Here is a 137840-nt window from a genome sequence, read left to right as displayed (position 1 = left end):
GGGGACAGAAACTGGAGCAACAGGCCAATCAAACAGAGAGAGAATATGGAGATGTCACTGAGAAGGTGAGAGGGAAGGGAGAGTGAAAATGGGAGAGGGGTGATAGGGACAAAGAGGGAGCTAAATATATCACCAGTCATTGTTCGAGAGGGTGTCAGAGAGAGAGAGTGTGCATGTGTGTGTGTGTATGAGCTGAGAGAGAACAGGACCTGTTTGAGCTGACAGGTTAGCTGAGATATTTGAGTTACTCTGCTCATATATGGTCATTATGGAGATCGAAACAATTCCAACCATTTAATCATAGTTTATAGCGTAAACATTGACTCAAGACTCGATATGTAGCTTTCCTCTACACAGTTCCCAAATCTGGCTTGTAAGGTTACTGATACGATATACAAAATCTATATCCTACTGTATCTTTGCGTCACCATTGCATCCTGTTATCCATTGATTTCCATTTCTTTGTATTTCTGAGCTAAGTTTAGTCATAAAAGTTCCTACCTGACTCAGCACTTATGGTGCACTCTGCTGGAACTTATGATTTTTTACAGTTTGTGCACATTTTTCCTCCATCAGCTATACACTTATTTTATGTCCACTCCCGTTATATACACAATTTTTTTAATACTGCTTTTAATCACATTTAGAAGTCACTTTAATTCCGCCTCCCCCTACCCCTCAGATCGAACAGTGCTGCTCCACTCTGGAGTCCCGTCTCCAGGGCGTGGGTGAGGTCCAATCACATGTCCGGGATGTCTTCTCCCGATTGGCCGATTTGGACGACGAGCTGGACAGCCTGAGCCCGGTGGGGCGGGACCCCGACTCGCTCGCATCCCAGGCCGAGGCCCTCCGGGGCTTCCTGTCCCGCCTGGCGGACCTCCGCAGCGAGCTGGAAGGTCACGGGGGCGACTGCACCGCCATGCTGCGCCGCGAAGGCTCCTCCCCCGACCTCCTGGCCCTCAGGAGGGAGACGGAGGCCCTGAGTCGGCAGGCGGGCAAGCTGTCGGAGAGGGGCGGAGCCAGGCTCACGCAGATCGAGGACGCCGCCCAGAAAGTGCGTGAGTTCTACGGGCTGGTGGCGGAGCTCCAAGGGCTGCTGGGAAGGGCGGAGGAGGGGTTGGAGGCCCAGGGCGTGGTCGGGACGGAGGTGGACACCATTAAACAACAGCTGCAAGAGTTCAAGGTAGGAACCGATGGATGGGTGGATGGTCGGATGGTTAGATGGGTGGGTGCATATTAGATATATGGATACATGTTTTAGTGATAATGTGTTGTGGTTGTATGTGGCTGTTCATGTTGTGGCTGTTTGTGTCAAATGTGGCAGGTTGTTTAGATGTTGTCACTGGATATTTAGGGTGTGGAAGTCTCATTCGCTGCCTGTGTTTTGAGGACACGGTTGTTTTGGTGATGAACCATGTGACCGAGGTTGAAGGATGTGGGATTGTTCACTGGAAATTTTTCTTGTGTGTGTGTGTGTGCATGGATGTGTGTGAGAGATAGTGGGGCCTCTGTGTGTAATCAATGGGCTAGTGTTTTTGTTTGTGTGGAGATACATGGGGTTATTTGCTGTGAGCTAAAGAGTGTGTGTGTGTGTGTGTTAATGCATACTTCTGGCTGACATGCAGCTTGTGGGTCTAAATGGTCGTCACGCCGCTTATTTGCAGCTGTATTGGTGTGCAGCTGCTTTTCATCCATCTATGTGGTGTGTCCTGAAGTGTCCTGATGAGCCATGGTCCATCGCAGGTCCATAAGGACACCGTCAGGGTCTCCACATGACGACACACACGTCTCTTATGGCTGAAACCAGAGTTGTGGAAGAACTGGTCAACCCTGGCCCTTGTCACCGTGAACATCTCTCTGTCTCTTCCCGACACAGCTGTGACAGAGGCCTTCTGCTCTGCCTCCAGCCTCTGTGATTCAATAGAGGGAGTAATGATAGATTGTGCTCCCTGAATGGCTGTAATCCAGTTTCTCCCTCGCTTCTTTCCTGCTCGCCTCCTCGCCAAGAGGGCTGGATTTTGCAGTGCTGGCGTGTTCGTTTTGTGACCCCACCCCAGTGCTGTCGGTGCAGAGTTTGTTGTTACTATTGGTGACTCCCCCCCCCTCTTCACGATGCCCCCCCCCTCCCCCTATCCTCTACTGTATGCCCCTCCTTCCTCCCCCGCACTGCTCCTACTTTACTCTCTGTCCATCCCTCTTTCACCCTCTCTTTCTTCCTCCTCTTGTCGGCCTCCTCCTTCTCCTTCCACCCCCTCCTCTCTGTCTCCCAGCAGTATTTATAGACCTGGGGATGATGTATCCTGTCCTAGTCCCTGAAGATCATGTGTGTGTCGTCAGGGGACGTTTGTCCACGGCAGGCAGAAAGACGAAGTTCAGGAGTCTGGAAGGAGAGTTCAGCCCCAGTCTTCTTTCTAGAAGCTGCTCTGGCCCAGATCCCTGTACTGAATCACTCCCTGTCTGACCTATCTTCAATGTTCCCGCTATGTTAGCTCAGTGTCACCACAACGTTACCTCAGCGTTCTCCACCTAACGGCTCCTCCCACCCCGTACTGCTCAGACGCCAGCTCCCGGCGCTTGGAACTCATTAGAGCCATCACCATGGTGATGAACATCGAGCTAAAACTAGAACATGAGAACAAATCACACTAATAGTTTTGGAGTCTTAGAACTATCCTTCCCTTAAACAGCCATGTCTAGTCTACTCTAGCAAGCTTGCAACACATGCTATTACACATATGATCCCTGTAGGAATTTCAATTAACCGTGGTTGAGTCCATAGGAGTTGGCCACAAGAATGCTGTGTTTTGCTGACTTGGCATCTCTATTATGTTCAAGCCTCCCTTCATATCCTATCCACAGTCTTATGTCTCAAACACAGCCTCTTCTGTCAGTCTGAGCTAATTAACGACAAGCCATGTCATGTGCTTTATGTCATATCCTGTCCACTTACAAGGATGTCAGTGGGAAACTTTTCTACGTTCCCTCCTTATTGAGTCAGGCACTTTCCAACATACAAGTATGCATGAGTCATAAAGTAGGAATTCAAAAGAATATGAATTGGCGAAAAATGAGACATTTTGAGTGTTTTTTTGGTTTAATTGGTTTAATATGTTTGTGGGATGTTACAGTCATATTGATTGGATATATGTGTGTGTTTGAATAGTAATGTTCTCCTTGGACAGAAATGATAAATGGTTTCCACCCGTTTATTTGTGTGGGAGGATGAAAGGGTTTCTCCCCCTTCCTTTAACTTCCTTTCTTCCTATTCCTTTCTTCTTTCATTCTTCCCCGTCTCCCCCTCTCCGACTCCCTGGGCTGTCTGGTGCTCCCTCTGTCTCCACTCAGTACCCCCTCCAAATGTATTGTGCTCTTTCCACCCCTCTGCAGCCCTCTCTCTCTGTCTCTCTCTGTCTCTGTCTCTCTCTCACCCTTTCCCTCTCATATTCTCTCTCTGTCCCCCATGTCTTACACCTAATGGGACCAAGCTGGATGGATGTGTTGCAGAAGAAAAAACAGACAGAGGAGATAAAGCGGTTTAGAGCGAACGAGCGAAAGGAGAGAGAATGAGAGCTGCAAAGCACTGACTAGCTCTGACTAGACTTTGCGTCGTAGCTTGTAAACACAGACTGTTCCTTGATTAAGTATGCACTTCTGATTCTCAATCTACGTCACTTTATTTTGGCACTATTTGTAGTTTGCTTTGGATAAAAGCATCTCGCTAAATGAATGAATGTTTTCAAATGTACTAGTATTGAGTGAGAGGTACAGAGAGAGCGAGAGAGAGAGAGAGGAAGGAGAGAGAGAGGGGATACCGTTTAATGGAATGTGTCTGAGTGTGTGTGAGAGAGATGGAGAAAGAGGGAGGGGGTTGCAGTAGTAGTTGTGGTACAGTGAAGAATGAGACTTTGTAAAAGTCTATCCACACTGCAGTATATGAAGCGCGGAGATACTGAGAGAGAGAGACTGAGACTGGGTGCAGACTGGGTATTTATAGGAGCCTGAGGAATGGGAAAGTGAGAGAGAGAGAGAGAGACAGACAGGCATGCAGTGAGACGGGCTGACCGAAAGACAGACAGACAGAGAGAGAGAGAGGGGAGAGACAGAGAGAGATCCATTTCCTCTCTCTGCCCAGTGAGCCCACTCTCTCCCATTCCCCCTCTCCCCCCTTCCCCTGTAATGGATCCGAGTCGGGTCATTTTAAACCTAAACATGTCTGTCTGCCCTGAAAACAGACTGGGGCACCCCTCCCCCTCTCCTTTCCCCACACCTCCCCCCTGTCCTCCCCCCTCATTCCAGACCTCGTTCCCCCAGGTCCCCCAGCCATGATGTCATGCCTCTGAGTTTCAAGCAAGTGTGTGTCTGGGTGTGAGGGGTGGGTGGAAGGGGATATTTTCACATTAATCTGTCGATTGACTGAACTCTAAAACAGATTGCATTAAGTTACAAAGAGAGGGAGGGATGGAGGGAAAGAATGGAGAAGAGGAAGAAGGAAAGGAAAGATGGTGAAAAGGATATTTGAATCGGCATGTAAAATTGTGTGTGTGTGTGTGCGCGCACTTGCATTGGACCAAGTTGGGTTGTTTGTCATGTGAGGTATTTCAAGCACTACACATGTGCGCTTGTGGAATATATGTATGTGCTTAGATGTGCTGTAAGGATTGTCCAGGCGTGTGTGTGTCCGGACAGAGCCTACATGGGAGGATGTTTCTAATTCCAGACTTTTTCGGGGGTGCGACCGGAATCTCAGCTGTCTCCCCACCCTCGACACACTCATACAGTAGTGTACACACACACGCACACACACACTAACCAAGGTGTGGCATTGGTATCCCCTTTAGGCCCAGAGCAGCTGACATACTGCAGTGTGTGGGGTAGGGGAGCCCCCCTCCCCCACTCCATATGGGCATTCCAGGGCTGACCTGGGCAGGGTAGGTTAGTAGGCAGGGGGGGTGGACGGGGGGGGAAAGGGAATGCCACCTGTAAATCATAGCCTCACGTCCTCACCCCCCCCCCACCACCACCACCACCACCACCCCAACACACACAACGTTGGTCTTGAGTATTCGGGTCAGGGTGTGAGGTCTGTTGGAGACAGTTATTATGACTCTACCCTCGATGATGTCATTTGGTAATACGTCAAGCCCTGCGTCTCCTGTAGCTGCTGTGGTTGCCTCGACGATCTATCACACGTGGCCCAGTCCGGTTCCCTGTCCAGTCCCTAAACGCTTCACTCTGAGCTCCCTCCTCCTCGGTCGTCTTCCTGTCCATCTCTCCTCCCCGTTCTCTTCCCCTGCTCTCTCCTCCTCACGTCTCATCTTCTGTGTTTGTGTTCCGCCTGAGTACATGATTGGATCAGACTAACACAGTTTCTCTAATCATATGAGAGCTCTGACTCCTCTGACCCACCTTTCCTGTAGCCCAATAGATCTGGCCTATGTGTGTGTGTGTGTGTGTGTTGCTCTCTCTACTCAGAGTCCAGTATTGTTTCAGCTGTTAGGAATTAAACTAGCATGTCAGGACAGGCCTTTCTCTCTCTGTGTGTCACACTCGCTCTCTCTTTCTCTCTCTCATCATCACATCCCGTTTTCAGACCAACCCAAATAAATACTCCCCTTCCACATCAGCAGCGCCGCCAGCATAATGGTTCAGATAACGATGTGTATAAATAACCATTCAGAGTTGCAGTGGTGTTTCCTGAGGGACGAGGCTGGGAGATGGCCATGACACTGGGGGCTAACTCACTGTGCTATTGGGCGGGAGGGAGGGGTGGGGGGGGGTGGGGGGGCAGGGTTACTGCACCGGGAGGTCATAGGCCGACTGTCACTCCTCAGGAGGATATTTGACTGATGCAGGTGCTGTCCAGGCTACGAGAAAGCATGTGTGTGTGTGTGTGTGTGTGTGTGTGTGTGTGTGTGTGTGTGTGAGTGTGTGTGAGTGTGTGGGAACCTGTGGTTGTGTTTTGAAGCCCCCAAACACATGTCTAATGTAATAAATAGGAAATGTACACTCTAGAATCTCTATCATGCACTAGAAACCCACTCTGGAGTTTATATTTGATTGACATGCAGGATGACCAATGTGATTAGAGTATTGTTTGATTGGCAGATGGTGTCTCCAGTCAGAGGGCAGTATTGAGGCAGCACGGTGGCTGTTCCTGGTACGGTTCCATGCTGCTTTGTGTCGTGGGGGGGCGGGGGGGGGGGGGGGAAGGGGCTAAGAGAACAGTGGAGGCATTGAGCTTCTCAGGTGAAGCATGCTGGTTAATCATCTCTACGGCTGAGACTGGAAAAAGAGAGGGGGAGGTAGGGAAAGCAAGGGAGAGAGAGGTGAAGAGAGAGTGGGAGAAGGGAAGGATGTACTGCCTAGACACAGAGGAGAGGAAGGGGGATGGAGGGAGAGCATTGGCATTATATGATGGATGTTGGGAAAGACGGAGTATGCGTACGCTGTAGCCCAGAGAAAGGGAGGGAGGGGTGGATAAGAGAACACTTTCATTTCAACAGGTGTTCTCTCATGAGCAAACAAGCGACCCAGCAAAGTCAATAAAGAGTGCTCTCTCTGTGCCCTCCACCTGTGTGTGTGTGTGTGTGTGTGTGTGTGTGTGTGTGTGTGTGTGTGTGTGTAGCCAACCACACAGCCACTTAACCACCCTTTATTTTGACTTTCCCTGCGGTTCCAGTCTGACATTTTCACTCACAGAGCATGACCTCTTAGCTGAGGCTGAAACCTAATAATGGATGACATACCTGGGAGGGGGGGAGGCAGTGACTCTGTAACCAGCCATGACAACCAGCTAAAAGGACAAATGAATGAAAATTGGAGTGGGTGGGGGGCAGACAGACTGCCGGGGACCAGGGACACGACAGAACCAGAGGGAAGGGGTGTTGGTGATTGGTATGTTACATAGACATGCTCTTTTTATCCGTCCCATGAGCTCCCTCCCTCCCCCCTCTCCTCTCCTTATCCTTTTATTCTTTCTATCTCTCCTGGTGGCTGGCCCACATGTGAGAATTTGGTGTGTGTGTGTGTGTACGTATGACTGTGTACATGTGTGTGAATTGGCAGTTAGATGTGGGTCATGTGAGAGTGCGTGTGTGTAGGGGTGGGGGGGTTTGTCGGGGGTTTGGTTAACTGACAAACCCCTTTTGTCTCTATAAAGACGTTTGCCTTGGACGCCGCACTGACAGCTGCAGCGCAACTGACACAGAGAGAGAGAGAGAGAGAGAGAGAGAGAGAGAGTGGGAGGGAGAGAGGGGAGGGAGCGAGGAGAGGGAGGAAGAGAGGGGAGGGGGTGGGGCTGAGGGAGGGGCAGTTAAAAAGAAAGAGTAGAGTATTTAGCATGTTTGACATGCAGGGCACGGGCGCCCCACAGCAACAGTTAGAGGAGGGGAAAAGACAGAGAGAAGGGGAAGGAGGGAGGTAGAGAGAGAGAGAGGAGAGAGAGAGCGAGAGAGCGAGAGAGAGAGAGAGAGAGAGAGAGAGAGAGAGAGAGAGAGAGAGAGAGAGAGAGAGATGGGAGAATGTGTGTGTGTGTGTGTTTGTCTGGGCTAAAGAGCAGCAGAGTGTTTTGGAGTGAGTGTGAGAGAGAAGTAAAATGAGAGAGAGAGAGAGAGAGAGAGAGAGAGAGAGAGCAGGCATGTGTTCCTCTGCCAGAGGTCTTTAAACAAACATCAGAGCAGCTGAAAAATGGAACAAAGAAGAAGAGGAGAGATGCACGTGGAGGTGAAGAAGAGAGAGAACCAGGAGACAGACAGATGCACAGCTACGGTAGCACTGAGGGGGATACACTTGAGGGAGAGTAAGAAAGAGGGGGATGAACTAGCTAGTGAGCTGCTGTCTGCCTTTGCTGTCTGTGGGAGTCCGGGTGTCATGCTTGCTGGATTCATCAGGCTGGCCGGCTATTCATTTATCTGGGAGGCCTCCTTAGGGCCTCTCTGCATAACCAACCCACACCCCCTCTTACACACACACACACACACACACACACACACACACACACACACACACACACACACACACACACACACACACACAGTTAACCTCTCCTTTAAACACACACACACCACTGAGGCAGCTGTATTGGGTTTCACTGGGGCAGCCGAGGGGAATGCACAAGTGAAGCCTGCTGTGAATATCACCCACTTCTTTCTCTCGCGAGCTGTCTTTCGCTGTCGTTCTACACGGGCATCAAACCCCTATCTGCAATACTCCCTGGTAACCTGCAAAGAAAGACACAGATGGAAAGAGGGAAGGATCCACTTTCTTGTATTGCATGGAGCGGGGGAGAAAGTATGTGAGAGAGCGAAAGAGAGTGAACAATGTTTGTTTTGGAAAAAGACAAGCCGTTATTGATAAGTTTTTTTTTTTTTTTTGCTTTGCTGGCTAGTTGACTCCCTCAAATCGTTCTCCTCCTCTCCCTCTCTCCCAGCCTCTTTCTTTTCTTTCATTCTTTCTCTTTTTCCCTCCCTCTACTCCTCCTGTATCATTTGCCTCTCTCTGTGGACAGTGGTTTTTGTGCTGGGAGAGAAAGAAAGAGGGGGAGAGCGAGCGAGCAAGAGAGGCCTTTAGGAGAGCGAGGGGGTGTTGTACTCTGGTGATTCAAACCTGGATTACAAAGAAGTGATGAATGTTGCAGTCACACTCCTCTCTCTCTCCTTCTCTCTCTCCCTTTCTCTCTCTCCCTGTCAATCATCAGACAGTGAGAAACTCATAACAGCCCAGTGAAAAACCTCACCTCATTTAATGTTTTTTATTCATTCTCCTCTCCTCCAGTCCGCTCTTCTACCAAGCTTGTTGGGTTTCAAGAGGTGATTTGCAGAGTGTGGGATAATCTACCCTGGTTATCTAGAGCTGTTTTTTGATAACAAGCTAAATCCCCTGTTCCTCCCCTGTCTGCCAGTCTCTTTCTCTGTCCCTGGCTCCACGCCCCCTCCATCCCTCCCTCCCTCCTCCCTATCCCTGCCTCCTATCTCTAGTTCACTCCCCCAACCCCCCTCCCCTCTCTCTCCCTCTCGCTCTCTCGTGTTTTTTTCATAGAGGAAACCCGGCATGATTGGAGCACTTCCTGTGTTCTAGTACCAGAGCAGGAAACAGAACAAACGGAGCAGGATTCAAACAAAAACAGAGAGAGAGAGAAGGAGAGAGAATGAGAGAGAGAGAGAGAGAGAGGGACAGACAGAGTAGGAGGAGTGTGTAAGAGAGGGTGACTGAGCGAGCGAGCAAGGGAGAGAGAGGAGAAGAGGGGAGATTTTTTTAGCAGCTGCAAACCATTTCAGCTGTGTAGTGGCTTGAGAACTGAAAGAGAGAGAGAGAGAGAGAGAGAAGGAGAAAGAAAGCGAGGGAGCAGCTCACACGACAGAAAGGAGAAGAGGAGAAAGAAGACTGGGTTTGCGTGGCGCTTTGGACTTTCAACAAGGACCCGGGACAGGATTAAAGGAAACGCAACAGAGAGAGAAAGCAAAGAAGGACTGCGTCCGGGGATTGTCTGGAAGAGAGAGAAACAGAGAGCGCCTGCAAGGCAATCCTCTGACTGAGGCTCCGTCTGTGTGTCTGTCTGGGTCTCTGCCCCCTGGACTCACTCCCATGCCTGCTCTGCTCTGCCCTGCCGGACCAATCTCAAGCCCTCTGGCTTTACTCCCTCCCCTGCCTCTCCCTCACCAGGACCCACCCCCCCCCCTGCCCTGGAGCTCTCTGGATGAACAGGACGCCGGAGAGAAAGAGAGAAAAATAAAAGACTGACAGGATTCCCTTGCACAGACAGGATCATCTTTCTCTTTGTTCTTTGGGTTTTGGAATCTCACCCGGACTTCTGCGGTGAAGGATGGAACACATTCCCTTACACAGAGGATGATGACGATGTCGACTGGGGAGGTGAAGGGGCCCCCCAGGCGTGGAGAAGGTACCCTCCCCCCAAGAGACAACAAACATGTCTGCTGATAGAAATGAAAGAGAGCGAGAGAAAGAAAGAAAGAGATGAAAGACACGCACAGAACCGAACCGGGGAATGAATGAGGGACTGCTCTTTGTCGCAGATTTCGATTTTGATTATTAGTTTTCGAAGGATTACCAAACTTGGATCTGACATTTTCCTTCAATCTTTACTGTAGCAAACTCGAACAAAGACTGTACTAAAGACTCAAAGCCCTTGGAAACTGCTATTTTTTCACAACCTTCTCCCCCCACACAAGGTCCATTTTTATATAAGAGAGAGGGGGTGTGTTGTCCTCCCCTTAAAAGGAGACTTTACACACTTCTCTGGCTACTGTTTGCATTGCTCAACTCCTCTTTTTTGTCAGAGAGAGAGGAAGTAGACAAGGGAGAGTGGACTAAGGGAGGGAAAGGCCTTGTGTGTTTATAGTGTACAGTGTGTGTGTATGTGAAGAGGTAGTCAGTCAGAACAGGGAACAAAGGGATGTTATCTCCACACCAGTCACCTCAGCCTGGACTTTGGACATCTGGGATATACAGACCCCTACCGTCTCCATCCCTTCATCCCTCCCTCCCTCCCTTCTTCTGGATGACGTTTCCAACAGCGCAGCTCTGCTGATGGCTGTGTGCGCGGAGGAGGAGAGAGGTGTCTGTGTGCAGGACGGTCTGTCCGGCAGCCCTGGGAGGTACTGCAATCCCGTGGAGGTGACATAGTGCAACGCGTGCACACCTTGAATTATCCAGACTCTGCACCCGTTTGAATGTAGAAACTCTTCCGAACGGAGATTTGAATGTAAGAGGATTAATACTTGTGAACGCTGTTTGGGACTGGGAGCAATTGAGTAACCAAACTCGGACGTACTCCACCCTGAACAGTCCCCCTTTACCCCATTGTTAGTTGTGACCTTATTTAAGTGCCCCAAGGGGCCTTCTTGCCCCTGTGATCGACCCCTTCAGGGGGTGTAAAGCTCAGCACCGCCAGCCAGACTATCAGGGGTACCACCCCCCCCCCGTCCCCTTCACCCTCTCCGCCCCCCCACCCAGGGAAGGAGAAACAGCGGGATGGGGAAGCCCCTCAGCCGGCCGGACTGCCTGCGGCAGAACCCCCGCTGCCTTGGGAAAGGCGACGAGGACGAGGCCTACATCGAGGACTGCTACGTGCCCCAGCGCTCCATCTACGACACCATGCGCATCAACGAGCAGATCGACCAGGGCTCGGCCAAGCTCAGCCAGCCCTCGCGCAGCACCCTGGGGTCTGGGCCAGGAGGAGGGGCGGGGGAGGGGAGCACTCTGTCCAGCAACGGCACCATCGGGGCCGAGCTGGGCGCCGTGTTCGTGTCCCGCCACTCCAACGACCCCGGGCTGAAGAGGCTGGACGAGAGGGTGATCTTCGACGCCCTGAAGCTCACCGGCGACCCCCAGAGCATGTCCCCGCCCGTGGCAGGGCTGGGTTCGGGTTTGACGGCCGTGACGTCGTCGTCTGGGTCCAGCTCCGTGGCCGCAGTGACTAAAAGGCGCCACCAGGGCGGCGATAAGAAGGACAACCCCAACCGTCGCTCCTGGAAGGCGTTCATGCCCCCCAGCTACCCCGAGTTTGCTGAGAGGTTGGAGCTGGCGCCGGCGGAGGGGTCTGGGGCGGAGAAACGTCTGTCTGGTGCTGGGATCCCTGTCTCCTCCCTACAGCCTCTGCCCTCTCTGCTACCTCCAACCACGCCCACCTCCACGACCCCCCTACCCCCTTACTCCCCATCTCCCATCTCCTCCACAGGGGGTCCCCACACTCCTCCCTGCTCCTCCTCCCCCTCTCTCACCCCCTCCGTCAGCCCTCTGCCACCCCTCCAGCAGCTCTCTCTCACCCGACAGAAACAGCTTCACCCCCTCCTGCAGAAGCACAAACAACAGCAACACAAGCTTGCTCACGGGAGCCACTCCACGCCTAAAGAACCACCCCCTGCTCAACACGTACCCACCCCCGCTGCGTCCCCTGGCCCTGGTCATGCTCCTGGTCCCCAGCCATTGTCTGATTCGGCCAGGACCCCCAAGCAGAGCCCCAGCGCCGGCCGTCAGGCAGACAGACGGCCAGCGGTGTCTCCCAGACCGGGCTTCAGCCAGATCCTGGAGGAACCAGCGGAGTCAGCCAAGGCCTCCGACTCTGAGAGAGACTCGCCCCTCCTGGACCAGGACAACGCGCCCCTCCTTCCACACCCCGCCCCCCCAAAGCCGGTCTTCTGCCCCCCAACCAAGGCTCGCACCTGGCCCCGCAGCATGAGGGGGGCGAAAAAGGGCCTGAGGCATAACTTTCCCCTCCTTCCCCCTCTGCCTCCCCTGATGGGGGAAGAGAGCGATCCGGATGAGGAGTCTCTCTACCTCCTGGACCCCCCGTCACCGTTCCTCCAGGAGGACGAGTTGGGACTTCTCTACGGGGGGCTGCCCCTCTCCCCCTGCCTCAGCCAGGAGGGGGGCGAGGAGGGGCTCCTGGGCTGGGCCCTCAACAGCGAGCTCCGCCAGCGCACCGCCTCCGAGCTGAAGTTTGAAGAGGACGAGATGAGGATCTTGCGAGAGCTGGAGGAGGAAGAGACGGAACCGGAGGGGTTGGAGGAGGAAGAGGAAGGGTTGGAGGAGGAAGCGGAGAGGTTGGAGGAGGAGAGGGTGGTGGAGGAGGAGGAGGTGGAGGAGGAGGTGGTGGTGGTGGTGGAGGAGGAGGCAGCGGAGGAGGAGGTGGAGGAAGAGGAGGTGGAGGAGAAGAGGATAATGGAGGAAGAAGGGACAAGACCGGGGGGTGAACTCCAGGAGGAGGACAGAGCTCAGAGGGAGGAGAGAGAGTGGGAGGCGGTGCTTAAGATGGAGAACAGGGAGATGGTGGACCAATCATGGGAGAGGGAAGCGGAGGCAGAGGGCTGGGAGATCCAGCCGACTGTCTCCTCTGAACATTGGCCCCTTCTTACCCCCCCTGTTGGGTTTGGCGGGCCTGGGGCCCCCAGTGCCTCTCCCTGCCCCAGCTCAGGAGCAGGCTCTGATGACCTCTTCCTGGAGCTGGAAAGGCAGTGTCTGGAGGAGGAGGTGAAAGATGACGAAGACGACCCGTACTTACTAGCTAGCGTGGAGGAAGAGGAGGAAGGAGCCGTAGGTGCATCTGTCGACTCCGAGGAGCCTTTGCTTGTGGACAGGACCTACAGCACGGAGGTAGGTGGCACTGAGGCCTGTGTGGACCTCTTCGACATGCATCCTCCTGGTCCAGACTACCAACACACAGGCACATCAGCACCAGACTGTGAGCGTGAGCCGCTGGACTGTGAACGTGACCAGCGACTCACTGAAGGAGAGGATCCAGGGGATATGGATGCAGAGGATGAGGAGCCAAAAGGGGAACATCCGAGCTCCAGTTTTGAACCTCCCGGGTCAGGTGGAGTCCACATGTCCCAACTGGACAGAACCGCTCTGTCGGACTCCAGTCACTCAGAGTGTGACTGGTACCAGTACCGGCCCTCTGAGGCCGAGATGGACCTGAACAGCAGTGCCTCGTCTGAGAGAGATGGGGAGGAGGGGAGTGAGGGGGCTGGGGTGTGTTCTGAGCGCACCTCGCCCCCTCCTCCCACCCAGAGCCCTGAGAACCCCTACGCTGAGGAGGGGGAGGAAGGGGAAGAGGAGGAGGCGCCGGAGCAGAATATTGAGGAGGGGGAAACGGACTGGAGTGCGTGTGTGAAGCCGCAGTGTAGTTGGGAGGACGAGGGCCGGAGCCTGTCCCCCGAGTCCACACACACAGATGGAGGAGCTGGGAAAAGCCAACAGGATGTTGACGCTCAGACTTCCTGTACGGAGGAGCAGGTCTCTTCCGACAGCGGCAGCGTTGCCCTGGAGATGACCCCTGACCCCGGGCGGATGTTGCTCGCGTCAGTGACTCAGGAAGACGAGGGGGGCTCTGGTCTGGACGTGTCTGGAGAGGACACAGGGCTCCAGGCCACCAGCACCCCCAAGACAAACCCTCCCATCTCTCTCATCCAGGCCCCAGACATGGCCTCGCCCCCCCCATCCCCATCTCCTCCCTCCCCCTCCAAACCAGGTGCCAGAGGGGCGGGCCTGGAGACCAAAGACTCCGACTCCGCCTTCGTAACCTCGGACAGTTTCGTCTACCTGGCCGTGTCTGTGCCCCCTCCGTTCCCCCTCGACTGCCCCTCCTCCCCCCACGACGGCTCCTCCGCTCCCCCCAGCCCCGTCTCCAAGCCCCAGGACCAGGACGAGGGGGCTTTCCTCTCCTCCGACAGCTTCGTCTACCTGGCCGCCCCCGAGCGCCTCTCCCTCCCCCTGGTCCCTCAGGGATGTGACGGGGGCTCAGCCTGCGAGGAGCCCCCCCAGTACCGGGACATGGACTCCTGCTCGGAGGACACCCACTCTGGGGTGGACTTCACCCTGGGCTCCATGACCGGGGACAGTGACTGGGAGTCGGACGGCTCAGCCCTGGACCCCCCGATTGGAACCAGGGAACCCGACTCCGACGCCCTCCCAGGGGGTTGGGACTGGTGGGGGGACAGGCTGGAGCTGGAGCCTGGGCTGCTACCAGGGCTTTTTAGGGAAGAGGATCCCCAATGGCCCCTGGGGGCCGCAGGTGGGGAGGATGGGTGGGACGAGGCATCGCTCTCAGAGCTGGAAACAGTGCCCTCGCCCCGTGGCTCACCTTCACCCCATCCCTCGCCCTGCTCCGACACAGACAATTACATCCTGGATGAGGTAGATATGACATCATGTGTCTGCGATATCTTTGATGACGTGACCAGCTGTAGTGAGGCGTTGGGTTGGGCGTATGTTAGCACGAGATGCTTCATTTATCTCTAGCGTCACTTGGTGTTCTAAACTCTCTGGAAAAGCCTATGTTTACGTGTTCTGAGCGGTAGCAGCATGTCCTTGGTTACCCATCCCAGCCTCTCCTCATGTCAGTCCTCCTCCCCCACTGGGTACCCAAGCCGTGTCTCTCTGGGTCACGGCGCATCGTGGCTGATGGTCTTATAGACTTGGCTGTGAAAAAGCCTTCACAGAGAGGGAGCCTGTCTGTTGTGTTACAGTTGTCAGACTTGAAATGGATACAATAGGATGCTCGACGAGGTCCGTGCCCCGCGTTCTGTAGGAAACCACCGTCTGCCTTATGTGCTTGTGAGTGTGAGAACCGTATTCTCTGGATCTGTATGTTGATCTCCATGACCGTTTTGGCACCGTTTCATTCCAGTGACCATAAGCTGTAAACAGCTAGTTTGTTGTTTACCTAGACTCCCAATCTGAACCATTTGAATGTTCAGAGTTTACATTCCTCCTCTGTTTGTGTGCCGGGCCAACATCACAAGCCTCGGTGCGAGCGCTTTCATGTGCTCTGACCCAGCTATGATACACATGCACCATCTCAAAAGCTTGTGTTTGTGTGTATGCAGCAAGGCATATGGGAGTATTGGTCCCTTCGAGACATTGTGTCGGTTTCGATTACAATTGAAGATGTTGTAATCAAAGTAGTGAGATGCTATCGTTTGTTTGTTTTTTCGAGAGAGATAAGGATTTCAGAGGTTTAGCTGACACATCGAGCCTCTACCTCTGGTTGGCCGGTCACTTGCATTCATCTTTGTTTGCCTGTCAGCTGCATTTCTTCCATTAGGTACCTCCTTGTGTGTGTGTGTGTGTGTGTGTGTGTGTGTGTGTGTGTGTGTGTGTGTTTGTGTGTCCATTTGTATACTGTATGTGTGTATGAGTGTTTATGTATGCGTATTTGTATGTGTGTATGTCTTCCCGGCCTTGTGTATTTGACAGGCTGGCGTTCCTCCTCGGGGGGCCTGCGTTGACTCAGTGTCTGGTATGGGTGGCTGTGGCCGTGCCTGATGGGTTTTGAGAGGACCTCTGGGTCCTACTATTACATTACCGTCCCCATCAGGAGTCTGTCTCGGGCGGGTCATACACAACTCATTTGCTCACTGTGTGTGTGTGTGTGTGGGGGGGGGGTTTGCGTGTGTTCATTTATGCTTGTTTGTGCTTGTGCGTGTGTTCCACTGCAGTCAGGCCTCTTAAGTAAATGCAATCAGGCTCTGCGGTCTGTCAGACTTGAACATGGAGGGGCAGAGGGCCCGCTGCTACTGTAGCTCTGACATCAAACACCGTCGCCACGGCCACAGCAATTGGGAGGGAGGTGAGGAAGGGAGAGAGAGTTAAGTGGTGAGGTAGCCAATCACCCAAACCTAAACAATCCCCCTCTGTATCCATTTACTCACCCTGTCTCTTTCTTGTCTGCCCCCCCCCCCCCCCTTCCCCCTCCTCTCCACTCAAATGGCACTGATACAGAGATAAGGAGGTGAGAAGTAAACAGTAAGCCAGTCTCACAAACACACACACACACACACACTTTTGGAATTGTTGGGCAACATAAATAGAAGATAAGGCTCAGCCAGAGACAGATGAATGTGTTCCCCCTGCCTCCCTCCCTCTATCTTTGTTTCTGTTTCAAATATCTCAGGCGGCCATAATTGTTTTAGTTAGGGATCGTAATACTGGTCATTACTGGTTAATAATGCGCTTTTACAACAAAGTGCCGGCAATTCTCTTTCTACCGTGTGTGCTAGCTGTCAGAGAGGAAGGGATGGAGAGAAAAATTGAGTGAGACATGGGGGGGGGAGGAAACAAAGGACTGTATGACGAGCACCTGGTTGTTCTCCTGATAAGACCTTGCTAGGATGATAAAGGGGGATATCTTGGCAGGAAGAGATAAGCAGAGGGTCGCTGGATTACTGGGAAGCTTGTGTACAGCCAGAACTGCACGTGTGTGTGTGGTGTGTGTGTGTGTGTGTGTGCACATTGAGGCACAGACAGACAGATGGGCAAGCTTAAAATGTGGAGATTCAGACATATGGACAGACAGACAGACAGAGACAGACAGGCAGACACAGACAGACAGGCAGACACAGACAGACAGGCAGAGACATGGCAGGGTGCAGGTGAGCAGAGAGGATTGATTGAAGTGATAATTTCATAGAAAGACTGCAGGAAAGAGAAAAACAAAGGGATGGAAATGGAGGAGAGAAGAGAGACGCCGATGGCAGAGAGAGAAAGAGGGAGAGAGAGAAACAAATGAAAGAGGCCAAACGAAAGAGGCTGGGAGACCCACAGTGCCCTGGATGCAAACATTTGCATGATATTTGCTTTTGTCTTGTTGGGTTTCAAACACAATCTCTGGACATGGATATCTATTCACCCTCCATGGCTGATCCAGGCATGTTTAGTCCAAGGCTAACCCTCGCGAAACAACCCAATGCTGTAGCATCCAGGTCAGGACTGAAATAAACTCTCCCTCCCTCCTCTCCTCCCTCCTTCCAAGTTCCATTAAAAAGGGAAACTAGGGGGAGGTGGACAGGAAGGAGGGTAGTGGGAGAGGACGAGATGGAGGGACGAGGCCGCAGGCAGGAAGCGAGGGAGCCGAGAGAGGGTGAGGCAGCGAGGTGGGTGAGGCAGCGAGGTGGGTGAGGCAGCGAGGTGGGCTAGGATTAGAAGTTGCACAAGAGTCGACCCAGCTGTGTGATCATCCTGAGCGTGGGGAGAGGCATGTCACAGGGATTGGATGGAGATTTGAGCTGTGTTCGGTCCCCCTCGGGACAGCAGGACAGGTCATGGGTTATAGCTTTCTCTTTCTTTCTGTCTCTCTTTCTGTCTTCATCCCTCTTTGTCTCTTTCTCTCTTTGTGTCCTCTAAACTGGAGATAATGCCAAAAGGCCAGGGTTGGTTTGTTGCTGGGGCCCAAACAACAGAGCAGTGAAGGAAGAGAGCAGGAGGAGGGGGAGAGGTTCAGTGGGGAGGGGGCGGGGCTTATGGGGCGTAGGGGTGAGCGAGGAAAGGGTGGGAGAAAGGCGGAAGAGAGGGAGGGAGTTGTGCAGATGAGTGCGGTGGAGATAGCGAGGATGGTGTTGGCTGCATGGTGAGGAGAGAAAGGGAAAGAGAGGGAGAGTTTGAGAGAGAGAGGTGGAAAGGAATGAGAAACATCCCAGTTATTTTCCAGAGCTCTGGTTTAGTAGAGTCAAGCGCCCTGAGCTGGCTGGGAGGAGGGAGGGGGGAGGAGGGAAGGGGGAGAGAGAGATGGAGAGAAAAAGGAGTAATGTGTGTTATTTTGGCATCATCACACATATTGTATGTATGCTTCTAAGCACACACTTAGCTCATTCCCAGACTCAACACCCACACACACACAGACGCACACACGCACACACAAACGCACATACTTCGACTCCAGGATAGGAATAGGGTGGAGCAGGTCACGGCTGCAGCTCATTGTTATTGAGGCCACAGACTTCCTGTTAGAAGAAGAAATGACGCCCAGTGCTTCAACACAACTGTGATTAAACTGATCACACGCACAGACACACACACACACGCGCTTCCTTTTCCATTCATTCATACCTGAACAACCACAATTTCACCCCTAATTTAATTTAGATTAACTAAATCCAATAAACACTTCGTAGGGGAAATCTGAATCTTTCTCGAATTGATCCGTTTCTTCTATTTTACTACACACACACGGGATTGTGTTCTGGTGTGTGTGTGTGTGTGTGTGTGTGTGTGCGTGTGTGCCCAAGCAGAGGCTGTGTGTGGTCATAGAGTGGTTTGGCTGCAGCACCACTGTGAACCACTATGGCTAATTCCACCCTTCTCTCGTCTCTATGGAGAATGGAGACATTTCAGCGTTACAGTGCGCTTTGGAAAAGACTACTGTATTGTAGTTGTCAATGGGAGAGAGACTACTGTTGTAGGTTTCTATAAAAGTGTGTGGTGTTCCTGTGTTTTATGGGGGAGTAGTCATGTTGTGTTTGGTTCCAGTCTCTCATCCAGCCAAGCTACGAACCTTTTCTTTATTGTCGATCTATTGTGATCATACGGTGCCTCTAGGCTTTGATTGTGTGGTGTGTGTGTGTGTGTGGTGTGGGTATGTGTGAAATAAAGAGACAGAGTGAGAGAGATGTGGCCAGACAGGCGAGGGGTTTGTATACTGTATGTGTAGGTGTGTGTGTGTGTGTGTGTGTGTCTGTCGACTCAGCCTTTTTCAGCCAGCCCCTTACTCTCTTTTGGCTCGCTAATCCTCATAATCCTCTCTCCCCCTCCGCCTCTTTTTTCTTTTTTTACTCCCTCCTCTCTTCCACTCTCCCCCATCCCCCTCCCTCCTCCCCCTCCCTCCCCAGGCGGTGGAGAGGGAGCAGGTGGAGTGCATCCAGCCTCGCCTGCAGCACGTCAACGCCGTGGGTCAGGGGCTCATCCAGTCTGCGGCCAAACACACGGACACACAGGCCCTGGAGCACGACCTGGACGCCACCAACCTGCGCTGGAACTCCCTCAACAAGAGGGTGAGACGGCGGGAGCCTGTGTGTGTGTGTGTGTGTGTGTATGCATGCATGTGTGCCCCTCTTGTTGACGTTTTTTTCTCACCTCAGGTGGCGGAGAGGATCGCCCAGCTGCAGGAGGCCCTGTTGCATTGTGGGAAGTTCCAGGACGCTCTGGAGCCTTTGCTGAGCTGGCTCAGTGACACGGAGGAGCTGGTGGCCAATCAGAAGCCCCCATCCGCAGAGTACCGTGTGGTCAAGGCCCAGATCCAGGAACAAAAGGTAGGAGAACGAGGGAGGAAGACGTGAGGAATGAGGCATGGAGACAGGACAGAGGAAGAGATGAAGAGGAAAGTGGATTGAGAATGAATAATTTCTCAGTTGGCACACAATGCTCAACACACACACACACACACAATTTAAAGGCCTCCACTGTCTGTCTGTCCGTTTGTTTGGAGGGCACACTTGTTCACACCAATGATAGATTGCGGTCATTTCAAAGAAACACACAATAACCAGCTCCGACTGTTTATACAACACACGTTTCCTGTGTTTGTGAGCCTGTGAGGCGGGCAGAGTCCGACGTGTTTACATCCTGGGGTGAGAGGAAGGGACAGGGTCAGAGCGGAGAGGAAACCGCTGATAGGTGGGGATTCCAGGGGTGCGTTCCACATATCTAAACAGTTCTGAGTTGTTGGATTGGCGAGGAAAACAATGTGGTATGAAGAGATTAAACACCTACAGTATGACCTAGAAGTTGTACTAAACAACAGTATTTGTAGCCGTGAACTGTATTAGATAACGTTTTTTGAATGTATCCCAGGTGTTGTTGAATATGTAACAGATGGAGTTGTTGAACGTGTCTCTTCTGTGTTGCTGCAGCTGCTCCAGAGGCTGCTGGATGATCGTCGTGGCACGGTGGAGATGATCCAGGCGGAGGGGGAGCGCATCGCCGCCACGGCCGACACCTCGGACCAGGACAAGATCCAGAAGCACCTTCACAGCCTCAGGGAGAGATGGGGGATGCTGCTGGATAAGGCCAGCGGCAGGTAACACTCTCACACACACACACACACACACACACACATTAACACACACATTAACACACTTATACTGTACATACACGTAGAAGCCTCCCTACACACAAGCATATGCACACACACACATCTGCACACTAAAACACACGTCCACACGTACATATAAACACGCATATACACAAATGCGTACCAGACACTTACTACATCCACACTGCACGCCTCCCCACTTGAACTGTAGTCACGCCTGCATCGGCAACCACTCAGCAGGAGATGTATCTCATAACAATACTTGATCAGTTTATATCAAACAAATTTTTAAACCCACACGCCCAGTCAGATACATAAATAGGGACATACTGTTCACATACCAACCAAACACATGCACATACTTCAGAGTCATGCATGCAATATATCTTTTGTGTGTCTCTCTCTCTTCCTCCCTCTCTCGTCCTCCCTCTCTCTTCCTTTCTCTCTCTTCCTTTCTCTCTCTTCCCCTCCCTCCCTCCCCCTTTCTCTCTCTCTCTCTCTCTCTCTCTCTCTCTCCCTCCCCCCCTCTCCACCCCCAGGCAGCGTCAGCTGGAGGAGCTGCAGGTCCTGGCCCTCCAGTTCCACGAGGCGCTGGAGCCCCTGGGGGAGTGGCTGAGCGCAACAGAGAGACGCCTGAGCGCCGCCGAGCCCATGGGCACCCAGACCTCCAAGATCACCCAGCAGATCGCCCGTCACAAGGTACACCCCCCCCCCCTCCACCTCCAGCAGGAACATGCTCTCTCTAAAGAGTCTTTTCCTTATTGAATCTTATTGGTAAGTAAAGGTGTCCAGAAAGGACTTGAGAGGGATGGACGATCCGTGCCCTCAAACCCCACCTCCGCTCCCCCCCCCCCCGGCCCCACCACCACCTACCCTCTTATTTCAGCTCGTGCTGTCATGTTATGATTTTCACCATGTCATGTTTTCAGTGTTGAAGCCTTTGTTGCTCTTGATTTTGTTGGCGTTCTGTCGTGTTTTGCGTTCATTAGGATTTATGATTTCTGCATGCTCACGTCATCACCTTCTCATTTCTGTTTGTATCCTTCCATGTATTCTACCCATCCCACCTTTTTTTATAACCCCCCCCCCCCCCCCATCACCACCTGCAACCACCTCCCAGACCCTCCAAGAGGCCGTCTCAGCTAGAGGGGCGGAGTTAGAGCACCTCGAGGCCCTCAGCCAATCCCTGGTTCCCCTCAGCTGCGCGGCCGACCGCGCTTGGCTGGGGGAGCGCGTGGGGACCGTGCACACAGGCCACTCGGAGCTCAACGACTGGTGTGTTCGGAGGGCGGGGATGCTGGAGCAGGCACTGGCCAATGCCCAGCTGTTTGGGGAGGAGGAGGTGGAGGTGTTGAACTGGCTGGCGGAGGTGGGCCAGAGGCTTGGGCAGGTGTCTGTCCAGAACTACCAGCCCACATTGCTGGCTAAGCAGCATAAACACGCACTGGTACGACATACACACACACACACACAGACAACATACACACGTACATGCACACAATGCACTGTCATGACGCACATACACTCACTCAGATGTATTCAGACCTGTGTGGTTCTCATTCTGTTCTTCCCCCCCCCCCCTCCCTCCTCCTTCCCTCCATCCCTCACTCCAGTCTCTGAATGAGGAGATCGTAAGCAGGAAGAAGACGGTGGACCAGGCCATCAAGAACGGACAGGCCCTCCTCAAGCAGACCACAGGTGACCTTTGACCCTCTCACTTCTACTACTGGAATTTCCAAGGATCAGTAATAGCAATAAGAATTATATAATCAATCAGTACGAAAGCATAATTCAATTGGGCTATGATCGATAAGTCCGCCGTGTGTGTGTGTGTGTACAGGCGAGGAGGTGCTGCTGATCCAGGAGAAGCTGGACGGCATCAAGTCTCGCTACGCTGAGATGACAGCGGGCAGCAGCAAGGCGCTCCGCACCCTGGAACAAGCCCTGCAGCTCGCCACGCGCTTCGCCACCGCCCACGAGGACATCAGCCAATGGCTGGACTCCGTGGAGACAGAGCTCAATGACATGGAGCCCGACGCTGCACCAGCCTATCAGGACAGGCAGAAGGTGGGGCAGCGGGCGGGGCTTGATATCCCATGTGAAGCATGGTTCTTAGAACTCAGCTCTACTGTATGTGGAGGTGACAGCAGCCATGTCTGTCTGTGTTTCGCCAGGAGCTGAAGAACGTGTCTGCGGAGAAGCGCTTGGTGCTGGACACGGTGAACGAGATGGGCAGTGCCCTGCTGGACCTGGTGCCCTGGCGCGCCCGCGAGGGCTTGGACAAGCTGGTGGCCGACGCCAACCAGCGCTACCGCCAGGCGGACGAGACCATCACACAGAGGGTGCAGCTGGTGCAGGCTGCCATCCAGAGGTCACAGCAGGTACTGAAGCCTTCCACACGGCCCTTATTTTTCACTCGCTATGTTTTTTTCCCCTAAAGGAGAACAGTCCAACGATTATAAAATGATGAATGGTATGAGTAATATATAAGATATGTAAGTCATTATATCAACCTTGCTAATTATATTTCCCTCCCTCGGATTCCTTCCCCTCTCTCGGTGGCTGGTCTCTCTCCCAGTATGAGGAGGGTGTGGACGCGGAGCTGGCCTGGGTGGGAGAGACGGAGCGTAAGCTGGCCTCCCTGGGGCCCCTGAGCCTGGAGCCCGACGTGACCGTGGCTCAGCTCCAGGTCCAGAGGGCCTTCAACATCGACATCATCCGACACAAGGACACGGTGGACCAGCTCCTCAACACCAGAGAGGACATCCTGGACACCTGCAGCGACGCGCAGAGAGACGCCCTCAAGGTGAGGAGGGAGGCAGGGAGGGAAGGAGGGAAGGAGGGAAGGAAGGAGGGAGGGAGGGAAGGAGGGAGGGAGGGAGAGAGATGAGAGGAAGAAAGAACAAAAGCAGCTGGTGATGGAAAGGAGTTTGATATCAAGCTGAAAGAGATGGAGCCTTTTGAATAGGTCACGTCGACAGAGTTAGAGGAGGAGAGATGGAAACGTCTCTGACGATGCCTTGCCTCCCTCATCCTCCTCCCTCATCCTCCTCCCTCATCCTCCAGGTGAAGACGGACTCCCTGAGCTCTCGCTACGAGGCAGTGAGCCAGAACCACAGCGAGCGTTTCTCGGCCCTGGAGCAGGCCCAGGTCCTGGTGGCCCGCTTCTGGGAGACCCACGAGGAGCTGGAGCCCTGGCTGGGGGAGACGGAGAGCCTCATCTCCCAGCTGCCCCCGCCCGCCATCGACACGGACGCCCTCCGCCTCCAGCAGGACCAGATGAGGGTGAGGGGGACGGAGGAGGGGTGGAGAGAGGGAAGGAGGGATGAACGGAAGGAGGACCCCGGAGATAGATAGAAATGCATGTGGCCCAGACAAATAAGAAGATTGGTAGCTTATTCAAACATGAATGCTGCTGTGTTATATGTGTGGCCTCAAATCTTAAACGGGGTCCTAGAATGCTCTTTTCTCCTTTTCCCCCTCTCCTCCTCCACCCTTCACTCATTTTCTCGACCTCCTCCCCAGCTCCTGAGAGAGTCCATAGCGGAGCACAAGCCCCACATAGACAAGCTACTGAAGATCGGCCCCCAGCTGGCCGAGCTGAGCTCCCAGGAGGGGGCCACGGTGAGGCAGCGCTACTCTCAGGCCGAGAAGCGCTACCTCGCCATCAAGGAGGAGGTCAAGGGTCGCGCCACCACCCTGGACGAGGCCGTCTCCCAGTCTGCACAGGTAGGACTCGGCCTCTGGACTCCTGCTAGTGTGTGTCGGCTTGTGTCTGCTGACTGCTGCCTCCTGAACACACACACACACACACGCTGAGATGTGAGGTCACTAACGTCTAACCAAGCACCAACTGATCGAATATAACTATATCGTTTTATTTTGATGTTATTTATTGATATTCCATATGAAATGTATACAGTGATAATCTTAGGGTATGACCATTGTAATTTGATTGCAAAAGTCTTCCTGTCATCATATCTCTCTTTCATGACGTCCACGCTTTTAGAAACATCCATAGCTTCTATCTTGATGCTCATCATTTCACGAACACCGACACAGTATCACTGGTTGCTTTTGTAATGTAGGCTGATATTGTGTTTCTGCTTGCCAGCTTGTATGCATGTCAGTGATCTAACACATTTTGTTGTTTCTCCACCATCCCCCCATCCCTAACTGGTCACCTGTTGTACTCTTCCATCTGCATCCCACACTCTCTACCTCCACCCCTCCATCCTAAACCACCCCATCTCCACCCCCCTCTTTCTCCATCCTCTTTATGCCTTATATCGCTCTTCCTCCCACCATTCCTACCTTCGTTTCCCCCCCCCCCCCTCCTTCCATCCTTCCCTCCATCCCGTCATCCCTCCATCCCTCCATCCCTTCCCTCATTGTGGATGTGCTGTGTGTGTTGACCCTCCATTCACTCCATCGCCACTGCACACTGCAATCACCCAGCTGGTAGAGGTAAGACCACTTACTGACCACAACCTGACCACAAACACTGACTAACCACAACTTGACCACAAACTCTAACTAACCTGAACCTGACTACAACCTGACCACAAGCCGTCAGAAACCTTCTTTGAACCCTACTTGACCCCAACCTGTCAGTTAAAGCTTGCAGTAAAGCCTTTTCCTATTGTACCTTCCCTTGCACTACGTTTCTAGACTTAAACAACCCCAAAATAGACGCCAAGTGCCTGTCCAAGTCTCTTATGGTTCCCCTAGCACTCTGCCTATTTAGAGTGTCCTGATACGTGTTCCTTCTCTCCATCCATGTTCGACCTATGTTCTAAATCTAGCCTGTTTCTCCCTGTGTCCCAACACCCTGGATAACAATGTGAGAGTTCTCGAATGCAGAGAGGCAACAGAAAGGTCTAAACATGTAGGGTCTTCAGGTTCACTGATCTTTTCCCAAACTCTCCCAGATCTCTTCCGGATCTCTGCATTAACGCCCTCTCACAGTGTCAACCCCTCCCTCTAAGCCATGAACCCCGTATGCTCCTCTCTCTAACTTCCCCCCTCGTCCCCCAGTTCCACGACAAGATGGACCCCCTGCTGGAGACCCTGGAGGGGGCGGTGCAGCGCCTGCGGCAGCCCCCGCCTGTGGCAGCCGAGGTGGACAAGATCCGGGAGCAGCTGGCGGAGCACCGTGCGTCAGGGCTGGAGCTGGACAAGCTGCTGCCCTCCTTCTCTGCCCTGTGTGCCCGCGGCGAGGAGCTCATCAGCAGGGCCGCCCACGACGACCCCGCCGCTCAGGGTACGCACACACACACACACACAATATTTCACACGCACTCGTTGGCACGTGGTCCTCCTCTTCCACTCGTAGAAGTATTTTTCGAGGAGATCCCAAAAAACAAAGATTCGGATTCAGCAACATTTATCAGGATCCTGCCACATGGCAAAAAAGACACACGCACGCTATTGTCTGCTTATTATGCTCTTGGCGTTGCCCCCCTCCTCCTAGGGCTCCACTTCACATCTCTGAAAGGCTGCAGTGTGCTGGCTTAGTGGGTGGGGTCTGGTGGGCAGGATAAAGACCCTCCCTGTTCCTTCTGCAGGGGGCTGGGTTCTAGATTGACTTCCCTGAGAGGGATGGGACCACGAACATGGACCGTTTGTCCTGAGTCTGAACAGTCACCCCCTGCACTGGAAATCTTGACGTCCTCTCTAACCCCCCCCTCCTCTCTCCCCCCCCACACAGCCGTGCGGTCCCGCCTCCTGCGCCTGCGGTCGCTGTGGGACGAGATTCGCCAGCGCGCTGAGGAACGCGAGGGCAAGCTGACGGACGTGCTGGACCTGGCCGGGAAGTTCTGGGCCGACATGGCGGCGCTTCTGAGCACGCTCCGTGACTCCCAGGACATCGTGAAGGAGCTGGAGGACCCCGGTGTGGACCCCTCGCTCATCAAACAGCAGATCGAAGCTGCGGAGGTGAGGAGGAGGAGGAGAAAACGAGAGAGAGTGTGGGGGGGGGTAAAAGAGATGCGAGAATGGTGCAGTTGTAAATAGTGTTGACGCCAAAAGCGTTGATCGTTTTTATCTGTACGGTCGAAGGTGGTTTGGATCTTAGCCTTTGAGAATGTTATTCCTATGCGACTCAGTACTGACGTGTGTGTGTGTGTGTGTGTGTCCGTCTCCCTCCAGGCGATCAAGGCGGAGACGGATGGCCTGAGGGAGGAGCTGGAGTTTGTCCGCACCCTGGGGGCCGACCTGATCTTTGCCTGCGGGGAGACGGAGAAACCGGAAGTGAAGAAGACCATAGACGAGGTGAGAACTCACAACGCAGGTTCAACAATCCAACGAAAAGCGGCATTTACTGTATACATTTGCTCATTGTTTGAATATTTTCCATTGTATCCTCTTCCTTCATTCTCTTCCACCCTTTCCCTCTCTCACCCCCTTCTCCTTACCTCCCCTCTTTGTCCCTCCCTCAGATGAACGCAGCGTGGGAAGGCCTTGACAGGACGTGGAGGGAGAGGATGGAGAGGCTGGAGGAGGCCATGACGGCCTCGGTGCAGTACCAGGATGCACTGCAGGTCAGCATCCCAGCATGCTTCACTCTCCCAGGGTGTCCCAGAACGATCTATGAGATCAGAAAGGATGCTTAACCATCAGCTTATGTGGAAACAAGTCTTCACTAACCCCAGTAGATACAAGATAGGAAAGGACTTTTCGAAAAAAAAGGACGAAACATAAACCAGATAAATGAGAAAATATTGTAACAGAGTAAACCATAGTGCTCTGTAAGTGAATGATTGTTGTGTTTTCCGCAGGGCATGTTCGACTATCTCGACAACGCCGTGATCAAGCTGTGTGACATGCCTACTGTGGGCACCGACCTGGGGACAGTCAAACAGCAGATAGAAGAACTCAAGGTTGGTCCCAGGAGTCCCAGGGTTTTCTCCCTAGTCTCCCCGGTAATGCCTATTGCCACCTGACTAACCCCTCTGTCTGTCTGCCTGCCTGTCTGCCTGGGTGAGCAGCACTACAAGGTGGAGGTGTACCAGCAGCAGATCGACATGGAGAAGCTGAGCCACCAGGGGGAGCTCCTCCTGAAGAAGGTGTCGGACCAGACGGACCGGGACATGATCCAGGAGCCCCTGACGGAGCTGCGTCACCTCTGGGACAACCTGGGGGACAAGATCACCCACCGCCAGGTCAGACAGCCACCCCACAGACACACCGCAGTAGCGTTTAGGATGCTAGCAATATTAGCAATGTTTGATGGCAGTGTTCGTGATGATGTAAGGTGCAGCTGGAGTCATATTATGTGAGATAATGGTAAAGCAACTGACCCCCCACCCTCTCTCTCTCTCTCTCTCTCTCTTTCTATCTCTCTCTCTCTCTCTCTCTCTCTTTTCCCTGCAGCACAAGCTAGAGGGTGCCCTCCTGGCCCTTGGCCAGTTCCAGCACGCCCTCGCAGAGCTGGTGTCCTGGCTAAGCCACACCCACGCCACCCTGGACACCCAGAGGCCCATCAACTCTGACCCCAAGGCCATCGAGATTGAGCTGGCCAAACACCACGTACGGACACCCTCCAATCGTCCCTCCATCCCTTCTCCCCCTCTCTTACCCCCCCCACATCCTCCCCCACCACACTGCTTTTCATCAGCCACCATTAGGTTGACAGATTTGCTCACTCTCTTCCCCTGTTCCTCCCCAGGTGCTGAGGAACGACGTGCTGTCCCACCGCTCCACGGTGGAGACGGTGAACGGCGCCGGCACCGAGCTGCTGGAGTCGAGCCCCGGGGACGAGGCCAGCCACCTGAGGGACCAGCTGGAGGAGCTGAGCCGCAGCTGGGAGGGCCTGCTACTCAAGACCCAGGACCGGCAGAAACTCCTGGAGGCCGCACTGCACCAGGTAGGGGCCCCGGGGATAAACGAGGGAGGGGGGGGGGGGGATGCACGTGCGGAGCCATGAAAAGACATGTGGCTCAAACACTTGGATGTACGAGCCAAAAAATACATGTATCCCTCCACACCTTGCACCACTTCCAGGCGGAGGGTTTCCATGGCGAGCTGGAGGACTTCCTGCTGTGGCTGAGGAGGACGGACAGCCAGCTGTCTGCAGCCAAGCCCACGGGGGGCCTCCCAGAGACGGCCCGCGAACAGCTCCAGCAGCACATGGTAACACACACACGTACCGCTACGCTAGGAAAAATCCGGAAAAAAACAAACGGATAGCAAATACAAATAGATGGTGCGTGTCTAACTTTGACCCCTGTCCTTCTCCAGGAGGTGCAGTCCCAGCTGAACCAGCGGGCTGAGCAGTACCACCATCTCCTGGACCAGGGAGAGTCCATGCTGCTGGCCCGCGGGGGGGATGAGGCCAACCCCGGCACGTCCCAGACCCAGCAGAACCTGGCGCTGCTTCAGAACAAGTGGGCCAGCCTCAACACCAAGATGGACGACCGCAGGGTAAGAACTCGAAGCTTACACGAAGGGATCATTTATTGATTTATTATTTGCCGTAATTTAAAGCAGATAATTGAGAACACAAGGTGCTGTACTGCCTGTTTTTGGAATACGGGTTTGTTTTACGGTCCTGACATCCCTCTGTTTCCAGGCTAAGTTGGATGAGGCGGTATCCTTGGCAACCGGGTTCCAGTCTTCACTGCAGGACACCATCAACTGGCTGACAGGGGCAGAGCAGACCCTCAACATGGCCCAGCCCCCCAGCCTCATCCTGGATACCGTGGTCTTCCAGATAGACGAGCACAAGGTAGGCATGCACAGGCTTCAACACGGGAGCAGTGACATATCTGAGCCAACCAAGATATACCACATTTGAATTCTAGATTGACATGATTTTTTTTCTAACTTAATGGATGATGTCTCTTCTCCCCATGCCCACCCTCCACACCACACACACACACACACAGGTGTTTGTGAACGAAGTGAACACTCACCGGGAGCAGGTGCTGGCTCTGGAGAAGGCCGGCTCTCAGCTCCGCTTCGCCAGCCTCAAGCAGGACGTGGTTCTGATCAAGAACCTGCTGCTGAGCGTGCAGGCCCGCTGGGACAAGCTGGTCCAGCGCTCTCTGGACCGCGGGCGCCACCTGGACGAGGCCCGCAAGAGGGCCAAGCAGGTACGCAAAGGATTGAGATGAATGTTCATTTGGAGAAATGTTATGGTGCATGGCGTACACATGGGGGTTTTCATTACTCAACACACTCTCTCTCTCTCTCTCTCTCTCTGTCTCTCTCTCTCTCTCTCTCTCTCTGTCTCTCTGTCTCTCTGTCTCTCTCTCTCTCTCTCTCTCTCTCTCTCTCTCTCTCTCTCTCTCTCTCTCTCTCTCTCTCTCTCTCTCGTCTCTCTGTCTCTCTCTCTCTCTCTCTCTCTCTCTCTCTCTCTCTCTCTCTCTCTCTCTCTAGTTCCACGAGGCGTGGAGGAAGCTGACAGACTGGCTGGAGGAGGCAGAGAGTCGTCTGGACTCTGAGCTGGAGATCTCCAACGAACCGGACAAGATCAAAGTACAGCTGGCCAAACACAAGGTAGTGTGTCCGTCCTCCTATAGGTCCTTACGGATGTTCTCAATGTGATGTGCCGTGCTGAAAGAGGCCCTCGATGTCTGCATATCCCACATACATATTTAATATAGCACTGTGAGGACTACAGGAGTGTTCTTCTCTTTAAATGTCTCTCTTTCCCTCGTTCCTTCCCCTGCAGGAGTTCCAGAAGGCGTTGGGTTCCAAGCAGCCCGTGTATGACACCACAGTGCGTTCTGGGAAGGCCATGCGGGACAAGGCCACGCTGCCGGACGACACCCAGAAAATGGACCATCTCCTGGGGGAAGTCCGGGACAAGTGGGACACCGTCTGTGGCAAGAGTGTGGAGAGGTGAGGGGGTGGGATTTGGGGGCAAGGTGGATAGAGCTTGGAGAGGGATCGTAGATAAGTGTTTTCATTCTGTCTAGTGTGTTGCTGTGCTTTAAATAATGTTTTTTTTGCCTTCTCCTTTTTGTCCTTTACTTCTTTTTGACCTCCACATTACCTTCTCCTTCTCTCTAATCCTCCTCCATCCTTTCCTCTCTCCCTCCTCTCTCCCTCTCCTTTCCTCTCTCCCTCTCCTCTCCCCAGACAACACAAACTGGAGGAGGCCCTCCTGTTCTCGGGCCAGTTTGCGGAGGCCCTGCAGGCGCTGGTGGACTGGCTGTACCGAGTTGAGCCCCAGCTCAGTGAGGACCAGCCCGTCCACGGTGACCTGGACCTTGTCTCCAACCTCATGGACTCCCACAAGGTACTGGAGCATGCAGACAGGGCCTGGGGAACGTCCACACAGCAGTTACTTCAGCATTGTGAAAGCACCTTTAACACTTCCTCTGCCCCTCCACCTCCCCAGGCGTTCCAGAAGGACCTGGGGAAGAGGACCAGCAGCGTTCAGGCTCTGAAACGCTCCGCTAGGGACCTCATGGACACGGGTCGGGATGACACGGCGTGGGTCAAAGTTCAAGTGCAAGAGCTGAGCAATCGCTGGGAGACGGTGTGCGCCCTTTCCGTCACCAAGCAGACCCGCCTGGAGCAGGCCCTGAAAAAGGTCAGTCGGGAAGTGTGAAACAGGAAGTCTGAAACAGAAAGTGGGGGGAAAAAAATATTTAAAGAGTCCTGAGGAGACCTCGATGACCGCTAAATTTTCCCCTCCCTCCTTCTCCCCCCTCCACATCTCTCCTTCAGGCGGAGGACTTCCGTGCGGCGGTGCAGATGCTGCTGGAGTGGCTGTCTGAGGCGGAGCAGACCCTGCGTTTCCGCGGCGTCCTCCCCGAGGAGGCGGAGACTCTGCAGAAGCTGCTCCACACGCACCGGGACTTCATGGCCACGGTGGAGGAGAAGCGGGCGGACGTCAACCGGGCGGCGGGCATGGGCGAGGGCATCCTGACCATGTGCCACCCCGACTGCATCACCACCATCAAACACTGGATCACCATCATCAGGGCCCGCTTCGAGGAGGTGAGGGGGAAAGGGAGGACGGGTGTGGGGGGGAGGGGGGGGGGGAGAGTGTGTAGAGGGAGGTCATATCACAGCCAATCCCAAGGCTGTTAGAAGGGTGTGTTGTGACTGTGGGTGTTGCCCCTCTACAGGTGCTGACATGGGCCAAACAGCACGAGCAGCGCCTGGAGACGGCTCTCACCGAGCTGCTCAACAACGCCACGCTACTGGAGGAGCTGTTGTCATGGCTACAGTGGGCGGAGACCACCCTGGTCCAGCGAGACACCGAGCCCCTCCCCCAGGACATCACCCAACTCAAAACTCACATCACCGAACACCAGGTGGGTGGAGGCTCTGATTCTCTTGACCCTCATTGGATGAGCATCAACGTTTCCTGTTGATGGGTCCCTCTGATTGGCTGTGTGCCTTTCCTTTTCTCTGGTTGTCAGGTGTTTATGGAGGAGATGACCAGGAAGCAGCCGGACGTTGACAAAGTGACCAAGACATACAAGAGGAAGCCAGCAGAGCCTCCTAGCAGCCTAGCCGAGAGGAGAGGAGCACGTTAGTACACACACACACAATATACCAAAACCAGTATATAAGGCTAAAATAGAGAGAAAACAACATATGATTATACTGTATCTGTCACACTCATATTCACAGCTACTAACAAGATTATTGACGTATTTGTTTGCATTTCCCGTATTAGTTTGAATGTTCACGGTTAAACAGAAAGTTGTCTTCTGCCCCTACAGGTAAAAACCAACAACATCAACAACAACAACAACAACAGCAGCAGCAACAGGCAGCAATGCAGGTTGCCGGGGGCAACCCGCGCCTCAACCAGCTGTGCTCCAGGTGGCAGCAAGTCTGGCTGCTCGCCCTCGACCGTCAACGCAAGCTCAACGACGCGCTAGATAGGCTGGAGGAGGTAACCAATCACTGTGCTCCCATCCCAATTATCACATGGGCTGTTTCTTTAAAGGTAAAATATTATATGGGACTTCCAGGGAACTTCAATCTCTCTCTCTTCCTTTCTCTCTCTCTCTGTGTCTCTCTCTCTTTTTCTCTCTCTTCCTCTGTCTCTTTCTGCGCCCAGCTGAAGGAGTTCGCCAACTTTGACTTTGACGTGTGGAGGAAGAAGTACATGCGCTGGATGAACCACAAGAAGTCCCGGGTCATGGACTTCTTCAGGCGCATTGACAAGGACCAGGACGGCAAGATCACACGCCAGGAGTTCATAGACGGCATACTGGCCTCTAGTACGTTCCTCTGGCACTGCCAACAAAGAGAGTTTCTATAGAGACAACACACAAAACATTTAAAATCATTTGTGATGTTCATAGCATTGGGCATTATTATGCTCTCAGTTTCTGTGAGAAGCATTTTAGTCATCTCCATGGTTTTATATGGACATGTGTCCAGACTTGTCCTGTTGTTGTGTTGATGTGGTGTTTGTCGTCCTCTCTGTAGAGTTCCCCACCAGTAAGCTGGAGATGATGGCGGTGGCGGACATCTTCGACCGGGACGGCGATGGCTACATCGACTACTATGAGTTTGTGGCAGCACTGCATCCCAACAAGGACGCTTACCGGCCAACTACTGACGCCGATAAGATAGAAGACGAGGTGAGGAGCACACACAGATACACACACACACACACAGATACACATACACACATACACACACAGATACACACACAGATACACACTCTAACTATCTCATACAAATAACAGGCAATGATACAGCTTAAAGTGTATATAACTGGAAATTGTAAACAATGGTTTATAACTGGAAATGATAAACAACTGTACGTAACTGTGTGTGTGTGTGTGCAGGTGACCAGACAGGTGGCTCAGTGTAAGTGTGCTAAGAGGTTCCAGGTGGAGCAGATTGGAGAGAACAAGTACAGGGTGAGTTCAACCATATATTTTCTTTACCTGGATCCATATATCATATTTATATTACATTGATTATACAATTTATATAATATTTACATTAAATATTAGCTCTGGTCTAGTCTGTTTCTTCATCCACTATTGAGCACCGTATCATTTTCCCAAGCTTTCTCATGCACACCACCATTGTGTGTTCATGGTGTATCCCAAGAACATCTGTTCTTCATAACATGTTTGTAACATCTCACAGTTCTAAGGAACCGTCACATGTATGTGCTTCCCACCAGCAAACTAATATAACTCCATGTATAACATCACCAACGTAAGCCATAACTTGAACCAACATGTACCATAACATGAACCACCATCGCTGGCCATCGCAATTGCTGTTTTTACTTCCTCATCTGAGTCATCATCATTATCCATTGGTTAATGATATTTGGTGTCTGACCAATGACACTGGAGCTACTAACGGCACCAGGTTTTGTTCTCTTCAAACCTTGCTGTACTCTATCTCTGCTTAACATGTGCTTCTACATCTTCTGCTACTGACTCTCACTGGCTCCTCCCTCTGGCTGCATGACATGAACCCTAAGTGGCAGTTTAGCAGCAGTTTCACACTGCCATCTTAGACTTTAGGAAGAGGAAGTCTCCATTGTCTTTACATGCACCCATATTCCCTCCATCTCCATGCATCCACTACCAAGCTTATCACCGAACAGACAGACCTGTGTGCTATGTTAGCTAGCTAGCATAGGATTTGATGGTGAAAGTGAGTACATATAAATCAGAGAATATGCTATGCTAGCGGTTAGCTGCAGCAATTGTTAGTACATGTTATTTCATTCTCTTTTTCTCTCTCTTTTTCTTCCTCATTCGTCTGCTGGATTTATTTTAGTTCTTCCTTGGAAACCAGGTAAAGTGACTGAAGTGTTTGTGATTGGCCTGCTGAAATCTGCTTCATGTGTCTCCACCAATAGAGGGTGTTTTACAGAAGGTCCATTTCCTGTTTGAAAAATAATTACATAGATCCATATCTGTCAAAGATGCGCTCTACTGGGTTAGAACATGGAAGCAAATTTCTTAGGCCATGCTTGTTCCCTTGGTGTGGTTTTAGAAGACTCACGTCATGAGTTATGGGTTGAGAAGACAAAATGTCTGATGGGCAATGGGTGAAAATGTACTCCATAGTTATCAGGGTAATCAGTGGGACGTGATCTATTGCTTTGGACTGAGCGGGGCTCAGTGAGGGAAATGAAACCGGGCCGTTGGGATAAAGGGTGCTGGTGCTGCTGGACTGTCTGCTTGCTGGGAGTAGAACAGGTTACTATGGTGATTATAGCGTGTGATGAACAATTAGTTAAAACGTTGAATGTTACCTTTCAGACACTAGGCGTCTGAAAGATTCACTTGGGTAAATTTGAGTTATTTCGGTGCATGGGCTCTTTTGCATGGAGTGAATGAAGGGTTCAGATTGGATATGGGGCGACTTGGGGAGAGCACTTGGAATGACTTAAGTATCTGATCTGTGAGGCGAATGTACATTCACTGACTGTGTCCCTTATTCTCTTCCTCTCCCCTCTCCTCTCCCCTCGCCCCCCTCCTCTCCTCTCCCCTCGCCATTCTCCTCTCCCCTCGCCCCCTCCTCTCTTCTCCCCTCCCCTCGCCATTCTCCTCTCCCCTCGCCATTCTCCTCTCCCCTCCCCCCCCCTCCTCTCCTCTCCCCTCGCCCCCCTCCTCTCCGCTCCCCTCGCCCCTCTCCTCCTCAGTTCGGGGACTCCCAACAGCTCCGCCTGGTTCGTATCCTGAGGAGCACGGTCATGGTCAGGGTGGGCGGAGGATGGATGGCCCTTGACGAGTTTCTGGTCAAGAACGACCCCTGCAGAGGTGAGCGGGCAGGACATTCCATCCGCGCACACGCACATCCATACACACATCTAGTACAGTAATTCAAACCTCTGGATTCGGAGAGAGCACGGGGAAAGGTAACAGAGACCTACAGAGGTGGTACTACAGGAGTACTCAAAGGAACAAGAAGCAACATGGTGTTTAGGATGGACAGCAGACTCTTCCTGTCGTCTGACTCTTCCATCACGATCTGTTCTTCTCTTCTCTTTTTCTAAGCTCTTCATGCAATCAGTAGGCGTCCTTGCTATGTACCCATCAACCTTTTTTTCCATTTTTCTTTTTTCTTTCATACACCCCGGCTTCATTGCTGGAATCATCTTTGTTGGTCTTTCGTTATTTTCCCGTGCGTCTCCATCCACGTCTCTTTTTCCCCTCTCTCCACACGTTCTCTTGTACATGCATGGCCTTCTCTGCCACTCTCCTGTCTCCTCACGCTCTCCATCTCTCTGAGCAGTAGTGCATGGTGCATGGTCCTCAGTTCTCTCTCTCCCTCCCTCCCTCTCCCCCCCCCCTTCTTCCCAATCTCCTTTTCTCTCTCCTCAGTGCAACATCCCGGACTTAAGATCCTCCGCTCCGACTCGAGTAGCTCCATATCATCTCGTATACTAGGTTGGGTTTCTCGCTCTCTCTCTCTCTCGCTCTCCTTCCCCTCTTTCACCCGTCTGCTTGTTTCTGTCTCACTCCGCTCTTGGTTTGGTTTTGGTGTGGGCTTGTTACTGTGCCTTGCTGACTGTTTCAGCACTAACGTTTCCACCTGTCCTGGCTATGTGCACCCTGCCTTTCCTCTGCCCCCGGAGGAATATACACTCTGTACTATTGGGTTGTGTGTGTGTGTGTGTGTGCGCACGCACACACCTATGTGTTAAAGTGGTTTTTATTGTGTTGGTATCTTAGCTTGTCAACTTTGAGGACTTTACCTGTTTTTTCTTATTCCCTGAATATCTGTCTTTTTTTCCACCTAAGTGTATATACTGTATCTTGTGTGTATGTGTGTGCTTGAGGGGGGAATATGTGTGTGCGCGTGTGTGTGCGTCTGTCCATCTCACCAAACACACGATTATTTCACGCTGTCTCTTGTGTGTCTCTCAGTGACGGTCACTCCTGGCTATTTCTGCTGCAGAGGTACCTACACCCCCCTCTCTCTGTCCTCTCTCTCTTTACTGTCTAACACCATCTCCCTCACTCTCTCCATCCACTCATCCATCCAGCCAGCTATAAGCCTCGCTGTCTCACTGCCGTTGTGTCTATGTATCAGTGTGTGGGTCCAGGGTTGTGTGTTGCCCTTGTCTGTGTGCCAGTCTGCATCATGCTCTCCACCAGGTCACAGCCTGACCAGCCCTGGTCTTGGGCCCTGATCCAATACTCTAGTGATGCATCCTTTCTTCCTCACTACCTTTTGAGGGAATCTCTAAATTCAACACAGACTACTGTAGATTGGTAACAGCTGTGTAGAAGAATGTAGGTTTTCACCCATACAATCATATCAGTTCAGGGAAGTAAGAAAAATTATTAAATAATTTATAATGAATGAATGAATGAATGAGAAAGAAAGAAAGAAAGACAGAACAGAAAGAAAGAAAGACCATCTGCATTCTTTTTAGGGTTTTCAGACTGAGACAGTCTGTAGTCTATCATGTGGACTCAAGATGGCCGCCGTAGCAGGGCGAGTCCAATCGGCTGTCGAGGGCATCCAGGACCAGGGGTGTGGCCAGCCTGGGTTTCTAATAAGGCTTCATGGGACGGCTGGCGGGGAGGGAATTACAGGGTGCACCTGGCTGGCGGGGGGACCTAATTGCAGGGTGCACCCATTTATTTGACTGGCCTTTGACTGCTGTTCTGTTGCTAGGGCAATGACCGTGGGGGAGGGGGTGTGGCTACTGACCACGGCCCACAGTGCACTGCTGCTGACGCTGCTAGCTATGCAGCCCTCTTGTCCTTCTCTCTCTCTGTCTCTCTCTTCCTCCCCCTCCTTCTCTTCCTGTGTGGCTAGCTTCTATGGGCTGTGTGTTGTGTGCTGCCTGGGGCTGCTGTATCTTACGTAACAAATGCTTTAAGGTATCCATATATCCAGTGCCCCCCCATCCCCCACACACACACTAGCATACCCAGGCATGTCCCACATACACACTACTGACACTGGTCCTCAGTCAACTAACAACTGGTCAAATGAACAAACAAACAAAAAACTCATGAAAATCAAAGAGAGTGAAGCCAAACTCTGGCTAATAATACAGCTTGTTCTACCAACAACTTATGTTCTTTTGACTACTGTTATAACAGTGTAATTTACTGTTGTAACAGTATTATTTGATGTGCTACAGCAGTATTATTGCTAGTTTGGCTACACTGACCTTGCCGTCTTGATGGTGTCCACCGTTAAGCCCAAGGTCATTTTTGCTTGTCTCACTCTCCCAAGCTGAGAAAACAACCATGGCAGACCAAACTGATCCTGGGGTCAGTTTGAATGGTTTAACTTCTACCTGGTCCACCCCCTAGCCTTTTAGGCTGCCCTGTCACACCCCCTCTCTCCCTGTTCCCATTACTAGTAATGTCACCAACACAAGTGCACTTACCCAGACCAACCCAACACAACCCATACCTCACACAGCACTGTGACTCGGACAACACTGCCTCTTGATGCATTAGTCCCAGGCTTGAGGGCAGAGGCCCAGGGAAGCACTGACTCGCTGCCTCGTTCTGTTCGCCGCCTCAACCCCCCAGACAGCCATGATAAGGGGAACTGACGCATTTGTGTCTCCTCTTTTTGTCCCCCTCCCCTCTATATTCTTTCTTCCTGAATCGCTCTCTCTCTCTCTTCTCCTCTATTCTCCTCTCTCCCCTCTCCTCTCCTCCATCCCTCCAGCACGGGGTCGAACGAACCTGGAGCTGAGGGAGAAGTTCATCCTGCCAGAGGGGGCGTCGCAGGGCCTTGCAGCGTTCCGCTCGCGCGGCCGGCGCTCCAAACCGGGCTCCCGCACCGCCTCGCCCACACGCTCCTCCTCCTCGGCCTCGCACAGTGCCCACAGCTGCGCCTCGCTGCCCTCTGCTCCGGCCACGCCCACCGCCTCCGCCTCCTCCAGGGTGAGTGTCCGCCTCCAGGCTGTTCCACATTCTCAAGCAGGACCAATGTGGGTTTTCTAAGAGAAAGGGCGGATTCCAGGAATTGTGGATTGTTTATTACACCTAGACGACACCCATAAGTTTGAGGTCTCCACTCGAGGTCCACACACACACCTGGACACATGCACATATAAATAGTACATGGGCACACAGGGGCGTACACATAAAAACATCTTGCCAGAACCCCCATTTTCATCTGTTTGTTGTTGTGGTGGTTATTGTTGTCGTCATTGTAAGTGATTTGTCTGTGTTACTCAAGTGATGTTGTACTGTGATTGTTTTTGTGTCAGTGTCACATGATCAATGATGTCATATCCTTCTGTTTCTGCATGTCCAAAATCACCACGTCCTTAACTGTGAGATTTGTTGTTTTTGTCTTCGTCCTTCTATTCTTCTATTGTCTCCCCCAATCTCTCTATCCACCTCCTGTTTCAAAACATGCTCCCTCCCTCCTTCCTTCCTTTAAATCCATCCACTCTTGCACTATAACACACTGCACTACATTTGATTCCCTCATTTCCCTCCCCCCTGCTTCCTCCCTTCCCTTCCCTCTCTTCTTCTCATCTTTTGCTGCTTTGCTCTTCGCTCACTGCCCTTTTTCCTCCCCCTCCTTCCCCCCTTCCCAGTCCTCCCACACTCACTCGCGTGACTATGCCAAGCCCTGGCTGGCACACAGTAAAACTCCAACGCCAACCAAGTGCCAGTCCTGCCCTGATCACGGTCACATCACCCCTGGGCATGAGGTAACACACTGACCCCCCCGCTCTGCCACCCCGCCACCCCACTACCCCATCCACCCCTCAGGTCCGCTCACGCACTAACGCACACACTCGCCGGTGGTCAAACACACACTGCCTCTCTGAGTGGAAGGGTAAACGTATGCTACAGCAAATAGACATGTAGCTAGATAGTCTGTAACAATGATCCATCGAGCTCAGGTATAAGAGATGATGGAGGTTTTTATTGTTGGATGTACCAGTTGATAGATGCTCAACATGAACTCAGAGGAAGCTTCATGTTGTGCGATGAGTAGCTAGCTGTCTGTGTGATGTGTAGCGAGTAGCTAGTTGTTGTTTGTATTATTGTGTAGCAATAGCTGTCTGTCTGTGTTGTGTAGTGGGTAGCTAGCTGTCTGTGTGTCTCAGCCCCTGTGCTAGCTGTGTATTGGAACTTCTCTCCTCCCTCCTCTAGGGGGCAGTGTCAGGCTCCAAGCTCAAAAGGCCCACCTTCCACTCTAGCCGAGGGTCTCTGACAGGGGAGAACGGAGGAGCCACGCCCGCCTCGGCCAAGCCTGGACGCAGCGGTGAGAACACGCCTTCAAGTTTGATGATCTCGTTTGATGTCCGCGTCTAATCTGCGTCTTTTTTTTTTTACCAGAATGAGTCGTCATTTCCCAGTTGTCTCAGACTGTCTTCAGCATGTTACTGTGTTCCTCCACACTGTGGGGGTTGATTTGAAGTAGGACTCATCGCTGTTTTTCTGCCCTCCCATTCTCCTCCCCCATCCCCTTCCACTCCTCCCCCCTCCCTCTCTCCCTCTCTCCTCCCCCTCTCCCCTCCCCCCTCTGTCCTCTCTCTCTCTCCGTCTCCAGACCCCAAGCGTGGGCCTTCCTCTGCCAGCGGTCACGCCAGCCGAGCGGGCAGCCGTGCCAGCAGCCGGCGTGGCAGCGACGCCTCTGATGCCTCGGAGCTCATGGAGACGCGCTCGGCGTGCTCGGACACCTCGGACACGCCCAGGCGCCCAGGGGGAGCGGCCAAGCCCTCCAAGATCCCCACTATCTCCAAGAAAGCCCCCAGCCCCAAAAACCCAGGCTCCACCTCCTCCGCCAGGAAGTAGAGATGGAGACAGAGATGTGTTTGTCATCCCATCCATCCTTCCTTTCTTCCATTGGACCCCTTGTTGACTCACACACAAAGAGAGAGAAAAGGAATGCGGGATGGAGAAAGAGAGAGAGAGAACTCGTAGAACAGACTTTCCCCACTCACATTAACATTGTACAGAGGAGATGGACTACTGGCACTATTGAAAGGGTCATGCGATCCTATCATCCACCCATAGGGCTTGGACACAGAATACCTTATGGGCTAAAGGAATAGAGAGAGATAGGATAGAAGGTAGAAAAGATGACTCTTTCTCTCTGTCCCTGTACACACTCTAAAATACTGACAGGGGAAGATGGAGGAGGGGACCCAAGTCTGTGATATGGGGTGGGGGTGGGGGGGGCAGGAGCGTGTGGTAAGACAGTCAGGCACCAAACTTGACCCCTTTAAATCACCCCTGTTCCCAGTTTGCCTTCCAGTCTACCATGTTTTCTTTCGTAATGGGACTGAGTTCTGGAACGTCCTCCGAGGTTCTCAAGGGGTTGTACGAGAGACTGCCTTACATTGAGGAACCTCAGAATTAGAACCCTGCGGAGAACCAAACAGACTAACCAGCCAGCAGAGGAACATGACGCTGCCTTATTTGTGTTTGACATTTCTGCTCTTACTCTGATCTGGTAGGAAATCCTGAGCAGACTACTTTAGAAACAGTATGGACACACACACGCACGCACACAAACACACAGGTAGTAGGGAAGGACTTCACCACAGTGACTAAAAACAATAAATGCCGTAAAGGGACATTCAGAAGAAGCTGTGGGTGATGTGGCCTTGTGGGTTCTGTGCCTCACCACGGGTGAAAAGAAAATATGCAATGACTGCCACCGTGTCTCTTCTCTTTTGGAGAGAGGGAGAGAGAGAAAGAGAGAGATAAAAAGAGAGACACCACAGAGCACTGAGCATGGCTGGAGCGGGTGTGTGTAGGAGGGGAAAACACACCACTTCCTGCTCTCACAGCTGAATGCCTAACCACAAGCCGGCTCAGGGGACACACACACACGGCCAAGTCCTCGCAGCCATTGGAAGGTGTGCTTGTGTGTCGGGAATAAGGGTTGGTTTTGTCACAATCCGTTGTTCTTTTGTTCGTTTCATTTGGCAGTGGCACCAAAATTTACATTGGTGGTGCCCAATACAACTAACAAAAAATGTGACACTATATGACAATGTGACTCATCGCTCAATCCATAGAGTGTACCTAACCCAGATTAGAGATTGACGACCAGCGCACACTGACAGTCTGTACCGCTGTAATCCCACTTCACGCCCTCTGTCCAGCCGAGTTGCCCTTAGCAACCCCGACACGCGCTCGCTGATTTGTGCAGGTGTGTCGTTGTGTGTTTTCTGAGGTCGCCGACTTGTCACTGTATGCAAACATGTCGTTTGTTTGAATGTCTTCATTTGTTTTATGGTTAATTTATAATCCAGTTGTATTTGTTTTTGTTTTTTGTTTTCTAGCTAAAGAAAACATATTTATTTTTCAGTGCATCACAGCATATCACCTTGGAGAATGATTAGTATTAAGATAATGAAATCCTGAGATCTTTTGTACCAAGGAAATGTTGAAATGTCCTCTTCTTCCTATCTTGTTTTTGTGTTTCTACTCGGACTATAACCCAACTCAATAGGATTATGACTGATTAAAATGGCAGCCATTTTTGATAATGACTACAATTCCCAGATCATGACCAAAAGGGCTGCCATTCAAACACAGGCAAACACAAAAAATATGGATGACAGGTAAATTTAGGGGCCAATGAGAGGCCTTTCTCTCCTAATCCCTATATGGCATCCCTCCTGGTATTTGAACTGTCCAATCCTTAACCAGGGGCTGGTTAGCTCCTGGGTATCTATATACGAGAGATGAAGTTATATGAAAACAAAAATGAAATGAAAAGACATCCTAAGGTGATTTTTATTTATTTATTGTCTCTTAGAGGGTGTACTCTGGGTTCAGGAGACGAAGCACCTTTCGATGCTGTGGTATTCTCAGTGTGATGGACAGAGTAACTGGAGGGTGTGTAGGAAAAGTCAAATGTGTAAAAGAAAAAAACTAAGATTATAAAACCTTTTTTGTTCTCGTTTTGTATTAAAATATGCTTGCAGTAAAAAAAAAAAAAAGGTCTCAATGGTTTTTTGGGTGTGTGTATGCGTGCATATGTGCTGTATATGTTTGTTTCCTAGTGTGGAACGGAATGTCAGTGTAATTAGTGGTTAGAGGAGAATGACCTTCTCCTGAGATAAAGACACACCCACTATATCTGATATGGATGGATAGAGGGATGGAAAAAGAAGGATGGAGGTAGAGAGAGAGATATTTGCCCTGTTTACAGTGGTTCTACGACAGCGGATGGGGTTGGGTTCCTATGCAGCTGTGTGTTTGTGTTTACACACAAAAATCCATCGCACTTCCAACCTCCTCTCCCTCCTTACTCTGTTCATCCTCTGACTGTTGGTTCTCACCACCTCTCATTTCTTCACTTCATCACTCTCATACCTCACTGCTCCTTTCCATCTCCCCCTTCTGCCCAGAATCCCTCAACGCTGGAGAAAGAAAAAACAAAAAAGGGCCAACATTTGAAGTCCTGGCATCTCAGTTTCTCTGACCCAGGACAAAATGGTAGTCCTAGTGGTTTGGTCAGTCTTCACATTCGTGCCTTTCCTAGAGACCGCAACTCCCAGAGTGCTTTGAAGTCAAACATACACAAACACAAGCTGGCACAGTGTTGAGCCTCACAACTATATTTGAGTCTGTTCTGTCATTTCTTTCTCATGTCTTCCACCCTTCACTGCAACACTCCTCACACCACACAGTATGACAAATGGGCATAAAAACACACAAAAAAGTATTTTCAAAAGGACACAAAAGTCTATAAAATCGTCAAATATTTGGGGGGCAATTTGTGACGCTTCATCTTGTTTCCGACTGTGGAGGATGGGGCCGCGGTGAGTGGAGTTGTGTAGAGGATGTCGCTGAGATGTCAGGTCAGCGGCTTCTTGTGGTTCCCAAGTCGTAGAAACCTTGTCTTACATACACAAGTCTGGTTTCAGAGACTTCATTCAGTAGTTGTAGCAACACAGTCACTCACAACACACTTGCTTTCAACACTTGGGGCGTTTGGTCAAGGTGTATGTTTTTGTTTACAGAGTGTAAATATCATCCAGATTTACATGGCATCGTAATGTCCCTTACACCAAACTCAGATGGATTCTGTGGTATTTAGCCATGAAGGGAAGTAGTCATGACTTGATGAAATGATAGAGGAGAGGGAGTGGGGGGAGGAAGGAGAAAATGAGTCCACTGGGAGAGGATGTGGGCAGAGAGAAATGGGAGGAGAGGGGTGAGAGAGCGATGGGAGGAGAGGGGTGAGCGAGCGATGGGAGGAGAGGGGTGAGCGAGCGATGGGAGGAGGCGTTCTGCAGCTCTGCTTCTTGATGATAGACAGCTTAGACACAGTTAAACTACTACTTAGACGAGGAGCCTACAGAGGGAACGCCACAGTATAAGACCCGAGCTCACTGGCCGTGAAGGAGAGAATCCGTGTGATAGTAAACACCAACCTGGTCTGGAAAACTCAGACAAGGATTTATCTTGAAGGATTACAACAGTCTACAAACTACAAATGTTTTAAGGAATGCATGTGTTAAATTAAGAAGAAACACAGAGGTTAAGCTGAGCGATCTTGGATGTAAGAAGGAAAGAACTACATGAGGATAAAAATTATGTTTATGCCTTCAACTCTCCTTGTAGGATCAGAAGTGTTACTCTCTTGTAACACTTGGAAGCTCATCAGGTTGACCTGATTCTTCTTCATTTAATCCAGTCAGGTAATATAGTTTTCAGCTCAAATTTCAGTCTGCGACACATCTGGGCTCGCACCTGCTCTTCCGTCATCCTCCACCAAACGGACTCCTTCAAAGGGGTTGTTGGTTCTTGTTTATTTATATTGAAATACATCACTGCCATCCGAAGGCTTGTAATTACATTGTTCTCTGTCATGGTATGATATAAGTAGAGTCTTTACACAGTAGGAAAGCTAGAAACCCCTCTATTAGGGATTCAGGAGGAGGAGAGGGGAAAGGAAAAGAGATAAACAGGGGGAGGGAAAAGAGTAAACACGTCTCCATCTGTCTACATTTCATCCAAACAACACGCGCAAGTCGCAGATGTGTGTACTGTACCTGGGTGGGTTTTTGTGTGTGCATTGGTGTGTTGATGTCTTGGTGACACACAGAGAGCAGTAGTCTTGTACATAGAGTTGATGGCCAGTCAGACTTGTGAATGACACCACGGTTCCTTGTATCAACTTGCTACTGGTCGGAAGCTCTGTAAAGATTTGTGGTGGCAGAAAAACCCTCAGTACTCAGGAAGAGTAGAGTCAGTACTGTAGATACAGCACAGACAATAGACAACAGTAGAAAAACCGTGGACAGAGAGAATAGAAGACCACTGCTACAGGTCTGCCACCATGGAGACCTCGGACCCCAGCCAGAACTGTAGGGAAGAACACAGGGAACATTCCAGAACACTCCACCATCGCTCTTGTCTGTGGAGCAGAAGAGGAGCACAGAGCTGTGTAGGTATAAACCTCACCTCCAGACCCAGGGACCAGCTGCCTGCTAGGATCCCCAGGCCCAGTTGCAGCCCTGGGTCTAGCCCAGGGTTTGGTCTCCCTGCCCTCCGCCTGTCCCTGCTCCTGGCTCCTCTCCTGCTGTGTCTGTGGGCCCAGCAGACCCAGGCCGTGGTACAGTCCAGCTTCCGCCGCCTTAGCGGGAAAGAGAAGAAAGAGATGCAGAAGGAGATCCTCTCCATCCTGGGGCTCCCTGGACGGCCCCGGCCTCACCCCCCGCTCCGCCCGCCGTCCTCTGCCCCGCTCTTCATGCTGGACCTGTACCACGCCGTGTCGGCTGAGGGCGAGGAGGGAGGGAACGGACTAGGGGAGGCGGACGGGCTGGGGGGCCACGGCGGTCACCCAGTGCTGCCCACCCTCAGCACGCACACGGCGCCGCTGGGGACGGTGGTCAGCGAGGCAGACACCGTCATGAGCTTCGTCAATGTGGGTGAGTGACCGAGGGAGGATGGGCTGGGGTGAGGTGAGGGGAGGGAGGGAACATGCTCTGGTCGGTAAAAAGAAGCAACTGTACTGGCTGTCTGACTGAGGCTTTGGGTGAGATACAGCAGTGGTTCTCAACCCTGGTCCTCAAGTACCCCCTGTCCTGCATATTTTAGATATTTCCATGTTCCAACACACCTGATTTAAATGAATGGTCATTAGCAGGCTTGTGCATAACTAGATAACGACCCATTCATTTAAATCAGGTGTGTTGGAGCAGGGAAACATCTAAAACATGCCGGACAGGGGGTACTTTAGGACCAGGGTTGAGAACCACTGAGATACAGGATGCGTTGATTTTTGATCTAGCTCAGACCCAGACGTGGAGCTGGGTTGACTCACAAAGATAGTCTGGTTATCTTGTTACGGCTTCTTCCTGTGTCTCCTGCCCCACCCCAGACAGCAGTCCTGCTGATGTTTATCTGTCCAGGCATCTAAATCAAACATCCTCTTCTCATGCGCTTCCTTTCTCCACCTTCCCACAAACCGTGGGAACATTTTCAACTTCTTTTTTTCTCATTAAGTCCCTTGTGTTTGTTTGTACAATAAGGACAATTGCTAATTCTTTATTTCACGACAATTTGTACGACACGTACAAATTGTTTGCTTTTTAATGTAAAATCTGCCTTATGAATGGGTTAATAGCTGGAGGGGAGAGAGAAAAAAGTAGGGAGGTGTGGAGGAGATGGGAGGACTTAGAGATGAGTGACACCAAAAAGAAAGGCCAAAGGTAAGAACGGGAGAAGTTTACTATGCAAACACAGAAGTTTGGAGGAAATCATAAAAACAGGAGTACAGTGTTGGGATACTTTAAAAGTACATTTCAAAAGAGAGACGGCAAGAGAGTCGAGTATATGAAGACAGAAACCAAATAAAGATGTAAGACTCTTTATCTCTCACTCACTCACACACAGACATATGTACACACTTACTATTTTGCAGGCACACACAGGCGTGCTTAGCAAGAGTATAGCGTGTGTTCTGGTGGAGCCAAGCAGTACTGTGTAACACCCACGTTAGGTCCTGTAACGTAGCCTGCACTAATTAGAGACGCTAACAGCCTTGGACCACAGCATCTGCTACACACACACCACTAATCACAGCTTGGGGGTATATTTTTAGACCCGGTCCACACGGCAGTATTTTCATCTTATTCCACCATTTCTCTTCTTTTTCAGTTGGGCCTGTAATTCTTCCCAGCTGTGTCCCATGTTGGCAACACACAGCTGGGCCAAAAGCATGTCCTTGAGTAGGCTGGACTGATGGGGTGTGTGTGAAAGTACGTGTGCACTTGGGGTTGTTTAAGGCAGTAGTCTTCAGCCCTGATCCTCAAGACCCACTGTGCTGTATGTTTTACATTTCGATGGCTCCCTGCTCCAGCACACCTGATTCAAATGAATGGTTGTTATCAGGTTTCTGCTGAGCTTCCTAACGGCCAATATATTTGAATCAGGTGTGTTGGAGCAGGGAGAAATCGAAAACATACAGGACAGTGGGCCTTGAGGATCAGGGATGAAGACAGGGAGGGAGTCAGGTGGCTGAGCGGTTAGGGAATCGGGCTAGTAATCTGAAGGGTGCCAGTTCGATTCCTGGCCGTGCCAAATGACGTTGTGTCCTTGGGCAAAAGGCACTTCACCCTACTTGCCTCGGGGGGAATGTCCCTGTACTTACTGTAAGTCGCTCTGGATAAGAGCGTCTGCTAAATGACTAAATGTAAATGTAAGACCACTGGTTTAAGGCATCGAGGCACTGCAATGTGAACTCACTTGATGATTCAAATTCAAGGCTTTTATTTGGTCAAAAGTGGAAATGTGATTGACTTTGATCTTTCAATAACAAATAAATGTCTCTCTTTCTTCTCTCTCTCTCTCTGACCCCCTCCCCCCAGTGGAACAGGAGCGTGACCTCCTGCAGCCTCGGCCGTATTGGAAGGAGTTCCGTTTCGACCTGACGCCCCTCCCACAGGGGGAGACGGTGACGGCGGCAGAGTTTCGCATCTATAAGACCCTAACAGTGGGCCAGAGGGCTAACCGCACTCTGCACATCTCCGTGTACGAGATCACACGCAAGACCAAAAACAGGTACACACGCACACATTCACCATACTTTAAAATTCGAATAGAACATCGAATTGGTATATAAGCCCAGTCTTGTTCTCTGTGTGCCCAGTTATGAGTGTCTTACTTTATCCCTTTGTTGTACCCCCGTCTCTCTTCTCGTGCTCAGAGAGCCAGAACTGGTGCTGCTGGATATGCAGTCTGTGCCTGCGGGCCAGGAAGGTTGGCTGGCCTTCGATGTCACCTCAGCCAGCAACCGCTGGCTCCTCCACCCACGTAGCAACCTGGGCATACGGCTGTATGTGGAGACAGAGGAGGGTAGGAGGAGACACATCATAACTGTTATATCTATGTGACGCTTTGGTTGTAGCACCAAACTGATAGGGTCATAACAAGGAAGTGGTTTGGTGCCCCCTTGTGGCAAAGAGTACATATCCTGTCAAATATTGGTAACATACAGTATTCGCTAACACCCTGTCTACTCTCTCTAACTAATTCTCCCCACATAACTGTCTTTTTTCTCCTCTTTGCCTTTCTTCCTCTTTTCATATCTTATCTTTCTGTCAGACCGGTCTCTATCTGCTGGATGGGTGGGGCTGGTGGGTCGTAGGGGGCCTCGTGCCAAACAACCCTTCATGGTGACATTTTTCCGGGCGAGCCAGGCACCCTGTCGCCCTCCTCGTGCCCTTAGACCCAACCCCCGCAGGAAGAAAACCAAATACGATCTGCCAGTACCCCCTATTCACGGTAAGCTACGTTCAAATAGACAACACATTCCAAATCAGGCTGTACATTTTAGTCCAACATTTTAGTCCAAAATGTCATCTTGGAATATCCTTCCTGTTCCAAACATTGAGCTTTTGTTTGCCATCCTCTCAGATCACAGTCAAGCCAACAGTGGTCGCCAAGCGTGCAAGAGACATGAGCTGAATGTCAGCTTCAGTGACTTGGGGTGGAAGGCAAGTTGCTGTCAACTTCAACTAACGTTAATTCACTGAGGACTAGCCTATGTCAGATGTTGCCATTGCATTTGTAGGGTTGAAGACCACTGCTCTAGTGGATTATGTTGGTCTAATGGCTGATATTTGGGCTTAAGAGGGAACAGGGGGGTTCAAAACTACACAGAAGTCTGAGTGTGTCCCCTCTCATAGGACTGGGTGCTGGCTCCAACGGGTTACTCTGCCTTCTACTGTGATGGAGAATGCATTTACCCTCTGGGCTCCTGCATGAATGCCACAAACCATGCCATGATACAACTAGTGGTCAGTACATACAACTTCATCCTCATTATTCTTCCCACTCAGTTGTACTTCTGGTAATCAAGTATTGACACATGGGAAATATTGTATTATCAAAACTTTTGCTAACGATGTTATGGTGAGTGCTAGTTTAGCATTACATATATGGTTGCACAGAGATATTTTGACAGTTATCATAATTGAGTTTTCTTTTTTGTATTGTCCTTGTGTGTGTATCCTGTCAGGTTCATCTCCTGAAACCAGAGGAGGTCCCTAAGGCATGCTGCGCCCCCACCAAGCTCAGCCCCATCTCCGTGCTCTTCTACGACGACAACAACAATGTCATCCTCAAGAAGCACCGCAACATGGTTGTCAAAACCTGCGGGTGCCTGTGATTTCATTTACCCCACACTGTTAACCATTGTGTATTTCTAGAATATTCTACAGTATAGACCTGTTCTTATGTGAATGGCCTTTGATCTATGGATATTGTAATTCAATAAACAATATGTTCCCGAACTATATTATCAACGTTAAATGAAAAGTAGACAGCTATATCTACATTGTTCCTATCTACAAAACCTGTTCCCACAATATTTTACCATCATAATTAAACAAAAGTTAGGGTTGATTTGTGTGAGCCCTAACAAAAAGTCTGCTCTCGTTACCCTCTTGTGACAATCATATTACAGTAAGACATATTTACTAGGGGTGGGGGGAAAAATTGATTCACATGTTCATTAATTAGTTGGTCAGCCATCTTCTTGACATATACCTTAATGTATACATTGTCCACTGGTCAACTAACAGTCTCTCAATGGATTGTCTGGTTCAACAACTTTATTCAGGTGTTGTGTATAGGTTTTAGTGGAGGACTTAGACCCTTTTGCTGGTATGGAAACACACGGAAACACACGGACACACACACACACACACACACACACACACACACACACACACACACACACACACACACAGGAAATACTCCCAAAAGATGTTCTAGATTTCTTTAATTACAGGTTCAACCAGTACAAGTTCGTAGCAATGAAAAATCTAATCTTTGTAGTCACTTATGTACACAGGGACTGACAGTTGGTCTGCCTTAGTGAGCAGATTTCAGGAGAGCTGACCGTAGTGCCTTCACATTGCTGTGAAAATCCACCATGTACCGCAGTCTTCTGCATGGGATCAACGGCTCGTATTGATGCATATGTGACAGAAAGCGAACATACACACTTCCACTGAAAGATCAGAAGTGTCAGGTGGTATGTGAACAGACTTGTCGTAAATAATCAGTATTTTAAAACAAGTGTTCGCGTGTGTAAATACCAGACCAGTAGATTGGCTTGCATTAGTAATTGGTTCTCATTAAGGTGTTCAGTTACTTGCCATAACCATAGCTGTCTCCCTAAGAAACAGCTCTGTCGGTTTACATCTAAATATAGGCCACGGAATGTCTTCGTTTTTATATACGGCTCAATTTATTAGAAAGGGTAACATGCAGAATACCATAACATTGCATCAGTGTGGACCCTGGAATTTAGTCATTCACTTTGTTTTTTTAAATTAAAGTATACTAGGTATCAGGCCAAATTTGAATGATTTGATGACTCAAGTATACCAGTTAAGACGGTCCCTGGACTACAAATACAGTATCCTCCACACTGGCATCACATTCTCAAAAACGTAAAATTATCAATATTTTGCACAAGAGTATGTGAGAGGTGTACAAAAATTGGCATGAGGTGCAGTTTAAGGTGTAAAATAAAGGGACATTCTAACAATTCCAACTGAGCAAATGACCAGTAAATAAGGTCCTTATATTGACGTTACATCAGGACGATCAGTGCTCAGTGGGTAAGAACTGTACACCTTATAGTGGGATATCTTTCTAAAGGGGCCAAATGTACACAAAATAAATACAAAAACGGGTGCTGGTGCCCGCCCCCTTTCAGGTCAATGTTACCCGAGTATTCCTAAGCCCCCCCCCCCACCACCACCACCACCCCCCATGACCATTAATCCCTGTACTCCTCCTTCGACTTCCATCTGCTCTTTCCTCATCCATCGAATCTCTGACAAAACAGGAAAGAGAAGGATCTTAACACCTAAAGAACATTGAAATACTGCCTATGTTAATAGTACTGTTTTAATAGGAACATACATGAGACTTCCAGGTCCAGCTTACCCTTCCTGTGCCAGCTCCAGGACATCTAAGCCTGGACATCAACCAGCTCTGGGGGCATGGGAGACTTGGGGTGCTTGCTCTCAAAGTGCTGCTTGAATGTCTTAGGGTCAGGCATTTGTGTCTAAATTAAGAAAAATAGGGAGTATGTTAACACAGTTAACTGATACACTACACTCTGACCACCTTACATAGTTCAAATTTACTAATTTTGTTTAACAGAGTTATTCCAGTTGTAATTATGGGTAGAACACAAAGGTAACTGTATATTCCACTAACAAATTTCAGAACAGTCCTTAAATGGGGAACAGTTGAAGGTCAACAAAGCAGCAATCATAAGTAAAGGAGGTTAGCCATGAGTCATCTAACGTTATCAAGACAAGGGTGGGACTTGGACACGCACATTCAGGGACTGGTCCTAAATGTAAAATACAAGCTCAGCAAACTCACCCGGCACACTGGGCAGGAGTGCACAAGCGCAGCCTTGGCTGCAATCTTTTGGTCGGCGGCCTGTCCTTTCTTCTTGTCGGCTGCCTTCTTGGCAGCCTTCTGCTGGGATTGAATCTTTTGCTGCCCGCGAGCCATGGCCTACATAACCAAACAACCACCATTAAATTAGACAGCCACAATTAGCTCCAAATATGATTGCTAAAGTATGTAGATAGCTAACGTAAAGCATATTGTATAGAACGGCGGCCTAGCCAACTTTTACACCTCTCTGTGGACTCAGCGGGTTATTATAGGCTACGGTTAGCTATATCTTTTCACATTACGATATAGCCTCAAGATAAAACATTGACTAAATCGTCTCAAACAGTAAAATAAACGCTTAGCTGGTCCTACTTCTCCTTATTATCTAACTAACATAAGCTCGTTAAGTTTAGTAGCTAGCCTAGCTAGCTAGGCTAGATAAGAGCCATTTTCATGTGGCACAAATAATTCCTTGATTCGCTATAGAAGACAAGGCTTTTCTATCGTTAAACATATAACTGAGTTTATAAGTCCATTAACTAAAACAATCCAATATAGAGATCCCCAAAACGGATATATAAATGTGTAATGTAATACCTTTCTTCTGCGTCGTCGCCCCTTGCACTAGTAGTACGAGTGGCTTGTTTTTCTTACTCTTTAGTTCTCTGTTAAGTTAGGCGCAGTTAGCTGACTACTGCCACCCACTGGTAGAGCCAAGTTAAAATAAGGGAAGTGGATGAGTTTCCTTGAAACCGTTTTCACGTTCCCGCAGTTGGTGAATACGTAATGCAGCTCAGCCACCCCAGAAAACCTCCTCTCCTCTCTGCAAACACCTGCAATGCAATCAAGACATATTGCACGCATTCCAATATCCCACATCTCACAGTGTCCATTTATATGCTTCCCCACTCCACTCCCCCACAAACATATTTCTCCAACCAGCCCCCTCCCTACAAACACAATTCCCCAATCAGAGGCCTTGTAATGCAGACATCCCAACCTGCAGAGACTCATTTCCGGGAGGTGGCTTCTCCCCCTACTACATAAATCTATTCAGCCATACTCACTTTTCTCCACTCCCGCAATTAGAACACAAAAAGTTCACTCTGCTCCCGAGGTATTCCAATCTTTACAGAGCCAACATAAAATCACTAACATGACCAGGCCAGGGCAGCAACTGAGTCTGTGCAAAGGACCACCCTAGGACCCTAGAGACACCCACCTCAACACACAGATCAATGCTGACAATTCTGATGTAACACAATAAACCAGACAGTAGAGGGTGCCACCTGACTGCCATCCTAATCTGATATCGAAACCTTATTTATGCCCAGTACTGCAAACCCAATTTTTCTTTTTCTATCTACCAAAAGAGTCGGAATTGGACTTGGGAGTAATGTAACTAATATTGTACCTGCTAATGATATGTTCAAGTTCTAACAGACACAACACTATTGTTTTTCATGTAGTTCACACACTAGTTTGTGAGAGAATCTTGCATGTTTTCTGATAAAAACAGAAGTCCCTTTGGTTAGTAACCTCTTCTGTTTTTTGATCCTTTCTCTATCAATAAAATCTTGGAAAAACCCAAAGCAAATACACACAAACACACACACACATCTTACATTCTTTCTCTCATACACTCAGTGGAAATTCTAACATATGCCTACACACATGTTCACACATGTAACAGACATTCACACCTAAAAAAAGGGGTTGAGGAATTTAAACAAGTAGTCACATAGTGTGGCTTCTGAGGTCTTTGGTGTGACATAAAGACTAAAAATAACTGATACTCAATGACTTGGTCATCATCATTCTTATATCTCATGGTTTAAATTACACTTTCAATTTTTATTTTGTGATGAGGCTGTGGTCAGTTACTTCCGTTAAAACATGAAAATATCTTCCCAAAAGCGGCCACAGACCATGTTCAGTCGGTATCATTGTGTCCACAGTGAAACTGATGGTGTAGTGACAGCTTGATGAGGAAGAACAACAGCTGAGAGTGAACCAGAGTAGCTGGTGGCCGCAATACTTCCTCAATCTAAATGTCTCAATTCTTCTAACATTCCTTCCTCTTAAGATGCCATTCTTTATATTTGACCATTAAAGAGATTGAGTGTATGGTCTCTGTCTACCTTTGATATATACCAATGGGGGAAAAAAATCGAAATCAAAAACTGACACCAACTCATATAGCACGCAATGTCCAATAGTTTTCGGCCCAAAATGTTCTGTATTTCGTGGTCAGAAGCCATACATTTTATTTCACCTAGCTGACCAGAAGAGGGCTGACTATCACTCAGATGATCAACCTTTCACCAAAGTAAATCCTGTAAGATGAGTAGACACAAAATACAGCTTATTTCTTGCAACGATGATGTGTTTGTTCTACAGTGTAGCCTTCATCCCCCCGACCAACCTAGCATCACAGGCCTGGTGCCTAATGAGAGGTTCCCGGTGGTGAACTGGTCTAATCGCAACTTCTAGTCTGGTTTCTGACCATCACAGCAAACATCTACACAGGGAAAGTAATACGTTTGCAATTGTTCATTAATTCAATATTGTCTTTTGTTTTAATCAATTGGATGCTAGTCCAGAAGTCAAGCAGTTAAACATTGGTGTTTGTTTGGCTTTCTGTCAATTCTGTGTTCCATGTTAAACCAAATTAAAAAGGAAACAGACCCTTCCAAACCACAATCATATGTACTCAATCTGTGAGTATTTGGCACACATAATATTTGCACACACACACACACACACACACACACACACATACAAACATACACACATTCCTAGACAAGCATTGAATGACTCAGCAACATACAAGATAGACAGGGGTGGCTGACTCCTGGGTTCATGCCTCACTCCACAGCAGCCCATCTCAGGATGAACAGCATGGAGATATTTAATCCGTCATGTTACAAACTTCTAGACTTCAGGGTTCATCTGGGACAGTTTGTGTAGCTGCTGAATACTACAACCAGCTTGTTTGAGAGAAAGGGGACACATTGGTATTAAAATGATTTTACAAAACATTCCATCACCGTATAACTTGATTATCAATAAATCACTGAAAAAGGACAATTTTGAGGACTGGAACTATGTATATCAGGGGGTCAAACATTAGGATTATGTTTAGTATACTCCTGCCACAAGTAATGCAGAAGCATTTAGCTCTACATTAATCCACTTATGCGTATGGTATTGAGATGACCCCTCAATGTCAACAGCAGTTGAACTGAGAGAGGGTGAATTTAAGGAAGAATTGTAGAAGAAGTCAGGTGGCTGAGCGGTTAGGGAATCGGGCTAGTAATCTGAAGGTTGCCAGTTCGATTCCCGGCTCTGCCAAATGACGTTGTGTCCTTGGGCAAGGCACTTCACCCTACTTGCCTCGGGGGAAATGTCCCTGTACTTACTGTAAGTCGCTCTGGATAAGAGCGTCTGCTAAATGACTAAATGTAGAAAAAGAACTGAGAGTAAAATACAGAATGAGAGGTTAAAAAGGGATGTGCTGTCTGAGCTTGAGGAACAGGGGCAGTCACAAGTTGTTTCTCATCTTTTTCCTTCTGCTTTCAGTACCTCTAAATGTACTCTGGATAAAAGGGTTTGCTAAATGACTAAATGTAAAGGTAAGCTGTACTGTGGCTGAACCCAAGGTTTGTGGTTTCCTCTGGAGACATATGTATGAAAAAACGTTGTTTTCAAGATATACAGTATGTACAGTTAGGTCCATAAGTATTTGGACATTAACACAATTTTCATCATTTTGGCTCTGTATACCACCACAATGGATTTGAAATGAAACAATCAAGATGTGCTTTAAGTGCAGACTTTCAGCTTTAATTTCAGGGTATTTACATCCAAATTAGGTGAACGGTGTAGAAATTACAACACATTTTATATGTGGCCCCCCCCTTTTTAAGGGACCAAAAGTAATTGGACAATTGGCTGCTCAGCTGTTCCATGGCCAGGTGTATGTTATTCTCTCATAAAGGGAGTTCGTTATTTCATTGACAAGGAGCAGATAAAAGGTCTAGAGTTCATTTCAAGTATGGTATTTGTGTTTGGAATCTGTTGCTGTCAACTCCCAATATGAAGTCCAAAGAGCTGTCACAATCAGTGAAGCAAGCCATCGTTAGGCTGTAAAATCAAAACAAACCTATCAGAGAGATAGCAAAAACATTAGGTGTGGCCAAATCAACTGTTTGGTACATTCTTAAAAAGAAAGAACGCACTGGTGAGCTCAGCAACACCAAAAGACCCGGAAGACCACGGAAAACAACTGTGGTGGATGACAGAAGAATTCTTTCCCTGGTGAAGAAAAACCCCTTGACAACAGTTGGCCAGATCAAGAACACTCTCCAGGAGGTAGGCGTATCTGTGTCAAAGTCAACAATTAAGAGAAGACTTCACCAGAGTAAATACAGAGGGTTCACCACAACAAGTAAACCATTGGTGAGTCTCAAAAACAGGAAGACCAGATTAGAGTTTGCCAAAAAACATCCAAAAGAGCCTGTACAGTTCTGGAACAACATCCTATGGACAGATGAGACCAAGATCAACTTGTACCAGAATGATGGGAAGAGAAGAGTATGGAGAAGGGAAGGAACTGCTCATGATCCAAAGCATACCACCTCATCAGTGAAGCATGGTGGAGGTAGTGTTATGGTGTGGGCATGTATGGCTGCCAATGGAACTGGTTCCCTTGTATTTATCGATGATGTGACTGCTGACAAAAGCAGTAGGATGAATTCTGAAGTGTTTCGGGCAATATTATCTGCTCAGATTCAGCCAAATTCTTCAGAACTCATAGGACGGCGCTTCACAGTGCAGATGGACAATGACCCGAAGCATACTGCGAAAGCAACCAAAGAGTTTTTTAAGGCAAAGAAGTGGAATGTTCTGCAATGGCCAAGTCAATCACCTGACCTAAATCCAATTGAGCATGCATTTCACTTGCTAAAGACAAAACTGAAGGGAAAATGCCCCAAGAACAAGCAGGAACTGAAGACAGTTGCAGTAGAGGCCTGGCAGAGCATCACCAGGGACGAAACCCAGCGTCTGGTGATGTCTATGGGTTCCAGACTTCAGGCTGTCATTGACTGCAAAGGATTTGCAACCAAGTATTAAAAGTGACAATTAGATTTATGATTATGTTAGTTTGTCCAATTATTTTTGGTCCCTTAAAAAGGGGGGGGGCACATATAAAATGTGTTGTAATTCCTACGCCGTTCACCTGATTTGGATGTAAATACCCTGAAATTAAAGCTGAAAGTCTGCACTTAAAGCACATCTTGATTGTTTCATTTCAAATCCATTGTGGTGGTATACAGAGACAAAATGCTGAAAATTGTGTCAATGTCCAAATACTTATGGACCTAACTGTAGATTCCGAATGCTATTTGGAAAAAAGCCAACCGCTCAGTGTGTGTTGACATACTAGGAGATAACCTTCAGAAGGGGGCAACCCCTCCACAGTGTCCTCAAGAGTCACCGTGGAGATTGTGTGTTGAGCAACAAGTGTGATTCAAAAGGGACATTTGAGAGAGAGTGAATGTGTGCATCGGTTGGTCATAGATTGTGACGTGCAGATGTGTGTGTTTGTGTTTGTGCGTGCTTGTGGATTGATGTTGGACAGTTATGAAAGAAACTAAATAATGCCATTCCAACCAAAACATAACTACCAGGATTTGTTTTCTGAGAACTTCAAGAACATTCCCAGTAACCTATTTTCAATTCAACTGTAACATTATTGGGAACTCATTCTAGACAGAAAACACGTTTTCTTGCACAGAAACTAATTATTTTATTCATTCTAACAGCATTATTCTCTTGTGGATAGTAATGGCTCTCAAATCATGTCTAGAAACAAACATTACACAGTGAAAAGCACTTTGTCCATGGCTACAGGAGGCCCTGATTTTTCATTCTGAACTTGAAATAACAGAAGAGTAAAAATAATCAACATGCGTGGCCCCATTGTCTTGATTCTGAAGAACTGAATCCTTAGGGTGGAGTCTTAATTTTTGTAAAATATACATTTCTCTTCTTTATTTCCCTTTATTGTTACCGTACAAAATATTTTTGGGGAAAGCGATACTTTTTGTTCTCCGTCCTCTGTTGTGAAGGTTTCCATGTCAACCACCATTTCCCTCAGATACTTGACGTGTCCACAGGACCCTTTTCCCCTCCATCCCTGCGTGTCCTCGACACACAGCTGTTGTCCTGCGTGCGTTCGTTGGACTGCGTGGAGCGCCCATCCTCGTCCTCGCTTAGGGCCCTCCGGTACACCCCTGCCAGGCTCTGCCTGAACCTGCTCCTCACGTCCAGCCCCATGCAGAAGTACAGCAGCGGGTTCACACAGCTGTTGAAGTAGGCAAAGCCTTTAGCTATAGGCAGTCCTATCCTCACAACGGCAGTCTTGCTATCCACCATCTTAGCCAGCAGGAGGCAGTGGTAGGGTGCCCAGCACAGGAAGAAGGCACAGACCAATGAGGCGAGGATGCGAAGGGGGCGAGTCTTCCCGGAGAGCCGCGTGCGGCGTATGCCGACGCCGGCGACGGCGTAGCAGCAGAGGATGACCAGGAAGGGAAGCAGAAAGCCACACAGGAAGCGGATGGAGTAGAGCCAATTCTTGGCGGTGTTGTCGCCATCTATGGCCTCCTTCACCTCGAACGAGCACTTGCTCAGGTTGTTCTTGCCCAGGTACACCTGCCGGTAGACGAAGTAGGGGGAGCTCAAAACGGATGCTCCCACCCACACCCCAACGCTGATGAGCCGCACGGCCGAGAGCGTCCGGTGATTTTTGGTGAAGATGGGCCACCAGACGCACATCACCCGGTCCAAGCTGATGACGGCCAGAAGGAACACACTACAGAACATGTTGGCATACTTAAAGAACCCGTTGAACTTGCAAAAGAAGACCCCAAAGGGCCAGTGGTCGAAGAAGAGCTTCTTGACCAGTGAGAGGATGCGGGTGAGGCAGAATATGAAGTCAGCCACAGCCAGGTTGACCAGCCACACGTTGGTGACCTTGGGGCGGAGTTTGAACCCGGCCACCCAGATAACCATCGCATTGCCAGTTGTTCCCAGCAAGATAGTTATGATGTAAAGCACGATGGTGACGTTGTCCATAATGGCGTCGATGTCCACCACTGTTTTGTCATCCGTGGATGAGGCCAGGACTAGGGGGAGTGAGCCGTTTGTTGTCAACCTCATTTTCTGTGAAAGCAGAAGAATAGCAGATTGACGCATGAGTGCCTTATAGTAAAACAGGACTGCAAGCTTATTGTGACATTTTTTTTGTCAAACTTTTTAGGGGCACATTCTACAATGAAAGAATGGAAATCTACAGCCAAACAAAAACTGAAACACTATAGCTCATTGTGAAACATAACATGTGGTGACACTATGTTAGCTCATAGCGAAACCAAAACTGGTGATAGCCCAATGTATCACTTTAAGCCAACTCTGCCACCCATCAGACCCGTTGTAGTTATCAGCAGTTACACTAACTATCCAAGATGAACCCTGAAGTGTAGAAGTTCCTGATGTGATGAATGAAATATCTCCATGCTGTTCATCATGAGATGGGCTGCTGGTAAATGAGGCATGAACCCAGGAGTCAGCCAGCTCTGTCTTTCCTTGTCACATCTGAGTCACTCGGTGGTGATGTCTGGGAATGTGTGTGCATGTGTTTAATCTGTGTGCTTTTGTTGTTCCTCTACTCATTTGACATGAATACTTATAGTGATCTGAGGACACATGCAGTTCCACATGAAACGCACAGCCTGCTGTGTGACCAAGCCAGGTGTGACCAAACCAGTCCCCCAGTGTGGAATCCTCTCACGGGACACCTGACTTGGTTGGCAGGAAAGTGTTTGACCAGGGGGGACACATTTAAAAAAAAAGAGGACCCCCCCTCCATCCACCACCACCGACACCATTCAGGCGGTACATTAAAACAAACATGCCCTGGTTGTGAGGCAACCAATGAACTTCCAGACAATGTGGCAAATGGAGTTGACTTTGGAGAAAGGTTGATTATATTCTGAGCCAGACAGAGCAGTGCTGGACGGCTTTGTTAAGTGTGTTTTTATGACTAGAGTAGTGTGCGCTGAAAAGGACATAATGACTGCAGTCTTTATAACCAAACAAACTCAGTATCTGTGGTGACTGGTTTTATCAAACCACATCCTTTAGTCACGTCTTTTTTGGGCACTTTAAGAGTAAGCTCTAGTTTACACCTTTCCCAGAATACTATGCTGCCATTTCAGAAGTATTCTTGTACCAAACATTAAATATGAATAATATAGGCATGGTTTTATCAACAAAACACATGGGAAATGAGTGCTGGTCTCCCAAGTATACAGATCACTGTGTTGTCTGCAGTATGGATATGATCAGTAATTTATTTTACAACCACTACCTGTTTTATTAATATTTGCCTTGCTGTGAGTGTTTGTCAGTGTGATGAGGTCTCAAGGTCTTCTGGTATAGCCACTTTGGTCAGCCACTTCGTCAACATACAGGTTATAAAGTAATCTTCTGTTATTTAAATTACATCATCGTGCCATGGGTAAGACAGGGATGAGCATGCTGCAATATGGAAATAATAACAAAGCCTTTTGGTAACTTTCAGTGAGGAGCACAGAATTTTTCACATTGGCCAATGATTTTTGATCAAATTAACGAAAGCATAGATTAATGACATCAACAGGCATCCCCTTTATTAAGACAGCATCAAATCATAAATAATAAAGGGAATTTTACTTGATAATGGTAGTCCAACTCAGAAATTGAAAGCCTTAAAGTCTATAATGGAGTGCAACATCAGCAGTAAGTGGCTGACTGTGTGTGTGTGTGTAGTGTTGAGGATGAATTAAGGTTAGTGTTAAATAAAGACAGTACTCGCTTACCTTTACAGTTTGAAACTGTGGCTGTCAGTGATCCTGTGTCCGTTTGTCCATGTGTGTAGGAGGGTGTGAGAATACTGTGACCCTTGAGAAAGAAATGACAAATGTCTGGTAAAGTGGCCACAAATTGTACAAGAATTTCATGAACTTCCTTTCTAGCCACGCCTTCTCTCCCCAGCCAGCCAGCCAGCCAGCCCCCCATCCCTCCCACCTACCTTCCCTGTCTCACAGAGGGAAGATGCTGACAAAGATTAAATACACATTATAGATTAAAGAGATGATAGAGATTATCAATGTTATAGAATATACATGTTATAGAGATGATGGAGATCAAAAAGGCAATAGAGATCATGGTGAAGAAAAAGGTGATAGGAGAGGATGTGGGAGAAAGGATTTCTCCCACAGGAAGAGACCTTATCACAGTTTGGGTGATGAATGCCTGTGTATATGTGTGACACATATGAGGATGTTCCAAACTGATAATTCATGAATTTCTTTCGAAAAATGTTTTGGAGGGTGATACGTATTGTCTCCTCTAAGTCGCTCTGGATAAGAGCATCTGCTAAATGACTAAATGTACTCTGTGTCTCTGACAGGACTTTATATGGCCACAACCACACATTGTTTACAAGCGTTCTTGAGAAATTCACATAACTAGGTCAAACAATAAAATGCACACCCAGTTACGCCACATGAGGCTGAACTGCCAGTGTAACACATCAATTCTGCTTCCGCCCCTCAAAACCACAAGCCATTTAACTGGTCCCTGTTCAATGTATGGTTGTGCATCTGTTGTTTATTTAGGTGTGACTGCCCTCGGGTGGCTGAGTGCACCACATTCACACTGCAGCCTGAATGCAACAAAAACATAGCAATGTTGCAACCAGAAAGAAAGACTTTCCTTCAGACACTGATCTGCTTCCTGATGCAATATTGGCATTGACACAGCTTCCCTAACCGTATGGGTTGAGTAAACATAGTTTTCACACTGAAGGGAAACTTCACAAACACAGGTATTCGGCTCTGTTTTCACATCTGTTGCTATTCAGCTGTATTCATGATCAGAATTCATCTCACAGTCAGCTAAATTGGGACTACATTAAGGAAGTGAGTAGAACTGATAAGGTATTTCCTTTAACTTCTGCCTTGGTTGTTTCAGTCCTCTTCAGAAGAAACCAAAGGAAAAAAACAGATCTTAGTGCAGGAATCAGCAGTGGAGTTCTCAGTGATGCCGTGGGTTGTATTGATTTTCATGATGCAAGGTCAGTTTGCTTGTGATTATAGAAATGTTTCCTGGGAATGTTTTTCTCTGGGACTCCCTCTAGGTTCTTTTGATACCAGACAGGAATCAACCATAGACCACAATCCGTTCAAGTTTCAAGATATTTATTGTCATGTATTCGGATAACAAAGTTAGTCTGTACAATGAAATTCTTATAGTGCAATGTCCTCCTTCCAGATAATTACAATAAAAACACTAAAAAGAGAGAAAAATACAAATACAAATGAAATGACAGTTTTCTTGAGTGTTAAAGTGCACCATGCGTTGTTGCAAATATCGCAAGTCATTGTTCAGTATGTGTGTGTCTGTGTATGCGTGTGTGTAGTGGGGCTGTTATCCTTATGTAGTGGGGGGGAGGGGGGGAAGTGGGTTGTGAGGCTGTTCACCAGCCTGACGGCCTGCGGGTAGAAACTGCTTGTTAGTCTCTTTGTTCTGGATTTCAGACTCCTGTAGCATCTGCCTGATGGCAGCAGCAAGAAGAGTCTGTGTCGGGGGTGTGTTCTGTCCTTGATTATATTGTGGGCTCTGTAGTGTTCATCAGCAATATGTGTAAACTTTATGCATATGAATGTTTGACACTTGGATGTGGTTCATCCCTCATTTGCTTGTTGGCTTTCTGAGGAGCCCAGTGATTTCTGTTTTTGGTGTCACACCTAACTTGCTTTTGTGATAGTGTGTATGTGTGTCTGTGTGTGTGCATATATGAATCTGTGACCATTTGTGTATGTATCTGTGTCTGTGTGTGTGTATGTATGTATTTATGTATATTAACATGTGTAGATGTGTATTTATGTGTGTACATGTGTGCGTGTGTGTGCATTGGCTCCAGGTGCACTCTGCAGCGAGTGGTCTGTCTGGATGCCCCAACGCATACCAGCTGTGCGGGGCTCCTGCGTTCTGATCCCTTGTCGGTTTGAAATCCCTGACGAGTACAAGTCGGATCTCACCTCCAGTCCTAGTGCCATCTGGAGGAGAGGATCGATGAATGGGCCATACATCTTCAATTCTGCTGATCATAAGACCTTTACCCAGGGGACCTTGGAAGGGGACCTGCTGCAGAAGAACTGCACCACCAAGCTTCAGGATTTCACAGGTGTAAATGATACCTATTTCTTCAGACTGGAAGGTCCAAATCCTCTCAAGTACAATTTTAACCCTGGGGTTCAGATCATTCAAACAGGTACAGCACAAAGACACTACAGTACATTATCACAGATGAACCTGGTCCTGTGCTTTCATCTCTGAAACATACAGCCAATTTATCCAGTCTGAAATGCATGGTTCCATCAACCGTTCCACAGACACACAAACTGTATTGAATCGTACTTTAAAGTTCCCCATCAGCCCCCTCCCTCTTCCTTCAGACACACCTCCTGGTCCAAAGCTGTTCCCCGAGATGGTGTTGGTGCCGGAGGGGAAGGAAGTCGTGCTCAGCTGCTCTGCTCCAGCCCCCTGCCCCTCCCTGCCCCCCTCCCTGAGCTGGAGCATCGGGGGCCGGGAGCAACACAGCATGAACACCCCTGCAGACGGCCTGCTGACCCTGACCTCCACTCTGACCTTCACAGCCTCACCCAGCCACCATGGGTCAGGGGTCAGCTGCTCTGTGCAGTACCCTCTGACAACAGGGGGCACCACCGAGAAGGTGCAGAGCAGCATGACAATTTCAGTGTCGGGTGAGGACATTTATATATATTCTATTGCTGTGTATTGGTATACAAATAGTATTAATTCATGATCTGGTCAACTGATTATACAGTGAGAGTAGTATTGTAACATTCAGTGATTGTGTCATAGAGATGAAAAATAAAGACATCCGGTCTTGTTCCACACTGGGACTGTACATTCTGTGTGGGGTGATGATGTCACTCTGCCTTCTCAGCCTCCCATTGGTTGTGTTTACTTTTCGAAGGTAGGAGCTGGAACGTGCCCACAAAGACAACAATTCAATAGTAATACCTTAATCACAATAAGAAATGTAATACAAGAAATGTGGTTAATTATCATATCTTCTTGCAAAACCTGATAATTTCACCTTTGTTTTTTTCCCAAGCCTGTCCAGAAGACTAACAGTAAGAAGGACATTTCATTTTTGTTTGATCATTCATAAATGATCTATTTATTTATTCATTAATTTATTTTTACTCACGTACTCTTCTCTCCTCACCAGCAGGTAGAGCTCTTGTTGACGAACACAAACTCCATCTACACTTCCCTGAAAATGTCCAGCATGTCATCTGACTATGACCAACTTCAGGTGTGTTTCAGGATGTCTGTGTATAAAAATGTGTGTTCATGTATGGACGCATATGTGTGTATGCGTGTTGCACAATTGTACATCCTGCCTTCTCCGACAGGCCCCTAGAAGCTCCGCCTCCGTGGAATCTCCCTATGAGAACCGTGTGGTACAGGAGACAAGAAGAGGAAGACCTGCTCCATGACAACTCCACAGGATGCAGGATCTGCTTAGTGTGCTCTCATGTGCTCATTCTAAATGTATGCTTGGGTTTTACAATGTAATCTGAACAAGTTTCCACGTCTCTCTTTCTCTCTCAAATTCCGTTGGCACAAAGTGTGTTCTTCTCAAAGAACAGGGAAAGGAGTGGGCAAGAAGAAATCCTGAAATAAGCATGACTAGTCCTGTATCACGTCTTTGATGGCCTATACCTCTTAGCTCTGCCTCTGTACCAATGGGAGTGATGTGAGGCAGGTGCCTTCTTCTGACACTGCACCCTAGTTTTACAGTCTAAAATGTAATTGTTCAGAATTGCTCAACAATCAAAGATGGATTAACATTTCACACATTTTCTATCTGTGTATCCATAGTATTTCAAAGTAATTCCATGTTTAAACACATTAGCGCTTTAGCCTGAAATGTATAAATGTATGTTGCATGAATAAAATTGTCAAAATTCTGCCTCATAGATGTTAGACATTCGGCCACGTGCAACCTAAACTTCCGTTATATATCACAGACAGGTCACTGTGGAGGAGAGCCAAACCATCTGACCAGTGGAGAGAAAAACCAGAGAATGTGAAGAGGGGGTTTTAGAAGGATAGGAGTGCTGGGTGAGGGGGCGTCGAAGCTTGAATGAAGCTGGTGACTCAGGTGATGTGTCATGCATTTTATAAAAGGGCCCTTCACTTTACATTTGTGTACACATTTGGAGAACGTGAGTGAGTGATTGGGCTGTTTTTGAGCCGGGACAGGACAATGACATTTACATACAGTAAGTATGTTTTGGGGTCCAGAAAGTTTCACTATATTGATAATAACTAGTGCTGTGTGTATGTGTACGGGTTGTTCAGGAAACAATTGTAAACTCATTAATTGAATGAATGATAACATGGTGATTATTGGAATGCTTAGGACAATGTTTACTGTTCTTGATTAGCGCACACACAAACCTAGAGACACCTTTATAGATCATGCCTGTGTTTGCTCCAGCATAAATTGAAATGCTACTATGTAGAACTTCAGTTTAAGAAATATGTATTATGTAGAAATAATATATGCATAACCAACTGCAACTTTCAAAATGCTAATTGTTAAATTCTTATAGACACTCATTGAACACTCAAGGATTAAAAACAAACAAAACACATTCACGAACCTCATAGCTACTGTCAACCTTCAAGAAACCAACTAACTGAATTCTTTCTAAAAACGTTGACTCATGTAATTCACTGGGAAACTATTCTTGGAGAGGCTTGGGTTATTCTGAGTAAGCTAAGTTCAACAAGAAGCTACATTTCAAACTTTTATCAGAATGAATATGACTTAGAATGACTTCATAGTGGATATGATCATAACATGACCTCAAAGGAAATGACAGAGACAAGGTTGAGGGCTGGTGACGCACTAGGCCACTGACAATAACTATATGAGTCAGGTGGCTGAGCGGTGAGGGAAGCGGGCTAGTAATCCGAAGGTTGCCAGTTCGATTCCCGGTCATGCCAACTGACGTTGTGTCCTTGGGCAAGGCACTTCACCCTACTTGCCTCGGGGGAATGTCCCTGTACTTACTGTAAGTCGCTCTGGATAAGAGCGTCTGCTAAATGACTAAATGTAAATGTAAATGTAAATATCCTGTCTCCGTAAGACATACTGAAATGACTAGCCAGCAACGTAGTCTGGTCACAAAATGAATATTAGTAATCAATGGCTTGGGGAAGTTTAGAAGAAAAACATTGCCATTTTTACATTATTTTGTCAGCAAAGAAATCAGAACAAGAAAGGAAGGAGATGAAGGAAATGTATTCCTTCCAAAGTCAAAACCCTCAATGGAAGCATTTTCATGTCTGTGAAAACTAGACAGATTCACGCTTAGTCAAGGGGGTTTGGGGCTACAAAACACGTTAACCACAGCATTCCTCACATTCCTTACTGATGATCTGGACCTTTCCTTCACATGCACCTACTTTTAGCTACAGTTGGTTGGTGCCAATGAAAGACTTATCGCTTTCATCATTGTGTTTTAGTTTGGCCTGCATCACCAACCATCTCTCACACTCATTGGCAGCATCATGCCATCATGGAGACTGCTGACTAAAGCAATCATGGTGTGCGATGGCTGCAATCTGGTGTTTGAGCCTGATTGGTTATTCTACTATTTCTTTTACAGCATCTCTCTCTCTCGTAGTTTTGCCCCGAAATTCCACTCATCTCTTCCTCGTGCTGCTGTTGGCCCAGCTGCTTGTCTTGTCACTGTCTCGTCCCACCCACCCCTGCCGCCTCTGTGACCCTTTGAAGAGAATGTCATGGCAGATGACCAAACTACAGGGACTGGCAAGGACAATGCTGGTGAGTTCAACCTGGCTAAGGACTACCCCAAGTCTGTGTGATCAAGTGATTTAGAATCAAACTCATATGGGCCATGGTGCAGGTGCACTCACTTTGGTCTAACGGTCCTTGAATTTGTTCTTGTCGAACCCAAGTATCTGACTCCAGCTTGTGTGAAGGTTCCTAATGTGTGTCTCTGTGCCTGCTTAGATGGCGAGTGAGGAGAAGGAGGTGGGCTATGTGGAGTACAGCCTGGAATCTCTACCTAAAGTGGAGTCCACAGCTGGTCAGATCCACACACAGGTACATCAAGATGGTCTTTCTCCCTTCAGTACACAGCCCATTGCAGATGTCACATTGCCAGTTCAGTCAAGAGACTCACGTATAAGATTTGACCATTTATTGATAACCATAGACATGGAAATAGGTTTGACTTTGGCGTGGATGATCTAAGGGAAGCACTCTGAGGCAGGGAGCAATAGAGATATAATTCCCCTGATGGATAGAACATACAGACAGCAAGGGGGAGAAGGGGGTGGTGGAGGGCGGCAGCAGCAGTGATCATACAACAACCGGGGGTGAGTGTGTGCGTATCCGTGCAGCCTTTTAATGCCGCCTTATCGGACGTAGCCCAATGGGCTTGAGCATGCTAACACAGGTGTGTTAATGAGCGGATGACGCGCGCTGCCCGAGTGCCAAATGACAATTCCCCTCTCTTCTCTTCTCCACTCCTCTTCTCTCCTCCCAGATAAACGAGACATTGTCTGGACTGCAGTCTGATGTCCAGAGTTTCCTGCTGCATGTTAACTGGCTGAGAGAGCTGAGGCAGAACGTGAGTCTGCCATCCCTCTCCGTGACACTGGAGGTCACCGATGTTCTGCAGAAGATCTCTTCTCTCTGCTCTTTGATGCTGGAAAAGGCAAGAAAAGCTCCTTAATCACACATGCGTTCATGCAAATAAGAAACTCCCAAAAATTATTTTATAACTCTTAAAAAGATTTGCTTAATTGACTTGATAAAGTTATATAAAAATTATTGATTAAAAGCTTTTGAGATTTGACTGGTTGATGAAACGAAATGGAATGCAGTATGCTCAAATGCACCAGGCCTAAATGTTTAAATGTTGAATCAGTATCAATCTGTATCTTTGCCACCCCCATCCTAGATTGGATGCCCACCTGCCCAGGTTGCTACCCCCTCCTTCCCCTCCTCTCTCACGGCCTACAACGCTCTCCTCCTCTCCTTTGAGATCAGTGAGCGCCTCTTCTTCTACTGTAGCTGGTCCTCCAGAGTGCTACTGCCACTTGCGTCCGTGGTTAGTAGACTATGACGTCACGGTTCCTACCATGGAGGTTCCTACTGTGTCCAACAGTAAATTCCCCCCCAATCCAAGGAAATCACTGTTTACTTATGTAATGTGTGTACTCGGGCCTATATTAGATTATATCTTTCCTAAGTGAACCTTACTAATGTTGAGAATTCATCTCAACAGATGCACTATAGTAAGCTACTAAGCAGATATTTTTGTGCTATATGTGCATGTGCATGTTGAATGTGAAAGAGCCTCCAGTCAAAGGCAACCTGCTGTGAACCTCATGTATATTTAATATTTTATTTACTGTTGTGTGGATGGAACTGATGTAATTTATACCTAAATGTCCTATAATGTTATATTCTGAGATGCTGGTATCTCCATACTAATGATATTTAGTAATGATATTTTATACTGAACAACATTTGAAACATTTCAAATAAAATAAATCATAAAACTGCATACAGGGCCCTGTTCTCTTGTCCTTCCACACATCCACACCATGTATAGAGATATGGTTAGACCTAGATACAGGCCCAGAAGTAGACAAGACCGCATACACAGTTGTAGTAAACAGGCCTACAAATAGGCTGGTCACGACAGACTGATGGGTGTATCATAACACATCCGTGTGTGACCTATGTGACAGGACAGCAACATAGCCAACCTAAGGCATGAAGGTCTATACAGTGGCTAGCTTTCTATGTCTGTGTGACCCATGAGCTGTGGCCCAAGGGGAGTCGGGTACAGTATAGTATTATAGTAATGCATCTGCCCCAAGGGTGGTGCAGGGTGTTAGAAAAGCTGTTGGTGGGACAGGGGGAGTGGTGTGGAAAAGGAAAGAAGGGGGAGAAAGAGAGAGAGAGCGAGAGACACTGAAAGAGGAAGGAGAGAGACGGTTGTTTGGTGTCAGTTTATCAGCGGATGGGTTAGATAGTTGGCAGCAGAGAATATGTCTTTGGCAGGCGTAAGGCTAAGCTGTTAAAGGATTGCACTATTAAGCCGTTTTAGTTACAGCTGTTAGGTCTGTCAAGCCAAATGTGGGAAAGGAGAGAGGGAGAGGAAAAAGAGAGAGAGTTGCATGAAAGAGGGGGAAAGTGGAGAAAACAAGGTGGTAATTTGAATGCAAAGGAGACAAACTGTCTGCTGTTAGACCAGTCAGAAGGTTTGGCTCTTCTGTCAACAAGGAATGCAGAGACAGAGTGAAGGGGGGCAGTTAGATATTAAGTGAGAACGTGAGAGCAGTGTGTGTGTGTGACAGGGGGAGCATGTGTGTGTGTGTGTGTGTTGGGGGGGGGGGGTTCAGGTGTTAATGTGCTGATAGACAGATAAACCAAGCTCCGTTTTGACTGTGGTGCAATCTCCAAGGAACCAGGGTGGGGTGAGGGTGCGGGTATGGCGGTGTAGTACAGGGTCAGCTTCATGCAATGAAGAATCCAGGTTGGGGGGGGGGGGGGGTAGTGAACGAGGGAGGGGAGGAAAAGTTCAGCGAGATAAGCAGAGGATTAAAGAGGGAGGAGGAGAGATGGCAACGTGCACACTGGAGAGCAGGGGAGAGCAGACGGGCAGAAGAGATTCACTGCAAAAGGAAGACTGACACCCAAGATTAGTGTCTGTCCGGTGTGGCTGCAGTAAAAGTTTAGTGTTGCAATTTACGAGTGAGATAGATGCCCCTGATACTTTATAGACCTCTTACTGCAGAGCAGACTTTGTGAGAAGGGGAAGGGAAACTGAATAACCCGCAAGAACCATCATTGTTAAAGGAAGTCAGCCCAGCCAAAGACCCACCATGACAGTGAGTAGAGTAGGCCATCCCATGGCCTATCTCTTTGGCATGCAGACAATGCTATAATGGCAAGCTTTTTACCTTCATGACATTCATAACTAATGTGCTTAAGCTACTGAAATGTAATGATATTCAGGACATTTGGTGAACTTTAGGATTCAGATTAATTTAGTTAAAAGAGATGTAACTCAACATTGAAAAATTTGTAATGAATAATTTAATTAGTACTTTATTTACAATCATAAAAATACCAAACAGAATAGCATACCACCTACCAGTAAGACGGGACAAAGCACAAACTTTTAATTTTTTTGGGGGTGGGCTTCAGGTCATGTGACCCAGTTATCATGTTAGTTTGCACAGAATGGCATGTCCTATTTATGTAATCACAGTCCCTGACATTTCACAGCTTATCAGAGCCAAAAAGCAGGACCATATGGAATCTCTTTCTGAGAAATTGAATATTCTCTGATTCTATGGATCAGTGTACTTAATTCAAATGCATACACATATACTGTATGAGGGTTTAATTATTTATTGTACTATATTAAATTATCTAGTACAATATCTGTTTTCGTTATTTGGTTTATATCAAACATATATTATCAGGTAGGTATTTACCTGATAGGGTTAGCTGGTTAGGGGACAGGAGGGGACAGGAGTGGACAGGAGAGGACATGAGGGGACAGGAGGGGACAGGAGGGGACAGGAGAGGACATGAGGGGACAGGAGGGGACAGGAGGGGACATGAGGGGACAGGAGGGGACATGAGGGGACAGGAGGGGACATGAGGGGACATGAGGGGACAGGAGGGGACATGAGGGGACATGGTTATGAAACCTAGGTGTGAAGCCCCAGTCCCTGGACTCTGTCTGGGGTGTTCTATTACTCTCTCCTAACCCTCTAATCCCCCACCTCCTACTCCCCCATTCCCCCACCCCCTCATCCCCCCACCCCCTCATCCCCCCATCCAAGAGGGTCATGTTCTGTATCCCCAGCTCTCTGCTCTGATGGCCTGGCCTAAGGCTGGATAGAACTGCACTGTCCCTCCATGGCCCCTAACGGAAACATAAACAACCACATCTATAAGAGGCCCGGATGAATTGGGTGTTGCTTTTGCAGAGTGCTTGCTGGTGTTCATTGGGCTATTAAAGGAAGTGATTATACCTGGCTTAGCATTGCCATGGGGACTATCATCACAACATCACTTGTGTTCATCATCAGTTGCGTTTCATGTGTTCCTTCTGCATAGGCCGCTGTGAGGCTGTTGGATGAGATGTGTCACCTCACAGCTCAGTCGCTGCCGTCCCTAGAGACGTCCGAGCACTACCAGGTTGTCAAGCTCCTGGGGGAGGGGTCGTACGGCAGGGTCATGTTGGCTGTACACAGGATCAGGGGTGAGGAACACTGAACGTTATTCCTTTCCAGTCTTGAATTCTTTCCACTTTTTCCATTCCTTCTTCCTTCGCTCCTTGATTTTTTCCCTCCTTACCTTACTCCCTCTGTCGAACGCCCTCTCTTCCAGGGACTCCCATGGCCTTGAAGTTTTTCCCCCGTGGCTCTACCTCACTCTTGTCCTTCCTGAGAGAGTACAACCTGTCGCTGTCCTTCTGCACCCACCCCTCCCTCACCCAGGCCCTTGGCATTGCCTTCTCCACGCCCGATCACTACGTCTTCGCCCAGCAGGTCGCTCTTTACGGTGACCTCTATGATGTCATCATCCCAGAGGTACAGAATGCCTGTCGGTCGCACAAGACATCTTCTCTCTGTGTCTATGCATGCTGTGTAATGCCAACATCACACTATCTAGAGCACACACATTTACACAGTGGGCAGTAGTAGTTCTGTGTCCAGGTGGGTGTGGAGGAGGACTGTGGGTAATGTAGTTCTGTCTCCCAGGTGGGTGTGGAGGAGAACTGTGTCCAGAGAGTGGTGTCTCAGCTGAGTGGGGCTCTCTCCCACCTCCACCACCTTGGCTTCGTCCACCGCGACCTTAAGCCTGAGAACGTGTTCTTGTGTGACCCAGACTGTCGCTGGGTCAAGCTGGGGGACTTTGGGATGGTCAAGGCCTCAGGAACCAGGGTCCCTGGGGTCTGGTACAGCTCGCCCTACTGCACACCAGAGGCCGAGATCGCCAAAGATACAGAAGACAGCAGCCACAACGTCAGCGTGAACGACAGAGCAGGAGAACGAGAAGACAGAGGGATGATGAAGAGGGTGTGGCTGTCGGTGGAGGCGAGTACTGACTGCTGGGCTCTGGGGATCCTGACCTATGCCATGCTGACAGGAAGTCTACCCTGGCCGGAGACAGCGTCCAGTGACCGCTCCTTTATCAAGTACCGGGAGTGGTTTGACCGGGAGAAGGGGCTCGACGACGGGCTGGACGTGTGGGGGGAGATGGACAGGGATGGGTGGAGAGACGAGGACATCATCAGCCTGGATGGAGCGGAGGTTGGGGAGAAGACCTGCAGGCTTGTAGCCCCACAGTTCGCCTGCTTCACCCCACTGGCCTGCTCCATGTTCCAGACTCTGCTGGACCCAAGGCCCTGGCTTCGTGGTGGGCCCGACGATGTACTTGGCTACCTGGGAGGAGAGTGGATGAGGGAGAAAGAGAGGATACGATTGGAGGAGGAGAGGAAGAAAACAACAGGGAAAGGAGGCATAGGGAACGTGAAAGAGAAGGAGGGTAGAGGAGAGAGATGAAGAACAGGGTCATGAACTCACAAAAGAAGAAAGAGCCCATTTCCACTGTTCAAGCTATTTGAGCAGGAAATCAGAGGTGGCTTTCAAGAACTTGGGTGAGTCATTTGCAATGAGGTCACTGCTGAGTAGGCTGAGCAGGAGTCAACATGTTATGTTAAAAGGAATAGATGCACATCAGTATTTGACTGCTGCTGTAATAAGGGCTACGTAAAGCCTGTTGGGAATCTCCCAGTGATAACTGATAGTATTCCCTATCCACAGTGGCCCCCTTAATTAACATGAAATATATATTTATTTAATAATGTACATTTTAGAATCTCAGAGTCTCTCATGCCTGGTGAGGTTGCTGCTATATGAGCTATGTCACAGTACTGCGCTGTAAATATGTTCTGTTTATCCTGAATTTTAAAGTACTGTTGCCCTATACATGCATGTGTTTAATAAAATTCAAACTAGTGATTGTTGTATAACTATTATGTAGTATTTATGCGTTTGGAGAAGACTGATATTGTGACAGCGTGATATGTTTTGGGTGGTAGCATTCAAGCCTTTCAGCTGACCACCTGATCATGACCACCTGCGGCCAAGATTCGTCGCCATGGGGACATCGCCTTAGAAGGAGCGCTCACTCAGAAACCACATCCATCATTCTCGTCTCCACCCCAAGGGACCTCCAACACATCCCATGGTGCACTGCAGAATGTCAGCAGAGCCTGTCACCACCTCCCCTGCCCACCCCATCTGACCCCCCACCCCCTCCCACCAGCAGACAGTGCAACCCACTAGGCCTTGTCCACTGCATGAAATTAGACCATCTCACTCAGGACCTCAGAGGGAGATTGTAATTAGGAGCAAATGGCGTCTTGTTTGACAGGGTTACCAGTTGTGGTCTTGACATATAACAGAGACCTGCTCCTGAGTGCTACTGCTGACACGTGCACGCATACCTATATGGAACACAAACACACGTGAGGTTCAGACGCGAATCACACACTCAAAAGATTCCCATGGTGCCAACCCAGACATGTTCCAAAATAGACCTGTGCTGTTTATTATATGCTCTGATCTATCATCGCCACATAGCATGTGCACACATACATACACACACACACACACACACACAAACACACACACACACACATAGGAGCATAAATGGACATGCACACACACGCTTCTCAGAGGGCAGCATGCAAGCTACTATGTCAATGTGTGTGTGCGTGTGTTTGTGTGTGTGTTTGTGTGTGTTTGTTTGTGTGTGTTTGTTTGTGTGCGTGTGTCTGCATGTGCAACATATGTGCGTGTGTGTTTGATTACACTTGCTCTTTAAACTGTAAATCAACTCGAAGAGAACATCCCGGTCAGAGCCCGGCTGGATCAATGAGAAGCCCATCTGTAGTAAGGTGATCATCCGTGATAAAACATAGACATCCATCTCATAACATACATCAGCTACAACAAGAACTGAAGAAAGCGTGGTTGCACCTGTTATTGCATCCTTTCCTTTCAGACATCCCTGCAATGTTCTAGACAAAACAATTATTTATTTCTTAAATGAGTCATCCGCAGAGGATATCAAACAGTAAAAACCCTGCTCTTATCTTATGTAGGTCATCACTGTATTGGTGAGATAAAGAGATCTGCCAATTACAAAAACGCAGGTCATAACCTTCACAGCCAAAAGCTGTTAATTTACCAGCTCGTTAACAACAAGACAGTTTGATTGGCTTCCTCCACACGAGAAGGCGCAGAGAGAGAGGTCAGAGGGAGATCATTACCAGGTTTCTATGAACTATTTTCACCACAACTCAATTCTGACATGCCACACGATATGTCACTGACAGCATGAACTTGTACTAGTGCTGGCAGTGTGTGTGTGTGAGTAAAACAATGAGAAAAATATATTGAAAAACGTACAGAGATAAGATGTGAGAGAGAGTAGAGTTAAGAAAGCGAATAGAAGTAGATGAAAGAAAAAGTGAACTTCCCTTATCTGGGTGGCAACTGAAGACGCACCTATGACACATTTAGAATTGATCTGTCTCACTCATTTAGGATTTTTCCTCATAAATTCCGGATTTAATATTTACTGTCCACATAGGCGTGTCATATGTGTCAGGGCCAAGTTAATATTAGAATTTAGTAGCTACTGTAGCTGCTAGCCCACCGGATAACCCCCCTGGCGCTGGGCCAGAGCCAGGCCAGGCAAGCAGACACCTGAACCCTGCCCCTAATAAAAAAGTGGTTGTGACATGATGGATGTGAGGGATAGATGCTTTGGATGTTGATCTAGAATCTCACCTGTTTGTATCAAATGTGCCGTTTCAAAGGTCTCAAGTAGGTTATCAACTCAAAACAAGTTGAGACATAAATCTACTTAAGCAGAAAGGACATCCCAGCACTGGCCACGGTGAACGTCTTCAGACACCATCTATTAGATTTTCTATTTATATATATATATATATACACACTAAGTAAAAGACTGGTCACAATATAAATTAAATTGTGAAAGAGGGGGAGTCTGTGGGTAAGTGAGAGGAATAAATGAGGCCCAATGGAAGTCCAGCAGATTCTTCTCTTTCTAAGTACAGCTAAAACTAAATCCTCGCAGCCAAGTCATGCACAGACTTCTGCTCCCCCCAGTGGCCAACACTTTCAATTGCTCCCAATAATTGGTTAAAAAAACAGTGGCTTCCAGTAGTGATGCCAAAACAAATACATGACTCCACCTTACAGTATTTATTGCCTCCTTCTTACACTTGTTTTAGATAGTTTGTCAGAAATGTGAAACCTTTATACATAATCTACTGTGGGACCATGGAAACATGACTCGGGTCAGTCAAAACATGACATCAGCTCAAGTCAAGTTTGTGGTAAGCAAATCAATGTAAAGTCATACCATCTATAATGTGTTTTGTGAAAGGGTTACTTAACTCACTCAAGGATTCAATGCTTCATAGTAAACATTATCAGTTGCAGTTTGATAGACATTCATAGTTAAAAAAAGACAATCACACATATGACCATAGCCTAGTCTTTTTCTGTTTTAGCAAACTTCCCTGGCACACTGCTACATTCAACTTCATTTTTGAGAGCAGAACCCTTTTCAGTGTTAATGAAGCTTGCCCTGTAGCTCAGGTCAGTAATCATTAGTGGACATGTCAACAAGGAGAACCCAGCATTGATGGTCAATGGTAACATTGTTAAGTAGAATCTCTGATATTCATAATGTCAATCAGCATAGCCCTTAGACATAATTGAACTTCCTAAACATATATTTCTGGTGACCTTCAAAGATAAAGAAACATTAATAAGCATTTGGGCCATTATATTATTTAAATCTCTAATATTACTTAAAAAAGAAAAAGGCCAGCAATGAAATTCAGCGTGAACTTTGGCGTTCTAGGCCTTTGAGCTGGGACTGTGGTGCAACAGAGCTGGAGAAGACTCCTCCAGGGATGGCAAACGCATGTGAATGTCGCATTAAAGTTAGGTGAGGCGAGGCGAGGCGGGCTCAGAACTGAATCCAGCTGGTAGCAGTCTCCTGTGGCGCAGGTGGCAAAGGACAATAACTAAGGGCAGAGAGACAGAGAGGTAACAACAGCATATCATACCATATCTCACGAAAAAAAGACAACAGTTCAGAGGAATTGGGATCAAATGTTCCAGAAGTGGGCGAACACATCCTAAGAAGATCAAATGAGACTTGCCTCAGCCACAATAGGTGAGGACTGTCGAGGAGAGACATGCTGTGCGGGGTACGACATCTGTGGTTACCTGGCAGGAGTAGAGAAGTCTCCCCACACCTCCAATACTGAGCCGGACTGCATCACAGTGTTAGAGTTGCTACTGTCCAGCTCTAGCAAACAACGTGAAAGAGAGAGAAATATTTATGATCTTGCTTGTTCTTCCAAGCAGACCCTGAATGGACCATTCAGTAGTTAGCAGCAAACTTTACCTGTGCCGCCTGTCTGGGTAACAATGTTGTGATTGAAGGAGCCTGACGAGGGAGGAGGGGCTATCTTGGCCCCCGGAGGTGGTGGGAGGAGTCCAAATCCACCTGCTCCCTGTGGGCGGGGCTTATCTCTCTTCTTTCCTTGCTAGAGAGAAAAAGAATATTGGCCATTAGAATTTACTTTGAATGAAATACATTTTTAACAAATTATAGGTATAAGTCTAGTTTATGCCAGGTGTGTCACCCCGATATTAAGAGTGATAGTCTGTCCTTCTTTGAAGCCGAGGTCCAGCTTCGGTCCTGAATCTGCTGTCCCGGAGTTTTTGCTGATTTCATTATCTTGCTTCACCCACCTGAGTTACACACACACAACCACACAAACACACTTGATTAGCACTGACACAGGAATAAATAAAAGGAACATCAGCAGTTTCCAGAGCTGCAGCAAAACCACCTGCTAGAAACCACTGCAATGTGACACAGAGTTTTGGCTGGCAGCTAATGCTGTAGGCCACCACAGATGTGGGTTTGTTGCCATGTCCCCCTCTCCCGGAGATAAACATGCCCCCAGACACACCATCACTTACTTGAAGTGATCCTGTAGAGAAACGTTAAAGTCAAAGGCGTCCCCTCTGTCCCCAAACCCAACACCGATGAACGCACTGCGGCCTGAGAGAGAGACATAGTTCACCTATGACACAGATATCAGATGGCCCTCACGTCTATCCAAATCATGTTCATCCCAGCCTGAAGGACACACAGTGAGATACCTACCATTGTCATCTTGTATCCGTAGCACAAAGTAACGACTCGAATCGCTGACACTTTCCACAGCGATACCAGGAAACTCTTGGACAGGAGCTTGTGCAAACAGCTCCCCTGCAGGGGGGCAAGAGTGACAAAATCATTCAGCTCAACTAATTACTGAAATACTCTTGTCCACTGATTCAAAGTTGATTAATAACAGCCTACTTTGAGATCAAGTCTGTATTCATGTATTAATTTCTAAGATGATGCCCCCTCTGTGTCCCCCCCCTCTCCTTTCTTGTACCTGAGACTTTGTCCTCTAGCTTGATGTACGCTACCTTCCCCTTGGCTGTGACCCTCATGCGGCCCGACCAATCAGGGAGGTCCAGCTTCCAGTCCGCCGCCCTGCGGAAAACAAGATTGGAGTGGGTTCTAAACTGGGTCCTTGATTCCTCAGACTAGTGTGATTTATGGGCTGAATCTCAAGAGTGTCATGAATTCCTACAATACCATGGGATTGCCGGTAACAAATGAGACAAAACCACACACTAGGGGGCTTTGATCTAGATACCTTTAAAATCTGGTTTTATGGAGTGGACCCATGAGGAATTAGAAACAATCCTGCAGAACCAATGAATGGGGCCACAGACTTAGCACTGTATCTAGGCCAGTAGATTTTCAATTAATATTTCCGATATTGTTGCCTGCCCAGCACAATAGTGTGGTTACCATAGCCTTTATTATAGGATACATATTTCCTCAACACCTGCCAACATGCAACAATGTCTTTACAATAAGAAAACATTTATATTTACATTTTGTCATTTAGTCATATATACAGTAATTTAGTCATATATACAGGAATAGCATTTCTTTATGCTAGATGATTGATTTAACCATTCATAAACACCATGGGTTTGGAAATATTAAAAGGTGAAACTCACGGTACTTGACTTTATGCCTAAATAATTTAACACAGTACCCCGGCAAAAAAGAGGATGTCGGCCAAAATGATGCGGGGTCGGCTCAAATAAAAAACAAACAACCTTGTCTTCCAAAAAGGGTAAAACCATCCATACTTACCTATAACCGCGATTTGTAGCCCGAGGCGGAATGCGATACACATTGACATCAGGTTTAACGCACAAGATTGACTCGTATTCGCCTTCAGTCGCCATCTTGTCTCAAGTATTATTGATGAGCGACTTGTAGTTCTGACTCACATATCAGTTGTTTTGGGGTTTGTGTGTGTAGCCTGCTTTAAACCGCGAGACGGCGATGACGTGCAGGGGATTCCAAAGCGGAATTGTAAATATAAACGAATAAAATCGTGTATTTAACAGGTAGACTAATAAGATCACAGTTCATAGAAAAACCAAAATTATATATAAAAACAAAGGTCAGGAAACTATTACATTGTTTCAGTTTATAGAGGGGGCGTTCCATGACAGGTGCAGGTGTCGGAAGCGGAAACTGCCATTGTCGACTCGACGATTCATGAAAGGATTCAGGGTTAGTGTTTTATGCTCTAAATTATGTGCTTCTGTGATATGATTATACGACTAATCAATGGAATTTATTTTACACTATATGCTGTAGCTATTACTATATAAGTCTATCACACTGTTGTACTCTTAGCGGATTTGTTTCTGGTGGTAGCTAAGAAAACAACATCCCTTTGAGTCTTAAGAATAACTAGCTACAGTAGCTAGCTTGACTGCTTTGACGCAAGCCATTGCACCGTCGCTGTCCTGGGTGCTGAAATCGTGGTTCTTCATTTGTGTCTTGCCTGTCAGCTACAGTTTAAGCTTTATTTGAAAACGCGGCTCTCAGAGGCTGAGGTGATAACATCGAAAGCGGTCTACATGCAACATCAGCCTAGGTACAATTATTACTAGCCTCTATATTGTATTGCTTATCAACATGATCTGAATTATCTCCGCAGATTGATTGGCCGCTGTGACCGTAGTAATCAAATAGCTGGCTAGCTGTATTCGTAGTCATTTAGCACTAGCCAGTTATCGCGTTTAGCAGGCTACGTAACTGAATGTAAATTGGATCGCAAATGCCAGTAGGCTAGCCAGCAATATTGTTGGCGTAGCCTACGATTAGTTTAATGAGTCATTATGACCATGTTGGTAGCCACTATAGTAGCCTACCACTGGCATTCAGCTGAGTAGCCAGCTTCTGAACTAGCATGTTATTATCTGCCAGTGCTGTATTTGCTACCTAGCTAGAAAGCTGTAGTGTGTCACAGAAAGCTTGGAGATCGTTCTGCTGTTTACTTAAGGACGTTTTCCCCAGCAGGTTTGTGGAGCGTTAATCCAGTAGATGCCACCGTGGCGACAGGGGTCAACAGCATGAACCAGCAGTAAGATCTGGAGTGCAGAGAGCAAAGGAAGACAAAAGGATACTTTGTTTACAGGACCGACATTTTTCAATAGGTAGATTGCATTTTTAATATAGTATCGATATCACATAATCTCACAATAACACCAGTTTTATGGCTCTCTGAGGACATTTAATCTTACTAAGGTGTGTGTGTGACCACTAGAACACCGTGGTTTGAGACCCCCCATCTGTCACCATGACATCCTCTATGCTGCGTCGCCAACTGAAGAACTTGGTCCAGAACTTCTCTGAGGCCGAAGTCAAGGTAACAGAACTATTTACACAGTCTACTCTTTGACGCACTTTCTCTCTATCTTCCTCTCTCCCTCTTTCTCACAGTTCCCCCTCTTTCTCTTACTACACCCTTCTGTGTCTCACCCCCCTAGTCTCCTACCTTATCCTAGCTGACACTAACTCTCCATACTGTATGCAGGTGAGGGAGGCCACCTCCAACGACCCCTGGGGCCCCTCCAGCTCCCAGATGGCGGACATCTCTGACCTCACCTACAATGTGGTGGCCTGCAACGAAATCATGACCATGCTGTGGAAACGCCTCAAAGACGACAAGAACTGGAGACACGTCCATAAGGTAACGTGAGCGGCTTTGACGTCTTCCGTGACATCCAATGACTTGTTTTCCTGGTGTGCATGCTGAGTGTGCATGCTGACTGCTGCACCATATTTGAGGTAGAGTTACCGTGGCCAAGGGCTAGCCTTAGCTTGCTGGTGCCAGGACGGCCCTTTGTCCTTGCAGCATTTTTCTTATAAGCCTCCGTTCTCTTCAGACTCATCTTAAATTCTTTTTGCAATGTCCTTCTGGCATAAACAGCGCTGTCAAAAGCATTGACTGTGCCGTACTTTTTGATATTCATGAATAATGTATTGATTTACAGTACACTTGATTGTCCCTGGAGCCGATCTTGTTACAAAAATGGAGGATGCAGCCATCGGACTGTGTAATGCAGGCCATAAGCAGGGTGTAACTCAGTGGTTAGAGCATTTGACTGCAGATTGAGAGGTCTCAGGTTCAAGTCCCCCTTCCTCTGTGCTGTTTGTCGCTTTGGATCAAATTTGGAACTACCACAGTCATAGTAAAGGCTGCCACCACACAAAGCATTTGACCGCAGGTCAAGAGATTGCAAGTTCAAATCTCCTCCTGCACATCCCTTTGGATAAACGGTGTCTGTTAGGTGAATACAATATTATAGATTGATTTGATGTATTAGGTTAGTTTTTCTGGACACATTTGTTCTTTCTGAATGGTCCATGTTGTTTGTGCTACTTAGTCCCTGACTCTGCTGGAGTACTTGCTGAAGACAGGCTCGGACCGCGTGCTGCTGAAGTTGACAGACAACGTCTACATTGTAAAAGCCCTCACTGAGTTCCGATTCACAGACAAGGACGGGAAAGACCAGGTAACCAAACGGTCACAAAGGGCCGCTTCCCACACCACGGAGAACCCATTCCAGCTCTAGGAAGTCCTACATTCTTAGAATAATGTAATCCTACATTATTCTTTGGTTGTTGCACTCTCCGACCCACATGCAGGCATTAAGCTGTATCCCCACAGTAGTCATCATGAAGCTTCACCTCCAGATGGTTCATCTGCATGTGCTACACTTGCTCATATGTGAGACGGGGAGCTTCTGGCTACACAACGCTCAGCCCAGCTAACACTTCCCACTGACACATCCTTATTATGCTATGCTAATTCTTCACACGGTGTAAACAAGTGGCCGCCTGCGCTGCCTTCAGAGGTGCTAGTGGAGCCAGCGGTGCTGATGACGTCTGTGTGTTGCCGGGCAGGGTGTGAATGTGAGGGAGAAGGCCAAGGTGGTGCTGGCTCTGATGGAGGATGAAGAGAAGTTGAAGGAAGAGAGGGAATCTGCGCTCAAGACCAGAGAGAAGACCTCAAAGAACGCAGCGGGTGAGGGGGTGAAGTTTACACCATCTTCACTGCCATATCACTGCCGTCTCTCCCTCTCTAATCCATTCCCATGTAATGCAATGAGACTCGCTCCAGCTGTTGTTTCCGTATAGCATCCCTTCCATCGTAACTGACCCTTACCAGTGTCCTTCCAGCCTCATCGACCGATCCAATACAGGACCCCAACTACAAGCCTGTGTACGTCCCCGGGGCATCTGGCCTGCCCTCTTTGGATAACATTCCGTCGGTGGCCGACCTTGCCGCCAGCTTTGCCGCCAAGAAAGAGGCGCAGCGAAAAGCGGAGTTTGAGAAGAAGGAGGCGGAACGCAGGGTAGGAGGGTCACTAATCCATCACAGGCACTGTCCAGACACTTCCTGTTTCACTAGTCCTAGTTTATAGTCCTTTCATTGGAAAAGTATGTTCATGTGCTGTTGACCTTCATTGTGAGTGTTGATGTGTGGTTGACCTTTGAAGTATGTAAACAAGAGTGTGGTTCCTGTCCTCTGTGGGTGTGGTAGGGCAAGATGACTGAGGACGAGCTGCAGTGGGAGGATGCAGCCAAGGAAGAGAAGCCCAAGGCAGCAGAGGCCTGGGGAGGGCAGTCTGAAGAGGAGAAGCCGGAGAGCAAAGACCCTTGGGGAGCTCCGAGCAAAGAGCCTACGGAGAGTCCCGATCTGTGGGGCGCACCATCTGAACCAGCCTCTGAGGACGCCTGGGGTGCACCTTCCAAACCAACTTCGGAAGATGCCTGGGGAGCACCATCCAACGCCAAAGCTGATGGTCCTGATCCATTTGAAGCGCCGAAAGATGATTCATATCCATTTACAGCGCTGAAAGATGATTCGGATCCCTTTTCAGCCCCTAAAGATGACCCATTTTCAACACCAAAAGATGGTCCAGATCCTTTCTCTTCACGAAAAGATGGTTCAGATCCCTTTTCAGCTCCAAAAGATGACCCGTTCTCTGCGCCAGTACAGAAAAATGGTTTGGATCCCTTTTCAGCTCCAAAAGATGACCCCTTTTCAGCACCAGCACCGAAAAATGGTTCAGATCCCTTCTCAACCCCGAAAGACGATCCCTTTTCAGCACCCGTGCAAAAAGACGGGTCGGATCCCTTTACAGCATCTAAAGACGATCCATTTACTGCTCCGTCCAAAGCTCCTAAAGACAGCGGTGCAGATCCCTTCGCGGCACCACCCAGCCCGCCCAAAAATGAGACAGATCCATTTGCAGCCCCGTCCAGTCCTCCGACCGCCGATGCGTGGGGCGCGCCTGCCGATGCCTCCGACCTCTGGGGGGTTCAGTCTGAGCCTCTGCCAGAGAAGAAGGCTGATCCTTGGGATGCTTCCCCCACTGCCGACCTCTTCGGAGATAACTCAAAGCCAGATGATGACCCTTGGGGAGCTCCAGGTAAGGCACAGAGATACTAATGTCGACTGCTGCTGTTGATTGTTCATCACGTCGGGAAAGGCAAGTGTTTCAACCCAGAGAATGGAGAACGAGTGTTGAAACGGGTCTGTTTTGATTTCCAGCAACAGCCGTGCCTCCCAGTGGTGACACGTGGGGCTCAGCAGCGCCCCCTGCAGAGACATCCCCCTCAGACGACCCCTGGGGAGACGGGAGGACCACCACCACAAACGCTGCCGCCTCAGACCCATGGGGGACGCCTAGTAATGGCACAGGTAGGTCTGTGTGATTGTGTGTGTTCATAAATATATGCGTGACATACAAACAGGTCATCTTCTGATTAAAACATCCACAACGTATTATCTAGGTGTGACATGCATTAAGCACATGTTAATTATGTGTGTGTTTCTTTGGTGTGCCTTGTCCTTGGTAGACTAGCTGTGCCGTAGTAGATTTTCTGTGTTTGTCCACTAGATGGAGTAGTGTTGGAGGAGGAGCCTAACAAGCCTGAGTCGTTCCTCGGAGCAGGGGCGTCGCTGGTGGACATGGACTCTCTCCTCTCCTCCAAACCCAAACCCAAACAGCCCCCTCTGAATGCCCTCGCCTCGCAGAAATCCACAGAGGGTAAGGAGGGCTAGAGGGCAGAGAGAGAGACATAGAGAGACATAGAGAGACATAGAGAGACAGAGAGAGAGAGACAGAGAGAGAGAGAGTAGAAAAAGAGAGTATCTATATGAGAAGTATATTATCCGTTCATTTAAAACAGTGCTTGTGGTCTGTGTTTCGTTGTGTGGGAGTGTGTGCCTGGGTGTGTGTGTGTATGTGTGTGTTTCTAAGCACCAGTAACTGTAGCCGTGTATTTAATCTGTAGAGCCTTCCCTTGCTAGATGTTAGAGATGTAACCCTCTCACCCCTCTGTTCTACACTCTCTCTCTGGGAATGCTCTGTGTCACCCCTCCTTCACCCTCCTCCCTTGGTCCCCCCCCCCCCCCCCCCCCCCCCCTCGATTCTGTTGCTGATCTCAATTTCCCAGGCGCTTTACGAGGCCCAGGCATGGCTGGTCCCATGGGCAGAACCATATCCATTACAGGGGTGTCTCCTACTACATTCCCCCTACAATCACCTCCCAGCCCTTTTGGTTCTACCCCTGAGTTTTATGGTATTAAACCTGGTCCCTGTTTTGAACCACCCAATCCCATGCTGAGGCCTACCTTCTCTCAGCTAATGCCCCACCCCTTTGGAGTTCCCCAACCTAACCTCCCTATGCCCCCCATGGGACCTCAGATGGCTCCCACCTACTTTGGAGCCGGAGTGGTACAGCCCAGTCAGGTTGGGGGGGTTACTCAGGTTGGACACTTGGGAGCTTCCACTCCTCCAGTAGGAGGGGGAGTTCCTTTGCAGCCCCACCTGGTTTTTGGCTCAGGGTTGGGTCAACCTACTCAAAATAATAGCAACCCCTTCCTGTTTTGAGAACTTCTGTGTACAACTAGAACCTGCCCTGCTTGCCTCCCTTTTACAATATGTACACCTATCAATCTAGTGTAACATGTCTGGTTTAAGTGTATGCAACAAACATGTAAGATGAAAAAAACCAGATGAGAGAATTGTTTTTTTTTTCTGAAGAAAATAACCCATTACAGCTTGCTTTTGTTGAGTTTTTTGGTGTTTTTTCTTGATGACTTGATGGTGCGCCTGGGAACCAAAGTGTCTGCTGGAGCCAGTTAGTGTGTCGATCTGTTCCTCACTCAGGACAGTAGTTTAAGAGAGATGAAAGGTGAACATGACTGACCGACCAGGTGTAGACCAGAATTAACCAACCAGGGTCAAGGTGGAGGTGGGATAGCAATATTGCAGGAAATGTGTTTGTGTGAGTGAGTGTGTTTGTGCTCTTTTTGTTACTATGATGGAAGTATTATAACAGTATGACAATACAGTTGATGGTACGGCTACTATTTATTGATACATTTATTTATTATTAGTTTGTAAATTCATATTTATATATGTATGTATTCAAGGTTTGCACACAAGGATATAGTTGGTTGTCTTAGTTCATCTCAAATCAAGATTGGATTAATCTTTACAACATGATTAGCATATTTGACATAATTATCATTATATTATGATTGTGATATCATAATTGTAATTACATTATCAGCCAACAAACAACCAATGGTGGCTTTATCCTCCTTTTTGCTTAATTTTGTATACACTATCAGTTATTGTCCCTTAAAAGGCAGGCACATTCTTGATTGAAAATGTAATAATTTTTTCCATATGCATGCGTTCTGAATGGATCATATTCTGTGTTTATGAAGTATCATAGTGCGAGGTCTTAACAGTTTCATCAGAGACTATCAAAGAAGCAGCACTCTATCGTTTGGTAGTTTGTGGAACTGGATGTGTTCATGTCGACCAGAAGTGGTGTTTTGCATACTGTATTTCTGCATCCCCTCCTCAGCCTCAAACACAGGGCAGATACAGTTATTGCGAAGCGAACCGAGAAATGAAGTGGAATGCACAAGTTTAATTTATCTGAATTATAGTGTACATGGATTACTAGAATATTATTGGTTATCATAGCTATTATACTATGATTTCATTTTGTATGAAATAAAGATGATTTATTTTATTGTGTAAAAGTTAAGGCTGTGTTGTGAACTGTGACAGTACACATTTGAGAAATAAAACTATTCAATACCTGACATTGTTGCCTTTACCTTGCGATTTACACCTGGAGTTACTTCTTGACCACTAGAGGGTGGAGTTTTACACATAATTCAGTGCCCATACCTATCCCAGGTCTACTGTTCTGTCAAGATGTCCACAAATATACCAGAACTGTGATGACTACATTAGGTAATTCTCTATTCTAAAACAGTCTAGGATTACTACGCAACCAATAGAAGACCCACCCTTTCAGACTTTGTGAGAGAATGAGGACTGGGGTCAAATGTTGCACAGTATCTCCATACAGTCTTAATCTGGAGTTACCACAAAGATTAAAACTGTAGTTATCTTTCAGGGAATTACCCTCAGGGTGGGGATGAGGGAGGGTGACTCATCACTTCGGTCATCATGGGGATTCCCCCTTGGAAGGAGAAGACTGAGTAGGGGGTGTGGGTGTACATTTGGATCGGGGAGCGGGGGGGGGGGGGGGGTAAGCCATGGGAACTAATGCTTTGTTGAACAAAACATTCATTAGTAATTTTGTGTTGAATGCTTTACAAATATCTGTCCCTTTCCTAGTTTCCATGGTGATGATTTACAAAACCAGCTGCCATAAACCAGTAATCCATACATTGTGTGAGATTTAGCACCCTGGAGGTTGGATGATTATTAAGTAGAAAAGCTGCTAATACTGCACTGTTCTCTACTTTACTTAATTATACTCGACTGCAGTCTACTGCAACTTTACTGAGGGGTTTAATCTAGTCAGAGTAGTTACGGTAAAGTACAAGAGTGGTGCAGTACATCCACATTCTTTCCCTAATTATAAAAGGGTTATGAAGAATACTGAGAGTAGGAAAGTTGCTGAGCACACAGAGTGAGAAATCAAATAAGAGAGGGAGAGAGAGAAAGAGAAGTAGGGTTAGAAATGTGACAGAATGAAGGGGGCAAAGGCGAATGAAAGTGACAGATGGAGTTGTGAGGATTAAGAGGAATCTGGGTGGGCTTGTGATAGAAAACTAGCCTAAGAAAGATGAGAGACATGAGTGCATGTGAGAGAGGAAGGAAGAGAGAGATAGAAAGAGGGAAAAAGAGAGAGCGAAAAGGTATAGAAGGTGACTGGATAAGGTGGGACAAGTACAAAGTGGAAGTGGGTGTCTGAGAGCCATATCTGGTGAGTAGTGTCTCATTTGAGGAGATATTCTTATGTATTCTCTGTAACACATGACAGATAGTCATTCAGGAATAATGGTCTTGATTATCAATTCATTCAATATAGAAAGAGAGAGAGAGAGAGAGAGAGAGAGAGAGAGAGAGAGAGAGAGAGAGAGAGAGAGAGAGAGAGAGAGAGAGAGAGAGAGAGAAAGATAAATAATACGAGTCAGTTACAATTGAATGAGTTTACGCTTGATAGAATAAATTGAATCTGTTGACAGAGTACTCAAGAAAGTAAAAATCATTTTATTATTTAACATGTCACTATAGACAAAGACTCTAATGGAGTATGATGCTGGTGGCTCACTGGAATGACATGGCATGTAGGTGCTCCAGAATGATGATGATGATGATGATGATGACGATGATGATGGGGACGAAGATGACAATAATGATTATTATCAATGGGACGATGACGATGATGATGATGATGATGAGGATGATGATGATGATGACAATGATGAAGAAGGTGGTGATTGATTTGGAACAGTGGTGAGGGTGATCATGATCCTGTTGGCATAGATGTCTCCTAATCATGGCTAATCCACATTCTATGTGTTTCTTCTAGGTGGTGTCCAGACAGTGGAAGGCTATGAAGATGATTCACCTACATGCCAGAGATTAGCACAGATTAAGAGGGATCAAGAGTAAGATTGAGAGATTGGACAGATCACAAGTCTCAATCTAACCGAAGGACACCGAGGTACATGGGATGAACAGAATGAGAAAACGGAGACAGGGTGGATTAGTTGCGTAAGCTGTTGTAAGATGTATCATGTAGGACAAGTGTGTGTCAGTGTATACCTGACTGGATCCAAAACACATTCTGCTCATGAGACTGGACACAAGGATACATCATGGAGCTTTCTGGAGGGCACATTGCTGGCAGTGTGAGGACAGGACGACACTAAAAGCAGAAAAGACCAGAGGAAGAGGGGAAAAGAGGGATAGGTACGGGGGCATGGTGAGCCCTCATCCCTCGGCCCATCCATCCATCTATCCATCTGTCTATCATACTCTCCACTGAGAGTAAATCCTCATAGTCCATCTTCCCCCGCTCCACTGCCTCACGACCCCTGACCCCTCAGCTGATCTACTGTTCTCCTCCATCTTCCCATCCCTCCCTCCGTCCCATCCCGTCCCGCCCCTGCCCCTCCCCCTCTCATCGCTCTGTCCCATCGTGTTTCTCATACACTCTTTAATCCCTCCTGCCCCCACCCCACCCATCTCTAGCCCCTGACAATCAGCCGAGCCCACTCCCATCCTGATCCCTCTCCTCCCTCCCCTCTGTTCTCCTCCTCCAACTTCCCTTCTCTCCACCCTCCCTCACACTCCCTCGTTCTTCTCCCTCACCTAGCTGCTTCTTCCCAAAAGTCATCCTATCCCCATCCCTTGCTTCCTCAATCCCTTCGTCCCTCACCACTCTCCATTTCTCCATCTCCTCTACCGCTCCCGGTGGGTCCCACCCACCACGCCCCACAAACTCTCAACCATGCTTGACAACATGTCCAGACGCAACCGCACCCTGCTTTCGCTGTCTCTCACCTCATTGGCTCTGGCCTTGTCTGTTTTGGCCTTCTGCACCTCCTATTGGTGCGAGGGCACCCACAAGGTGGTCAAGCCCCTCTGCCTTTCCCCAGTCAAGATGAAGAACTGCGGACAGAACAACAGCCAACCATACACTACAGGTGAGCCAGACAGAGAGACCTGGCCTCCACACATCATCTCTGTTGGTTTGCGTGCTTCTAAACTCCTCAGAGAAATTCTGTGGGGCTGAGTAAAAGAGCAACCAAGATGTGTCAGTGCAAAGGTTGTGTTTTCTCCTTGTGTTACGAATATCCCCTCATCCTCTCGACCCCTCTCTCTTCTCCTCTCTTCCCTGCGTTATCTCCCCCCCCTCCTCAGAGAGCCCGACCGCGGACCCCACGAAGCCCATGTCCAACGTGACTCTGTCGCCGCTGCAGAAGGAGGAGCAAGCACGCCTGAGGAAGAAGCAGATGGCCAACGCCGTCCACTACATCTGGGAGACTGGCGAGGACAAGTACATGCTGCGATACTTCCACACGGGCTTCTGGCACTCCTGCGAAAAGCACAATGAAGGTCAGGACGCCTGCTAACGTAGGCCAAGCCACATGTAGTGGAGGTAGTTGGAGACTGAGATCATATTAGATGAGCCTATGATTTATGCTGTCACGGCGTGAGAGAAAATATTGAGTCAGGAAATCAAATGCTTCTGTAATGAAGGTGGTCTGGAGACTAGCCCAGTCTGATGTTAAGAGCCTAAGGGTTGCTCTCGCACACCAGTGTTGCTTTATTCTTTATCTAAAGTTAGAGGTACAGGATGTTCTGTACATGTACTGTGCATGGAGCGGTTGTTGAGGAATGAAATGGGACCTATGACCCTATACAGATCATCTGTAAAACAGAAAGATTTTATTAATCTGTGCTTATCCTACCTTAGAGGAGAAGTGCCGTAGCTTCATAGAGCTGACTCCAGGAGAAACACAAGGTTTGTACTGAGGATACAATATGTCATGTGATATAAATTCCTATAGAAACAACCAATCAAATATCATGATAAAATACCTTCTTTCAGATCTGAAATATATAACATTTACACTCTTCCTTTTCCTTGCATTTTTCCTATTCCCGGCCCTTTATTTCCCTCCCTCCCTCCCTCCCTCCCTCCCTCCCTCCCTCCCTCCCTCCCTCCCTCCCTCCCTCCCTCCCTCCCTCCCTCCCTCCCTCCCTCCTTCTCTCTCTCTCTCTCTCTCTCTCTCTCTCTCTCTCTCTCTCTCTCTCTCTCTCCCTCCCTTCTCCCCGCCCAGGCGTGCTGTGGCTCTCAGTGATATCAGAGTTCACGTACATTGGCCTGCTGGCAATGGGCTTCTTGCTCATGTGGATGGAGGTCCTGTGTCTCTGCGCCCGCAAGGAGATGCACGCCCTCAAGATCAACGCCTACGCCGCCATGTGCACCGTCCTCTCAGGTGAGGGGGTGGTGGATGCAGCCTCCGAGGATATGACCACGAATGCAGATTTGTCATAGACTTTATGGAGAAGTCCTTTCAGTTTAGTTCTCTCTCCCCCCCCTCCCTCTCTCTCCCTCACACTGTCCCCGTCTCTCTCCTCCACACTGTCTCTGTCTCTCAGGACTCATGGGGATGGTGGCCCATATGATGTACACCACTGTGTTTCAGATGACGGTCAGCATCGGCCCTAAAGACTGGCGGCCACAGACTTGGGACTACGGCTGGTCCTTTGCGTCAGTATCTCCTCAGTGTTATAAAGTGTTGTAAAACCTTGTCACGATTGACTGGCAGTAATGTGATTCGTTCAATTTGGTAAACATCCACATATGCAAACCTTTCACTGTGTTCTACTGTTCCTCCTTGTTTCTTCCCTTCCATCTGTCCCCTCCTCCGTCACCCCTCTAGCATGGCGTGGCTCTCCTTCAGCTGCTGCATGGCTGCTGCCGTGGCAACCCTCAACTCCTACACCAAGACATTGATCGAGATGAAGCACCGGGCTCGCGTGCGATTGGAGGAGGCCCGCGCCGCCAGCCACGCGCCCTCGTATGACGAGGTGATCCAGGCCGGTGGAGGTGTGTACTCAGTCAGCCGCCTCCTCCAGCACTGCCACCAGGGGGCGCTCATGGACCCCCTGTGGCCCCGGGGGGAGGGCCCAGCGGTGGGGCCAGCAGCAGGGGGGGTGGACCCCCACGACATGGTGCTGGTGGGGGGCTGCGGGACGGAGGGTTGTGAGGACTGTGAGAGAGAGATGGACGAGATGGAGGATGCCCTGGAGAGGGAGGAGAGGGAGGAGATGGAGGAGCGGGAGGACTCACTGTGCTGATGGGAGATTAGGGGAAGGGCCTGCAAGAGGGAGAAGGTATGAGAGGTGAAAATAAGTTTATCTATCTCCCAAGACTTTGAAAATACTAATCAAGAAATTGTATTTGTCCTCCACTTGCAGTTTTCTTTAGAAATGTATATCTTTTAAGAGTCTAAGACCATTTTTTACACATTGGAAGGAACTTTAGATGGCTCTTGATTTATTATTTGATGAAAACCCTTTAGAAATTCTACATGTTTGATGTTCAGGTGGCGTTGGCCTGGAATGCATGTGAAAGTCCTTTATGTAAGTTTATTGTGTTGATAGTGATCCTGTCTAACTTCTATATTGATGGTAACTGTGTTTCCTCATATAGAGATGAATAAAGGTAGTGAAATGGACTGACTTCTGAAACAACGCACAGGCAGATGTGTTGCTATTTCTGTTCTTATACTCAAAAGAACGAGACAAATCCTCTCCTTTAGAGCATTGTCTGCAGTCCTGCATAAACAGATGTTTTGGACGTGGGAGCCTGTCTGGTGGATTGTCCTGAGACAGCGTAGATGAATCTGTACTGTGTGGATGAGCCAAAGGACAGATACACAACCCTGCCTCCATCTGGAGCACGTAGCTTTGCAGGTCAAGACAGACAGATGCTTTCAAATTCTGGACTCGAGATTATATCAATAATCTCCCCAGTCAGAAAGATAAGGAAAGCAGACAGAGAGAGAGAGGGATGAGAGAGAGTTGTGTTTTGTGTGTGAAAGGGAGAGCAGGAGTATGTGTGTGTGATTGGGAGAAAAAGAATGAGAGAGAGGTGAGAGAGGAGAGTGGGAGAGACACAAAGAGATAGGGAGATAGAGAGAACAACAGGTGGAGGAGGAAGATGATTAGAAAGAGAGAAAGATAGAAGAAAAGAAAAAGGTTATGTATGAGAAAAGGAGTGCAGTGACAAAGTACAATGTTATAATAAGGCTACTGAAAATACAAAATAAGTACAATTTCTACATTTGATATATAGTATACAGCAGTTAACATTTTTGTCGTTTCAATTTTCCTAATTTTGAACCATAAGTGAGACAAAAATACTTTGAAATGAAATAATTTATATCACAGTTGGGATGTTTATTTCAAAACATGCTTAAAAGCCACAAAATCATTATAAAAGCAGATGGAAAATAACTATCCTGAAGAGCATTTAAAATGTTTCTAACATAACTAGAGTATTGGATTCCAATGTATAGATACACCATATTCCATTCCAGTTAGAACTAATGTATGATAAACACCTCAACATCCTTATTTACAATCGCAAATATTCCAACTAAAAAGGACTTACAGAATAAATGTCTGTGTGACCTCTTAGTAGAATCAAAAATCAAGCAATTAAGTATTTCTGGAATCGCTGATAGACAGATATACCAAAATTATGTTTAGCAGATGTCCAGTAAGAACTGGGCCAGGATGGTAAATCAAGTTGACATGCTTACGTAACAGTCGTCTTAAGCAATGTAGCGAACGTCTCTGTTGGTGCGCACCTAGGTATTACACAACACCTCCACTCACAACCACAGGGATCCTTATGGCGTGTCAGGCTGTGAAGGGATACCAAACTTCCACTCACACAGGACACAACTGTTCAAACGGAATCTGTGATCACTTTGGGTTCATCCATTTCTAGAGACAGATGCTTTGACTCCCACCTCAATGGAGTACTGATGAACCAGCATTAGTACCTATGAAAAGTCTACAATGTAGCAAAAAAGGAACAAAACAATCTAACTTGATCAAAAGCAACTCTGAAGTAGAGTCAATATAAGTTTTCCCCTTATCTCTCCAAGCATTACATCCTAAAAGTAAGCTCTAGACTAGAGTTTGTCCTGAGGTAAGTGTCTTATGCTGTGGTCCTGTTGTGGTTGGCAGAGTATTGATGGCGGGCACTTCACAGTTCACCCATTGAAAGTTAACACTGTATATGTATCTATGGTAACAACTTTGTATTTGGTTTTAACACATTTTCAACACTGTACACAGGTTCCATGAAGTATCATGGAGTTGTTTCTAAAAGTGAAACCTGCTTATCATTGCTGTCCATGTCCGAACAGTGTAACAAAAAACTAGATCAGGACACAGACAGCCTGCAAATCATGTCAAAAGTGTCTGAGAATAAGACTGCTGATGTTCTTGTCCGCTCTGTCTAGACTAGCTTCTATCATTCTGGCCTAACATACAAAAAGAATCATGTGTAGTTTTACTCCACTTCTTGTGAGCACAGACAACTGTTTCCTTGTAGCTAGACGCACAAAGTGGATGCCACTGTTATCCTATCAGCAGATGGACTCTTTTGAACTTGATCTGAGCTTCTTTTACACTCAGTGGATGGGTTATACAAGGACTCTGTTTCAGTATCACCTCAAACAAACTTCTAGAGTGACAGAAGGGCCTGGCCAGAAGTCTGAGAGGTAGCAGGTCGTACGCAAGGCTCGATGTGGATGTGTGTAGAAGAGAAGTTGGGTACAGAATCTTTCAAGGAGCTACTGGGTTGCTTCGTACTGGATGAGACGAAGAGCAGATTCGCTCGCCATCACGCATGAGATGAACTCTCCTTCGGCCACTCGATCTGAGAAAGTAAAAAAAAAAAAGAAAGAATGAGAAAACAATCCGTTTTACACTGATACAGCAAATCCACACAGTGGCCGAAGAAAGCCATGGCACGTTGTCTCACCCTGTACCCCTCCAACCCTCCTGCTCACCATCATCTCCTTTCTCAAAGACGTTCCAGAGCTTCTCTGCTCTCTTCTCTGGTGTGTTCTCATCCTCAGGTAGGTCAGCCAACTTGTCTTTGGGAATCAGTTTGAAAAGAGCCTGCAGAACACAGATGTCACACAGGGGTCACATGGAGATCAGCCTACAGGTCCAGAACTACATCATGTCACTGTCATAAGGACGCTCCGCCACTAACTTTCAAACACTGTCCATCGTTTATTGCATCATCATTAATCTGTCATCATCCTCTTGATTCCACCTGCCAGTATTTAAAACTCTGATGTATTTTCTGAAAAGCCAAACTATCGACAGCTGAACCACATCAGAATGCCAACTGCAGATCACCAAGCTTCTGACCAAACACCAATCCCTTCTCATAATCTCTCATATGAATGATCACCGATGATCATGTTTCTGCTGGCAAAACCTCTACTGGGGAAGAGAGATTAGTCTGGAAAACTGTGTTTGGTGCTTGATACGATTGTCTCCTAATCTTTAAAGGTAGTGGAGTGAAAAATAAGTCCTTGTAAGTATTTGACCATGTACATGGATTCACATCTCTCCAGTCAGCTCAATAACATGAGTTGAAGATAAGAATAACGTTGCTACGTGTTAAGCTGTTGTGTGGACAGATATTTTGCTGTAGTTCTTCTTGGGGTCCCACTGATCTGATTTTCAAGAAAAGGATAGATGCAGTAACGTAGGGATGGGTGAGTTGAGATTTCACAGCTGACATAACAATATTGAGAATAAACAATGATACCAGCACAGCTGGCCGATCTTGGAGACCGACTAGAGAGGATTTTTTTGTAATTGTACGTAGATCCCTGATTTTATCGATGAAAGCTCTAGCTCTCTGTTTTTTCTCAACATGGATTTATAAAACAGTGAGGCATCAAAACACCCCTTGTGAATCATGGAAAAACATAATGATTTCAACCTCAAGTCTCTGAGTAAAACAATCAAAGAGCAAAAATGATAAAGGAAAGGTTATTGGAATGACAGAGCTGGGACAAATAGCTCACACTCAAGCTCCTAACATGTAAACACAGGCTTAGGGAGGATTAGAGCTGGACGACTGCATGGTGGTCAGGCTGTCAAGTGAGTCGCCAACCATGGTGACCAACTACCATACTTCTGACAGTGTCAGACATGGCCTGGTTGGAAGGATTACGTCTTTTCCCTGTCTTCGTCACTAACCAACCCACAAACTACAGGGAGACAGAGTCTTGCCCAAAGACTCCTTCTCTCTTTCACTCACGCCAGGAGTTAGAAAAGTAGTCACCTTGTTTATTCACTACTCCGTTTTTATTGGCTATTCATTTCATTCATTAATCAAGCAGATGCTTTTACCCAAAGTGACAACAGGGGGGAGAGTTGAACCAACAACCTCATTATCTGCAGTCAAATACTCAGCTATAACCATCCCTGGGGTCAATACAAAAGGGCCCCCATGACAGCATCAAGCTCCTTTCGCGCGCATCTCTTGACCAGCTGGCACAACTGGCACAAGCTAAGATATTGTCCCAATTTAATCTGTTGGAAACAATATGTTGGCAATGCTTTTGCGACTCTCACACAATTGTCATGGTTGAGAGCTGTGTCAGCCACTTAGCACAGGCTAAGGCCACACCCACATGCGCTTGTCAAAGGTTAAGACACTGAGTAATCTGTATTTAAGATTCCCGTGTGGACCAGTCCACTTCTTCTATTTTCTACTGTGGTATATTTATCCTTCTCCTTCCCGGCCATATACCCTGGACACTTTTAGATTGTCCTCATGGTGGGGTCAAGTTGAATACGTCTGTTAATTTGGGCAACAGTCAGGTTAAAAGACGTTGCCTAAATACTTTAAGTTACATCAAAAAGGGTGGATCTAGGGAAATGGTCAGGCAAACAGGCAGACGTCAGAGAGCCACAAAGAGAGAGATGGAGCCGACAGGGAAAGAAGCAGGGACAACGAGAGGGAGAGCTGTCGTTAGTAGTGTTCTGCAGGGTAGGGACATAAACTCCACGACAAAGTAGGTCTTAAAGCTGGTGCAGGCATGTTTTGGAAAGCTAGCTATTTTAGCTTCTATTCCAAACTATTCACATTAATATCCCACCCCATCCCTTCAAAGCCACTCCCACAAAACACATTAATGCCTGAATACAGAACTGCGGGAGACTTTTCTAGTTAGTCCATGAAAGAGAGAGTATTTGAGAAAGCAGCATTGTTTTTTTCACAAATTACCCCATGTCCCATTCACATGTAAGAACACACACAACACTATAATAACGAACATAAACATGGCTAGTGTTAGTACTCACTACTTTCAAGCTAGAATTTAGTATTGGGAAATCCTATAATAGATTTTTAACTGTGAAATCTGGAACTGGATTCATTGCCTGCTCTTCCTTTGCCATTCTTGTGCCTCTAGCTCGGTTGTTTAGAATACCTCTGCCTAGCCTGGTTTAAAACTACAGTAACACGCATTGAGTGCAGGGGCAGAGTGCGCACAGGTAGGTAGGTAGGTAGACAAACAGGTAGCCCGTCCAATTATTAGTCTCGGAACGGTCTTAATGATTTGTCGTGTTTATTACAGTCCTGCGCGCCCACAGATGTCGGATTGATTTCATATTACCGTCAAACCTTTAGATGTATTGGTTGCTACAATGATTTGAAGTTTATTTTGGCAAGTATAACAAAAGGTGCTTCTCAACAACATTGTCTACACACAATCTATAAAGGGCCAGCCTGGTCTGTTGCAAGAGATAGTATGAAGACATAGCCAGGAAAAAGATACACCAGCAATGCATTGTCTGTCGAAACATTATGCATTTTGGTATGCGCTACTATCTTCTGGCCAAAATACTTTTCCAGTTACAATCCAGTTGCATAAAGATTCAATAAATAGCTGAACAAACCTACCTACTATAAGTCTTTATGATGATCAACTTTGAGAGCAACCATGGACAAAACTCAGGACATGTCGCTCTCACGGACACAGCAGTGGTCACACAGATGCACACCATCTTTTTTTCCCTTGTTTGTGTCGTTATCCATCCATCCGTTCATCCATCATCCCACCCACCCATCCATCCTTCCACCCATCCATTCATGCACTTTCCCTTCCCACAAATCCTCTTGCAATGAACTCACGTTGCAGATCTCCTGTACTTCTGACTTGGTGATATACCCGTTCTTGTCCACATCAAACAGTGAGAAGGTCCACTCCAGCTTCAGCGTTATCTTGCCAGAGGATGTCATGTGCAGGGCGATGATGTACTCTCTGAAGTCCAGCATCCCGTCCTCGTTGGTGTCGAATGAGCGGAACACATGCTGGGCGTAGGTCTTGGCATCGCTGTCTGGGAAGAACTTGCCGTAGATACCCTCAAACTGTTCCGGTGAGATGCGCCCTGATGGACACTGCTTCTGGAAGTTTTCGTACCACTGGGCGATTTCGCTCTCGCTGAACTTGGTGGTGAGACGAAGGTCCTTCAGCATCTCCTTGGATACAGCACCACTCTGGAAGTTTCCCATGCTGTCAGCTGAAGGAAGGAAAATATGTTCCTGTATCCTTAATGGACAAAAAAACAAGCAATCTCTGTTTTAGGTCTTTGTGTATTTCAGTTTCCACATTTTTCTACCTTTGACAGAATGATTTCCAGCAGAAATTATGCAAGGCCGATCAGTCCTTTACCTCCAGTTGTCCTGTTCAGACTCTCTGGAGCAAGAGAGACTGGGAGAAGAAGTGAGAGGAGTGTTAAGTAAGCCTATTAACAAGACTGTGGTCAAGCTTATTGAGTCCATTTCAGGAGGTAGGCGTCACATAGAGAGATTCCTACTACAACCAATCATGGATCGATGTCCACATAATGATGGGGCATCAGAAATCCAAAAAGCTGTCCAACTGCTGTGATCATTGAGACGCTGCCTAGTCAGCGGTCGGTCGCCGCTATCTCTGCTATGTCTCCCCCTACTGGGCCTCTAACCCACAACCCACTCCACACGCCCTGCGCCTGGGGGAGGGGGATTTGGATAGGAGTGCCCAAGACATACACCTGGACGTTTTGTTACGTAAACTGAAATGTTATCATGACACTTAGTGGCAGCACTCCTCACATTCTTAAAAATAGACAACATCAGCGATTGAATGAACATTAGACCGCAGACAAGTACATTAGAAATGTTTAGTGTGATCACCACCATGGTTCAACTCTGAATCTCACCATTTGAGAAAGGTACATTGAAACAGGCGTAAAACGTTTGTACTGAAGTAATGCTTCACTTCTTACAACTGGCTGCTGCTTTCACATAACAAAATCTTAGATTTTCAGAGGAACCAAGAAAAAAAGAAAGTCAGTAGCTTACCTTGGCTGTTGATGGAGAGGAGTGCGTAGCGGAGTAACCAACAGCGGAGAGAGAGGAGGGATCTTGCTAACAACCTGCCTGGTTAAGTCAATTAGCCAGGATTCAACTGAAGCTGAGCCCACAAGGAGCCTGAAATAAACTGCGGATCACTTTTGGTCTGATTCTCTCATATTCACCCTCTGAACAATGGTGATACTTGGTGGCACAGAACACTGGGTTGTCCGTGTGTGAGTGTATGTGCAGGGCTTTTGCTTTCCTTCTACTGTTTCACCAGGCTGAGCTGTTGGAGTTGGACCGTGTATCATGTCCAACAGCCAACTACTCAACATATGCAAGTTATCTTTCTCAAGACAAAATCTATGAAAAGTTCTTAATGACCCGGAAGGTTTTATATATCTATTTCAAGACAACAAGGGGGGCTGTAGCGCATGTGTTCCTGGGGGTTTAACATGCTTACTTTATCCACATTACCTAAGCCCCAGCCCACCACCTGGCCTTTGGAAACAAAACCCTGATGTAAACAATATTCACTTAGTGTACCACACCAACATCATATTTAGATGGAGTTAGTATTGGAAAAGCATTCTGAGACACCATAACAAACTTTGATGATTGATAATGGTGTTGATAATGGCCGGGCACAGACTTTCAGACAGACTTGTCTGACTCAACATGTCTCGGTTTCACTTCTTCTGTCCTTCCTCTCAATTCTCTCTCCATTTCTCCATCTGTGATTATACTTCCATGCCCACAATCGGAAAATACATGAACCCTTTTCACCTCTTTTGATGACTGGGTATTGTCTGTATTGTCATGTCACTTCAACATTATATAAATGACTGTGTTCAATTGTCACATTCATTTATAGTTCACATTGACATTTGACAAATTCAAGGTGCAATTTAGGTTAGGTCTGTGTCTCAGAGCTGTGGTCATTGTGTGTGTCACTTTCTCAGTGGATGATGACATGTCATAGTGAGTCCTGAAGATATTCCAAGTGGGTCAGGCAACGTCCATCAGATACACAGAAGGTACTCAGCCTATGCAAGATCAGTGAGCATCACTCATCTACGCTTTGATCGTCAACATATTCCTCTCTACTCTGCTTAAATCAACAGACAACCCTCATTCACCACTTCACCCTTACTCTTATTGTCCAACCACCCATCCACCCCTCCTTCCATTTTCTGTGACAAGATAGAAATAAAAGTCCCCCTCAAACCTTAAAAGATTAGTCCCCCTGCCCACCCCACCCTGATCCAGTAATGAAGCCCCACCTATTGGAAACAAGCTCACCTTTACTCAAGTGTGTGTGTGTGTGTGAGAGAGAGAGAGAGAGAGAGAGAGAGAGAGAGAGAGGCTAAAAATTAAAGAGGGCAAGAGGTTCTGAGGCGATTAAAAGGTGAGCATGCAGTAATTTAAAGAGGGTACCCGAGAGAGAAAACAAGATCAAATGATCAAGACATCTAAATAGCATGGTTGTCGAGCCCTGTGTCAAGCAGTATTACAACGGGTGAGCTTGATTTTGTTTGTCAAGCACAATAACATCAACACAATGCAATCTGTGATTCTGTGTCACTCAAACTCGTTAATCAAGAGGACGACCCTGAGCATGAGGCATGGGAAAAGTGACGACATTGCTGGCTTTTGACTAAATGCTACTCGCACATGCAAACATAGCATGCATCTATAGCATGCACTATTCATGCATACTACTAATAATGTATGCGGTTAGAAGCATTCTCTGAAACAAAGGTTGATGAACTGTGAATTATCTGATTCTGTAAGTGGCTTAGCTTTACCAATGAATATACATGCTTGGATCCGGTAAAGAGCTCTTTTGAATACCTGGCAGGCTAGCTCTCTTTCCTGTTTGTCTTTTCTCACTCCTTCGTTCTCTCTGAATGTCTGAATAAATATTTCTGATGTGAGGTTTCACTCTACACATTTATTTGAAAAAGAAATTATTAACAGACATGCTTGAAAAATGACAAAAAAACGAAGGCAATATTACATAAAGACATTGCACCTGTATCAACTGTAACAGAACAACCATTATGTGAAGCTAGTGTACAATTATATTTGAAATGTTGTGAACACATACGTTTAGGTTAAAGGGCATTTTGGTGTGAAACATTATTAGCTCATAAAAAGCACAACTGAGCTTTGACATCACAGACACCAGTTCTAGGTTCCCCGACGCCCTCGGTAGGTGCGAATCTTGCGGCTGAGGTTACGAGCTAGTCTGTCTACCGCACTGCCAATGTGTCCCATCTCCTTGCTGGTGGCCAGGCCTTCGATGTTGCCGCTGTACCACAGTACCCAACCCCAGAGGGACATGACCACCAGCAATGCTCCTGTGTACACCAGCAGGTCACCAAAGTCCTGGCCCTGGATCTCCAGAGGGACAAACACTCCCACCAGCAGGGCGGCTCCACCGAGTAGATCCATCAACACAGCAAAGGCCAGAGCCAGTTTACAGTGGGACAGGCCCTCAAACACAACCATGGTCACCTGGAAAGAAAGCACTGATCAGATGGGCCTTCCGAGATGGCTTAATGGCTATATGCAGCCTTTTAAAAGATCGATTAAATCTAAAACACGGAAACATCTGTACATCTATTTTAACTTGAAATTATACTGTGCAACTACAACTCTATCACAAACTATTGATGCTGTATGCTGTGTTCAAAACAAATGGTCCAAGCAAAAATCATATTTATAGTAAAATACAATATAATAAACGTTTTCTCTAAGCTTACAACGGCATAATTAGCTCAGGGTCGCATAGTAGCCTACACAGAAAACAAACTTTCGATCACAAAACCACAATCAGGCTACAGTTCGAGCCTTTTAGTAAGATATCGGTCTATAAACATTTTCTGTAAAGGTTGCAGTTCACCTGTCCATAGTTTGGCTGTGCTCAAGCATAGGTTGATTTAAAATTCGACTGAACTGTAACTCACGGATCAATGTTTTATAGCCTTAAATCGTGCTTCATCGACACTTCGGCGGAGTTTTCCACAACTTCGTTAGGTAGCTTACTTTTCGTGCTTCCGGACCCACCTGTGGCCCAATTCCGGAAAGGTTTTTTCACTGATATTTTCACAGATCTGAATAGACATTGGAATGGTTTAAACAGGTAGCCTATTGCCTATCATCATGCACCAACTCCCCAAACTGCGTGAAAAAGACAAGTAGCCTAGGGGATAAAACAACTGTATTCGATGTGTTGCAATACAGAGCCCCACCCACAAGTTTAGGTTAAAGCTGAAAAAAAAGTATTTAAAAGTAGAGAACGTCTTCAAATGCGCCTGCGTGACAATTAAGCTGTCGTTCAAATTTACCAGCTGGAATGAGCTAATTACGGTCCTAGTTCGGCGACATAAGATTTTCACAACGCCATTGAGGTAGGCAAACGTGGACAGCTATATTACGGTTGTATAACGGAATATTACAGCTTTACAGAGTGATGTAAAATCCCACATCAGCATATGGTTGGGTTTGAGCTTTAGTAGGTTAATCTCGCGACTGACGACTCATTGTGTCGATTTAATTTCCATATCGTTTGTATTATAGAAATGCAAGTATGAATCCCTCAAACACGCAGAATCCAAGTACAACAGGTAACTTAGTCATTATTATTATCAATGTCATTGTCAGCCAAAGAACGAAATAACTAACATTGTCAATCGATAACTCCATCTCTCCATCCATTTCATGACAGTGTTATTAGTCATTACATCTTTCTCTCTCCAGAAGGTGGAGGCCTCTATGTTAATGCTTACGAGGTGTCCTTCCCTTTTGGTGAGAACGTGGAAAGACCTCAGCCCGTCTATTTCAACCAAAGTGAACCCATTTTGGAAGGTAATGCATGGGACAGAAACGGGGAGTGAGAAGACTTTTCTTCACTTGACTTAAATATCTTGGGCCATTCCTTGATCAAGCCCAACACCCATCCATTTTATTTGATAGGTTATCGGTCTTATTTTTATTCCAATCTTTATCTTGAAATCAGTGTTAATCAGTCCACTTTAGTACAGCTGTTACCAACCAATTATGTCCCTTACAGCTTCACAAAATTTTGAAAATAACATTTGTAGTCTTCAGTCTCCCGTCTCTATCCTCTACTCCTCTTCAGTGCACATTTTTATCTGCTCATCTCTCTCTTATACACATCCCTCTCTTCCACTGACACCTCTATCCCAGAGCCTGGGTGTGAGGCCCCCTCCTCCTCATACAGCCCCTTCATCTTGATCTCTAATCTGCGGACACACCTGTACGTGACTCTGGAGAAGAACACCTGGCTGCAGAAACGCATCCTGGACCTGGAGGAGGAACGCAACTTCCTGCGCTGTCAGCTTGACCGCTTTATCTCCTCCATGAGGAACAACGAGAGCAATGGTGGGCTGTGTGTTTGTGTGCACGCATGTGTGTGTGTGTGTGTGTCGCTGACTAATGCTGCATCTGTTCTACTTTGACAGACTGGGGAGCTGAATCTCAGCATGCCGTTCCAGTGAAGCTCCAGGCAGCCAGGTCACCTTCCCCTCCTCCCTCACCCATGACCACCAGGTCTGGAAAGATACAGAAACTCCTCCAGAGCCAGCCCCTCACTCGGGGCAGGAACATTCCTGGTGAGTTGGTGTCAAGAGTCCCATAGAAGATGGAACTTACAGAAGCAAGTGGACTTCTAGTATGTTTCATGTTTAAACTATGAATGCTTGGAGTCTTTAATAACATGTATTACACTTTGTGGTTGCTATACATAGTTCAAAAAGGTGTCAGGAAAAAAAGTAATTCTATTGCAGAAGATGTACAGCAGAAAGGAACCCTGTGCATCTTTTTTGGTTATCCAGCTAAATGCATGTTCTGAAGGTGTTCCCATCTTAACATAGTCAAACAGGAGGTGCGGATGGTGGAGAAATACTTTGAGGAAGACGGCTACCTGGAGGAAGAGGAGCTGGTTTCAGACGAGGATGATTCATCAGAGGACCAGAGGTCGAAGAGGAAGGTAAGAGGAGGAGGCAGGGTGGTTGGCGAAGAACCAAGGATGAAGATGAGGAGGGTTATCAGGATCACCCATGGAAGGGAGAGGCAGCGAGGTGAGCAAAGGACTTATAAAAAGGGCTATACTTAATTACAGCACGTACTAATACAGTTCACACTGTTCCCAAAAGTAACTCTTTGTTTATAATCATCGTTATATTCGAATCTGTTTCACTCTTAAGAAACCCCAACATAACTCTCCCTCCCTCCACAGTGAAAGATCCTGACGGTGTACTCCTTCGCTACCAGAAGATCCTCCACACCTACCAACGTCTTAGATCCATGTCCAAGGCATTTCAGAGCCACGGAGTGGACCGCAACACCATGGCATCCACCTCCCCCATTGCAGAGATGCTCCTGGTGTCCCCCCAGAAGGTAGCTGAGGTGGGGGAGTTTGACTCCTCCAAGGAGAAGCTGCTGGACTACGCCCGGCGTTGCTATAAAGCCCTGGACGAGGAGACCCACACCAAAGTCCAGGCCTTGAAGAAGACCCACCTGCTTCTTCCTATCTCATACAGGTTCCGAAACTGACCTTTCAAAACAAACGATAGAGAAAGAGTTGAGATGAGAGGGAAAAGAGATTATGTTATTTAGTTTGGAAAATATGAGGGAGAAAATACTAAATTCAGACAGCAAGAAGTCATTTTGTTTCTACCTCAGCACTTTAAGTTATTGTTTTGGATATGTTTTGTTTTCAATCCACTGTTCTGGATGGAGTTAATGGTTGCATACTTTGCTGAAGGGGGTTGATGGCAGGATAGCTACAAGCTCCAATCAAAGCAATAAAGCACTTTCCAGTGAATATAACTTCTTATGTGTTATTTTCCTATTAGTCGCATACGTGCAAGCCACTCAGACAGCTTGCTGTAAATGCTGGGGTGACGCGTTTCTTTCTCTCTAACTAGTCACTAAACATCCATACGCTTAGTAGGCCCTACCCGCCTTTGTAAAATAGAGGTAAGACAATAAAACGCATCCTAAGTTTCCCAATATTACTATGGTGTCTAGCAAGATGGTGACAAAACTATATTTTAGTAAAAGTGGTTGATGCAGTGTCTCCAGTAGTATTTAATGCAGCTGGTGTTGTTAACCTGCCATCTGAAAGGCCTATTTCTACTGATTCAAGAAATGCATCATAACTTTATCATAATAGTAGACTACTTGTACAGGTAACTTAGCGTTGACCGCTGCATTTGTCGACTGAGCTAACGATAGAAGTCTCAGCTATGCTATGGTTTGTAATTTGAGCGAGGTTTGAGAGATCTTGGAGAGGAAACACCAACTACAAAAGCCAAAATGTGACGATGGGTCGTTCAGAGACTTTTCACCTTCCAAAGAGACCAATCACATTTGGATTTCTGCGGAAGTTGTAAACGTGCCTCACTTGGATGACAGGGACGCTTAACCAGTTGAAACCCCAAAAGGAAGAAGAATAACCAATCGCGTGCAGGGGAGGCGGGCCTCCGAGCCATGGGGGAAACAGCGGAGGAGGTGTTCCTGGTGGCCATCTTGAATGTGCGGAGTGATTGTTTAGCGAAAAGAATTAATAACAAATTGGAAATAACGTGAAGATTTGGGAAATTAAGATTCATAAGAGGGGGGCATCTAGAAAAAGAAAAGTTAACTCGGAAACTACAGGTAAATTACCCATACTCTAAAAGAAAACTATTTGAAATGTACCCTTTCCTTTCAATTTGCTTCCACATCTAAGCTAAGCGCCTATAGCCGGTGGCAAATGAGACCCCTATCGACATGGTTTAGTCTGCTATTAGAATGTGTTTTATTAGACATTTATAGTTCAGTGCAATAATGCATCGAAATTATATACTTTTGGTTCGTTATTGAGCAGGCAGAGTTATTTCGAATTATGCTTATGATCAAATAGAACCTAATGATCAAAGCTAGCTTGGTGGTCGCATCATTGTTTATAAACACTTCATATAGCTCATATAGCTTAATGGTCACTTTCGGTTTACTGATCATTTCGATTTTCCAGAGTAGATAGATCCTAGTTGGCCATCTGGATCTATAAGTAGCGTAACGTCTGAAACATTTCTACCCGTGCATGTATTCCATTGACGGACGCTCAAAACTCGCTTAGCAAGCCTTGAGTGAGGGTAGCTGCATTTAGGTAGGGGGGCCCTGCAACGTGTTAAAGTCTAGATGGCAAAAGTGATGCTCCGGCTGTTTCGGTGACCTTCTGCCCTTGCTTGTGTGTATCTGAAGTGATGCCCCATAAAGTTACCTGCCGCGCATGTTACATTGTTGCATATGCTGCGGTTACAAAGTATCGGTAGCGTTCTAAACTCTACAACTCTTCAGGTGTTGACAGGACACCAGTATCACGTTCGCTACAAACGTGTGCTCGCATTCCCTGACATTACATCAAGACTATCTGTCACCTAAAAAAACTATGTTCCAAGTCAAATTAAGTTCACTACAATGTGTTCTACAGTGTATTCTAAGGTGATGTTGGATTGCATGTTTTGTTAGACTGCTATTTATTCAGTTGGATGCGTTCAATCACGCCTCACCAAATACTTTCTGCATATGAAAGGCCAATGGAAGTTAAATGTGTGACCGTGTTTGAAGAGTAAATGCTACTTTCTCTAATGACTAACTACAGCTTTGTGGTTAGAGGGTTGACAGTGGCACTGGGTAAACTAATGTAAAAACCATGTACCCTGTTTCTGTTTACCGAACAGCTGCTAAAACAGTGGCCCCAGGTGGCAGAAGTAGCAAAGCCACAGTCTTAACTTTTAGCTTTAGTTAATTCCACAATTTTTTTATTGGTTTCCGATGGGAACAAAAAGCAGTGTTGCTTTTGAGCTTGTCTGCACCCATTATCCTATACAAACACAGGTTTCCTAATTCTCCCTATGTCCATTGTTGTTGTTTTTGTTTGTTATCGTTTTCAGCCCCAGTGGAAGAAGGCATGAAGACAGTATCCTAGTCAACAGTCATGGCTGACAAAAGAAAACTACAAGGTGAGGATGACATTCCTTCCATGTTCTCTTGCTGTTGGATTGCAACATTGTCACTATGTCTCAACCCAAACCCTCCAGTGTCTTACTCAATTATTACACTGTTTAATTAAGGAGATAACCATAACTCATAGCCTGATGTTGAAGGCCTGCAGCCAAACTCAAATCTTGAGAAAGGCCCACATTGTACTAGACCTATCTGACTCTGACAACGGGCCAGGCTTCGAACCATGCAACCCTCCCACCCATCAAGCCTGTTCTCATGGCGCTGCATTTTTAACCAGGTTTGGGTTGGCACATGCACACAGGCCTGCTTACACGCACGCCTAGCTTTTACAGCATGCATGTTTGATGAGCTGTCAGCCATGTTTGTAGTGGAAGGTGCGGAGCGGGGTGAGAGCTCCGCGTTCAGCCAGTGCATTTAGCCCTCGCACGGGGGACACCTTCAGACAGATCTCAGCCACACCTCCTTCCCCCCAGCGCTGATTGCTATGTTCTTTGCCTCCCTCAGGTGAAATAGATCGATGTTTGAAAAAAGTAACGGAAGGCGTAGAGCAGTTCGAGGACATTTGGCAAAAGGTGAGAACCATTTTATGTCCTGTTTGAGAACCACAGAGGTACTCGTGTTAAAAGTGAACTTTAGTCTGGGACTGTTCCCTTGTGTCAGAACAGTGTTTCTTGAACGCCCCACCATTGATGGTCCACCACATTATTCAACATCTATAAATAATTACAGAAGCAGGAAGCCTTTAATACTGCATAAGGCTTGTTTGTTGTTTTGTTCTGAGCTCGGGGAATAGTATGGAACGGAAACATTTTGTACATGTGCTGTATTACCATATGTTAGACTACAGAAATTGAATATATACACATCTTATTCATTCATGGTGATTGTATGTGCTGAAGTGTGATATATCACCAGAGCTTGTATTGTATTGAACGTTTTATTTCCTATTTGAAAATAACAGTTACATAATGCAGCCAACGCTAACCAGAAGGAGAAGTATGAGGCCGACCTTAAGAAAGAAATTAAAAAACTACAGGTGAGATATTGACATCTGATCTTTGAGTGTGTGAGAAACATCATGACGGTCAGCCACCCTTAAGCAAGCGTCTTTGTGTCAGCAGCAGTATATGCATGCTCATGTGAGTGTTCAGATGCGTGTTTGTTACCATGTGGACCAAACTTACCCCAAGCCAAGCTTGGGTAGGTACGCCTGCACGCTGTACTTGACCGCACAGGGCGAGTCCCTGCTTGCAAAACAAAGTTACCTCATGTCCCTCTCCTCTATTTCTCTCCATTCCTCCCTCTCTCTGCTGCTGTCCTGTACCTGCTCCTCAGCGTCTTCGAGACCAGATCAAGACGTGGGTAGCATCCAACGAGATCAAAGACAAAAGACAGCTCGTGGAAAACCGCAAACTCATAGAAACGGTGAGTTGAGAACAACGCACACACGCACCCATCACCAGTCGCCCGTCACACGCTGAAGAGAGCCTACATAGAGAGAGACATCCGTCACACACCGACAAGGGTCTACGCAGAGAGGGACATCTGTGCGGAGCGAGCGACCGAAAGCCACGGAGGCCTTTGATGGGGTTACTGAGAGAGTTTTCTATGCTGCCAGCTGTTCGCACAAAGACGGGAGGACGTCTCCGCCCACACGCTCTCATCATCAAGTCAATTTGTCATTCAAGGCTGTAGGCAGTCATCAGGGTTTCAGAATGACCCGGGATTTGGCGTGAGGCGAGTGCTAGGCGTTGAAACATTTTACTGTGTGTGTGTGGGGGGGGGGGCAGCCCTCCATGGTACTTGTCGAGTATGTGCTGACCACCTGTCAATAGAAAGAGAGCTGATCAATGCAATGATCGTGCTGTGATGATGCGATGACCTTGGAACAGCCATGTGCCAGATATCTTTCTCTGATTGTGAATTGTTCAGCTTTCTCAAATTTAGCAAATTCTTACTTGCATTATAAACAATGTTGATGGGTATAGTAGCTTATAAATGTCAGGACTTATCTATTACAGTTGTAGATTATTCTGACATCTTTAGAGAGGTTGCTAGGGATTGTAAAGAGGAGAAAGACCCAAGAATATGTGACATGGCACTAAACTAACCATGAAAGTTAAACTCTTTAATTATTGCAAACCGCTCATCCAAACAATACACTTGGAAATTTCAACTTCATGCAATGCCCGGTTTTCTACAGAACACAGCCACAGAGATTCCTGCATGTATAGTTAAATACTTCCGCAACCATGACCGTTCACCACACCAGCATTTGATGGCATTTTCACGACATACAGTACCTCCCACAAGCCCACTAGTTGCGTCTGGCTTCACCAGATGGTGACCTGTAGTAGTAATGTGTGAGGTCCTCCCCCCTGTCTCTCCACAGCAAATGGAGCGCTTTAAGATCGTGGAGCGGGAGACCAAGACCAAGGCGTACTCTAAAGAAGGCCTGGGCCTGGCCCAGAAGGTAGACCCAGCACAGAAGGAGAAGGAGGAGGTCGGACAGTGGCTAACGGTGAGGGTCTCACAGATATGACGGTGTGTGCATTTCTCCTCTCTCTCTTTACATCTGTTAATATCTCTCTCTCCATCTCGCCCCTCTCTCAGAATACGATAGACACCCTGAACATGCAGGTGGATCAGTTTGAGAGTGAAGTCGAGTCCTTATCAGTCCAAACACGCAAGAAGAAAGGAGACAAAGAGGTCGGTGTGCTTCTGCTTCGTCCCTCCTGTCCCTCCTCTCCTGTGTCCTTCTCTATCCCTCTCCTCTCCTGTGTCCTTCTCTGTCCCTCTCCTCTCCTGTGTCCTTCTCTATCCCTCTCCTCTCCTGTGTCCTTTTCTATCCCTCTCCTCTCCTGTGTCCTTCTCTATCCCTCTCCTCTCCTGTGTCCTTTTCTATCCCTCTCCTCTCCTGTGTCCTTCTCTATCCCTCTCCTCTCCTGTGTCCTTCTCTATCCCTCTCCTGTGTCCTTCCCTATCCCTCTCCTGTGTCCTTCTCTATCCCTCTCCTGTGTCCTTCTCTATCCCTCTCCTGTGTCCTTCTCTATCCCTCTCCTCTCTGTGTCCTTCTCTATCCCTCTCCTCTCCTGTGTCCTTCTCTATCCCTCTCCTGTGTCCTTCTCTATCCCTCTCCTGTGTCCTTCTCTATCCCTCTCCTGTGTCCTTCTCTATCCCTCTCCTCTTTGTGTCCTTCTCTATCCCTCTCCTGTGTCCTTCTCTATCCCTCTCCTGTGTCCTTCTCTATCCCTCTCCTCTCCTGTGTCCTTCTCTATCCCTCTCCTCTCTGTGTCCTTCTCTATCCCTCTCCTCTCCTGTGTCCTTCTCTATCCCTCTCCTCTTTTGTCCTTAACTCTCCCCTCCTTTCCTCCCCTAACCACCTTTCTAATGTAAAGCAGCTTCATCCATTAACATTTTACTGGCTCTTCACATGGACCCAGACCGTGACCGATGTTAGACCAGGCATTCCTTTTAGTGTTGCTAAATTTGATCATCAGTCACATGTATTCAACCAAGTGATCCATGAAATAACATATATGTTCCTGCTCCCTTCCAACCACTTCCAACCCACGTGTACATCTACCCCTGCACACACACACGCACACACACACATTATACACACATGCATTATGCACACACACATGGCGAAAACTTTGTGCTCAACTACACGCACACAACCGTACACGCTCAATACACACACACATGCCCGCACACACAATTGCACCCACACTGTTCCAGAAACAGGATCGAATTGAGGAGCTGAAGCGTTTCATCGAGAAGCACAGGTACCACATCCGGATGCTGGAGACCATCCTGCGCATGCTGGACAACGACTCAGTCCAGGTGGACTCCATCCGCAAGATCAAGGACGATGTGGAGTACTACATGGACTCCTCCCAGGACCCGGACTTTGAGGAGAACGAGTTCCTCTACGACGACCTTGACCTGGATGACCTCCGTAAGTGTGCTTTTTGTTTGTCTACATACGTTCTGTCTGATCTTGTCTATTGATCATCTCAAATGTAGCGATAGCGTTAGAATGTCGATTCAGTGCATCTTCCATTGTGATACTGTGTATGCTGACCTTGTGTTCTATCTGCCCCTACTTACTCTCTCTCTTTGTATGCCAACTTTTGTTTTTACGTAGCTACCTCTCCCTCTGTCTCCCCCCCACCATCTCTCGTCTCTCTAGCCCAGACGCTGGCGGCCTCCCCCCCCCCGGGGAACTCTCACCTGGAGGATGAGATGTTCCAGCTCTCCAGCATCACGCCCACCTCCACCACCTCCTCCTCACCCATCCCCCCCTCCCCCGCCACTTGCACTACGGTAAAGGAACACACAAGACACACCGGAGCGCCCCTTGCACGCACGCTCACCAACACGCCTACCTCCACCACCTCCATTCTTCTCACCTATCCTCCCCCTCACTCGTTGCGGGCGCCACGCTGAGGAGTACTTTCTTACACTCTCTATCACAATCTATAGGGAGCTCCTCACCGGGGAATGAAACGATGTAGCTATGGAAGATTCTACACCGCCACCCACTCACAGTCTGTAGAGAGATGAAGCTGGGTCTCGTAACAGAGTTGTAATGGATACAAGATGTTCTTAACATCTCAGATCTGTGGAGTTTAGAGGACGGGGTGGCACTGTGGGAGGAAAGAAAGGGGGGGGGGGTGGAGGAGAGGTAGAGAGGAAATAAAGGGGGAGGGGATATGAGGTCTGGTTTCGGTTGGCATGAGGCTGTAGACCACTATTTTCCATATTGACACGTCAACAATGGAACACATGGCATCGGACAATCCGCTAATTTTATGTTTTTCCCCGCATGTGTGTCTTCTGTATGCACGTTTTCAGGAGAACTCTGAGGATGACAAGAAAAGGGGGCGTTCGACAGACAGCGAAGTCAGTCAGGTGAGGCGGTCGTCCACAGAGTGCTCTCTGTGTTCCATGTTGTTGGTCTGCGAACATGAAACGTAACTTATGTTACTGGTCTGGATCTTCTTTCCAACGCGAGGTGAATACATGTCTTACCGTCTCCCGTTCTGTTTCAGTCTCCTGTCAAGAACGGCAACCCTTCCTCGTCGTTATCCTCCTCTTCCTCCTCCTCCTCCTCGTCCTGCTCTTCCTCCGGGGCCTCCTCGTCCTCGATGGTCTCTATGGCGACCATGGCAGGGGGCGGTGGCGGTGGTGCAGGGTCCATCACCGGGGGCAACAGTCTCCTAGGAAGCATGGGGGGTCTCCTCGCCAACGCTGGCAGCTATAGCAACGCTACGCAGCAGCACGCTCAGCAGGCGTCTCTGCCGCAGCACCAAACCCAGGCCAAGAACTCTCTCTCCTCCTCTTCCTCCTCCTCCTCCTCCTCTTCCATGGCCCCCTCCAACAGCAACCCCTGCCCTTCGAACAGCATCCTCCTCCCCTCCTCGATGGCATCCTCACCCCCCAACGCCAGCAACCCCAGCCCCCTCACACCCAGCTCCCAGCCCCAAGCCCCGTCGCCGGCCTCCAGCCTCAGCCTAGGTTTGGGCCTGAGCATGGGGAAAGGAGGGGCCATGTCGAGCTCCTCTGGCCCCAACCACATGTCCGGGCTGGGCCTGTCGGGGATGCCGGCGTCCTTGGGCTCTATGGCCGGCCTTCTGCCAGGCTCCACGCCTTATGCCCAGGCAGCCGCCTCGGGGCCTATGGGCAGCAACATGGCCGGGGCCATCGGCAGCGGCTCCTCCTCCAACTCCGCCTCCAACTCCGCCTCCAGCACCATGGGACCGTTTGGCGGGAACATGCTCAGCGGAGGCTCGTCGTCCTCCACCGGCCTGCTGGGCTCAGCGCCAGGCATGGTGGGCATGGGCGGGGGGATGCTGGGCCTAGGGTCAGGGCCCCTGGTGCAGGGTCCGCCCCTGGTGGCCCCCAGCCCTGTCGGAGGGGGCCTGGCGCCCGGTGGCAGTTTGGGGGTAATCGGGAGCAACAGCAGCTCAGGGTTGATGGCGCCAGGCAGTGGAATCGGGGGAGGGAGTTTGGGGCTCCCCAGACCACCAAGTGGACAGAAACAGAATGGTAGCACTAGTGAGTGTCAAGTTACTACTTACTGAATGTGAAGATCATTTATCATCTGCCTTTCTGTTTTTTGTTGTGTAGGATTTCACAGGAATGTCATTTAGCAGATGGTGATGTTTTAAAAATGACAAAAGTCTGTTATTTCCTCCTCCCTCTCCAGGTTATAGTGCCATCGTAGCAGACAGCACACCAGATTCCACCCTTAACAGTGCCAGCCAATCACAAAGCAGCCAAGCCTTGTCTTTGAACTCCACAGCCAATCAACCGTGAGTAGATCCAACAAATGATAAATCGATATATCCTATGCTGGGGATGCAACATATATTCAAATCAGATTGAAACCCACATCAACCCCAGTGCCCCTCCCTCTCTCTCTCGCCTCAGGAAAGACAGTGGCTCCAGCCTCCTGGGATCCATGACTCTACCGCCCAGCTCCCCTTCACCCTCCTACAATGACAGCAAAGCAGCAGGGGGCAGCCAACTAAATGGGCCACTCTCCTACAATCAGGCCACTGACAGTATAAAGGTGAGGGGGGAGGATGGTGGAGACTAGGGGACTCCAGAAGGAATGCAATTTTAAGAATCACCGAAGTTCCGTATTCTAACAAGATGGTTACCCTGACCCTGGTTTTGCTGCTTGTGTATGTATTATCCTCTTAAAATAAACACATTGCCTGTGTGCCCTGCCCCCCAGCCTCAGGAGCCACTGAGCAGCCTCAAGTCCATGGCGGAGCGAGCGGCTCTGAGCTCAGGAATGGAGGGAGAGATGCCCTCTCTGCACCTCGCCACTGGTGAGAAAAACCTCTCCACTCGTATCGCTTCAGAATGGTCTGAGGCCTTGACTGACTGCCATGGTCCTCGACTTCAAATCAGTTTTCTTCAGGGAGCAAGTTTATCTTCATTTTAATCTTTTCTTTTCATTATCCTCCCGTTCAACCAACTTCCCCTTCTACCTTCAGACATTTTCCCCAGCACTACGGGCCCCCCGGGGACCTCCATGGCCCCCCAGCCCTCGCTGTCAGAGGTCAGCATCCCCCCGTCACTGGGGGTGTGCCCGCTGGGGCCCGTGCCCCTGTCCAAAGACCAGCAATACCAGCAGGCCATGCAGGAGTCGGCCTGGACGCACATGCCACACCCCTCCGACTCAGAGCGGATCAGGTACCACTTCCTGTTCAGACACCTTGGACAGTTTTGGTGTCTTGGAGAGAAAAACTAAATCTGACGCTTTTTCATTCTTCTTTTTTCTCTCTCATACCAAGCATACTCTATCAGGTCTATGTGGTGAAAGCTCTTGTCTCACTCTCGCCCCCTGCAGGCAGTACCTGATGAGGAACCCCTGCCCCACCCTGCCTTTCCACCACCAGGTGCCACCGCCTCACTCTGACTCTGTGGAGTTCTACCAGAGGCTGTCAACAGAGACTCTGTTCTTCATTTTCTACTACCTGGAGGTAAGACTGTGTTTGTGCATGCTTCATGTCACGCGTCATGCTACATGTGTGCTATTTTACCTGAAGGTTATTTTTGTTGACGTTTTCAAAACATTCTCCTCACTTTGTGTGTGTGCGTTCCTCCCCACCAGGGCACCAAGGCTCAATATCTGGCAGCTAAGGCACTGAAGAAGCAGTCGTGGAGGTTCCACACCAAGTATATGATGTGGTTCCAGAGACACGAAGAACCGAAGACCATCACAGATGAATTTGAACAGGTCAGAAACCTCCCGTCGTCTTCTCCCTTCTCCTTGTTGTGCTTCCCTTCTTCAACAGCTTCCCGGCTGGACGGCCCACCGTTCCAGCCTGGTCAAGGGGCTTGTTGCTCAACTCCCATTTTAGGATGTTGAGTTTACTGCGCCCAACTAACCACGGTCTTGCTTCTCATCTCGCAGGGCACCTACATTTACTTTGACTACGAGAAGTGGGGCCAGAGAAAAAAAGAAGGGTTCACGTTCGAGTACAGGTACCTCGAAGACCGGGACCTTCAGTGATGGACACAGAGCAAGGGATGAACGGACAGAAGGAAAAGAAAAGATAGAAGGACTACTGTCGACATTCCTGGATTGAACTCGACCCTCTGGGAAGAGAGATGGATGCACTGCTTCAAGCTCCTCCCCCTGCCCCCTGCAAAGCCACACCCACCACATTGCTAAACAACGCCCACTCCCACCTCGGCCCCTCCTTTTCCAATTTTTTTTGATTGAAGCTTTTAATTATACTCCTAACTTAACTGGACCCCCTGTTTGTTTTTTGCTAATAAGTAAATCATGACGATAATGTTTTGATTGTTGTACTGTCGATTTTATATTGTTTTTAAATTCACGCCTCAGCTTCTTCTTCACATCCCTGATCATCATTATAACCAAAGATAATTGGTTGAATCCCTTATACCTGGCGGTGTGTTAGTCCAACAATAGTGTGTGACATGCACAACATGAGTTAAGTCACGTGAGCCCTTCAGGGTGTGTAGGTTGAGGTGGTGGTGGTCCTAGTCGAGACTGGGTGTAACACTAGGTGAGGGGAGGAATAAGCATTAGCATGCTACATCAAGGGCTTATAAAAAACATGTCATTGAAGCCTCTGAAACAACCACCTCTCCTCTAGGTATTTGAACTCTAACTTTAAGCACTGACAACTCTGCCATAGACTGCTATTTAGCTATACCCCTCCCCCCCCAGTACCTGTCATTGGTTACAATGGGAGCGTGTGTTCCTCAAACCTGTGTGTCCCAGATGGGTGGAGATTTCCATTTTTGTACAATTCTTTTGCCATTGGACCAAAGGTAAAAATTGCCCAAATTACCCGGGCTGTTCAGGGTTGAGAAACATGCACACCTAGTGTGAGCTTATTGCTGTTGTGAACAGCACACCTACACAACACCAGCACTGATGCAGCTTGTCGGTAGTGAATGTTTACAGTGGTTCAATCCAAGCTGATGATCTTACAGCGGCATAACTGCAGACAGCGTCACGTCAGCCATCACTTTTCTACCCACGTTTCATAATGTCCTCACATTTGTTTTTACCTCTTTTGTTGTGGTTCTGATTGCATTGCACTTCCAATTTGAAAGAAACGACTCACTCAGCCAAAGCCACACAGGTAGATCTTTCCTTTACTCAGGAAGTGTTTAATAGATCATTTGTGAGGAAATTTACCAGTAAAGCTATCCATACTAGCAGCACAAAAGCTCCCCCCATACCCAATCAATCTTATTTTAACTGCTCGCCCCACCACCATAAACATCCAATTTCATAAGGCTTTTAAATGAAAATCCTCCAATGTTTGGAGTTATATTTTTTGGGTCTTTGTTCTTTTTGTTTGTGTGCCTGTGTTTTTTTCAGACAAGAAAAAGCATTTCAGTGGCTAAGAATGAATGAAAACCCCGTTTAGAAAAGAATGTGTCCAAGTGTCTGCCGGGGGGGGTGTAAGACAGAGCTCCTGCAAAGCAAGGCGTCCACGGACAGTTCCGTTCTCAAAACCATTTCCCCCTTTGGTGGTTGAGCAGCAGGGAAGGGCATTTACCGTCATCCCACAGCTCAAATGTGAAAATCATTTCCCTCATAAAGGTGTTGTACATGTGTTGTTTCCATCCTTCTCGTTTGTCATTCGGTTGTCATCTTGACAGCACGTACAGTGACACTTGCAAAGTGGAGCCGGGGGGTGGGGGACGGGTCAAAGTAAATATGACATAACCATGAATAAAGGATTGTAAAATATGAATAAAAGAGTTACTTTTCAGAAAAACCTGTGCAAGAGATGTTATATTGTGGTTGATATTGACCACTCACTGGAAGGCTTATACATTCTAACAAGCTGCATTATTCTCCTTCCTGGGACAATAGTTGGCTAGGTTGAATTTCATTTTGTTCAATATAGGTAGCGGGAAGGCCAGGCAGATTCTAGAACACAACACAATCAGAAAAGCTACAGTTACAGTTCTGCTAGTATTTAGAATACTGTACACCAGAAGAAAGAAAGTTAACTTCCAGTGTTCTAGAACATGCTAGAAAGAAAGCTCATGGAACTGCCTATGTTCTCGAACTCAGCAGCATTCCTATATTCAACTTTGGGCAAGCCTGCAGCTACGGTTTATGGAACTTGTCCCAGAAACCTCCTCCTATTCCTCCTTGAGTACCCAAGCGATGCAAAGTTCTACCGTCACCTCACTGTGGAAGGGTACCATGAATATTACATGTCAGTTGCTGGGGCGGAGGCCTCCCTTTTAGTCGAGGTGTGAATGCATATTAATGCTGCACTCTTTTCTTTCACTAACAGAATGCAAACAGGCTTTCAGGGCATTGTATGACGAGAGGGGATAGAGATTGGGGGGAGGAATGCCGTTCCTAATGGACACTTCCCTGGGCTGGATTGACCATGTTTTTCTATCTCTATTTATGGGGACTGTCCAGCCTCCTCATACTGTATGTGCATTTTCAGATTTAGTCAACGGTGAAATTGTTCAATTTATGTCCCTTTTACAAAACTGTTAACTCTGGCTGACAAAACCCAACCGCAATTGGCCCTGAGCCAACCAAATCTGCCCTCCCCTTTCTCTGAGAGTTTTAACATTACACAACACACCGTACCACATAAACTAGCCTGTTTTTGTCTTCTCTCTTTGTCTCTTAGCTAACATACCTTTGCATCCAGCTCTGACATATGGCAGAAGTATGACATCTGGTTGTTTGTATGTTTATGAGGGAAAAGGCTACCCAGGCCATTTCTCGGATGACTGGTCCTGCGTACACTGCTTGATGACTGGAGTTGACCTGGTCCTGGCTGGCTGCCTGCAGCTGTTTGGGCTGCCCCCCAGCACTGGGCCTGGGTAGGGCTGAGATGCCACTCTGAGTTGGAGTCGTGGGTTGTTTTTAAGGTGTGTGTCTGTGTGTGTGTGTGTGTGTGGAGGATATTATAAATCTAGGCTATGTGTGTGACGCAATACGTTGTGGCCAGAGGTTACTTTGAGTCATCCTTCTCTGTTGACAGAGTGGAGGTCTGGCATCTCCTCTACAGTGCAGACATGCACAGGCATGGCAACAACGTGTGTGTGTGTGTGTGTGTGCATGCGTGTGTTTGTGTCAGAGGGTGTGTGTGAATGTGTGTGTTTGTGTCGGAGGGTGTGTGAATGTGTGCGTGCGTGTATCCGCCGGGAGATATAAAGAGGAGGAAGTGACAAGGAAGGGGTCCTTATGTTTCGACGCTCGCCCGTGCACGCGCACGTTACACGCTGTCCCGCGGTGATAAGGCCATCTTGGCTTGACCTACATTTCTGTGTTTTGATGCTGATGACTTCCAACTCATTACTCGGAGTGACTATATGTTGGTGAAACATACATGCTCCTCGCCATACTGCACTCTGAACAGGGCCATTGGAGAAAGACATTAATGAAGAGGTGTTGATGAATGCTGATTGATTAATAGACTGAATGATATTACTTTGAAGACGATTCATTGATCAAATGAAAGTGGGGAGGAAAGAAAAGTAAGACTGTGTGCCTTTTATTCTGTGAGAGCTACATCTACATCTGGAGAATATGTTTGGTTTTATATGCTTATGTCTGGGCTACGACTTCATCTGTCTGTCTAGCCATCAGGACTATTTGACTGGAAGCTTTTCATGGGAGACCTCACTTCTTTAAAATGCAGATTCATGTGATTCTTTTTCTCCTGAGACCAAGAGAAATATATTTTTTTGTTAAACATGTCACACAACACAAGTGTTTGGATTTGGCTTAAAGATAAGTAATTTTAGATAAGTAATTGATGTATTGATCAATGGACCAGCATAAAATAATCGGCATTCATTACAAATAGACCTATGTCTAATAATGGGTCAAAAACCAATGTATTTGTAAACAACAACTAACCTTGCAGTCTACCACGTTACGTTAACACACATCAATGGAGATTATCTGTTGACAGGGATTCTATCTTGAAAGACTAGTCTTTGTTGAAGTGTGTGAAGTCAACAGACACTGACTAGTTTAAATACTATCTATACATGCCCCTATGCATAGGTGTTACAATTCTATACCGCCTTTGTAAAGAAATTGTGTACAGAATTGCATATGCTCAGAGACACATCAATGTCAATAGGATTGTGCATCATGTTGTCAAAATAGTTGTGCAACAGAATCTGCTTCTATCTATCACCTCCTGCTGACGTCACTAAATGTCTGGAATGATGTGGATGGTGTGTACTGTATGTGTGTGTGTATGTGTGTGTGTGTGGTTGAAGGGGTGGTGTGTGTGTGTGTGTGTGTGTGGGGGGGGGGGGGGGTGCACAAGCATCTGCTAATTTCTGACAAATAACATCATTTACACGGGAATACAGGACCCATGGTTGTCAAGGCAACTGATGACACTGCAGTATGTCTTCGTTTATTGCCCATTGAAGAAAGCATTAGGCTATTGCTCAAGTGGGCAGGTTATACACCTAGATCTATACGCACATACACATGGAGCTTTTTCACAAATGCATTGAGCTTTAATTCCCTTCATCATTTTTGAGGGTACGTGCATGTATTTTGAGCGCGCAATCTTTGCAGGCTACAACCTTTCGAACTATTTCATTTTTCTCTCTGTCGAAATCCAATGGTTTGGTGTGGAAAATCATGGGGAATCGTAAACCGTGTCAACGATTGGTAGATAACTCCTCAATTTAACAAATGAAAACCTTGGGCAAGTACCATATTGTCCAATCATTAAATGAACATCATTGGTAGCGGACCTGGGTGAGAGCAATCACTAGCGAATTTCATCAACGCCGTTGAACCTTTTACAAGCTAAGAGGGAGCACACCCAGTAGCCTATTACAGTCATCGCAACGAGGAAATATAGATATTATTAGCTAGATTTATAAACGAGAAGTATATATTTTTATCGCGTTCTCTCACATTTTCTAATGCCCTTTTGTATTATTTCTTCGGAGAAACATCCATGGACACCGATCAATTTCATCCATACCTGGACTTACAATGAACATGTTTTGTTAAATTTAAGTCCATTATCTGGGGATTACGTCAAGGATCTGACGTTGGAAATTCAACTACAGCAATCGGTAAATCCACCTTTTAAACACTTTTTGACAAACTGATAAATTGATTCATTTGCTACGCTTAGCATAACTTCAAAGCAATTTGAAGACCATCGTTGGTCTTTCTGCTGTGGTTCTACTTGGTCTTGTTAGAAAGAGAAATTAATTAAATAAAATATTGCTTGTCATAACATTACATCTTGTTTTGTTGGAAGTATTGATTTTCTACTGCATAAAGGGTTGCCTGTGACTGTCCAGTGAGGATTTAATTTTTTCCGTAATTCCTCAAGATTTGAGATGAGCGCATCCGCATGTGCGCTGCGATCTTTGGTCTTCATTGTGTTGTGTCTTGGTGAATGACAAGGCAATATTCTCTTCATATACACATTGTTTTATTGACATCACTACAGCAATTGATGCTCGGCAATATCTTTTTTTATCTATTAAAAAGAAAAATGGTGACGATGGAGCATCTTATCACTGGCCTACGGAATAACCAGCGACACGCAGGTGAGACGTGACTTCATTTTATGTCTGTTTAGTGCTGCAACATCGCCTAATGAAACGCGCACGCAAACAGGTCTCGCTCCTAGACCGCCTCCAGCCTAGCCTTCCACCCAACACTATATACCCTCCCATTTTGTATCTGTGTTGTCCGTTACAGCCTTTAAATGAAATCACCGAGCAGGCAACAGAAAATGGTAGTATGTGAATTGGTCTTTGCTATGATCATGAGACTGCCCCCTACATGAATTCTAAATGTCGTTTTACGGACACAGGTGCACAGCAGCTTACTTAACTTTGATGTGTGTGTAGATTACTATAACATATCTGGAGCTGTAGATCTCGGTATGTGATGCAGAGGCCTAGTCTCGTTGTTATTGCAGTTAATGAGTACTTCCCCGTAGTAGCCTACATAGGGTAAACACTGTTCAATTTCGTTTTCTCTCTAGTCTGTCAGGTTGCTTCTATTGATACTCAGTTGTGACAATCAGAGAACATGTACAATTAACCCCTATGAGTAACGGAGCCACCTTCCTCATCATCCACAATCATGACACAGCTGCCATTAGGTCTAACAGTAATTAAGTCAGTGATTAAATAATTCATCCTTGGGTGTGCTTAGGCCTGCTGCTTCTGCTGTTGCCGGTGAGCGCATTGTCAGCTCATCTGCACCCAATTATAACAGACAGTTGCTGTCTGCCCCTGTGCAGTGGCTGCATTGCCTTCCTAAACCAGCATGCTTCAGAGAGACAGAGAGGATAGGTGGGGTAGAGAGGGAGGGAGGGGGAGAGGGGGAGAGGGACGACGGCATGGGGGGAGGATGTAGGAGAGGAGCAGCGAGGTGGACAATTATCTGATTGAGCATGAGCAGCATGGGAGGAGGAGGGCAGATGGAGGGAGGCAGGGAGGGATGGAGAGAGAGAGAGGGATCCATGTGAAACACACAGTGGTGACATGGGTGAGCTGGGTGGAACAACAGATGCCGTTGGGAAAAACGCGTGCAGCGGTGCAATGCCCTGTAAAGATGGATACGGGGTAGAGGCTGTGTTTTGATAGTCAACCAGAAGGAACGAAGTAGCTCCATCGTTTTTTTTCTTTCTCACTCTTTCAATGCTGCAGTGCTATTCTGAGAGAGCCTCTCCAGCCCACGCACTGACAGAGAGAATGGGACGGAGGGAGAGAGGAATGGATGGAGGGAGGAGAGACGAGGGGGAAAGGGAACAAGTGTAGTACTAACACAGTCATCCAGTCAGCTAGTCAGCCAGCCAGCCAGCAAGCCAGGCAGATGAGGAGCTGAGAAGCAGGGCTCTGTGTCTTTAAGACAAGCGAGGCTGTGGAAGGGGCCATGCAGGCATCTGCAGATGCTCAGAATGCTGTTTTCCATATGTATCCCAATGACAGAGCATTACACCTCCCCGCTCAGTATTGGCAAGGCCGGGCGCAGCGGTGCAATGTACTACAAAGTGTGTGTGTTTGTGTGTGCGCGTCTGCCATTGCCTAGAAAGCTCCCTCGCATCAGAGAAGTTCAGCTGTTGTCAGTGGGTTCTTAATTACTGCATCAAGGAAACAGAATGGAAATGCCCTGGGGAGCAGTCCTGGATTTTAGGGATGGCCGGGTGGGCAGGCCAGGCACCCAGATCTAGGCAGCACAACAGTCCTCTGTTAGGGGTCTGTAACCCATCAATGCCCCCCCCTCCCCTCCCTCTCTCTCTCTCTCTCTCTCTCTCTCTCTCTCTCTCTCTCTCTCTCTCTCTCTCTCTCTCTCTCTCTCTCTCTCTCTCTCTCTCTCTCTCTCTCTCTCTCTCTCTCTCTCTCTCACAATCTCTCTCTTCCCCACATGCTCACTGAGGCCAACCCCTCCCATTCCTGGCATCACAACCCCCCACTCTCTTCACACACACATCTGTGACTCTCCCTCTGCTCTACTGCTGTACTCTTCTCCTCAACAATCGTTTTCTTGGTCAGTCAGGTCATGGACACCCATATGGTCCTTTTTATGGACCATCCCTCCATGTATCTAATATTTTTGTTGTTGTTGTGGAGGTTAAAACACGCTATCTCTATCCTTCAGCAGATGCTGATGTGGTGTAAAATCTCACAGGTGCCTGCTGTGCTTTATGAACATATAGAACAACAACTAACACCACCTCATTATCTGTTCCTTTTCCACAGTGTGAATTTAGCGTTTGTCAGATGGTTCCAGAGGAAGAAGCGTTACCTTAAAGTGGGATCCCACACCAGAGGAGCAGGCCTCGCCCAGGTGGACGGACAGACCTCGGGGGTGTTCTCTTCCTTCTCTCATCCAAAGGCTGTTTGCTAATTACTCTGAACTCTCCCTGCGTCTTATCCTCCTTTCTTCTTCTTTTTTCTCATCATCCGGATTTTTTTTAACCTTAATTTGCACTGATTCTTTTTTTCCTCTCTCCCCTTTCTTCCCTCGTTTTGTTTCAAGCGAGACCAAAACCAGTGCCAAATAGACTGTGCCAAGAACAAAGCAAAAAAAACAAAAAAAAACAAAACAAGATTAAAAAAAAATCACAAACTCACACTTTTCACATCCCCCCTCCCCCTCAGGTGTCTGCAGAGCTAGATTCATCGAGAGGTCACAGTGTGTTCCTGTTAGATATCAAAGCCCTTACACTTTTTCTTGGTCTTTCTGCCCCAACACACACAGACAACACTCCATTCATTAGTGTTTTACGCAGTAGCTGCTGCTAAGGCTTTCACAAACAGAGAGCACCGCTTTAAATTTCAAAGTGCTTTTTTAAAAGGATCGGGTCCGAGAGAGGGCTGGTGCTTGCGTAGCGCGGTGCCGAGCGCCGGGAGGAGACTGGTGAGCAGCGATAACTCCTGAACGTGCCCCACGGCAGAACACCGAGCACACGGCTCCTCCGTTGACTGGTCCGCTTGATGGATGAGCAACACAATCCACATAGAAGGAGATAGATAGACCGGCTGCTACGAACGTTTCTTCATCTCCCTCCCTTTGGTTTTCCTCTCTTCCTCTACCTCTCTCTTTCTTTCTCTCTGAGGAATCTGTGTAGCATCCCTTCCCTGTGTATAGTGCATGCGATCATGCTCCAGTGAACATTCGGAAAAGCCCCTTTTTCCATTTCATTTACAGTGAAAGTATTGTTGCAAATGAGAGTCAACAGTTTTGCTCTTCCTTTTTACCCCTCTCAGTACACGGAACATTAACCCTACATATGGCCATGCAGTTTATCTGTGGAAGAGACCACTCATGAAAACATACATTTATAAGCCATAGTAACACACCAGCCATATTAAAACCAAACACTTAAAAATGTATAAAATCCCATCAGTGAAGTGAAAACGCATATGCATTTAACAATTTCTAAATGTTTTTTTTGGTAAACTAATGTTTTTTTAATGTAATTACAATATCACAGTGATATTATAAATTATTATATTGTTTTATTTATATAAATTGAGATTATCGAATAGATTACATACATACTCTATTCTGCTTGCGAAGTGATAGTTTTAGTGTTCACATCATTCAACCTTATCTTCTGTATTGACGAATGAATCCAGACATTTTCATGTCTGTTCTCTGGGCGGAACCGCCCTGTCCTGCTAGAACTGGGCCCAAGCCCACTTTTGTCCTGTTCTGTTGGGCCAAACTAAACTCAGAACAAAGACACTCACGCAAAGGCTGCAGACGCACATAGAGCCCTTTCTGTCTCCCCTTCTCCTTTCCTCCTTCCATCCCCGATCCACGCTCTCCCCTTTTCTCAATCTATCTGTGTTTTTTACCATCTCCGACTGCCTTGAGCCATTTCACTCACCACTTGGTTGCAATCAGTTTTTATTTTTGATAGCTCAGTTAGGCATGACCTGTGTTGTCCTTCATGTCTCAAACTTAAATGCTGCTTGGTACAGTAACCAGTACCCTCATATTCCTGACCAGACCTGGTGACGAGTCTTGTCCTACGGACACCTCCCATATATTGCTCTAATCGTCCTATTACATTCACTTCTTAGGATTCCTATTTCTCCAACGACAACTCGCTCTACTGATCTTTGATAGTTATTTTGAGAGTGAACAGTAGCGGGATAAAGTAACCCTAGCGTGCTACTTGTAACATATATCGACATAAATAGTTCCAATCTTGTGTCAGCACTACTCCCTAATTAGTTTACAACCTGAAGAAGGGAGACAGTATCAAATGCTGCCAAGACAAGTGTTTACAACTCAGATAAAGCTCTAAGAATTAAGTCTTACAATTTAAATAGTTTTCCCTATAGTTTTCCCAAAATACGTTTACAGGTCAAAACTTACAAAGGTTATGACTAAAGTGCCAATTTAAAGTCTCAATACTTTTATCTAAAGGTAAAATTTTAAACACAGAAACAAAGTTTACATGCAAAAGTAAGTGTTTACGGGATACATTTTCCATTGAATTAACTCCATTTCAGTCACCCTCCACCCCCCCTCCCCTTAAAAAAAACAATACATTTCTTTCACCTTTCTCGGTCATTGAAAGGTGTTAAAGTTTACACTTTCTCATTTGTTTACAAGACAATACTGCCTAGTACTTCGAAAAGAAAGCCAATACTTGCCGTGATAGAATTCAGGTCAGCAGAGAGAAAACAAGCATTACTGTTCCATACAAGTACTATCATTCCATAAATATGACTTTGTCAATGTGTGTTTACAATACAGAGCCACACATATCCCATTTACATCACTGTTAAACCCTTATCATTCCATGGTTGAAGAGTTTCTTAAGATGCTTCTCAAATAGTGCTTTTATCAGAGTAACCATAACCCAGGCTGTCAATCTGAGCACCTACAATTTTTAGTCATAAAAACAAATATATGAACCTCAGTGTTTACATAAGCTGCTTGTAAGGATGGATTTTTACTGAACGCTTGAGAGATATGTTTACATTATAAGACCTTATAGTGAAATGCCAAACACACAGTGCTTGTATAAACTCAACCAACTGAACTGCAAGTAGAAAGATTCACACTTGCATATGTATGGTCAAAGAACACTCCTTTGAGGTTGAGGTTGCTTTTTAGAAGTTGTACCCTTGACAAAAGAAGCTTTTTTTATATTGTTACACTTACAGAAGTGGTATTTAAAGAAGAAACAACACAGTGCATCTTGGTATCAAGACATTTCGCCAAGATCTTCAAAGATTTTGCGACAGACACAGTTGTATTTATTTTTTGTTTTATATCGGCCCAGACTCTTAGAAAATGAGGCCCTCATTGTACACCAAGATGTTTTGCACCTCTATCATACTTCTCCTTTCTGGCCTTTCCGTCTCCGGTGCAACCATCACCACTGAACGGCGTGCTGCCGACAAGGATTCCGCCAGTACATCCCTCTTCCTCCTCACTGGTTTCCGAGGCAAACCATTACCGCCTCCCCCGGCAGGGCCGAAAACAGCACCCAAGGAGGCCGAGGTTGAGGACGAAGGAATGCAAAAGGGGGAGGAGTTACCACCTAAGCCCCTCCCCCAAGTCATGCTCCCCCAGAACATGACGGCCGAGGATGCCCTGAAGCCGCCGTGGGGCGCTGCTCAGGTGGCTCCGCCCCCACGGCGTCTGGTGGATGTGGATGTGTGCAGGGGCTACTACGACGTGATGGGCCAGTTCGACAACACGTTCACCTGCGCCAAGGACACGTACATCTACTGCTGTGGGACCTGCCACTACCGCTTCTGCTGTGAGCACCAACGCAGCCGTCTGGACCAGGAGTCCTGCAACAACTATATCTCCCCAGTCTGGGCCAACACCCAGATGCCGGGCTCGGTGGCACCAGGGAACCGGCCCGACCCTTATCTGAAGACCCTGCAGCAGCAAAGCAACAGCACCGCTTACGTGATTGGAGGGGTGATCTCCTTCACCCTGTTGCTGGCGGTGGGGATCAGGGTGGCCTTCTCCAAGGTGTCACGTAGGCCCCGGAATAGGGACATCAACATGCCCAGGTAGGTGAGAGGGAGGGGGGGGGGGGGGGGGAGAGAGTGGTTTGGTGGAGAGAGAAGGTGATGAAGAAAGAGATAGAGACTAGTACGCGAGAGAGAGTTGGGTCTGAGTGACTGGGATTTCCGACTGTACTGTATGTGGTGTCTGAGAACAACAGACCTTTCCCAAGCTGTTGTAGGTTTTAGGTTCTGATTCTAGGTGTGGGATCCAGGTACCGTTCAATAGGCACAGATCAAGGCTCAAAGGATGCAAAATGATTGCCATCTCTTTTTCCTTTCTCTCTCTTTTTTTTCTTCTTCCCCTTCAGAGCCCTGGTGGACATTCTACGACACCAGTCCAGCCCGGTCCAGCCTGGCGAGAGGAACAACAGCAATGTTCTGACCACCTCCACCTCAGACGCGACACTGGGCCGCCCTCCTAAGAACCTCTACACCCCCGTCATCCCGACCAAGGAAAACCGCAGTGAGTCTCTAGAAGAACTAGCTAGAGGAATGATACTGGGGTACTGCTTTATCCAAAAGTAACAGAATAACATCTGTATAAATACAGGAATTTGGTGCAGAGATATAACACGTGAAATCAATATTTGTGAAAGTCATGGATCTCTGTGTCTGCAAAGCAATGCTTTTTCCATGACACCAAGAGGATATCCTGAGCAAACCGAAAAAAGTACTGCCAGTTTTGTTATCTTCAGAGACCGACTGTGTTTAGGTGATGAAAAGAGATGGTGGGCCTGATAGAATGTTGACTATACGGAGTCCCATACTCTCTTATGAAATACACACACACACTTCTTCCACTTTCTGTCCCTTCCTCTCTCTGTCTCTCTTCCTCACACTCACAGACACACATGCATCACACACATGCCCAAGTGGCTGTCCATCAGTGTGTCCGCTCTGCTCTCTTGCAGTTGGCAACTTGCACCAAAATTTTATCCAGGTGTCTGGTACCAGCCCAAAACATACGGCTACTATCGGTAAGCCTCCTGCAGATCGCGAGCTAGCTAACCAGCTAGCGCAGGCTGCGGGGTGTGTGTGTGTGGCCTTGTTCATGACTCGTCTGTTTCCTTGTTGTGCACCGCTGGTAGTGTTCTAATGCTGTGGCTGTGTCAGTCAGTCAGTGCAACCAACCACCCAATCACTCTGTCTCTGTGTGTGTTTCTGTCCTGCTAGTGTATCTTACCTTGCTTCTTTTATTGGTTACTGTGCTAACGATGCTCGGGTGCTAGGATGATGGCGCGAGGCTTTGGTGAAGTCAGTTGTCACATTGCTGCTCTTCCTAAAGCCTGTGTGCGTGAGCGCGCGCATGTGACTGTGTGTGCGTGCGTGCGTACGAGTGTCCACTTAGTGTGCATCTGCTATCTCAGTGGTTGTAAAACGGACATTATTGGACATCATTGGCCATTACTGCCAATGGTCAATGACCAAAGTGTCTGGCGATAATTTTAAATGATTTCACATACTATTATTGCCTAATGAGGAATTGTAAACGACTACCTGTGAATGGCAAACATAACTCAATCTACTAGCTTAATTTGCGAGGAAATGGCATGTCTTATCTCTATAAATGTGCCTTTGAATGCTATTATAAATGTGCCAGTACATGTAAGGTCATTTTAAATGCACCTATGTTGGTTTGGTCATTTTAAATGCACCTGTATATGTTGGGCCTTTAAAATATATATATATATATATAAAACAATGTTAAATGTACCACTTTTATATGTGTTCAGAAGTTTTAAATGTAAGCTATACATTTTATAAATGTCAAACCATCAATGCACAACCTTGTCGAGTTTTATACATGTACCTTGTTTATACATGTAAGGCCACTAGGAATATTCCCCTGGTCAATGCCAGCCCCCAGGCTAGGCCCGGCAGTGTGTGTGGAGGTGTCCTACAGAGTCTTGACTTGTGGTGTGTGTGTTCCTCCTCAGAACGTGTGCCCCGCATGAACAACAACCAGCTGGCCTCCAGTGGAGGGAGCACTCTCATCTCCAGCAAGCTGAAGAACAGCATCAGCTCTGGGCCCGGTGCCGTCCCAGGCCCCGGCCTGTACTCCCACCCCCACCCCTCCTTCTCCCACTCCTTCCACAACCTGGCCCAGCTGCCGCCCTCCTACGACGCAGTCATGAAACCTGAGATCAACCGCTACAGCTCTCTGAAGAGGCTTGGTGAGAGACGTAGGAAGGGAGGGAAGAGTGTGTGGGCAGAGGGGCGAGAGAGGGACTGAGGGAGGGAATCTAGAGAGATGGGAAAGGGCAGCGGCGCGCCGGGGTCTGCGACAGACGAGAGGAGAAAGGGAGACTGTCTGAAGGTGGCAGTCGCTGGGTAGCGGAAGGAGACTGTTGAGGGGGAGGCACAGCAGTGGAGGAGGGCTATATGACGGATATACACTCGATGGGGGTTTGTGTATGTGTGTGGCAGCATCGGAGGACAACACTGCAGCCTCCAGAACAGGCGTGCTTCTTTTGATGTGCATGTTGGGAGAATATCGCAGAGAAGGGCAGTGATGAAGGTTTCTTTGTCCAGAACAGTAGTCAGAGAAGACTTGACATAATATGGGGGCGGGGGGGGGGGGGGGGGGGGGGATGAGTAACCACAGAGGCATCAGTGACTGCTGGGTAAAGGTCACGGTTACGTTGCCTCTCCGGAAACTGATTCGGAGAGGTTTTACAGATAAAAGGTTAAGCTAAGGATAGAGATAAAAATGGACTAAGGTTGGGGCTATGGCAATACCTTGGGCTAAGGGCTAGGGTTGGGCAATCTTACTATTCTCTGTATTGTCTGACATATAATTAATGATCCTAATGACCGAATTAATTAATGATGTCATTTCCAATTGTCTTATTCTCTTTTCTTTTCACTTGCAAAACTACCCTTGATAAACATGAAACCTGCACAAGCAGAAAAAGATCTAGATGACTACTCGGGCTACTACACTTCCAAACGGAGACCCAACAATGCCCCTCCTTCCTTTCACTCTTCCCAGCACCACCTCCACTGGGGGGGAGACTACACCCTGGGAGCCCGCGGGACACTCCCCCACCACAGCTCTCGTCCCAGGATCCACATCCCCATCTCCACCCCCAACCCCTACCCCCTCCCTGCCCAGTCTCAGCCCCAGTACAGCGCCACCTTCGACAGGCCACCTCGTCGGGTCATGTCCCAGGACCAGCTCCTGGCCCTGGGGGAGGGTAACACTCTCTCCAGGCTGTCTAAGAACCAGCAGCATCAGTATTACAAAGCCATGACCACCAGCAAGACCTCCCAAACACTGCGCAAGTCCCAGGAACGCCTGCTGGTCTCCCCAGACCGACTGGAGGAGAGGATGCTCGGTATGGGCGACTTTGCGGGCATGATGCCCACCATGCCACGTCTCACGCACCACCAGAAGGCCCAGTCAACGCAAAACGTGTGCGCCACGCCCTCCCTGGATCGCCACCACATGATCAAGATGAACTCGCACCCCACATCAGGACATGAGCACGAGAGGCACACGACAACGATGATGAGCGGGCCTGGGGGGGGAGGCTGGGGGGATCCCCACGGACATGGGGCGGGTTTGGGGAGCAGTGGAGCGGGGACGACCGGGGGCCACAATGCCCGAAGGATGGCCTTTGCTAGCAAGAGGCAGAACACCATCGAACAGCTGCACTTCATCCCAGGGGGAGGAGGAGGGGGAGGAGGGGGGCAGGGACTGAGGACGGCGAGTAAGAATGAGGTGACCGTGTGAACTCAAGGGCGACAGGGAGAAAGAGAGAAATGGAGAAGGAGAAATGGAGACGAGGAATGTCCAAGCCGAAGACAAGAAGTCGGAAGATGTGTCTAACTCAACATGATGCGGAAAACGAGTACAAGAGGCCTCGACCGGAGAGAAATGGTCAAACTGGTGAAAGTCACAAAGAAGAAGGTTCATCCCAACAAACAGCCTCAGATGAGTCCATGGAAATTTCAAGCAAAAGAGAAGACAGGCTCAGAGGAGACCTGACCACTGTTAGAAGTGCTTTGAAGGAAAGCAACCGCAAAGACAGTGACATTGTTTAAGGAAATTATTCAACCCCAGTGTTTCTATTGGTGTTATTGTACGGTTTGGAAATGAGAGTTTTCAGCCATATTATTAAGGAAGAGAAAGATGAGGCAGTGTAAAGTGCCAAAATATAAACTAAACTGTTTTTTTTCTCCCTTGTGAGTGCATTTGAGATATGACCATGGGTTATCCTTAGTACTATATAATGTAAGGATTTTTATTGGTGGATCCAGATGGGTCATATTTGTAATGTTGATAGTGTTTACAGCAGCATTTTGTGAAGGGCATAGTATTCTCACATAGAAAATACTGTACAAATGTCCTACCAGATAATAGGATTGATATGTACTTTAAAGAAGATAAGGTTATTTTGTACTTTTGTACAAAAACATTTATAGACTGAACAATATTGCATATTATTGCTTTTTAAATGAATTAATCTGTTGATATGAGCCCTCTCAGACAGTACAATATACATTATGTCTTCACAAAACACAGAACCCCTGTCCAAATAACGCTCATCTCTGGACAATATATATAAAAAGTTGTTTTGAGGAGGGTTATCCTAATCTCACATTCACCACTATATATTCCATTTGAGACCCTGTGATTGGTTAACCACTTGATTATGTGGCTGAATTGACTCGCTGGGTTGATTTGACCTATCACTTTGATGCATCACCTTTATACCCTCTCCTGATTGACTAACGGCCATGGCGTGTGTCCATCCCACCGAGGAGTTGCTTGTTAGGATCACTAGTGTACGGTGCATGTCTCATGACTGATGACCATTCAGTCATAACACCACAGAGATCAATACTGTCCTGTTGATAGTGGCCACACAGAAAGCCATCATTTTACACACAATCAGTCGGTTTCAAGGGCCCAGCTGTCTGTGTGTGACAATGGACCGCAAGATAGGAACAGCACGGAGAGTTTTTACTGATGTCAATCAGTTGACTTTGTTCTAGGTCAATTGAAGGGCTTTTTGCTGCCCCAAAATCTTGCCCTGAAACCAGAAACAGCTCTTGGGACTTTAGTAAACACATTTGTTTTCTCTGAATGCCACAAAACGTAGTATGAAATCAAAAGCACTCCAGCAGCGGTTCACATTTTATTGGAAGGGGAAATGGAGAGGGGGGAGTATGGATGGGGGTTGGGGGTAATGGACACTTCACACCAAGGGCTATTCTAGAACTTCTTTGTGTGTCTGTGGTGTGTGTTATATGTCAGCTTCTCATTTCTTCGATGTCAATATTTGGACACAGTTGTGTCGATGCAGAAAATATCACTGCTGACACATTTTTTATAAGTGTGAGAAAAAAAATGAAGAGGAAATTCTGCTCGAATAATTTGTGCTCATGTGAGATTAAAAAGTCAGTGTGACAAAAAAGCCATTCTATTATTTCTTTTTTACATCAGAGAGAAGGAGTGGTCAACATGATGTCATATTTTGTAAATCGAAGTGTTCTCTTTCCTTTGTTGGTACCCGGTTCTAAGATTAACTAAGCTGTTTTTGGAAGGGCCGGGTTCTTCGCTCAAAGTTTTAATTGAGGGGGGAAGGATAAGTACATTGTTTACTTAATTTTTTGTACGTTGCAAGATGCATTGTTCATTCCCCCTAAATTGTGACTTGGGAACAAGGAAGAACTTTGAAAACAGCTGGAGCTTTAAGTCAGGCAATGGTTGTTATCAATATGATATGTGTTTGTGTCCTTTGTGGTCATGATTATGATTGATATAAGATTATTATTGATTATTATCATTAAGATTATCATGATTATTTGTTTCCCTTTTTATTTTCTCTGTGACTTAATGTATCCTGGATTTTGAATATTTCAACTTTCTAGTGGATTTTAAACCTTTGTATTCTTGACGAAAAAAGCAGATGCAATCAAAAGTGAAAAGACAAACCGCATGAAGATGTCAAAGCCAGTGTTGATGATGTCATAGTGCTGACTTATGATGTCAAAGCGTGTATGTGTAATGTACATGCGTCTGTATTTCTGTGCCCGTGTGTATTTCTATGTCTTTCAGGAATGCTGAATCTCATATTAGATCAAACTTGGGATTTTACAAGTACCATGATGTGTTTTTCAGGGAATTCACAAACTATTTGAAACCCAAGATATGATCATTATTGTTTATATTGGCTTTTTTGGATTAAAAAAAAGGACATTAATCAATCAAAGCTTTTCTTGTTGAGCGACGTTCACCAAAGCAATTTCGAAATACACACACAAAAAAACGTGTTAATCAAAGGCTTGTCCTAAAAAATAACATTGTTTAAATTAGTGCATTCATAAGATTATAATAATGTGACCAGAATGTCACTCTTTTATATAGCTACATATTGTAAAGGTGGGGGACTATAGCAGGAAAGAATGGAGAATGTATTGTGACTTGCTTTGTTTGACATGGAAGATCAATCATCGGACTAGAGTGGGCCAATGATTTTTGTAGAGAGAAAATAGTATTATCCATGCTTGCTTAAAAACAGAAAGAGGCAACAAAAAAAACTACACGCCACACAAAGATTCAGTTCTACTTTTCATGTTTGTTTTTTCTTGTATTTCTGGAGATATGCAGATGTTGTGTCCATGTTCTGTTGAGTACACCCAGACAGAGCTCTGTGCCTGTTGAGGTTCCGTTTATGCATATCTGTGTGTGTGTGTGTGTGTGTGTTTGTGTGTGTGTATGTGTGTGATAGCAGAAAGTGTGGGTGTTGAGAGGGGTGGAGCATAAAATGGCTGTGGTTTCTTGGCACGTGGGTTGACATGTTGTGGCATGAGTTGTTCCTGATGAGATGGTGTGTGTGTGTGTGTCAACCTCACTGAACCATATGTGTTTTTGGAGGCTGGGGAAGTGGAGGTGTATGTTTGTATTTTCCCAGTTACTTGCCATACCTCAACAAAATTGTATAATAATTAAACTAATTTAATACATAACACAGTACCCCTTCCTCCCCATGTCTTGTTTTACAAGAAATTAAGATCTCACAAGCGTGCAACCCTTATTTTGATTGTTGGTGATCAATTCTCGCGTTTGTAGAATCATAATGTTCAAATGATAATAACAATAAAATAAATCCCACAACATTAGTCAAGTCTATTTGTTTACTCCTGTTTATTGTTAAATGGCAGTATAAAAAAGGGTGAAACATCAGGGACTTTACAAAAAGGAGCATAAAAAAAGTTCAACAACGAAGAAGTAATTAAGTGCTGACATTTCAGACATTCGAGAATGTTTGTGACTGATCAATCATACTCAATCAACTTTTAACAAAAGTTCAAACATCCATACTCATGGGAGGCAACTAGCGCTTTCTCTCTCTCTGTCACACACACACACGCGCGCCGGGCGCACGCACACACACACACAGCCAGCCAGCCAGCACACATTACAATGTTAATACTCACAGGCACTCTCAGTGCTGCACTGTAACACTTCATTTTAATAAAAAATTGTAAGGATAAGTACAAACATCGAGTCTGTTTGTCGGACAGTTTGACCTGGAACCCGACCCGGAAGCAGAATTCACAACGGAAACTACCATTTTAAGCGAGCTTCGCAGCCGTCGTCTACCGACGGGGACACCTAAAATTGACACGGGGCGGAAAATATTTGGCCGATGAAAAAGAACGAAAAAATTATAAGAAAGGCCGCCTTCGTTGAATTCGAAAAGTAAACGATGAAAGCATTAAATGTCTAGCTTCGGACCATGGATTTAGATATAATAGCAAGCTAACACAGCGGAAATAGTTTTTGTTAGGGAGTCGAAAACAGCCCTCCCGGGCCGATGGAGAGGGAGGCCTTTGAAAGTATTTTTCCAGGGATGAAGAAAAATGGCCCGCTGACATGAAATAGAAAGCCGTTGTTTACAAGACGGCATTTTCAACACGTCTTTGTTCTGCGTTTTGCTTTTGTGTTTCTCCATGATTGCCTAGCCGACTGATGCTCTGAGGTAAATACGTATTTTCAAGCGAATTCGTTAGCTAGCTACAGCTAGCTTGTTTGTTAGCTAACGTAAGCTAGCTAGCGTTAGCTCTAGTCTAGCTATTAGGCTAGCTAGCAGCACTAGCAGAAACCAAGACAAGCTAGAGTACATTGACTACGCTTGATATCAAGCTTTTTACATGGTTTTCAATGGTGGCTTTAGTGTAATTAAGATTCATACTTTCTCTTCAACCTAAATCGTATTTTTGGTTGTACGTTCTAACAGCTAGACAATTTGTATGATGTAGCGCCTGTGTGATTAGGGTGGCGAGCTGTGCGCCTTGCAGACATGGCATTTTAATACTGGCTATTTTCTCTCAACTACTAGCTAAAAAGATAACCCGAAGGTGATTGATGGAAGTCTACCCCACTCCTCCCTCTCTGTTCCTTTTTAAAACCTACGGTCGAACAAGCAGCGCTACAAACCTGTAGCTTGTTTTGGTAAGATCCTAATCAAAACTTAATTACCTAGGTCATTTAAATTTTTCCTAAACGTTTTGCAATGAAATCTTAATACACTCAGGCGATATTATCATCATTGTATACATTGATAATTGGTGACTAAGCATCCGTTTTGTGTTTTTATTGTTTTTGAATGGGCTAGGGTGTATTTGTTTGTCTCTATAAACTGTTGCAGATGCAAACGAAGTAGGAGCTGTAGCGACAAAATAATAAAGTAGTTAAATGGTAGTAGTTATTATGACGGATATAATCATGTACTATTTAAATAAATCACTTGACATAAAATTCCATCATAAAATGATTAATCAATTTCACCAAATGCATGTAATTGCATTTTTGACGTTACTTCATGTAGACCATTTCAAGCCTTTTTGTATTGCTTTTAACTTTTGTTTTCATTGGCATGCAAGAAGAAATACTGTTCATCCTCTCATCAGTGCCAAATGTACATTACTTTTGCATAAATCTCTATAATTTAAGCATGCATACATGCCCTGACAGTCCTTTGCATAATTTGTTTTACATAACAAAACAGACACAGTTGCACAGAACTCAATTGTATATTATGTGGAATGTCTGCAAAAGTAGAAGATGGTGGTTTTTTTCATCATGGTTGACTATTTTCTCATCTTTCCTTTCTCTCTCTCCGCTCACTCCTTCTCTCCCCAGGTTCTGAGTAGGTGGCATCAGGAGGCTGACGGATAGAAATAACAGTTTGCCTCATGTGCCCAGTCAATGAACACTGACACCTTCTGAGGAGTATAATTGGACCTGGAACCACTGCTCCTCTACAAGAAGGACTTCAAAACACTACAGACTCAACCTTTTATATGTTAGACATTGATTTCTTCTTTTTTATTTTTACACGTCATAGGCATTCACACACCGTAAGAATTATTTCTAATTTAGCAACAAGCAAACATAGAAAACTAGCAGGTCTTCACCTTGGTGCCCTCCATATTTGCCTAATCCACATTTGCCTGGAGAGTGTGTAAGCAGTAAGCATTCATGTGTGAGAGAGAATTTAAAAAAAGGTCATAGTGATAAGAGTTGTTAATTCAAAGTTTGGAGTCAAAGGCTTCAAAGAGCACTAGAGTGTAGGCCAACTCTGCAGCGCTGAGCTCAGTTATTAGGTGGGTGGGAATAACTGTTGTTGATTTCAACAACAAGGGGAGTTGCCCTGGGACAGCCTCCCATCAGTGTGTGGGAGATGTTCCAGTTTAGCAAGTACCCCATGGACATTCTAGAGATGCTTAGTGGACACCAAGCCCATCAGTTCAAAGGCCTTGGATTAGAGAGGCAGCTCCAACATCAACAGCAAGTCCAGCACCAGCAGCAGCTCCAGCAGCTCCAGCAGCAGCATCAGCAACCCGGCGAGCCCTCGGGGAGCCTCCTTTCGGGGCTGGGCTTGTCCTCCCGAGGCTCCTCCTTCGCCGACTCCTCCTCCATCTTTGCCAAAATGAGCGCCCCTCCCCCGCCCATATCCCACCAGTCTCAGTCCTCGTCGTCGTCGCACAGCTCGCGTAAGTCCAGCAAGATGAGCAGCAGCAGCGGGAGCTCGTCGGCGGGATACCCCCAGTTCCTGCGGCCTTTCCACCCGGCCGAGGCGGCGCTGGCGCAGGAGCAGCTGCATTCTGGGATGGGGCGCTTTGACTTTGGGGGCAGTAGTAGTGGAGGGGGTGCAGGTGTTATAGGAGGGGTGGTCACATCTGCTCCCCCTCCACCTCCGTTACACCCTGGTCTCTCTGTTCCCCAGCCCTCGTCTGGTCCCTCCTCGACCTCCCCTTCTCCCTCTACATCTGCTTCCAACAACCCTTCTGGCAGCAGTGCTGTGACCTCCCTGGGCCAACCTCTTGTTGGTCCACAATCAGACCCACGTAGCCTGCATCAGCAGTTCAGTTGCATGCTTGCGGCCAATCAGTACTTCCTGTCCGGGGTCCCGACCAATAGCAGCCTGGAGCAGTTCCTGGTTCAACAGGGGACTCATAACCATCTTGGCCTGGGATTGGGCCAAGGGGCGAGTGACTCCAACTCTGCCCTTGCTCCACCTCCAGCGCTTCACTCCTCCCACAGCCATGGCCATCCCACCCCCCAGCCCCAGCAGCAGCAACAGCAGCTGCCCCCCCATGCCTTGTCTCACCCCCACAGTCATCCTCACCCCCACCATCCCCTCCACCCTGCCCCCCAGCCAGCACCCCTTGGTGGCTTTGACTTCCAGGGCATCCCGGTCCTCTCTTCCAATCAGATAGCTTCATTGATGCAGCAGGAGGCTGGTGGCCTGCCTCTACCTCTACCTCTTCATCTATCACTCTCAAAAGACGAGGGGAAAGGAGACAGTGGGTCTGGGTCTAGTGGAAGTGGAGGAGGGGGAAGCGGTGGCAGCAGGAGAAAGAAGGCTATGGCTGGCTACCTCCCTCAAAGAAAGTCAGATAGCGGCAGTCATAGCAGTAGCAGTGTTAGCAACTGCCACAGCAGCTCTAGTGGGCACAGTCAGAATACATCCTCAGGCCTGGTAGGAGGAGGATCTGGAAGTGTTGGCATATCCGGCATTGGTAATGAGCATTCATCTCTCCTCTCCTCGTCCACACAACCCTCCTCAACTGTCTCTTCCTCCTCTTCCTCAGCTCCCTCTTCCTCCTCCACCTCCGTGTTGGTAGCCAACGGTTCACAGCTCCCCAAATCCGAGAATCTCAACCCCATGGCATCTGGTTCTAGCCAGCCCGAACCGGAACCACTCTACCACTGCGGCGAATGTGGCAAGACCTTCACCCACCTCTCCAGCCTCCGCCGCCACCTCCGCAGCCACGGTCTGTCCTCTGATGGCCCTATGAGCAGTGGCTCTGGCAAGTCCCCCAGGTCCCCTAGCCCAGATAGAACCTTCTGCTGCTCCGAGTGTGGCAAGGGATTCAAGAAGAGAGGCCACCTCCTCCAGCATGGCGTCATCCACTCTGGAACTCGTCCGTTTGCCTGCAGCATCTGTCAGAGGTCTTTCAACCGCCGCGAGTCCCTGACCAGACACGAGAAGATCCACGATGAGAAGCCATTCCGCTGCCCTGCTTGTGGACGCTGCTTCCGAGAGAGCACCTCCCTGCTTAACCACGCTGCGTCTGGTACGTGCGGCAAGCCCCCCAGATCCCAGAAGAACCGGAGCAGCACTGGCAGTGACACCTCCTCCAACCCTGGAGGGAGCAAGTCCGGGATGGTGGCAGGTAGCAGCGGGTCTGGAGACGGGGGTGAAGCGAAGTACAGCTCTGATTACTCCAGGAACCGCTACCAGCCTTCCTACAGTGTGGACGACTACAGACGACAACAGACCAACCCGTCTTCTCTCTACCCGGGAGAGAGCTCCCTTGGCAACGGGATGGGCAGCCAGACCCTGAGAAAGGCTCCGTTGGCGCCGACTCTCCACCCTCACCCCCAGAGTCAACAGCAGCAGCAACAACAACAGCAGCACCACCACCACCAACAGCCACACCTCCCCCTTTCATCCCTATTGGACGACTCAGAGGATGAGGTCACTAGCAGTGCCATGTCGGCTATCGCCGCAGCAGCAGCCGCCTCCTGTGACATCAACACCGGTGAGAGCCGAGGGGAGGAGCGGAGAGACATCATCGGAGGTTTGCTGGGAGGCCTCGGCTTCGGGAACATGGGGGTGTCCCCCGGCGGGCCGTCGTCCACGTCCGAGATGGACAAAAGCTACCGAGCCGGCAGCGGCTCCACTATGCCTTTGACCCACCCCAGCCACCCAAACGCCAAACTTAAACGTCCTCGTAAGCCTCGCCAGAAGAGAGACCCGGGAACTATCGTGAGACGGAGGAGAAGTCCGGGGCCTCGTGGGGACGGCTCGGAGCGACCACATGTGTGTAATGTGTGCGGTAAGCGCTTCAGGAGAGGTGAGACCTTGCGGCGCCATGACCGCGTCCACACCGGGGAAAAGCCCCACGCTTGCGACGTCTGTGGAAAAACCTTCAGGGAAGCCTTCCACCTCACCAAGCATCTGACGGTCCACTCTGGGCAGAAGAACTACAAATGCAACTTGTGTGGGAAGGAGTTTGCTTACGCACAGAGCCTGGTGAGGCATGGTAAACTCCACAGGAAAGGGGAGATTGACGGTAACGGGACAAAAGTTAGCAAAGTCGGAGCCATCAGTCAGGGTGGTAATCAGTCCAACTCCGAGTCCTACTACCCCTACTCTCAAGATAAGGCCCAAGGGTCCGGCTCCACCCAGCCAGGTCAGAGGCTCTACACCTGCACTGTGTGCTGGAAGTCCTTCCGCCACCACTTCCACCTGACGGCCCACCAACAGACAGTTCACGGAGGGGGCGGGGGAGGGGAAAAGACCTTCAGATGCGAAGTGTGTGGCAAGGCATTTGCTTACTCCAACAGTTTGTCCAGGCACAGGATGTCCCAGCACGGTCTTGGTCGGTCCGCGCAGGGAAACCCGTCGGGTGGGGCCCGTCAAGGGGGGAGCCAGTCCCACCAGTCAGCTGCATACTCCCCCCTCTACTATGAGTCCGGAGCCCACTCCTCAGGCTCCAACGTCACCTATCCTTCAGGCTCCAATGTGATCCACCCCAGCACCCAGGGACAGCACCACCCTTTTCA

General features: G+C 47.6%; 15 protein-coding genes across 21 annotated transcripts in view; 10 read left to right on the top strand and 5 right to left on the bottom strand.

Moving 5' to 3' along the window:
• macf1a (microtubule actin crosslinking factor 1a) overlaps positions 1-42167 on the top strand; it is a 132528-nt gene extending 90361 nt beyond the window's left edge. Inside the window, 41 exon segments of the mRNA XM_067255330.1 lie at positions 1-65; positions 683-1183; positions 19122-19283; positions 19371-19541; positions 20142-20308; positions 20863-21022; positions 21444-21770; positions 21937-22021; positions 22164-22390; positions 22498-22704; positions 22902-23129; positions 23390-23608; positions 23849-24052; positions 25361-25586; positions 26034-26260; positions 26474-26596; positions 26764-26865; positions 27103-27204; positions 27313-27486; positions 27698-27853; positions 27993-28190; positions 28328-28456; positions 28565-28747; positions 28896-29051; positions 29212-29418; positions 29705-29824; positions 30000-30169; positions 30410-30569; positions 30672-30866; positions 31004-31276; positions 31408-31596; positions 31705-31816; positions 32011-32186; positions 32355-32517; positions 32729-32883; positions 33094-33168; positions 34923-35040; positions 37925-38142; positions 38808-38924; positions 39373-39484; positions 39773-42167. The exon segment at positions 1-65 is cut by the window's left edge and continues 930 nt beyond it. Of these exon segments, the coding sequence (XP_067111431.1) occupies positions 1-65; positions 683-1183; positions 19122-19283; positions 19371-19541; positions 20142-20308; positions 20863-21022; positions 21444-21770; positions 21937-22021; positions 22164-22390; positions 22498-22704; positions 22902-23129; positions 23390-23608; positions 23849-24052; positions 25361-25586; positions 26034-26260; positions 26474-26596; positions 26764-26865; positions 27103-27204; positions 27313-27486; positions 27698-27853; positions 27993-28190; positions 28328-28456; positions 28565-28747; positions 28896-29051; positions 29212-29418; positions 29705-29824; positions 30000-30169; positions 30410-30569; positions 30672-30866; positions 31004-31276; positions 31408-31596; positions 31705-31816; positions 32011-32186; positions 32355-32517; positions 32729-32883; positions 33094-33168; positions 34923-35040; positions 37925-38142; positions 38808-38924; positions 39373-39484; positions 39773-40017 (7304 nt within the window). The 3' untranslated portion in view covers positions 40018-42167.
• A 1389-nt stretch (positions 42168-43556) lies between these two features.
• bmp8a (bone morphogenetic protein 8a) lies at positions 43557-48981 on the top strand. Its single transcript, XM_067255329.1, has 7 exons — positions 43557-45119; positions 47061-47253; positions 47399-47547; positions 47797-47976; positions 48109-48188; positions 48381-48491; positions 48713-48981. The coding sequence occupies exons 1-7, from the start codon at positions 44528-44530 to the stop codon at positions 48860-48862; spliced, it is 1455 nt and encodes a 484-aa protein (XP_067111430.1). The 5' UTR covers positions 43557-44527; the 3' UTR covers positions 48863-48981.
• Positions 48982-50458: 1477 nt separating this feature from the next.
• On the bottom strand, positions 50459-51791 carry zgc:91910 (Zinc finger protein 706-like). The gene is made up of 4 exons (XM_067256487.1): positions 51721-51791; positions 51103-51240; positions 50656-50776; positions 50459-50542 (listed from the first exon to the last, which is right to left on the bottom strand). Exons 2-3 carry the CDS (start codon positions 51235-51237, stop codon positions 50681-50683), a joined length of 231 nt encoding a protein of 76 aa, XP_067112588.1. The 5' UTR covers positions 51238-51240; positions 51721-51791; the 3' UTR covers positions 50459-50542; positions 50656-50680.
• A 5126-nt stretch (positions 51792-56917) lies between these two features.
• On the bottom strand, positions 56918-60124 carry LOC136962197 (fMet-Leu-Phe receptor-like). The gene is made up of 2 exons (XM_067255889.1): positions 60048-60124; positions 56918-58350 (listed from the first exon to the last, which is right to left on the bottom strand). Exon 2 carries the CDS (start codon positions 58345-58347, stop codon positions 57283-57285), a length of 1065 nt encoding a protein of 354 aa, XP_067111990.1. The 5' UTR covers positions 58348-58350; positions 60048-60124; the 3' UTR covers positions 56918-57282.
• A 1100-nt stretch (positions 60125-61224) lies between these two features.
• On the top strand, positions 61225-64361 carry si:ch211-171h4.5 (myelin-associated glycoprotein). The gene is made up of 7 exons (XM_067255890.1): positions 61225-61306; positions 62156-62506; positions 62691-62999; positions 63121-63235; positions 63377-63395; positions 63494-63580; positions 63681-64361. Exons 1-7 carry the CDS (start codon positions 61273-61275, stop codon positions 63762-63764), a joined length of 999 nt encoding a protein of 332 aa, XP_067111991.1. The 5' UTR covers positions 61225-61272; the 3' UTR covers positions 63765-64361.
• Positions 64362-68946: 4585 nt separating this feature from the next.
• Positions 68947-72364, top strand: si:ch211-171h4.3 (serine/threonine-protein kinase SBK1). The gene is made up of 4 exons (XM_067256177.1): positions 68947-69213; positions 70457-70601; positions 70730-70932; positions 71104-72364. The coding sequence occupies exons 1-4, from the start codon at positions 69208-69210 to the stop codon at positions 71905-71907; spliced, it is 1158 nt and encodes a 385-aa protein (XP_067112278.1). The 5' UTR covers positions 68947-69207; the 3' UTR covers positions 71908-72364.
• A 3250-nt stretch (positions 72365-75614) lies between these two features.
• Positions 75615-77818, bottom strand: necap1 (NECAP endocytosis associated 1). Its single transcript, XM_067256175.1, has 7 exons — positions 77690-77818; positions 76911-77011; positions 76634-76738; positions 76447-76528; positions 76104-76212; positions 75863-76004; positions 75615-75763 (listed from the first exon to the last, which is right to left on the bottom strand). Exons 1-7 carry the CDS (start codon positions 77782-77784, stop codon positions 75678-75680), a joined length of 720 nt encoding a protein of 239 aa, XP_067112276.1. The 5' UTR covers positions 77785-77818; the 3' UTR covers positions 75615-75677.
• A 1174-nt stretch (positions 77819-78992) lies between these two features.
• On the top strand, positions 78993-84481 carry epn1b (epsin 1b). Its single transcript, XM_067256085.1, has 10 exons — positions 78993-79050; positions 79161-79262; positions 79431-79586; positions 80284-80412; positions 80804-80924; positions 81080-81255; positions 81444-82335; positions 82458-82607; positions 82807-82956; positions 83366-84481. The coding sequence occupies exons 2-10, from the start codon at positions 79194-79196 to the stop codon at positions 83800-83802; spliced, it is 2280 nt and encodes a 759-aa protein (XP_067112186.1). The 5' UTR covers positions 78993-79050; positions 79161-79193; the 3' UTR covers positions 83803-84481.
• Positions 84482-87706: 3225 nt separating this feature from the next.
• On the top strand, positions 87707-90066 carry si:ch211-232m10.6. Its single transcript, XM_067256273.1, has 6 exons — positions 87707-87902; positions 88120-88314; positions 88676-88723; positions 89043-89201; positions 89365-89476; positions 89649-90066. Exons 1-6 carry the CDS (start codon positions 87707-87709, stop codon positions 90064-90066), a joined length of 1128 nt encoding a protein of 375 aa, XP_067112374.1.
• Positions 90067-92517: 2451 nt separating this feature from the next.
• rcvrn3 (recoverin 3) lies at positions 92518-96334 on the bottom strand. 2 transcript variants are annotated; one of them, XM_067255648.1, is made up of 3 exons: positions 95954-96334; positions 92771-92910; positions 92518-92665 (listed from the first exon to the last, which is right to left on the bottom strand). In XM_067255648.1, the coding sequence occupies exons 1-3, from the start codon at positions 96332-96334 to the stop codon at positions 92572-92574; spliced, it is 615 nt and encodes a 204-aa protein (XP_067111749.1). In that variant the 3' UTR covers positions 92518-92571. The 2 variants fall into 2 exon arrangements, with proteins under 2 accessions (XP_067111749.1, XP_067111750.1); XM_067255649.1 differs by having other exon boundaries at positions 92799-92910.
• Positions 96335-99101: 2767 nt separating this feature from the next.
• On the bottom strand, positions 99102-100306 carry tmem238a (transmembrane protein 238a). Of its 3 annotated transcripts, none has more exons than XM_067256367.1 (2): positions 100211-100306; positions 99102-99679 (listed from the first exon to the last, which is right to left on the bottom strand). In XM_067256367.1, exon 2 carries the CDS (start codon positions 99671-99673, stop codon positions 99353-99355), a length of 321 nt encoding a protein of 106 aa, XP_067112468.1. In that variant the 5' UTR covers positions 99674-99679; positions 100211-100306; the 3' UTR covers positions 99102-99352. The 3 variants fall into 3 exon arrangements, with proteins under 3 accessions (XP_067112468.1, XP_067112466.1, XP_067112467.1); XM_067256365.1 differs by having other exon boundaries at positions 100132-100233; XM_067256366.1 differs by lacking the exon at positions 100211-100306 and adding an exon at positions 100068-100201.
• Positions 100307-100454: 148 nt separating this feature from the next.
• Positions 100455-103003, top strand: ccdc106b (coiled-coil domain containing 106b). The gene is made up of 7 exons (XM_067256115.1): positions 100455-100575; positions 100745-100791; positions 100925-101032; positions 101375-101569; positions 101650-101799; positions 102061-102267; positions 102426-103003. Exons 2-7 carry the CDS (start codon positions 100755-100757, stop codon positions 102740-102742), a joined length of 1014 nt encoding a protein of 337 aa, XP_067112216.1. The 5' UTR covers positions 100455-100575; positions 100745-100754; the 3' UTR covers positions 102743-103003.
• A 707-nt stretch (positions 103004-103710) lies between these two features.
• cnot3b (CCR4-NOT transcription complex, subunit 3b) lies at positions 103711-113528 on the top strand. Of its 4 annotated transcripts, none has more exons than XM_067255170.1 (18): positions 103711-103849; positions 105130-105198; positions 105707-105774; positions 106164-106238; positions 106538-106627; positions 107595-107723; positions 107816-107911; positions 108950-109163; positions 109353-109531; positions 110063-110119; positions 110260-111265; positions 111417-111522; positions 111641-111782; positions 111951-112047; positions 112216-112414; positions 112572-112704; positions 112836-112961; positions 113139-113528. In XM_067255170.1, exons 2-18 carry the CDS (start codon positions 105174-105176, stop codon positions 113235-113237), a joined length of 2841 nt encoding a protein of 946 aa, XP_067111271.1. In that variant the 5' UTR covers positions 103711-103849; positions 105130-105173; the 3' UTR covers positions 113238-113528. The 4 variants fall into 4 exon arrangements, with proteins under 4 accessions (XP_067111271.1, XP_067111272.1, XP_067111270.1 ...); XM_067255171.1 differs by having other exon boundaries at positions 108944-109163; positions 109398-109531; XM_067255169.1 differs by having other exon boundaries at positions 108944-109163.
• A 10200-nt stretch (positions 113529-123728) lies between these two features.
• On the top strand, positions 123729-129040 carry shisa7b (shisa family member 7). The gene is made up of 5 exons (XM_067255175.1): positions 123729-124750; positions 125056-125210; positions 125659-125724; positions 126685-126921; positions 127657-129040. Exons 1-5 carry the CDS (start codon positions 124017-124019, stop codon positions 128481-128483), a joined length of 2019 nt encoding a protein of 672 aa, XP_067111276.1. The 5' UTR covers positions 123729-124016; the 3' UTR covers positions 128484-129040.
• Positions 129041-132367: 3327 nt separating this feature from the next.
• The window catches only part of znf865 (zinc finger protein 865), a 7402-nt gene continuing 1929 nt past the window's right edge, over positions 132368-137840 (top strand). The window contains exons 1-3 of the mRNA XM_067255166.1: positions 132368-132741; positions 133102-133214; positions 133905-137840. The exon at positions 133905-137840 is cut by the window's right edge and continues 1929 nt beyond it. Coding sequence (XP_067111267.1) covers positions 134446-137840 — 3395 coding nt within the window. The 5' untranslated portion in view covers positions 132368-132741; positions 133102-133214; positions 133905-134445. The remainder of the gene's footprint in view (positions 132742-133101; positions 133215-133904) is intronic.

Source organism: Osmerus mordax, chromosome 18, assembly GCF_038355195.1.
Source record: "Osmerus mordax isolate fOsmMor3 chromosome 18, fOsmMor3.pri, whole genome shotgun sequence".
In the NCBI taxonomy this organism is placed as follows: domain Eukaryota; kingdom Metazoa; phylum Chordata; class Actinopteri; order Osmeriformes; family Osmeridae; genus Osmerus; species Osmerus mordax.
Note: the sequence above shows the minus strand (reverse complement) of the source record. Positions and strands in the feature narration are given on the sequence as shown.

Bases quoted from the DNA above. Each gene is read 5' to 3' on its own strand.
- epn1b (XM_067256085.1), top strand. From the start codon at position 79,194: ATGACATCCTCTATGCTGCGTCGCCAACTGAAGAACTTGGTCCAGAAC. The intron at 81,256-81,443 runs GTAGGAGGGTCA...TGGGTGTGGTAG, and splicing joins AGAAGGAGGCGGAACGCAGG to GGCAAGATGACTGAGGACGA. The intron at 82,336-82,457 runs GTAAGGCACAGA...TTTGATTTCCAG, and splicing joins TGACCCTTGGGGAGCTCCAG to CAACAGCCGTGCCTCCCAGT.
- LOC136962197 (XM_067255889.1), bottom strand. From the start codon at position 58,347: ATGAGGTTGACAACAAACGGCTCACTCCCCCTAGTCCTGGCCTCATCC.
- si:ch211-171h4.3 (XM_067256177.1), top strand. The intron at 70,602-70,729 runs GTGAGGAACACT...CCTCTCTTCCAG, and splicing joins GGCTGTACACAGGATCAGGG to GGACTCCCATGGCCTTGAAG. The intron at 70,933-71,103 runs GTACAGAATGCC...TCTGTCTCCCAG, and splicing joins ATGATGTCATCATCCCAGAG to GTGGGTGTGGAGGAGAACTG.
- ccdc106b (XM_067256115.1), top strand. From the start codon at position 100,755: ATGAATCCCTCAAACACGCAGAATCCAAGTACAACAG. The intron at 100,792-100,924 runs GTAACTTAGTCA...TTCTCTCTCCAG, and splicing joins GCAGAATCCAAGTACAACAG to AAGGTGGAGGCCTCTATGTT. The intron at 101,570-101,649 runs GTGGGCTGTGTG...CTACTTTGACAG, and splicing joins GAGGAACAACGAGAGCAATG to ACTGGGGAGCTGAATCTCAG.
- si:ch211-171h4.5 (XM_067255890.1), top strand. From the start codon at position 61,273: ATGCCGTGGGTTGTATTGATTTTCATGATGCAAG. The intron at 62,507-62,690 runs GTACAGCACAAA...CTCTTCCTTCAG, and splicing joins GGTTCAGATCATTCAAACAG to ACACACCTCCTGGTCCAAAG. The intron at 63,581-63,680 runs GTGTGTTTCAGG...CTTCTCCGACAG, and splicing joins CTGACTATGACCAACTTCAG to GCCCCTAGAAGCTCCGCCTC.
- zgc:91910 (XM_067256487.1), bottom strand. From the start codon at position 51,237: ATGGCTCGCGGGCAGCAAAAGATTCAATCCCAGCAGAAGGCTGCCAAG. The intron at 50,777-51,102 runs GTGAGTTTGCTG...TTCTTAATTTAG, and splicing joins ACTCCTGCCCAGTGTGCCGG to ACACAAATGCCTGACCCTAA.
- bmp8a (XM_067255329.1), top strand. From the start codon at position 44,528: ATGGAGACCTCGGACCCCAGCCAGAACTGTAGGGAAGAACACAGGGAA. The intron at 47,977-48,108 runs GTAAGCTACGTT...CCATCCTCTCAG, and splicing joins GCCAGTACCCCCTATTCACG to ATCACAGTCAAGCCAACAGT. The intron at 48,189-48,380 runs GCAAGTTGCTGT...CCCCTCTCATAG, and splicing joins TCAGTGACTTGGGGTGGAAG to GACTGGGTGCTGGCTCCAAC.
- necap1 (XM_067256175.1), bottom strand. From the start codon at position 77,784: ATGGCGACTGAAGGCGAATACGAGTCAATCTTGTGCGTTAAACCTGAT. The intron at 77,012-77,689 runs GTAAGTATGGAT...TGTTTTCCGCAG, and splicing joins GCTACAAATCGCGGTTATAG to GGCGGCGGACTGGAAGCTGG. The intron at 76,005-76,103 runs GTGACACACCTG...TTTTCTCTCTAG, and splicing joins CTATCACTCTTAATATCGGG to CAAGGAAAGAAGAGAGATAA.
- si:ch211-232m10.6 (XM_067256273.1), top strand. From the start codon at position 87,707: ATGCTTGACAACATGTCCAGACGCAACCGCACCCTGCTTTCGCTGTCT. The intron at 87,903-88,119 runs GTGAGCCAGACA...CCCCCTCCTCAG, and splicing joins CAGCCAACCATACACTACAG to AGAGCCCGACCGCGGACCCC. The intron at 88,315-88,675 runs GTCAGGACGCCT...ATCCTACCTTAG, and splicing joins CTGCGAAAAGCACAATGAAG to AGGAGAAGTGCCGTAGCTTC.
- tmem238a (XM_067256367.1), bottom strand. From the start codon at position 99,673: ATGGTTGTGTTTGAGGGCCTGTCCCACTGTAAACTGGCTCTGGCCTTT.
- rcvrn3 (XM_067255648.1), bottom strand. From the start codon at position 96,334: ATGGGAAACTTCCAGAGTGGTGCTGTATCCAAGGAGATGCTGAAGGAC. The intron at 92,911-95,953 runs GTGAGTTCATTG...TGTGTTCTGCAG, and splicing joins AAGTACAGGAGATCTGCAAC to GCTCTTTTCAAACTGATTCC. The intron at 92,666-92,770 runs GTGAGACAACGT...TTACTTTCTCAG, and splicing joins GAGGGTTGGAGGGGTACAGG to ATCGAGTGGCCGAAGGAGAG.
- cnot3b (XM_067255169.1), top strand. From the start codon at position 105,174: ATGGCTGACAAAAGAAAACTACAAG. The intron at 105,199-105,706 runs GTGAGGATGACA...TGCCTCCCTCAG, and splicing joins TGACAAAAGAAAACTACAAG to GTGAAATAGATCGATGTTTG. The intron at 111,266-111,416 runs GTGAGTGTCAAG...CTCCCTCTCCAG, and splicing joins GAAACAGAATGGTAGCACTA to GTTATAGTGCCATCGTAGCA.
- shisa7b (XM_067255175.1), top strand. From the start codon at position 124,017: ATGAGGCCCTCATTGTACACCAAGATGTTTTGCACCTCTATCATACTT. The intron at 125,211-125,658 runs GTGAGTCTCTAG...GCTCTCTTGCAG, and splicing joins CCCGACCAAGGAAAACCGCA to TTGGCAACTTGCACCAAAAT. The intron at 125,725-126,684 runs GTAAGCCTCCTG...GTTCCTCCTCAG, and splicing joins AAAACATACGGCTACTATCG to AACGTGTGCCCCGCATGAAC.